General features: G+C 41.5%; 1 protein-coding gene across 6 annotated transcripts; it reads left to right on the top strand.

The window, feature by feature from the left end:
- Window positions 1-60,126: 60,126 nt before the first annotated feature.
- adgrl2a (adhesion G protein-coupled receptor L2a) lies at window positions 60,127-139,699 on the top strand. Of its 6 annotated transcripts, XM_076278064.1 has the most exons (23): window positions 60,127-60,714; window positions 79,508-79,685; window positions 95,015-95,228; window positions 97,804-97,913; window positions 105,351-106,151; window positions 112,707-113,012; window positions 113,677-113,780; window positions 114,278-114,463; window positions 115,287-115,325; window positions 116,650-116,833; window positions 117,569-117,691; window positions 118,022-118,227; window positions 118,899-119,072; window positions 120,869-121,078; window positions 121,867-122,087; window positions 123,555-123,621; window positions 126,961-127,052; window positions 128,721-128,765; window positions 130,972-131,140; window positions 131,384-131,512; window positions 132,031-132,127; window positions 135,251-135,379; window positions 137,806-139,699. In XM_076278064.1, the coding sequence occupies exons 2-23, from the start codon at window positions 79,583-79,585 to the stop codon at window positions 138,573-138,575; spliced, it is 4,479 nt and encodes a 1,492-aa protein (XP_076134179.1). In that variant the 5' UTR covers window positions 60,127-60,714; window positions 79,508-79,582; the 3' UTR covers window positions 138,576-139,699. The 6 variants fall into 6 exon arrangements, with proteins under 6 accessions (XP_076134179.1, XP_076134178.1, XP_076134174.1 ...); XM_076278063.1 differs by lacking the exons at window positions 128,721-128,765; window positions 135,251-135,379 and adding an exon at window positions 137,133-137,171 and having other exon boundaries at window positions 137,806-137,889; XM_076278059.1 differs by lacking the exons at window positions 115,287-115,325; window positions 128,721-128,765.
- Window positions 139,700-144,179: the final 4,480 nt, after the last annotated feature.

The raw sequence follows: 144,179 nt of genomic DNA, 5'->3' as shown, positions 1-144,179 counted from the left end.
AGGTGCCCAGAAGATTGAGTGATCCTGTCATCGTGCCATATGGTCCCAATTTAATTCAGAGAGCACTGGTCCACTCAAAGCCGTCTCACTGTTATGGCTGAGAAAGAAATTCATAGAGTCTACAATCAAACTTCAACTGATTGTTAAACTAATTATTTACAATTACGTGTAACAGTCCGAATGTAAAGTATTAATGAAAAGCTTATTTATTTGTTTGATTTTAGGATATAAAAACCAATATATATACTGCAACATTGATGCTTGAAAATCAGGTCACAAAGTGAAGTTAAAGTAAAGGTTGCTCTCGTTGAAGAGAAATGATGTAACAGTAATGACATCATCTCAAAGCTGAATCACTCTGATTTTCACTTATTAAAAAATAAGTGATTTAAAAAAGTAGTTATGTGTGGTAATGTGTATTTGGGAAAAAATGCACAATGAATATCATCCATCTAATTTAAAGAAATGTGTTTAGTCAAATTAATATGTATTATTGCTCATTAATAAATGCATCCATTTACTATCTATTCAGATGCTTCTTTCACGCAATTATGTCAGATATTTGTCAACATTCACACTAAAATGAAACAGTCATTTTCTAAATTTGTGCTGACTTTATTCAGGTATAGTTATATATCATGTAATATTTTAGAGGGTGTCCATAATTGTGATGGAAAGAAGCGGTCAGAGCGTCCGGCGTCAGCGGCCTATCAGGACCTTTCTCAGCATGGCGAATCAACTTGAAGGATATAATTTGCCACGCTGTGAGCTTCATTCCATACCACTTTTCCGAGGCCTTCCCCAAAAAAGTGCTTTAGATTTAAAAATGTTTAAGAAGGCTGCTCTTATCCACCTGAACTTTAAAAACCTGACAGCGAATTGGGGTCACTGGACCTCGAGGATCCCTTCAGTCTGTGCATTCAGACTGGTGCTTAGAGCCCATCTACAGAGAGGAGGAAGGGGGTGGGGGGGCTCTGCCTTTAATATGTTTGTCTGTCACATCTCTGCGATGACAACATGTTTGGGGTGAGGCTGATGTGTTATATAGTGGCTGCATGGTCTGGCATTTGAAAGTATTCTCAACAGATTCTTTTGCGCTTGGTGTGCGATTGGGTAAAAGGCATCCTGCTGGCAAATCTGTCAGAAATATCAGTCACACTTATCTCAAACTGAGCACTCAAGCTCTGTGTGCAAGTTTAAAGGGCCACTATCAGCACCCACCATCTCCTGTTAATGGGCATTTGCTGCAAATACACAGTGCGTAGGTATTAGGCAGAAGGCAGCTCAGATTAATGGTAGAGTTCCCCGACTACTTGCAGCTCTTTGCTCATTGTTAATTCTTCCATCCCTGCAGGGGACTGTGACTTGCGGAGATAAACCTCTTTCAGGCCAAACTCAATTGGTTTTCATTATCCTAGATGTGGTTCTAGTTTAACTGGCTTAATCCAGAGCCATGGCTTGCAATGTCTCTTTCTGCTGTTTAAACAAGACGATTCATTTCTTCACCCTTTTTTCATGATTTCTTTTTGGAATCTGGGTGTCAGGATTTCAATAGAGGCACAAAGACACCCCATGTGATAGAGGCTGTGAGAAGAAAGCCATATCACGGGAATTCTACGACAGATTTTCACTTACGGAGGCGATTTGCATTTCAGCACGTACAACCTGCAACAACATCCATTCCATTCTCACATAGGGTTTCGCCTTTGCGGACTATCATGAGTTCAAATTGTATAGATTTTGTATGATTATCAATTTAGCCAGTGTAATACATCACCATGTCCACATTTCCATATCACATTAAAGCCTTATCCTTTAACATGCCCCTTTGCACTGATTACTGTTACATTCATAATAGGCTATTAATATGCCAACATGGTCAGTGCATATCCAAATGTTAATAGAATGTGCAATTAATACATTCACGTTCACTCGCTGCACAAAATCCATCAGATCATCTATTAAATTGTTCATGGACTATTTCATGTGATCATATCTGTTGGGCCAGTTTTATGCACAGATTATGCATTTATATGCAGTTACAATAGATATTTTGCCAAAGTAAATGTGAACAAGCTGAAAACCTGACTGAATCTACTGCTGTTGATCTCTTTGTGGCTGTACGTACTATACATACATACTTATATAATTGCTTTTAATGATAACATGTAGTTAAAATAAAACAATTATGTGGATGATGCCTGGCACTTGGGTAGTTTTGTGTCTGTTTTAGTTCATCGAGTTCAACTATACAAGTGCATGTTTGTCCTGTAGCTGCTGAAGTAGTGACTGTTCAATGGCGTGTCCTCATACATACTGTACCTATTGTCCTTATTTGTCATTCCACCCCCAGGTTCCTCCATTGCCATCGCCTTTCAGGCAGACGGAGTGCATATTGCCTCCAAGACTGAATCCTTAGAAGAGAATCAATCAGAGCTACAGTAAGTACCTGTGGTTCTCCACCGTGTGTGTGTGTGTGTGTGTGTGTGTGTCACATCCAGTGCTTTTGTTATCAATGTTTCATAATTTGCTGTGGGTTTTTTTTTCATGGACTGGGCTGCATAAGTATTAACTATCATTTCATATGAGCCCAACACTACACTTTAAAATCTTTGGAGTTCGACAGAACGCCAACCATTTGAAAAATCCCTGTTTGTCAAGAAGACAGGTCTTGAGAATGGTATAGTTGCCGCTCCAGTGAATCATGTATATGGCGGAGAATTGTAAGGAGGTGTGGTGGTGACCTGAACTAAAAATGAGGCCTGAGTCCCATTGAGTTTGTGCCAAGTTTCCGAACGGTTTGGGATAAGAGGCCAGGGTGGTCCGCTGGACCTTTTTTTACTTGTTTGGGGTGAATAAAACAACTCATAGGAAATCCTGATGGCCACCACAGAGCTCGCTGCGGTCCCAGTCCTCCATCATTAATTTAACGCAGCTCCAGATGTCATTCGGTGGGAAGCCTGAAATACATTTCTACTTTTGTGATTGCCGCACTTCAAGAGAAATACAATTTAAGCACTATGCTGTTAAACCCAATGAGTCAGTTATAAAGTATGACAGTCTGTATCTCTGCTCACTGAATTGAGACAAACAGGAAGCCATGTTTTTTTTTTGGATCAAACAATTAATGTGCTGTTCACCATGCCCATGGCATACACTAGTTAATGTTTATAGTTTATGCCTTTCGCAGGAGTACATGTGCAGACATGTCTGTTGGTCCACAGCCTGAAAGTGAGCCCTGGGTTGATTGCTTTTGCTCGGGCCAAGTCTAATAGTCCCTACGGCACCGTTCTTGGTGATTGGGCCGCGGTGGGCAAAATTTGCACATCCAGCATGTGCCGGCCTGCCGTTGGCCACCAACCGCGACCCCTGTAAAAGAAAGGACCCGTGGTGGCACTACAAGCATTTTCTGACCAAAATGGAGTATAGTGCCAGAGAACTGCTTTGGATATCAGAGTCATGTCTGAATGGAAGCAAATATTTGCACTGACGGCCATTTGAATTCCCAGTTATAACATTAATTAGTATTTTTGGCATTAGCTATTGCTTAATAGTAGGCTATATATATTTTAAAAAATTGGAGGGGTGTGGATAGATGTGACTGAAATCACTACAATGTACCCTCGCCAGGGAATGTTCCAGGAAATAATATGAAACAGGAAACTCTCTATTTGGCCATTTTTAGACATTCATTTCCTCTTGGAAAACATGCATCATCTTACTCTGAAACCTTCACCAACTTTTCCCATGTCAGTAAATAGCCTTGAATAAACTGAAAAATACAAACACATGTGCAGGCTCTGATGCAGCTCGTCTGATTGTCAATAAGATTTGTCAATAAGATGTATCATCATGAGGGCACTAGTTAAATCTATGCATTCTGGAGAGGTGATCTCTATAGTAAATCATATACTCCAGATATACATTCATATATGGTTACAAATATGCCAAACTGGAAATTATATTTAAATTTCACTTCAAATACATCACTTATTATCACAAGTTGATGAAATGTAAAGCACATGTGGCATTATGCTATCATTGAAAAGAAGTGGGTCTTCTCTTTCCATCAATTTCTGGGGGAAAAAAGAGGTTTTCTATCTCAGTCATTCCAGTGAAAATAACCAATACTGGGAGATAAACATGCCATCTTTAAGCCTAACAGGCATCAATACAGCTACTGTTTCAGCTCCAACCAACAGAAGCTGAATGTCAATATCCTCAATCATGGAGGTCAAATGCAGGTACCTCATTCAGGTTGCTGAGAATACTACTGTACCTATACAGTCATGCTATGTAGCTGGCCAGTATTGAAAGCTTTTGAATGTCTTAAAGCAACATATTTATACCTTACAATGATGGTTTTAAACTCATTTTGATGGGACTTGTTAGAGAAAATGGCGCCTCTGTCATTAGCCCTTCATCCCCAGAATGCATGAATGACGCTAAAGGTGTAGCCAGTGCTAAAGGTGTTTCATAGCCAGTGCTATGAAAATTGATATCGGGTGGCATATATCAGTTTTCACAAAGTGTTGCTTTAAGTTTAAGTGAGCTGTGCCTTTTTCAGTGGAGGTAGAGCAAGGAGAGGACAGTGTGTGTGACCTACGGGGTCAGTGGAACCTGTGTGCTGCTATCCATCTGTGTAGATAGACACTGTCCCAAGGTCAGACATGATCCCAGCGCCACGCACGCCATGAGGACTCCCAGGCAGGACACAACATACTGTGAGTGTGGGCTGGAAGTCCACTGCAAGTGAACCACAGAACTCTACGCTTGCCAACGTTTCTTCGAAAAATCATCCTCATCTTCCATGTGTCCGTGTACATATACCCCCCCCCCCCCTTTAGCCCTAGCTCCAGAAGATAGTTCAGTTGCTTTACACTCTGACTGTCCTTAATGCTGTCATCACTCCCCTCATGCACACTTAGGCCGCATTTACCAATAATTATTTCCAGATGTACGTCTTCTTAACAAATACATATGGCTACATGAAAGTAGAGTGAACGATACCACGACATACATTGGGAAAAGAGATGAAAGCTGGCAAGCATCAGAGCAATGTTTCTTTGTGTGTATGTGTGTGTGTGTGTGTGTGTGCGTGCGTGCGTGTGTGTGTGTGTGTGTGTGTGTGTGTGTTTGAATGAGTGTGAGTGAGTGTGTGTGTCCAATGATTTCAGATACTGAACAAAAAAGCTCTTCTGCCAACAGTGCATCAAATAGGTTTACATAAAAAGGAAAATCTGATTTGTTTGGGTGCCTGCTGCAGATTGTTGTTTGACAGGATTCAAATAAACAAACAACAATGACAGATAAATAGACAGAAAAACAAACAAACAGGTTGGGTTGGTTTGTAAATAAGTCAGCCTTTTCAATACACAACAACATGTTTTACATGATTTTTCTCATTGCTGCCTTTAACAGAAGTAGTTATCATGAGCGAGAGACCAGTTTATACTAATAGCAGTACTGAGCAATCTACTTTTGCTTGCCCGTCAGACACGATCTTAATCTTCACCCGGTGTTATAGCTAATCTTTGCTTTGAGATTATGGGATTTAGTATATTGACCATTGTTTCAAGAGAAAGATTACAAATGATTAGCATTTAAAGAGGTATATTCAAAAGGATATTGCCAAGGACACCCTTTCACCATTCATTCAGTATGTGAGCACCGTGTTAGTCCATTTAATATCAGTCATGAGAGTATGGTCAGTGAGCATCAGCTATACGGAAGTGGTCTGAAGGATATTCAGACTAAGTGGAAAAAAACATTAAACACCAGCTTTACGATTAAAATGTCTGTTTTGTAGACTAGTCATCTGGAATAAACATTTCAGTTTAGAGCAGTCATCTGAACCTCAGAAGTAATTGAAGGAACACATTTTCTTGAGTGACTGGTTAATGCATTTGTTAAATTGCATTTTAATAATCGCTAAAAAAAAATTGTTTTTTTTTAAATGCGATGTTTAAAATGAAACGCTTCAATATTTCATTGAGTTTTGGAGGTCACGATAACCTGGAGAAATCATAGCGCCAAAGTAATGTTACTGTGGAGGAGTCATTGAAACCTTTCCTTGTTTAAGGACGTTTCCACACACTTAAGACTAAGAGTCTGGTAACCTCACGAACAGTTAAGATTGTAGACATATTTTCCCTAGATATCATCTCTCTTTTCGCAAAGTTTTTGGTATGATATTGATAATGTTTTCTGTTAAACTGTAGATAATTGCCTCTGCTTCGATGGATATTTTGCCACTTCTGGCTGAATAAGACATAATCTTTTATTTGTGACATTTACTGCAAATAATTATCACAAAATTGTTCATAATAATTCTCTTCTCGATAATCATATTTTGCTTGTTCAAAATGAGTAGTCTCCCTGCTTGTGTCCTTTTTCGTTGTAAGTTAATCAGGTGAAATATTGTTCCTTTGGAGCTGCACAAACAGCACAAAACGATAATGTTTAATTGTATATTTTAATGTGAATTGTAATGCAAGTCTACTGTTCTTCCTGTGGCTAAACATCATTTTGAACAACATGCACTTGTAATGACTGGCTGTTCAATATATCTCATTATGTATGTATACAGTATGTGGTTGTAATCCTTGTTAATAGAGGATTCATTTGAGGTGCATTTATTTGATTAAATTTATTGGGCTTATTTTTCTCTTGATATTTTGTTCCATGACTCTGTCTGTGTATAAAAAAAGGAATGATATGTGTTGGCTGATCACTTATTTAGTGATGAGAGATTCGGTAGGTTTGAGTCCAGCCTGTTGCTGATAGTTAAATAGTTGCCTAACTGACTGTAATGGGATCAGGTCTTTATACAGCAGAGATGACATGGCACCAGACTCATAGATGAATCATTAATCCATCACCAATTTACGAAGTGGCGCAATGAAAGTCACCACATGGATTAAGATCGAAGATCTTAATGTGAGTAATGTAAGTTGAGTGAGTGAGTGTGAGTATGCTTTAAGGCCTACAGTACAGAGATAGAGGTAGGCTATGCTTTGACAGAGGCCTGCAGTACAGAGTTAGAGGTAGGCTATGCTTTAAAGGAACACGCCACCCAATGTCAGTAGTAATATATGTTCTTACCTTAACTTTCACGAGTTGAGTCATACCTCTCCCGTGTCCGTACGTGCACTCAAACGCTCTGGTGCGCGGCTGGACTGTGTTAGCATGTTGCTATGCTAGCGGGCTTTGACGGCAACTAAGCGTAGAAGTAATCAAAAACATCCACGTTTTACCGACTTAAATACAGTTGCACGAGTAGTTGATAGAAATGCTACGGCCACGCAACGTGAAACGTGGCGATTTTCCAAGCGAATAAACCGGGGAACTACAATGTGTGGCGCAATAGCACTTGGGAGTACTTCGACCTAGCGTAGTAGTATTGTTAACACCTAATTGTAGATCCTATCCACCACAGAGTTTAGAATCCATGCTGGATCGACCCTCAGCCTCTCCCTCCCCTCTGAGCGAGAGAGAGGCACACACACTAGAGATGCGCTGATGGGCTATTATTTCAACCATAACTGCATAGCAAAACTTATCATCCATCAGCACTCCATCAACACCAAAGTTTTTTGACCAATTTTCGAAACGGCACCCGCCCACCATCCACTGGTTGTTTTAATGTAGGCTATATGGGTGATGCAGCGCTGCTGACGTGAGGCTAGAAAGCCCTTGCCTGTTCTAGGAAGACTGATCCAATGCAGCAAATATATTAAAAGGCTAAAGTCGTACATTGGCTATGTTGTAGCCTATCCCCAGAATATCAGCAGCAAACTCACTCTCTGTCTCGCAAAACAGTCTCCAAATAAAACGCACATCGGCCTGTTGCCTTTTCTGCCAGCTTGTGAAAATATATCGTCCAAAATGCTTGATTGCATTGCATTCTCCACATTTTTAGCTACATTTTCATGTACCACATCAGCATTTTTGTTCAGTGAATCTTTTGTAAATTGCTTTATAATTACCGTCGGGCCTATAGGCCTATTGCCTGGCTTGCCTCAGCTTCGGTCACGTCCTTTTACAATTTTATCATTGTAATAAAAAACGCAATTTGCCACATAATTTCAACATGCTCCTGGCCTACTAATTAATGCCTATTGTACTTTATTTTTTGCAAAAAGAAAGAAATCCTTGATAAAATAACAAGTCATTCACATTATAGGCTACTTTACACACTGTTATGTCAGGGTGACTGAAAGCCTGTTCTGAAGACTCCCATTCATTTTGACTGCACGAGCGCGTCTTTTTCAGACAGACAGCGCAATTCATTTCAAAGCAATTTACAAAAGATTCACTGAACAAAAATGCTGATGTGGTACATGAAAATGTAGCTAAAAATGTGGAGAATGCAATGCAATCAAGCATTTTGGACGATATATTGTCACAAGCTGGCAGTATAGGCAACAGACCGATGTGCGTTTTATTTGGAGACTGTTTTGCGAGACAGAGACTGAGTTTGCTGCTGATATTCTGGGGATAGGCTACAACATAGCCAATGTACGACTTTAGCCTTTTAATATATTTGCTGCATTGGATCAGTCTTCCTAGAACAGGCAAGGGCTTTCTAGCCTCACGTCAGCAGCGCTGCATCACCCATATAGCCTACATTAAAACAACCAGCGGATGGTGGGCGGGTGCCGTTTCGAAGATGGGTCAAAAAACTTTGGTGTTGATGGATGGCTGATGGATGATAAGTTTTGCTATGCAGTTATGGTTGAAATAATAGCCCATCAGCGCATCTCTAGTGTGTGTGCCTCTCTCGCTCAGAGGGGAGGGAGAGGCTGAGGGTCGATCCAGCATGGATTCTAAACTCTGTGGTGGATAGGATCTACAATTAGGTGTTAACAATACTACTACGCTAGGTCGAAGTACTCCCAAGTGCTATTGCGCCACACATTGTAGTTCTCCGGTTTATTCGCTTGGAAAATCGCCACGTTTCACGTTGCGTGGCCGTAGCATTTCTATCAACTACTCGTGCAACTGTATTTAAGTCGGTAAAACGTGGATGTTTTTGATTACTTCTACGCTTAGTTGCCGTCAAAGCCCGCTAGCATAGCAACATGCTAACACAGTCCAGCCGCGCACCAGAGCGTTTGAGTGCACGTACGGACACAGGAGAGGTATGACTCAACTCGTGAAAGTTAAGGTAAGAACATATATTACTACTGACATTGGGTGGCGTGTTCCTTTAAGGCCTATAGTACAGAGTTAGAGGTAGGCTATGCTTTAAAGCCTACAGTACAGAGTTAGAGGTAGGCTATGCTTTAAGGCCTACAGTACAGAGTTAGAGGTAGGCTATCCTTTGATAGATACCCTCTTACCACCTTCCTTCCAGCATTTCCGTAGGGAGACCAGAGGACATCCTACCTCATCCCCCTTTCCTCATCTCACTATAGGAGACCTTCTCAGGCAATAGCGGCCTACTGGCCTAGAAATATAGACGCGCCCCTAGCGGCATCAAATTACATTTGCTGCCAGGGCTAGTCTAGCAACTCTTCGTTGGCTTGTGAGCTCCAGAAATCGAAACTCAATCAGGCCAATTAAATCGTGTATAGAGTCGTTAGGTGGGCTTAACATAATGATTGATGGCAGAGTTGCAACGGTTTGGCTTGAATTCCCTGCTACTTAAAAACAAATAAGATGGATGTTGCTGTTGGCGAACAGTGTGACACGATAGCTTTTATTAAGTTGGCAAACGTTTGAACTAGCCAACTAGCTCCGCTGGTGGGAAACGCATGGGACTCATAGCGCTGCCGCTGTCCTATTGCGTGCAGAGGGAATTTGAAAGACAACTTATTATCCCGCCCTTCGGACTGAGCACTGCGAACGGTGAGTGCCCAGACCCTACATTTTAATGTGGGTCTGGCTCGTCAGGCTAGCGGCCTACAGCCTATAGATCACAAACTAGAATAAAGGCATCCACCCTAGCAAGGTTAATCAACCCAAACGGTGACTTGATATATTGTTGAAATGAGTTAGATAAGTGGCAGAAAACAGATCACACAAATGTCACCATTTCATTTGTTTATTTATTTATTTATTTATTTTCACAGCCGCCTGTGCCACCACTGGCAGTATGGGGGTCGCCTCAGAAGGTTGCCTATTCCTCCATCTAGATCTGCCATGGCGTGCAAGGCCATAAACTGCTTCATCAGGCAGATAGTAATCATACCCTGTCAATTAAACTCTGTCAAGTTCACCTCTTGGTGAAGAGTCTCAAATATCTCTGCACTGGTTGCTAGACGCACCTGTTTGTTTGTGCCCAGAATCATTCACTTACTACTGTAGATGCCCACCCCATCATGCCAACACCAGGGCCATGTCACTTACTAGACGCCCACCCCATCATGCCAACACCAGGGCCATGTCACTTACTAGACGCCCACCCCATCATGCCAACACCAGGACCCTGCCACTTACTAGACGCCCACCCCATCATGCCAACACCAGGGCCATGTCACTTACTAGACGCCCACCCCATCATGCCAACACCAGGGCCATGTCACTTACTAGACACCAAGCTTGAGGACGGTCACAGTGCAGTGGCCAGACATTATGCAGGAGTGGTGACAGCATTGCATCTTCTTCATACAGAAGTGTATGTCTGCGAGCAGCCTCGGAACAAAGCATGTCTCATTGGAGTAGAGTGCAGTATGTAATGCTGGCTGGCTTGATTCATAGGCTACTGAATGGATGTATAATAAGCCCCATCACATCACTGACCATACTAAATGAAATGAGAGGGGAGCAATCCTGCTATTGTGTAGCCTCCAGAGGACTCGTGCATATTCATCACTGTTGATTATTATCCAAAATATCACTTCAAGTAAATCAGGTTCATTACTAAGAGTGCTACAGCCTGTCTACATTACACATATTTACTAGTTTGATGATGCAGATCATGGCTGGCTAGTGTAAGTGTAGAAGTGTAAGGTCCAAAAGGAGTTTGGAAAGGGGAATTAACTTTTTTCTTTCCAGGAAACCGTGAACATTTCTCATACAAAATATATATCCTGTCAGTGTGAAGTAATCAGGGTTGGGTTTTAATCAGGGTTTAGTATCTCTGGGTAAACCTTTGGCTCACATAAACTCTCCAGAGTCTTGATTCTCAACAGAGAGTGCAGAAGGAAAGCAGGAAGACCCACATGTGATGCGCAACCTACAAAAACATAATCAATCAAACATACAGTACAATACAATGTCTTTAACATCTTGTTCAGTAATGAAACAGTACTGGACAATTCAATGATACAACTGCAAACAAATGGCAAATACAGACAGATTTATATATTTAAAAAAGAAAAAGAAAAAGCTTTCCATTATATCACTATTCCACTATTCCATTATGTGCACAATAACAGAGCCTCTTTATTTATTAGTATTTTTTGCACAGCTAAATAAAATGGCATTGCCTATGATTTGTGTAAAGCGAAATCACTATTCATAAATAATGTGCTGTGAAAGGTAATTAGTGCAGGTGTTTTTCACACACTTATGCTCTGTGGGCCCCCAGGATGAACACAGTGGCTTGTAGAGCATAAATCAGGCTCCCGGTAACAGGCAGGAGTAATGACCTCCAGTGAGTCGAGAATCACACGGCAGGATTCATGGCCACCACGACACACTGAGCTCCCTTCTTAGAAGGTGAATCCTCTCACTATCACCCTGAAATATAATATCTAAAAATAATCACCTGCAAGTCTACTCTACCAGGTAGGCAGTAGCTGTGGTGGTAGCCACATATCATGGAGCAATTACTGTGATTTGATAAAGGTGTGTATCAAGTCTGAGCGCATAGCTGCCTTGTCAAGGTGCGCCAACATGCTGTAGAACATTTGATCATGTTATGTATAATTTCTACATTAATCTACTGTAATAATGAGTCCACTGAATTAACTTAGAATTAAATGCATTTACACACAGTTTAAGTTAAAACAATGAAACAGATACTTCCATAACATTTCTATATTACAGAATAGAGGTTCAAGCAGCAATTTAAGCCCCAAGTACTGCAATATCACCATTTCAGCACAGAGCTGACATGTCCATATATGTGTGCATAGGGCAGCAAAATAAATTCAAACATAATCAGGTGAAGACATGAAAAGCAATACAGATATTTTGGTCAGAATACTGTCCTTGGACAAATGACACAGTTTGTCTGTACCCTCAGGGCATGGAGCTGGAGTCAGTCTCTTGATTTCATGGCAATACTCAGTGGTATGGCCAAGATATGGCACGAAGGAAATAGAATAGAAAATATGAGTTATTCTTTCTTGCTCTTACAATACTGTATGAAAAGACTTCACATATTAATAAAGAGCTAGACGTTAAATTATTTAGTCGGTTTCTATCTATCTATCTATCTATCTATCTAAGACAGTGAAACAATTCATATCAGACTACGTTTGTATGCCACCAAGAACATTTTACTAGGCTCTTTGGAATGAAAGTGGTCAAAATGTTATATCTTCAGTGTTTGGGAGTACATAAAATACAGTTAGTGGTTGGACATTCATCCTTTCTCTAATTTACCTTCACGTGTGTCCAGCACCTGGTGCTAACTTGGATTGGATGGGAATACTGACCCTATTTTAGATATTTTTTTTAGAAAGATTTACTTTATATGAAAAAGCTCTTCCTGATACACTGTGGATGCATTTTATAACAGGATCACTGCTTCAGAATCACTTCCATGTTAACAAAAAAACTGTAAACATTTAGGGCCTGTTTTGCCCAGTAAAGAGAAGTAATCATGTAATCCCATCACTATGTCAAAATGTAAGCTACATTTGATGATGTTTACTGTTTTGAGTCGTTATAGAAAGCCTATGGTCACTCCAGATGGACAGCCAGATGAATGACAAAGCCTATCAAGTCTACCGTACAGAGTTGACCATCGCTCTCATAGCAGCCATGTTCAAAAAAAAAAAAAAGCTATCCCAAATCCGTCTATGCATCTACAGAATCACATCATCAACGTAAATACACAGAATAATCTAAGATGCGTGGTCACAACAGACACTTCTTTTTATTTCCTTGTGTGGATGTCAGTAATACTATTTGTTTATATACAGCCTTACAGCACTTATGGATGATGTATGGCAACAAATAGTAGTAAACCTCATGTTATAAAAAGCATGATTGTGTTTTTAATGACGAGGCTTTTCATTGTTGTGCCATAGTTACCCTTTTGGAATCATGCTAGATATCGCAAGTGTGGACAGTGTGCATGAGGTAACGGTTGTGCTGCCAAACTGGGACTAGTTGTGAACAAAGTGAAAAAGTGTGTTATAAGAATGCTATGTCCTGTATAGGGTATGCTACAGTATGTGGTATGCAGTTGTTAAGGCTGAAGTTTCTCATTCTGTTGTATTATGGCAAAGATATTTTTAGCTCTGGATTTTTCTTTGGGTCATCTTTTTTGTTTGACCTAAAAAACAGGCAAACAACAAACTGGGTGAAACAGAGATTAAACGACTAGCAAAGACAAAGAATCAGTTAATAACCACTTCAGTCATGACATGTCAGTCATGTGTACCAAACTGACTTTTCTGCACTGAGCACTGCTGCTTAGTACTGCTGAGGAAACTGTGACAAACTCTGCTCAGATGGAAATGTCATTGTAAGAGTTACTCTCTGTTCACCAGACTGATTCGTCCCGACGGTGGAAAAGTACCTATGCAGAGCACGACACGACAGCGGAGATTCTTAAGAAAGGCATGAGTCAAAGCTGGCAGTGAACGAATGAATGGAAGTGTGTGTGTGTATGTGTGTGTGTGTGTGTATCTCTGCGTGTTGTGTGTGTGTGCATGTGATTCTGGCCAGAAATGGTCTACCATACAACGTGACCTGTAAATCTGCTGTACTGAAGAGCTCACATTAAGTTTATTTTTTTTTTATTGGTCTTTTGAGGAATGTAAAAAGAGTGTTCCAGAGGTATCATGAAATAACATAATTTCTTGCTATCCAGAGGTAAAGATATATATCATGGGGGCTTCCGAGGAGATTACTGGGAAATAGGGGCAGCAAGTGAACCAGTGGTGACCCTTGTGTACTCACATCCACCGTAAGCATCTCTAAACAACTTCATGTTAAATTACTGCCTGAGTTGGGGGGGGGGGGGCTGCAGCACAAGCAGCAGAATCCCTTACCGCATATGGGTCCAGTGCCCACAAGGACCCAGGTATGGCCCGAGGTCATTTCTCGATCCCACATCTCATCTCTCCCCGACTCATTTCCTGTCAACCCTCTATAAGGGCTGTAGAAAAGCCCATCAAAAATATTGCATGAAATAGTGTCGGATATGATGAAATACGGACTCTCTAGAGGATGTGTCTATGGGATGCGCAGTATCTTTGGCCTTGGAAAGGAAATCCTCAACGTATTTCTGATCAGCTACTCCCTGAGCTCCTGCAAAAGACAGTTGTCTAATTGCAGGAGGCTTAGCGGCTTAGTTCAGTGGTAACTTACTCTCAGATGTAAAAGAATCTCAATATTTTAAGTGTTTTCTACACTCTTCTCTCTCCAGAATCATGCATGGCTTGAAGTCCTACCTAAAGAGTGCACTTTTCAGTAAGCTGTGATTTGAAATGACAAAGTGTGGTACATACCCTCACATACAATGATCCACAGTCTCTAGTTTTCTACCCAGCTTAAATGAGAAATTTATTGATGGAATGTACCTAATTCCTTTGCCCAAGAGGCCTGTATTGTGCAACGCCAGTCTGTCTGTCAGTGGCTTGTCGTAGTTACTCATTATCCAAGACTTCCATAAGACTGAATGTTTCTCAGACAGCTTCATTGCAGGAAAAGGAAGGAAAGAGACACTTCCATTTCTATTGGTCTTTCTTCAAGTCATCTCAGTCACTGATTAATGATTGGCTATTCTCATGGCCCCTGCCCCCAATACCCCTCCTCTGTCAGCCCACTTCATCCAGCGTGCATTGGATTGCCTCTGCATTGATCTTCCATTACTTCTGTGCTAGCCTGAGAGGAGGTTACAGTTCCCAGCTGCATTGAAAAGCAACAGCAAAGTTATCCATTACAACACACAATAAACCATTATCTAACCACAATGGGGCAACTGTCTTCAATAGAACATCATGAAAATCCAGATACAAATACAAACATTTGTGTTTTCTGTTAAATGTTATCTCTGTGGATGTTTTCTCAGAAGAGAAGTGCCATTAGCCAACACTGTACCCAGATCAGACATCTTTCTGTTAGTCTCCAAATTTTGATATCACATGTCGCAGGCTGCTTGATATAGGTATATGTCACATGGTCTTGTTTGACTACAGATGGCTGCTTGGTAGTTTTAATGCTGGCTAAAATGTAACGGAGTGGTGAGCAAATCTCTCCCCTGCCGTTCTGGAATAATGGTCTGTCGGAGGCGGAGTGATGCTGAGTCTCTCTTTGACACTTTTACTTTGAGCTAATCTCGACAAGAGGCGCAACAGGGGCGAACTGCTGTATCTGGTGTAACAAGAGCATGAATAATTAATATGCTGTTATTAATGAACTTCCAAATGTTATGTTAATGAAACTGATTTCAAGTCTAATTTGTCAGCTTGGATACCGTTGCCATTTCAGCCATCACATGCAACAAGAACGTACCATAATGGACGTGATAATGAAAGGCATACGCATGCTGTGACAAAAGATCGCCATTTCAAAGACTGCTGGCTGCTGGGATGTGTATCAGTGTTGTAAACAACAAAGAAAGATCACTGGCCAAGTAGTTGTGCCGTGCCAGACAGATTTCCATTATCAAGCTTTTCAAAGAGTCCATAATGTCTTGATACACCCCTGTTGTCACTTCATTGTGACATGTATTTGTTTGTATTGTCAGTGGCATGAAGATAGGTATGTACTTAAAGGAAATAAAAGTCACATTATTGGCTTAGAAGTATGCAGATGCATTAACATATATAAGCAAGGCTAATCTTTGAGTCAACAGCACATCTTTGAGTGTTTGAACTTGGTTCTGTGGGGAGATTTGGCAAACACAAAACAGTCTGTATTTTAACAATCAAAAGAAAGCATAACATGTCCCTAAATCCAAGCAGGCATGCAGTGAGGTGGCCATTTAACAAACCATGTCTGTGCGGTGTGTCCCCAAACTGACCATCTCACACATCTCACCATCTAACACTGGACAGCTGAGCTTCTGAAGAGTTCTAAATAACCCTTAACAGTGTTCTCTGCTCATCATTTGACTACTCCAGTCATAAAACTCTAAACTCACTTGCTAATCATTGCTTCATCTGCATTAGTTATCATCATTTGTCCTCTTAAATGATTAACATTTCACTTTAATTTGATGTTGGTAATACTAACATCATAGCTCATATACATATTATGATTAAAATGAATGTATGTCATTAAACTGGGCCCCTTTTTGAGTGGTAGAGGAGGTCTGTGCTGTTCATTGTGATCTGGGATATGTGAGTATTGATTAATGTCTCTGGTAGACATCAGTGTCTGAACAGCTGGCTTTGTAAGTCTTGTTCTATCACGAAACTGCCAGCCAAAATGATTTATCACCCAACTAAATTAAGACATCTTTAATTAGTCAGCTGAATGGTTTGTCAATATAGAAAATAACAAGTAAACAATCATTTAATCATGTGTGCAAAACAAACACATTTTCTCCTGCTCATTAGTTTGTAATCCACTAGTATTAAACCTACAGAAGGGGACTCACACAAAAGCCTTATTGCATCCCCAGCTCAGCCCCAGAGCTCAGGATCACCGGGGCAGGGTTAGAATGCAAATCTCCTCATGGAAACACCAGTCGATCTTCTTTCACTTGTGGCACTTGGAGGGAGGGAGTACACACATATCCTCAGCAGCTGTGACTTATCTGTCCTTTGCATGGTAACGGTTAGGAGACAAAATTGCACTATGAAGGAAACAAAAAAAAAATCTGTTTCAGTACTTAAGCAGAGTTATGCTTCATAATATGCATGACAGAGGAGGAACAGAATTTGTTAAGGATAGGGAAAAAAGACAAAAAAAAATTTTTTTTCCCCCTCTAAGTATTTAAACATATGTGAGATTCCTCTGGAGGGCAGTAGAACTGGGCAGACGATTTCGGGGTCCATTGGCGTGTCTCACCAAAGTTGCTTGGATAAGGCGAAAAGGACAGTTAAATGGAGATGAAGAGCCTGCTCGCACGAGACACCGTCTGTCAGCTCTGACTTTGACACGGGTTATCTCAAAGGCTGAACCCCTCTGGAGAGCATACTGCATGCATACTTTCTATAGCCAGGCACTGGATATATTTCCACACACTTCTCAAGTGGTTATGTGCAGAGCACAATCTAGATTAGCAAAGTAGCTGGATACATAAAGCCAAGAGGGGAAACTGGTTGGAAAGTCTAAAGGAAGTATTCATGGCTCATTTCTAGCTTAGTGCATTCACTGTTAACACACCACAACAACATGGGCATTTTCTTGTGTTAAGTGGAAACATAGTGCCATGCAGTGTGTGTGTGTGTGTGTGTGTGTGTGTGTGTGTGTGTGGCTGTTGGTATTATCACTGTTGTTCATTAATTGTTCCGAGAGTAAACAGCTTTGGTGATGGCACAAGCTGAACGAGGTGGAATGAGCCATTGAATAGCACGTTTAAGGCAGTTAAAGGAAACTGTTTAATTTCCGTCTCTGTAATCAAACACCCTCAAGCATTCCCAGACTGCGTCCACGCTTAAATGCCTGCAATTATTCAACAGAGGACCTCACCACTATGCTAAGCACAGCTCCTGCTCTAAAAAAAAGAAAGTGAATTTGTCTTTTAACATAAACAGAGTTGTGAGGAGGGAATATAGGTTGCCTACCAAGTCACAAAACAAAGCCATTATTGACATAAGCTGCTTACAAAAATGATCGATAATATAAAATAAAATATTGATAATATAAGCTGTTTGTCCATATGAGAGTGATAATAACTGGTTTTATTATTAAAGGCACAGTCTGTCATTATAAACGGCTTTCATGGTTCACTGGAGGTACTTTCTGTTGTGTGCACTCTGTGATCATGCACAGCCCTGACTCAGTGCTGTAAATGGAACATTTGTTCAGAATGAGCCATATATTTCAACCAATCAGTGAAGGAAGGCTCGTATTGGTTTGATTATCAACAAATACCAACAATATTTCATCTGGATTGAAAATTGTACTTTTACAAAGTGTATAGCTAAACAAAATAATTAATAAAATAAATAATTTTAGCAGAGTCCAGTCCAGTTTCTGTGTGGATCTACACCAGATCTAGCACAGATCAATCAAATCAGGACTAGGTTTCCACCAGCATGGTAGTGCTAGGGCCTTAGTTAAATTATAGTCTAAACCAAGCTCTCCTGTAGTAACAGTGGTTCTAACAGAGCGGCACTGCTGTGAAGGGAAGCTAAGACTTTTTCCCGTGTCAGTTATTTTGGTTTGCGTGACATTCTGAGAGCTACCACCAAGCCTTGTAAAATAAATTCAACAGGAGTCCCTATAGCTGTAAAAGGCTTGTAATTCCTCCTTTGGCTTCCAACGGGAAGTGGGAATTTACAAGGGATTACAGACGGGATAACGAGCATTCAAACTTTTTTATATCTGTCAGGCACATGAGAGTATGCTTACAGTTCGGCACACCGAGAAGCATGTGTTTGCGTGTGTCTGTATTTATCTGAACTTATCTGGGGCTTGTTGCACTTACTCTTAAAACAACAAGGTTTTTATGTAAAGATGATTTATTTGCAAGTCATTGCATATAAAAATCACAAAAAGATGAGCTCACATAACTCACTCAAACACTAGGAGTACCACAGTCTGCACCACAGGCTCAATATGCATCTGCCACAGAGGAAGTTTTGTTTACCCAACTTCATTCATCAAGATTATTACAGTGTGTTTGAAGTCATAATAAAGAAATATATCTTCACCCCAGCCTGATCTAATATTAATCGTCATTCGCCGTTGGGTCTCTCCTGTTTTACATGATCAATATGCCGGCCTCCTCAAATTTAATTAAGTTACCTCTCAGGCGCGAACACAGGTCAGTCCTATGAACAAGCTAGTAGGGGACCCCTGTCTGTACTTTTGTCTCGTAATATTGCAAAGACCATGTGGTGTCCATGCTATTGATTTAATAAATTAGCTTTTAATTCTCTTTTTTCTCTATCAAATGCAGTATGAAATATCTGACTGTATATCTCATCACTCATACTGTATCACTAAGCTCATAAGTTTATGAACCCATGCTAACCTCCTGAGAACCAAGAAAAAAAAGTGTCCAACAATTTCTTTTTTGTTGTGATTTCCTTTCTATTTAGGATTAAAAAAGCATCTTACAATTTTAATTTTTTTAAATTGATTTTTATTTTAAATTTTATAGCATGTCACCTGTGGTGGACAAAAGGACCGTTTTAGTATGAAAAGGTAGCCATGAAAATAGACAAAAATTTAAGGGTAAACTTAACCAAATATAAGGGAAAAGGTTATTTATCCTTCTAGACTACTTTATTTGCCTTTTTGGACAGTTGTATTTCTTTTTTCTGGATTGTTCATTTCATTTTCATGTTTTTCTTTCATCTGCGATAATTCATTTTTTAGTCTTACTCTTCCTCGCTATCTTCTTGAGGTACATAGTCCTCATCTCTGTTTCACTCACTCATCACCTGAGAGCTCCAAATCTGACCCCCCCCCCCCCTCATTCATCCTATACAAATGATCTCCTAAATTTCCCAAAAAATCAAAATATTTTGGTCCTGGTGTCCATTATAATGGACATTCATAAAGTCACTATTATTTCAAAATGTAAATAACTTAACTTCTTTCAAAATTAATCATATGATTCCTGACATTTTCATTAACAACACCATATATTGCCATCATAATGAATGCTTAATAAGAAGACACTATTTGACTTATCTCTCCTCCTTCCATAAAATGTGCTTGTTTTGATGTCAACCATTTTTGAGAACCAGGAAGAGGAGGTTACCAGCAACCCAGCCAATCACATGATATATCATTAGAAAGCCCAGGATGTCCTCTTTAAAAGACCACGGGAATTGATAGAATAGCTCAAAGGTCAAGGTATGCATCTAGAACTTATGTCCACTACAGAGGACATAGGTCTATGGATTGGTTCTCAGGAGGATGCTAAAGTTGACTAAAAAGAGGAATAAAAAATATGTTTTGGAATTGCCTTAATTTAAAAAATGATGAAAAATCCAACCTTTAAGGACACCAAATTTCAATTGTGAATGAAAAATGTATCGTAGATAAATAAATAAATATTCTTCCTTAAAATACAGGGGGCATAAGTATACACACCCCAATGTTAAATCTCCATAGAGGCAGGCAGATTTTTATTTTTAAAGGCCAGTTATTTCATGGATCCAGGGTACCCTGATAAAGTTCCCTTGGTTTTTGGAATTAAAATAGCCCCACATCATCACGTACCCTTCACCATATCTCACGATGGGCATGGGGTACTTTCCAACACATTATCTCTCAATGCAAATCAAACCAGCTATTAGGCTAATTGAAATAAAACCATGCAAATCTCTAGGTAGCCGAGTCGACTAGGCTACTTTCGTTTTGACATGTCAGAGTAATCTGCAACGACGTGTCACGTGACGGTGTGTTGATGCAAGGATAATTGTCTCGTCAGCTATTTGTAGGCCTACTTAATACATGAAACAAAACTTGAAGCAAAACATACCGAGGACATGACCTCGGTGTCCTCTATGGTAGCTATGGCCATGGGTACAGGGTTTGACCCAGGTTTGAGTCTAACTCGGGTCATTTCCCGATCCCACCACATCTCTCTCTCCTGCTTGCTTCTGGTCACTCTCTTCACTGTCCTGTAGATCAAAGGAGAAATCCGGCGATTTCTCTCCGTTTCTTAAGGGTCACCGTAAGGGAGAACGGGGTAAGATGATCCATTTTTTACATTGTTCATCATTCCAATGTGTTAAGGAGATTTTGTTTTGTTTTGTAACCTTCACACCAAACAAAAATTGTGTTCTACTGAAAATTTGCCAAGACAGATTTAAGCCTATAACATTTTTTGTTGTCTGTTTATCTTTGAATTCGCCCCTTTAATTTACTTAAATAAGTCAGATTAGTTTGCTGCCTAGTCTCTTTAGCTCTCTTAGTAACACTATGGAACCATATAGAATGAGGTCACAAAATCAAGGCAAACTTTAAAATCTTACAGATGCAATACAAGTACTAGTTAGCTGGCTCAACTTACCCCACCCCTGGTGTCACATCTTAGCCTACCCCACAACCACCATCTTGAAAGAAAATGCTTCTCACAACAAGCCAAGGTAACATTCATGATTTTGTTTAGCCCTCACATAATAGCTTAAAAGGGCACCAATTAAGGTGTAATGCATCTGAATGTTGTTCTATGCACGTTTTCTCATCACACTAACTCTATAAATGAAATTCACTTGGAGAGCAAAAAATTATATTTTCACACATATTTTTTACCACATTTGCCATGTGCTGTACCTTTCCACAGATTGTAAGGAATGATTCCCTCTTCCTTAAAATGCTGTCACATGATACAATTTGTTTACGGTTTCCTAAAAAAAAGGGGTGGCTCATCTTACCCCTATGCTCAACTTAAACCGTTCTCCCCTACTGTTGGTACAAAACAAAATGAAAACAATCGGTTTTACCTAGCTCAAGTTGCTACAGCCAACAATTAGAGCTTCCAGACAGCTATGGTGCTACACTCTGGGGGCATGTTCATGAGTCCCCATATTCATGCCCCCAGAGTGTAGCTCTGTAGCATGTTCATGCCCCCAGAGTGTAGCGCTGTAGCATGTTCATGCCTCCAGAGTGTAGTGCTGTATCATGTTCATGCCCCCGAGGGTAGCGCTGTAGCATGTTCATGCCCCCAGAGTTTAGCGCTGTAGCATGTTCATGCCCCATGTTCATGCCCCCAGAGTTAGACAAAGAATATTTTAATGGTCTCTGTAATTCATGGTATAGCTACAATAAAATATCAAGGGCTCTATCTTGCGTCCCAGTGCAATTGACTTTGTATACTCGCGCTTTTGTCTTTCCTATTTTGCAGTCAGCGCATATTGGAATTTTTCCTCAACATGTACATGCCTGTAAATTAGGGAATTCGATTGCGCCCACGGGGGCGGTTCAGCGAAAAAACGGGGCGTGTTCCGGCGCAAACGTTCACTGTTGATATTTTGCAGTTTCAGAAAACAATTCCGCCACAGACCAGGAACTCCCTGGTCTAAAGTATGTGGCGCAAATGCAGATGCTATTTTAAGGGCGCATGCATGACCGCAGGCCTGCATGAATGAATGCGTTGCACACCAATCTACAGACACCCCGTGCACAGACGGAAACATTCAAAGCCTTGATAATATTTGTCCATTTCCCGGTTTTGTTCGTGCATTGGGGACCTAAAAATTTAGTAGCCTATATAGTACAACATCTACATGCAATATCTTTACAACAACAACGCCTAATTATGACCTATTAATTTGGACAACTTTATACAACCCTATAAAGGCTAAAGTTACCTTTAGTTTTGTTCCAATTTACCGTTGTGTATGGCTTTAAAGATCGCGTGTGCTTTAAAATCAGCCTAAGCATTATTCCAGCTGCGCTAAGGTTTTAAGCACCATAATTTGCCTATGTTGTAGCCCATCTGAAATAACTCCAATCTTTGTTATGTTCCCTCTATCCTTTCGTTACTTTCAAAAAACGTTTTATATCCATGATGGCCTTGAAGTCTTGAGTTAGTAAATTAGCTTAAATCAGCTTATGTGCTGTTAACCAGCAACCATAGATTGTACAAGAAAGCAGCAAGTATGGCTACAATTCTGTAGTTGCTGCATCCATTCATTGTTATTCTCTTTCCTGCTCAAACAAATGTTGTGCGTGCATTAAGTTGATGATAACGTGTTTATAAACTCTACTTAACAGAAATTATTAAATAGCCTACTGTCATGCAGTTAATGGGATACTGTGCAGAGTTGAAAGTTAGGTCAACTTGGAAACTGTTTTTTTGTTGTTGAGTTGCCTAGGGTAAGGAGCCCTTGCTTGGCCGCCTGTGCTGCGCAACGCACACTTCGCTCCTCTCATCTATACATCGTAGTTCCCATTTCTGTAAACCATACATCATTTCAAAGAAAAATGTTACCACTCGAGGGAAATCAGTGTGGTGTCCATTAAGATGTGAAAAAATAGGCATAAATCTACACATTTTCACGAATCACGGATGTGTTGATGACATAAATTAGGAAATATTAGAGGACTTAAGGAGACGTGATGTTGAATTGCATGCCGATGCCATTTAACCCAAATGCCCCAGCGGCAGCACGGGAGAGTATGTTAGATTATATTGTACCTATTGAACTGCACCTGGCAAATACGCCACCATAATCAGCAATCAGCTATGGAACAAGCGTGCCTGTTGTTAAAGGGAATGTGAGATGACGCTCTGATTGGTTTATTGCACGTTACGCCCAAATCACACCCATGATTAATGTAGCTACTTCAGACCACTACATTTTAGATTTGTGTCGGGCGCAACAGTCAATTATCCTGCCGGTAAAATAGCATCAGCGCCCAAGATCCGCCCACAAAGTCACTTGCGTTTTGTGCAGACACTTCCGTTTCAGACCATTAAAATAGAGCCCCAAATGTTTACTATACCTAACACCACAAAACAGCTTTTACTGTTAGAGCATAATGTCCTTTATATGTCTATATCCAACTGCTCTTCCCCATGTCATACGTTTCTCATCTCAGGTTCCATATAGGCAGACCCTGGGGCCACAGGACTTGTAGTGGCATGACTAATTCGTTTTGCTGCCATTTAAACACCTTTTCCTTTTGAAATCCTAGTATGTCACAAGATATCCTAGTTTTGCTTTCCTGCTATCTGAAATGGCATACGTATTTAATCAGGGCTTAAAGCATGAACAATTTCAGTGCCTGAAGTGATTAGAAATACAAGGCCATTTTACATAACCATCCATTTTCAAATCTGAAAACAGTCAGGCCCCCACCTGAATTCCAGTACAGTGTCAGAGAACGGCCCGGTGCGCTCCTTTTCTGAAACGATTTTAAAAGCGGCCTGGTGTGCTCCTTTGCTAATAAAGATTTTAAAAGCGGCCCGATTTGGCCCCTGAGTATCTCTTCTGGCTGGTTAACCTCTCGGTGTGTAGCCCTCATTTTATTGTCATCATGTGATCGCTGTCACACTGTTGGTAAACTACTGCAGCCTTGGCCACCACAGTGTCAGCTGTTGTCGACTGGAAAAAAACACCACCTCACTCAGTCTAAACCCTAAATCCTCTCCTCCACGCTGGCGATCAGACTGCCAAGGATCGAAAAAAGAGTTAAAGGAAATCAGTAATTATTCGGATGCCATTAGCATATTACCAATGAGTGTGTGCAAATGGGACAAAATTGAACAGAAACTGAATTTGTGCGGAGGAGAATCCATGTGCGCAGCTGTCTGGCAGACATAGCATATTCATCTGCCCCATGCGAGGGAGGAAGTTTACTATTCTGATGGGAAGAATGGACGTTAATATTACATTCCCCAAGTGCAGCTGCCTCTATGTCTTTTTTCGGGTGACATCTTCAGAAGTCTAAAGTGCCCTCTTCATTTAAGTAAAGGGTTCCCTAGAAAGGGAGCAGAGCACAATTTTTTGATTAATTTCAAACAAACATGATGAAATCGAAGCCGCGCCTTTACTGTTTGTGAGTCACCAAGAAGACTGTGGTGCATCTGTCGGGGATGAAATGAAATGGCCTCCTTTTTAACAACTGTCTCTCGCACACTTTCCCTCTCGGCACGACTCCAGCATCGGAGCAGGAGGGTGGCAATTGACACATGCTTCCTCTGATCTGTGCGAGGGCAATGGAGAACGTAGGATTACCACTGGTCCCCTTTACTTCCACCAGACACCGGCACAGCACACACATATATACATTACACACACACACACACACACACACACACACACACACACACACACACACACCCTAAAAACTGGGTGTGTATGCAGAGGATGTTTCTGGGATGTTTGAAGTGCATGGTCTGGTGTGTTGGCTGTGGTACAGGATCAGACATGGCAAAGCTTGGATTATAAAATAATCAAGTCTGCTCTGATGTCCATATGTGTGTGCAAAGCTTTGGGATTTTAGTGGTTTCCTTTTGCAAGAGGAGAGCAGCACCGACAAATGATTATTTCAGATGTTTTATGTTTTATGCCTTTCAAATGAGCTTTCGGCTTACATTAGGTACAAGAAAAGGTCTTGTGCTTAAAACATATCTAGTTTTATTGATGATGATTTTCATTCTTCTTTTTCCCATGTAAACACATGACAAGAACACATCCCTATCTTCTCCACAGTGATGAATGAGTCCGATTACCAATTGAAAGATGAAACAGGAAAAGCTCTTTCGTTGAGAGGTATCTTTTTAGTCTGAGATGTGTCTCTTCTCAATCCACCTGTTTCCCCTATAGGGGCCATATGCTTCAGAGAGAAGACAAAGCTCATTGTTCAAGAGCACACACACCGCTGTTAGACTGTCAAAGTTTTAAAAATTATCAATCAAAGATTTATTGTGCTGCTTGTCCGAGGGGTGTTGAGCTGCCCTGAATAGACATCTATTTAGACTCCGGTGGCACTGATAAACTCCTTTCACTCTGGACAACAAGGCAGGGACCATTAATAACCCTGCTGTCACTTCACTATTCTCCTCACAGAAAATAGTAAATGTCATTAATAACAGTCTCTGTCAGCTACTGACATCCCCCATGATTGTCCCAATCGGTGTGCTGGGACATTGTTGTTTTATGTCCTGTGACGCCAAAGACTATTCTTGTATAGTCTAAATAGAAATGCCTCTTACCCAGACCCTCTTGGCAACACAACAGATGGCATCCTCTCACTTTATAAACATGCTACATCTGATATACTGCATTGAAAGATTTGCAGCAGAGTACAGATAAAATATACAATATCTAATCGTAGAGGGGATGTACAAATGTAATATTAATACAAAATGGTAATGTAAGTTTGTTTTGATGGACACACGCGCGCAAGGGCGCACACATACACGCACACACACACACACCACTGAGTGGGCCCCTTTCCTATACGTTGCCAATTTGATGTCCACAGATGAAGCATAAACATCTAGTCCTGCGCACTTCACAGTGGAGACTATAATTCCACAATGTTAGCCACAGACATGTATGAGCCTTTCCAACATGTAAATAACAACATGTGTTTGACAAATATAACCCTAACTATCAAAACGTAAGGATGCTAAACTATAGTACCATCAACAGCCTAGCCTAGAACTAGATAGAGAAGAAGTATAGATAGAGAAAACAGAGTTGCTATTAAGAATACACAAAGTGTATGAACGACGATGATTGTTCTCGACTGCTTTCAACTTCAGAACTTTGTTTGAAAAGTTTTCTGTTGACTTTAGTGAGACTTCATTTTCAGTTGTCAAAAGTAGTGGGGACGAAACAGAGGAATGCGAGAAGTTGTGAGGCTACAGCACCAACATAAACGAGACCTATGTCCTTTTCAGACGTACAGTACTGCGCGGGCACATCTTTCATAGTAAGGATTCTCATCATTCCAACCGTTAACTTGCCTGTGTGGGTGTACGTGGGGCCAATCCTTTACAGTGTAACTTTTTAATGATGATGAGGTGCATCACAGCTCATCTGCAGTGTTCTCTCTCTCTGTGATGAAGTAGTTCAGAATGCTCTGTTACTAAAGCCTGAAATGAACAACATGCAACACAAGTCATAGACACATTGTTCAATATTGTTCATAGTCATTATTTATGTTTTAATGTTTACGCAGCACCTACTAAACCCAACTAGTAAGGGATTTCTCACTCATTGCATCTCACTGAAACAAATAACTGCTCTTGCTGAGTCGTACATGTATTATGTTTGCAAAAATCAGAAATCTCCCCCCCCCCCCCCCTCTCTCTCTCTCTCCCTCCCTCCAGTACTCCTCTCTGGATTATGCATGAACATGTTTAGAACGTTCTCAGGCACAGTGCACATGTAAATTAAGTTGAGATACTGCAGTTATTCCAACCGTAGCTTATCTCTTGTGTGTGCCTGCCTGTTGTCCTACTGTAGGTGTAGACTGGCACTTGCCTATTACCTCTGGGCATATCCTTTCTTAAGTATGAATATGCATGTATACACATGTTACATATAGACAAGAGAAACACAGTTTATCAAATGCACATAATGTTCAAATCACTCATGAAAATCATCATTCACCAATACTGAACATCTGTAGCTGACAGCTCATGTGCTATTAAATGTATATTACATTTCTATACATTTCCATCAGTGTATATGCCGCATGCTGAACGGCTGATTCAAAGTGACATCTAAATAATACATGACAGTGCCATGCAGCCTCTCCTGGCTGAGAACTCATCACGGATCGGTTTCATTATGGCCCAGGTATGATATCCCACATAGTTATGTGTGGGAGATTTGGACTTTGTGCATGCATAGGTCAGCCAAGAACTTTGCAAATGTTTTTTTTTTTTCCAGGTCATTGCAAGGGGGTTTAATCAACCTGGGAATGCCAACCCAGCATTTTTTAGCTGTGGCACGCTTTTACATACTGCCCAAGATCCACAGTTGACACCAGTGGATCTGGGTGTAAAACTGTACTGTAAGTGTGAACAAGTATGGCAGAGGATGTCAGAGCTGAGGTGTGACTAGTTCAACTCATAACTCAGAGCTGAGTTGTTGGTTTTTTTTTATAGAGAGATAGAGAGAGAGAGAGAGAGAGAGAGAGAGAGAGAGAGACAGACAGACAGACAGAGGTGTGTGATTTCTAAGTGCCAACGTCAGATTTTCATATTGCTATTTGGGATTTCCGTCATTTTTTTTAGCAGGGTAAGGAGAGAGACTAAGGGCTGTATTTTGGGTCACCAGCGAATGGCGTAATACTCGTTATTCACCCGCGGAAAGTTGAATTCGGTATTTTGCACGTTTATTTTTTAAGCATTGCGCCCAGGGGTGTGGCAATTAACAACCTAGGGAGGGGACTCGCGCATTGTCTAAAAATCGCTATCATACACCAGCTAAACCTGGTCAGAAGTCAATGGCTAGTTGTTCATATGCTATTTTAAGAGCGCATGTCTATCATTCATGAACGCACACCAGCGCAAAGCATTAAATTGCACGATTACAATGGGAAACATAATTAGAATAAAGATATTACGAAATACTGTACATCTCATGATGAGTAGTTATTCACCATCATTTGCAAATTGGTAATGACGGTTAAAAGTGATTAGGGGAGAGGCGAGAGACACGTATGGAGCACAGCTGAAGACGCACTGTCACGAGATATAAGCAACTCCTCTGCAGGATAAATGTTGTTTTATTCAGTCATTTGAGCAACATTAGGGTAAGTGTTGCTTTTTCCAGCCTATGTTTTCGATGGTAACCCATTGTCAGTCAATAGTAAAAGTAACTGCATATAACTGTCTTGTCGTTGACTGACTCCTTGGTGAAGTTAGTTTCAGTTTGCCAATGAGTTCAAATAATAGACGAGTGCAAATGCGTGAAGGCTATGCTAGGTTTTAGTAAATCATGGTTTAAGAATGACTATTCCATACAGTCTCGCAAGCAGCCTCCTTCAAATGCGCTGTTGAATGCCAAAATACCGATGCATTTATTTGACATATCGCGCATTGCGCCGTTAAAGGGAATGACAGATGTCATTCTCATTGGTTTAAAATGATGTTACGCCCCAAACACACCCATATGACTGATTAAAAGACCTAGGAACACCTTGTTACGCCATGCTCCACTTTTGATAGCGAAACCCCTCCCAATGTGAACTGGACATCCTACTAAATTTGAATAGACTTTTGACGAGTGACGATGCACTTTAGAATGTCATGATAGGGCCCTAAAGCCCTCCTGAAATAGCCCTAAGGTGTTTACACATTATCCCAAGGACCCCGCAGCCGCGCTGGGTGTTTAGGAGCTAAGCTATGAATGTGCACTGCTGCCGTTAATTCCATAAGTGTAACTCACTCAAGGGCCTCTCCTGGCAGCTGCGGTAGCGCTCTTTAAATAGATAAGTAACAGCGTCAGGTATGTAATTGGTCTTTGAAATAAATGTAATCCCCCTGTGTTCACACGCAGGCCAGTGGATGCCGGCATTAGTGATTAACGAGTGGTAACCTTATGCACCCAGACACCCACACTAACAGTATTAGTGAAGATAGATATAAGTATTTTGAACATTCAGTCCAATTTTGTGGGGCATCATTAATTTCATCTCAGCTCAATTCCTTTATTTATATAGCACCATTAACAATTGAAAATGTCTCAAGGCTATTCTCCAGAGAGAGTCTGCAGTCTGAGCCATCGTCTGAATATCTGAACCCTGAAAGATACCTAGTTTGGGCAACTGGAAATAATTATTGTGTCTGAATAGACGGTCAGCATTGCAGAATCTTAGAAGTCATTATAGACTGATCACTACAAGAATGATGCCTGAACGGGATGTTGCAAAGATGCAGAATACTTTGAAGTCATCGTGCAGTGGTCTCATTGAATTTGTTTAAATAAAACAAGCAGCTTTTAATATGGTTCAAATATAGAGATGTTGAAAAGTATTGTGCCTTGGTGAAACACTATATTGGTTTAATAAAATAATATGAATAAATAATTTTACTTTTTATGAGCAATTCACCTCATCTAAAAAATACAGTTATTAATTTTTTTCTATTTGATTTAATTAGACAATTTGAATTGCAGTTTAACCTTGGGCCCTTAAAATATAATTAAACTATAATAAATTAATAGGATACAATGTTGTCATAATTTCTATTTCTTAAAACTCACCAGTACAGTTTTTTATCTAACTAAATGAATGAATAAAATTAATAAATTCCTAATTTTACGACCCATTCACATTTAAATCCTCGGCCTCTCAATGAAATTGCTAAATCCCTCAAGTTTGCTACCTTAATGGGCCATTACATTGAACCTAAATTGAGTTTTTTGTCATCCTGAGGTTATGGTAAAAAGCAAACTGCGCACTTCACTGATATAACTTCTTTCATCATTCGAGAACTGGACATAAGAAGAGTCTATTACAACTCACACGCTACTAAACGGTCCAAAAGATGTCTATAAGTTAATAGTATAGTTAATAGTAACCATACAGTATGTCAATGCCATGCAGAAATGAAAGGATATAGATTTGGTATTGGCTGTCTGTGTGTCTGTCTGCAGTTTATTAAAGTATAGGTGCATAATTGTTTGACTATTTCTGGTAAGCCTAGTTGTTTTCAACCTCCAATGGAAACCAGGAAGAACTCACTCTAGCAGTGCAATGCAGAAAAAAGGCACTGTCAAATTATAATGATTATATACAGCGTATGCTGTGTGTGTGTGTGTGTGTGTGTGTGTGTGTGTGTGTGTGTGTGTGTGTGTGTGTGTGTGTGGTGTGAGTGTGTGTGTGTGTGTGTGTGAGCGTATGAGAGAGAGACAGACTGACAGAGAGACAGATAGAAAGAGAGAAACTGTGACAAAGAGAGAGAGAGAGACTGTGACAGAGAGAGAGAGAGAGAGAGATAGATAGAGAGAGAGAGAGGAAGAACAGGAAATTCCATTAAGTCATGCTTCACTTGAGCTCCTGAATATTTGCCAATTTCTCACCTCGAAAATGAGCCAAACCTGAGGAACCTGCAAAGTGCTGGAAACTAGAGGAAGAAAGGTACCAAAACAGTAGGATCCTTTTTTCACCATATAATCTAGACCTGGCCTCCCTCAACTCAGCACCAGACCCAACACCCTGTGCCCCAGCACCAGACCCAACATCAGACCCAACACCCTGTGCCCCAGCACCATACCCAACACCCTATAGCACCATCACCAGCCCCAACACCCTGCAGCCCCATCACCAGACCCAACACCCTGTTCCCCATCACCAGACCCAACACCCTGTTCCCCATCACCAGACCCAACACCCTGTTCCCCATCACCAGACCCAACACCCTGCAGCCCCATCACCAGACCCAACACCCTGCAGCGCCATCACTAGATAACAAGGATCCACAGATCCACAAGACCAGCACCAGCAGAACCAACCCAAGACCCCTGGCCCATTTCCATGGTTAAAAATGAACAAAGGAGGCAGAAAGAACCAACACTGCAGTACTGAAAGAGCCTTACATTAGCCGAAACACTGAGCTTAAAGATATTAAAGAACTCCTCAGCTTCATATGGACACAGAAATTAGCTAATTTGTTAGTTAGATAAGTCATAGTTAATTATAGAGATAGTTAGAATTAGATAAGAGGATATGTACATCTACTACAGAGGCAAACACCAAAACAAACATGCCAGGCAGAATTAGGCCAATACCCTCCTCTAATTAAAAAATCTAATGGAATTGCAAAGAGAGCAATCAAATTCTAGCAACATCTAAAAACTAGTGACCCCACCTCATATCATTTCAAAGCACTTTTCTCTATTATTGTGTTAAGTGCTCCAAATGTGAGCCGCATTCTGTGTATGAAAGGTGCTATACAAATAAAGCTTAGTAGTATTATTATTAATATTATTATTATTATTACAAGAATTTAATTGAGAAGAGATTCCCCTCATTCAGTTTGTCGCCTCCACCAAGAAAGCAACAAAACTAACATGACTTACTGGAATAACACTAATCAGCCTCAGGGCACTGACACTCTTATTGAAAGCATTAATACCTAGCAGCACAAAAACAAAGCAAAATATAGCTGCAAGCAGCAATGAGGGGGCCAAGCAGAATAGGCCGAAGTAGCCACGGTGACAAGATTGAACTCAGCAGATACCCGCCATCAACACTTTCAACAAGTTTCACATCAAAACATAATTGATTTTGTAGGGCTGAAACAGGGCTGAGTATTGCCACTGCCTCCGCCAGCCAGCCCCCCACCTAATCACCCCTGCCCGTCCCACCCCGTCCCGCCCCGCCCTTGCACGCACGCACGCATTAGAATGAACTGGATGGAACATGTTGTCATCAGTTTCACATCAAAAAATAAAAGATTGATAAAACACATCAGCAACTACAGATCAAAATGCAATATTGCTAATTGCAGCACCCCCTACAGGTCAAAGGTCACCAAAGTGTTTGAGCGTCCTCCTAATGGGGTCATGAATCCATGTAGTAAGTTTGGTTATGATACATGGCAGGGTTACTGAGATATGAGCTCACTTCCTGTTTGGCGGCTTCGCCACCAATTTCGATTGGCTGTTACGGGCGAATGCTTTTGTCAATTGTTCCAAAAAGCAATACATTGATAGGTTATGGTCTGAAGATGGTCTCTGCCAATTTTGGTGAGGATCCGCTAAAATTTGTGACCTGCGAGAACTTGTACGTGTTTTTGATTAAATCCAATATGGCGGCCGAATCAATTATGATGACATCACAAGTTGGCTTGGGTCGGCCTAAGGACCTCCAACAGTATTACCAGACACCACTAGTACGTTTTAATTCCAAACACATCAACAGCTACAGGCCAAAATGCATTTTTGCTGATTGCAGCGCCACCTAGAGGTCAAAGGTCACCACATTTTTTGAGCGTCCCCCTGATGGGGTCCTGAGTCCATGTACTAAGTTTGGTTATGATAGATCAATGGGTTGCTGAGATATGAGCTCACTTCCTGTTTGGCGGCTTCGCCGCATATTTCGATTGGCTGTTACGAGCGAACGGTTTGAGTTCCGAAGACGAAAAGGAGTATCTTTTGTGAGGCTTGGTCTGAAGATAATTTGTGTCAAGTTTGGTGATGATCGGACAAAATTTGTGACCTGTGAAGAATTAGTTTCACTTTCACTAAAATCCAAAATGGCGGAAAATCCATCATGGCGGAAAATGACGTCATAGAGTGCGTTGAACTCGGCTTGGTCCAAGGATTCCAACGATACCTCATTTTTGGCAATCGGGCCTACGGGTCAAAAGTTACGTACGTCAACACACGTCCAACTTTGGCCTGTTGGTGGCGCTAGAGTGCTCGAGGTGCCGGCATGAAACTTGGTGAAATTAATCATTGGACTTTCCCCAATCAGTGTGCCAAATTTCACAACTTTTCACCAGACGGTTCTATGGGCTGCCATAGACTCCAATGGCAGAGGAAAGATGTTAAATAATAATAATAATAAATATAGCTGCAAGCAGCAATGAGGGGGCCAAGCAGAATAGGCTGGAGTAGCCATGGCGACAAGATAGAACTCAGCAGACATCCGCGATCAACAGTTTCAACTAGTGTCACATCAAAACATAACTGATTTTGTAGGGCTGAAACAGGGCTGAGAATTGCCACCGCCTCCGCCAGCCAGCCCCCCATCTAATCACCCCTGCCCATCCCACCCCGTCCTGCCCCTCCCCGCCCTTGCACGCACGCATTAGAATGAACTGGATGGAACATGTTGTCATCAGTTTCACATCAAAAAATAAAGAATCGATGAAACACATCAGCAACTACAGATCAAAATGCAAAATTGCAAATTGCAGCAACCTCTACAGGTCAAAGGTCACCAAATGTTTTGTGCGTCCTCCTAATGGGGTCATGAATCTATGTAGTAAGTTTGGTTATGATACATGGCAGGGATGCTGAGATATGAGCTCACTTCCTGTTTGGCGGCTTCGCCATCATTTTTGATTGGCTGTTACGGAAGAATGCTTTTGTCAATTGTTCCAGAAAGCAATATATTGATAGGTTATGGTCTGAAGATAGTCTGTGCCAATTTTGGTGAAGATCAGATGAAATTTGTGACCTGTGAAAACTTTTTGATGTTTTTGATTAAATCCAATATGGCGGCCGAATCAATTATGATGACATCACAAGTTGGCCTGGGTTGGCCTAAGGACGTCAAAAAGAATTACCTGAAACCACTAGTGCATTTTAATTCTAAGCACAACAGCAGCTACAGGCCAAAAGGCATGTTTCTTAATTACAGCGCCCCCTAGAGGTCAAAGGTCACCAGATTTCTTGAGTGTCCCCCTGATTGGGTCTTGAGTACATGCACCCAGTTTGGCTTTGATACATGCAAGGGTTGCTGAGATATGAGCTCACTTCCTGTTTGGCGGCTTCGCCGCAAATTTCGATTGACTGTTACAGCCGAATGCTTCTGTCAATTGTTCCAGAAAGCAACGCACTGATAAGGCATGGTCTGAAGATGGTCTCTGCCAATTTTGGTGAGGATCCGCTGAAATTTGTGACCTGCGAAAACTTGTACGTGTTTTTGATTAAATCCAATATGGTGGCCGAATCAAGTACGATGACATCACAAGTTGGCTTGGGTCGGCCTAAGGACCTCCAACAGTATTACCAGACACCACTAGTGCATTTTAATTCTAACCACAACTGCAGCTACAGGCCAAAAGGCATGTTTCTAAATTACAGCGCCCCCTAGAGGTCAAAGGTCACCAGATTTCTTGAGCGTCCCTCTGATTGGGTCTTACGTCCATGTACAAAGTTTGGTTATGATAGATAAATGGGTTGCTGAGATATGAGCTCACTTCCTGTTTGGCGGCTTCGCCGCAAATTTTGATTGGCTGTTACGGGCGAACGGTTTTAGTTCCGAAGACGAAAAGGAGTATCTTTTGTGAGGCTTGGTCTGAAGATCATGTGTGTCAGGTTTGGTGTCGATTGGACAAAATTTGTGACCTGTGAAAACTTTTTAGTGTTTTTGATGAAATCCAAAATGGCGGAAAAACCATCATGGCGGAAAATGACGTCATAGGGTGCGTTGAACTCGGCTTGGTCCAAGGATTCCAACGATACCTCGTTTTTGACAATCGGCCATACGGGTCAAAAGTTACGTGCGTGAACGCACGTCCAACTTTGGCCTATTGGTGGCGCTAGAGCGGTTGAGGTGCCATCATGAAACTTGGTGACATTAATCATGGGACTGTCCCTAATCAGTGTGCCAAATTTCACAACTTTTCACCAGACGGTTCTATGGGCTGCCATTGACTTCCATGGCGGAATAATAATAAATATAGCTGCAAGCAGCAATGCGGGGGCCAAGCAGTGCGCTATAGCAGGAATGGCGTTGCCATGGGATGAGCAAGCACTCACAGCAAGTTTGATGGCAATTGGATAAAGAACGGCTGAGAAATAAGCTAATTTACTTTGTTAAAGCACAACTAGAGGCCAAATTACACCAATGTCCTTGTGCGTTCTTACAATCAGCTCCCATATCCGTCTACCAAGTTTGGACTTCATACACCAAAGTGTTGCTGAGATGTGAGCTCACTTTCTTTATTGCAACACCCCTAGAGGCCAAATGAGACCACTTTCCTTGCATATCCTCACAATCAGCTAATATGTCCATGTATCAAGTTTGGACTTCATACAACGAAGCGTTGCTGAGATATGAGCCCACTTCCTGTATTACAGCGCCCCCTATAGAGGCCAAATGATGCCAATTTCCTACTGTGTCCTCACAATCAGATACCAAGTCCCTGTACCAAGTTTGGACTTCATACATCAAAGCGTTGCTGAGATACAAGCTCACTTCCTGTATTGCAGCGCCCCCTGTAGAGGCCAAATGACGCCAATTTCCTAGTGCATCCCCACAATCAGGTACCAAGTCTCTATACCAAGTTTGGACTTCGTACATCAAAGCATTGCTGAGATACAAGCTCACTTCCTGTATTGCAGCGCCCCCTATAGAGGCCAAATGATGCCAATTTCCTAGTGCGTCCTCACAATCAGATACCAAGTCCCTGTACCAAGTTTGGACTTCATACATTAAAGCGTAGCCGAGATGTTAGCCCACTTCCTGTTAGGCGGCATCGTCGCCATGTGTGATTTGCTGTCACGGGCAAATAAACTTAAAATTAAAAAATCTGACAAGTATCGTTTGTGCGGCTCGGTCTGAAGATCATCTCCGCCAAGTTCTGAGAAAATCGGAAGAAATTTGTAACCGCTGAAACTTTTCGTAGAGTTTGGACTAAATCCAACATGGCGGAGGTCCAATATGGCGGAAAGTGACGGGATAGGGGTCGATGAACTTGGGATGTTCCAAGGATTAAGACGCTACCTCAATTGTGAAAATCAGACAAAAGAGTCAAGGATCACGCGCATGAACGCATGTCCAGCATTGAACTGGTGGTGGCGCTAGAGTGTTCAATGTATATGCATAAAAATTGCTGTGAGTGATTGGGACAGTGTCCTGACTAATGGTATCGAGTTTTGTTATGTTAACTCAAAGCGTCACGGAGATGTTAGTCCACTTCCTGTTTGGCGGCTTCATCACCATATTTGATTGGCTGTTACAGGCAAACAAAAATGAAATTGAAAAATCTGACAAATATCGTTTTTGCGGCTCGGGCAGAAGATCATCTCCGCCAAGTTCTGTGAAAATCGGATGAAATTTGTAACCGCTGAAACTTTTCGTAGAGTTTGGACTAAATCCAATATGTCGGAGGTCCAATATTGCAGAAAGTGACGGGATAGGAGTCGATGAACTCGGGATGGTCCAGGGATTCAGACGCTACCTCAATTGTGAAAATCAGACAAAAGAGTCAAGGAATACGCGCATGAACGCATGTCCAGCATTAAACTGGTGGTGGCGCTAGAGTATTCAATGTATGCATAAAAATTGCTGTGAGAGATTGGGACAGTGTCCTGACTAATGGTACCGAGTTTTGTTATGTTAGCTCAAAATGCCACAGAGATGTTAGTCCACTTCCTGTTTGGCAGCTTCATCGCCATATTTGATTGGCTGTCACGGGCAAACAAAAATGAAATTGAAAAATCTGACAAGTATCTTTTGTGCGGCTCGGGAAGAAGATCATCTCCGCCAAGTTCCATGAAAATCGGATGAAATTTCTGACCGCTGAAACTTTTTGTAGAGTTTGGACTAAATCCAATATGACGGAGGTCCAATATGGCGGAAAGTGACGTAATAGGGTTCATTGAAATTAGGTCGGTCCAGGGATTCCAACGGTGCCTGATATGTGAAAATCGGACGCACCGTTCAATGGTCACATGCGTGAATGCAATCCAGGTTCGACCCATTGGTGGCGCTAGAGTGTTGGGCATAGAGTTCTGTAAATTGGTGAGAGTCATCATGGGACAGTGCTGAATCAGTGTGCCAAATGTCATAACTTTAGACCCAGCGGTTCAATTTTCGGCCAGATTTTGACCTGTTGGTGGCGCTAGATGGCTGGGTTTAGAGGTCCGTAAATGAGTGTGAGTGGTCAGTGGAGTGTCCCGAAACTTTCTGCCAAAAAATCTGAACTTTTTAGCCAGGCGTTCTATGGGCTGCCATAGACTCCAATGGCAGAAGTGTAATAATAGGAAAAGCTAGTAACTCAATGGGTGCCTTCGCAGCTTCGCTGCTTGGCCCCCAATAAATATAGCTGCAAGCAGCAATGCGGGGGCCAAGCAGTGCGCTATAGCAGGAATGGCGTTGCCATGGCATGAGCAACCACTCACAGCAAGTTTGATGGCAATTGGATAAAGAACGGCTGAGAAATAAGCTCATTTACTTTGTTACAGCGCCCCTAGAGGCCAAATTACACCAATGTCCTTGTGCGTTCTTACAATCAGCTCCCATGTCCGTCTACCAAGTTTGGACTTCATACACCAAAGTGTTGCTGAGATGTGAGCTCATTTTCTTTATTGCAACACCCCTAGAGGCCAAATGAGACCACTTTCCTTGCATGTCCTCACAATCAGATAATATGCCCATGTATCACGTTTGGACTTCATACAACGAAGCGTTGCTGAGATTTGAGCCCACTTCATGTATTACAGCGCCCCCTATAGAGGCCAAATGATGCCAATTTCCTACTGTGTCCTCACAATCAGATACCAAGTCCCTGTACCAAGTTTGGACTTCATACATCAAAGCGTTGCTGAGATACAAGCTCACTTCCTGTATTGCAGCGCCCCCTATAGAGGCCAAATGAATTTCCTAGGGCGTCCTCACAATCAGATACCAAGTCCCTGTACCAAGTTTGGACTTCATACATTAAAGAGAAGCCGAGATGTTAGCCCACTTCCTGTTAGGCGGCATCGTCGCCATGTGTAATTGGCTGTCACGGGCAAACAAACTTGAAAATAAAAAATCTGACAAGTATAGTTTGTGCGGCTCGGTCTGAAGATCATCTCCGCCAAGTTCTGTGAAAATCGGATGAAATTTGTAACCGCTGAAACTTTTCGTAGAGTTTGGACTAAATCCAATATGGCGGAGGTCAAATATGGCGGAAAGTGACGGGATAGGGGTCGATGAACTCGAGATTGTTCAAGGATTCAGACGCTACCTCAATTGTGAAAATCAGACAAAAGAGTCAAGGATCACACGCATGAACGCATGTCCAGCTTTGAACTGGTGGTGGCGCTAGAGTGTTCAATGTATATGCATGAAAATTGCTGTGAGTGATTGGGACAGTGTCCTGACTAATGGTATCAAGTCTTGTTATGTTAACTCAAAGCGTCACCTAGATGTTTGTCCACTTCCTGTTTGGTGGCTTCATCACCATATTTGATTGGCTGTCACGGGCAAACAAAAATTAAATTGAAAAATCTGATAAGTATCGTTTGTGCGGCTCGGGGAGAAGATCATCTCCGCCAAGTTCCATGAAAATCGGATGAAATTTCTGACCGCTGAAACTTTTCGTAGAGTTTGGACTAAATCCAATATGGCGGAGGTCCAATATGGCAGAAAGTGACGTAATAGGGGTCATTGAACTTAGGTCAGTCCATGGATTCCAACGATGCCTGATATGTGAAAATCGGACGCACCATTCAATGGTCACATGCGTGAATGCAATCCAGGTTCGACCCATTGGTGGCGCTAGAGTGTGGGGCATAGAGTTCTGGAAATTGGTGAGAGTGATCATGGGACAGTGCTGAATCAGTGTGCCAAATTTCATAACTTTAGACCCAGCGGTTCAATTTTTGGCCAGATTTTGACCTGTTGGTGGCGCTAGATGGCTGGGTTTAGAGGTCCGTAAATGAGTGTGAATGGTCAGTGGAGTGTCCCGAAACTTTCTGCCAAAAAATCTGCACTTTTTAGCCAGGCGTTCTATGGGCTGCCATAGACTCCAATGGCAGATGTGTAATAATAATAATAGGAAAAGCTAGTAACTCAATGGGTGCCTTCGCAGCTTCGCTGCTTGGCCCCCAATAAGAACAAATAGAAACACAATGGGTGCCTTCGCAGCTTCGCTGCTTGGCCCCCAATAATAAGAAATCATAGAAACACAATGGGTGCCTTCGCAGCTTCGCTGCTTGGCCCCCAAATATAGCTGCAAGCAGCAATGAGGGGGCCAAGCAGCCAAGCTGGAGTTGCCATGGCAACTCAATGTTGTATAAGCAGTCACTACAAGTTTCATGTCATACAACCCAAGATTGGTTGAGATATAAGGTCACTTCCTGTTTCATGTGTGTCAAGTTTGGTGTCGAAATTTGGTGACAAAATTTGTGACCTGTGAAAATTTAGTTTCGCTTTTGCTATAATCCGATATGGCAGAAAATCCATCATGGCGGAAACTGACGTCATCATGGTGAAAATTCAACTCGGCATTCAACTCGGCTCGGTCCAAGGATTCCAACGATACCTCAATGTCGACAATCGGGTCTACGGGTCAAAAGTTACGTGCATGAACGCATGTCCAACTTTGGCCTGTTGGTGGCGCTAGAGTGCTCGAGGTGCCAACATGAAACTTTTACACGAACTTTTACAACTTTTTACCAGACGGTTCTATGGGCTGCCATAGACTCCCATGCCAGAGGAATAATAATAATAAGAAAACTAACAAACACGATGGGTGCGATGGCGTCGTTCTTCCAGATAGCGAGGGCCCTCATGCACTGGGGAGTAATTAACACCCGGCAGTGCCTGTCCCTGGACGGGTGAAATTTGTGTGAGGCGTAACCACATCTGAAAACGCCTCATATGCAACAGGCCCATTGGCAGGGCTACCGCTGCAACTGCCATCATTCCCAGTAATTTCTGGCAGGTGAGCGATGACACTCGCCGCCTGACCCGGAATATCCTGATGCATATTTTTATATTCATTATTCGACAGGCGGATGAGCATTTCCCTGGAATTCAATTCCATTCCCGGGAAGGAAGCAGTCTGAGCCGGTGTTAATACAGTTTTTGCGTGATTTACAACGAAACCCAACCTCTCTAGATGAGATAACATCATTGTGGCATGAAGAGAGGCTTTTTCTATTGACTGTCCACATAGGATCCAATCGTCTAAATAAGTGTAAATTCGCACACCCTGGTGGCGTAAAGGCGCAATTGCAGCCTCCACGCACTTAGTGAACATGAAGGGAAAGAGGGCAAGTCCGAACGCTAGAACTTTAAACTCGTAAGCCTGCCCTCGAAACGCAAAGCGTAGAAATTTCCTGTGCCTGAAGTGTATGGGAATATGAAAGTATGCCGATTTTAGATCCAGGATTATGAACCAATCATTTGGACGAATGCACCTGACCAACTGGTGGGGTGTGAGCATTTGAAATTTGCGTATCATTAAGTGTCTGTTTAAAGCACGGAGATCGAGAATGGGGCGCCAGCCTCCGTCTTTTTTTGGTACAAGAAAATAGCGGCTGTAAAACCCCAGAGCCATTTCGTTCGGTGGCACTGGCTGAATAGCTCCGTTTTGCAGGTGAGTCTCTATTTCCTCCTGGAGAACGTGTGCCTGGCTCTCTCGCACTACTGACTCCACTATTCCTGCGAAACGCGGAGGTGGGCTAGCAAACTGAAGGACGTAGCCTTTGGTTACAGTCCTCAGCACCCAGGGACTCACTGCACACGCGCGCCATGCCGCTTCGTGTGCAGGAGGAGATGGGAAAGTGTGATGCGAGTTCACTCCCTTTATTGACACGAGAGGGAACAAAAGATTTGGACTCCAGACTCGGCACGGTGCTCGTTTGAGCCAAAGTGCGTGAGGGAGTTTTGTCTGATAAGCACAGCGCTCTGGGAGCAAGCTGCGTTATTTCTGAGCGAGAAGTGGGGGGAAACACGTTTATGTGACTGTGTAGCAAGCATTTGTTCGGGCTTAAGAATGGGCAAACATAATGTGCTTTGGTGAACCTTTCTCTGGCCATGTACTGGGGGAGAACAGGCATTTTTGGTGGGAAAGGATAACAATCGTCCCACATCCCCCTCCTCTTTCCCCTGTCCCTAGGGCTGCGGCGTTCTCTCAGTCGAGCTCTGCCTAGCTTGCTGGGCCTGACGATTGTCCCGTCTCCTCAGAGGTGGCTGATGTTGAGGAGGTGGCGCTTGAGGAGGACGGAAGGTGTGTCTGTTCCATGTTCCATCCTCTGGGGTTTGAAGCCTTCGGAGGAGGCGCAGGAGAGCGAGAGCCAGCTTCTCTTTTAGGCGGCTGCGTCCTTTGAACGTCCGAACGAAAGGGGCGCTGGGTGCCTTGTGGTGTCGAACGGGGGATCCAGGCTTGTATCGCTTCTCTGTTTTTCTTGTCCGCCTCAAATTTTGCAGACATGAGGTTCACTGCTTCGCCGAAGGTCCCTTGTGGACTCACAGGTGCGTCCAGAAGGGGACTCTTCTCCGCGTCTGAGAGGCGAGAAAGAGAGAGCCAAAGGTAGCGCTGCGACACAATCATCGCCCCCATGTTGCGACCGATATCCTGGGCCGCGCAGCGAGTCAGCCGGTCAGTGGCTTTTCTCAGCTCGGTCACCACATCTTGATCCACATGCGTCTCGGAGAGCTCTGTCAGCAGTTTAGCTTGGTAACGCTGTAACAGGCCTTAGGTGTTAATAGCGCACGCCGCCTGACCCGCGGCGAGGTACGCTTTTTCTGCGATGGCGGTCTGTTGTTTCCCCGCGCGTGTTGGCAGTGCGGGCTTCTTGCCGAGACGCCTGGTGGGAGCAGCGGGGGAGAGGTAACTAGCCACCGCGTCCTCCACGGGCGGGAACTCGAGGTAGCCTAGATCCTTGGCGTGGTCGACATCCATGTACAAGTCGAAGCCTCGAACTGGGGAGCGAGCGGAAAAAGTGTAGCTCCACTCCCAGCGTCTTGCCAATGGCCTGGGTTGCGTGGGGTTCGGAGGGCTCAGCTTGAGCGGACGGTGGGTAGTCCTCACTCGCTGAATCTGCAAACTCTTCGTAGTCTGACTCATATTCGAAATGGAAGACGTCTTCCGACTCCGGAGGGAAGCTGCGTGGGAGGATCACGGGGAGCACATTGCCGGCCGTGGTGGCTCCGGTGGGTGTAACAATGGCTAGGGAAGCGGGACGACTCAACTCCATAGCTTCCTCTTGCGAGTCGAGCTCCGGCTCAGCAGGCAGGGACGGTGGGTCGGCGTCTGCTGGTGGTACCGTTGCTTTGTCCCAATGCACCAAGCGTTTCCTCACTTTAGCTAGAGGCATGAGGGCACAGGCGCGGCACGAGATGTCCTGCTCCAGAAGTGCTGTTTCAGCGTGGGCCCTTCCGAGGCAGTCGACGCACAGACGATGCTGGTCGCCCTTGACCCTAGGGTGGCCGCAGTCCGGTTAAGCGCGGGATATCTTTGTCGTTGTCAAGAAAAAGTGATTCGCAGGCACTCAGTATTAGTGTTGAGGAACACAAATACAATTGAGTTGGTAGCCTTACGAAAGTGCTTGTAGGAAAAAATTCGACAAGAGCTTTGTATGGGATGAGCAATGCGAAGCAAGAAAGAGGAAGATGGATGCGCGTCAGTGGGGTTTATAGCCTCGCCTTGGGGGCGGGCTCTGCGTGTGCTGACGCTCCATCAGCCATTCGCCGTGATTGTAGAGTTTCGATTGGATGACCTGATCTGGGGATCAAGTCCCATTGAGTAATAGGTCGCAGTTCCTGCGACAGGGAACCAATGTGTTCTTTGCTATATGTTTATAGTGTAGTGATGAGAGGAGGAATACATTAAAAAAACGTAAAAAGTTCTCTGTTTGTGTGGTCGTAAGTAATTAGCATACTGTATGTTGTTGGACACGACATCAGTACAGTAGCATAATCCATTCTCAATGAAGAGAGATTAGACAAGTACACTGTGCATATACAGCATCTCTGTGGGACAAGAAAACAGAAAGAACAACAAGACAAACTCTCAGTACTTTGAACAATATTCAGAAAATGTGAGGTGCTGGAACAGGAAATGATTAGTGTCTAACATTTTGCTGTCAGTTTGTAATTTGATTGTTTATGCCGAAAGTCAACAGCACATTATCTATCAAGAGTTGCTTCTTGTACCTCTGTTTGTTTCTATGACATTAGTTAGCTGCCACGTCTCATGCCAGCTCAAAGGCAATGGCAGCCCCTCAACTTGGAATAAACAGGCTTGGGGTGTTTCCATACGGGTGTACTTTAATTCAGATGAGTGTGCTTAGCACCAACACCGTAAAAACTTGAAAGGAAAAAAACAAAGGCAATTTAGCCAGATACAAAATAGTCCTTTGTCAAATGCACTTTAGCAAGCTAGCATCACATTGATAACAGCATTGGCAGGCAACAACCATTATATGAAATGAATCTCATTACATTTACATGAACGTATGAAATGAATTCATATGAAATACATACATACAGTACATTACAATGAACCACATACCTCGCCCCACGTATCAAGGGGTGCTAAAGAGTGGTGATCCAGGGAATACCGCCATTAACTTAACTACTTATCTAGCAACTTCGTAAATATTCTCAAATTATTACTGCCAAAGCAAATCAAGCACTGACTCAAAAAAGGGTGGCCAGGAATGCTGCAAAGTGGTATAACACTTCAAAGAACACTTTAGTTTAAGGTTACAGTAATATTTTCCGATCTCTGGCTCTAGACAGACTTGTAACGTGCCTTCTTGTGTTTTTCTTTGAACGAGCGTGAGCGTGGAGAGATTAGTTCACCATGCAGATAGTGTGATGTCAAAATAAAAGTCACATAAAATCAGTCAGATAAAAGTATAAGTATATATCATAATAAAACACTGCTAGTGGTCATCTACAAATGGTGATATATAAATCAAAGGCACATAATCAGCTCTGACATTTGGAACATTTTAATCGTCACAACTTTGAGTATCCAATCAGAACATCCAGTACATCATTTGCTTGTGGATGACATGAGCTGAGGTGATATGATATGACATAATCACTCCGTATGTGAATACCATCCAAGACTGACGATCATGCCAGTGCAACACATAATTGGTCACCTCATTAACTGAGAGCTTTTGATGTTTGCAGTGTATTTCCAAAGGTTAGCTCAAACTATTTGGAAAGAAATAGTCAATATGTACAGGTGGAATCCCTCCAAGCAACTTCATTGATTTTATCAGTATGTGTTTGAAGAGTTCCAAATAGGAAAGGACTGAGTGTTTTTCTTTCTTTTTTGCATGCGATCTCAAAGTTCTGACATGAAAAACAAACCACCAGCACCACAATTTTGAATTTGAGTTTTTTGCAGATTAAAGGCTAGTAGGCATGTTTCCACTTTGTTTACCACGTAATAACTGGGGAAAAGATTCAGATCACACAATACAAAGCAGACACAAAAGATTCAGACACGTGATTTTAATCCTCACTAATAGCAGTTCTGGTTATTACTTCAGTAGAGGAATTTTATGAACTTCATGAGTTACTGTGATCATTGTATCAATGATGCACTGTCATGGAAACCATCCTTAAATAATCAATCTTAGTGTGGTATTTTCATTCATTAAAGTCACAAGTTTAAGAACCAGGCATATATATGGAGTAACACAACTATATCTGTTTCAGCTGACCTATAGGAATTGCGTCCTGTTATATCCTAATTCAACACTGAGTTGAAGACCTAAATGACCAGTAGTGTTTTGATTAGTTTTAATACTCACAGGCCTTATAGCATTGCGTACATTTGCAATAGACCTCTGAAGTTCGCCTACAAAAAAGAACCAAAACGGCCATCTTTGCCCATATAAGGAGATCCGGTTGTTAATTGAAGCTAACTACCTATTGCAAGTTGCATTGCAAGTTAGCTCTGGAGTAGCAAAAATCTAAGTGTGCCGCCTTCACGTACCGGAGATCACAGTATCCACTCAAAGGCAGAGGACAAAAGTGTGTTCAGGAAAACGTCTGCATTTCAGAGTTTTTCATCCCTGCAAGAGTTTAACAGGTGCGATAATTCAAAATCCCCATGTTATTTTCCCATAGGAAAAATCGCCAGATACCGGATGTCAAAGATGGCAGCTTTTTTGTAGGCGAACTTCAGAGGTCTATTGCAAACCAACAAACTGATCCAAGGCGTAATGTGGTTCGTCTAGAGCATACATGGGCAACATACGGCCCGCGGGCCACATCCGGCCCGTGGGCTTTCCCTGACCGGCCCGCGTAAGGTCCGTGAAAGAACAATAGTCAAGAGCCTAGCATAGAGATAAAGCATGCAAATCAATATCGTTGTTTTTATTTTGAAAGCGACTGCTATTTGTACGCCCATACATTTGTGCGTGGATGCATACGACGTAAACACCCTCACTGGTGTGCTGGTGAACAGAATTTATGCTTCTGCGTCGACACAATGCAGTTGCCTTTACGTCGGCGTAAACCTTTCAAAGTTTTGTTTCTCTTATGTCTGCGTCGCTCACCACCGCAAAGTTGTTAGAACGACTGGAACTCCTACTGCTGCTCGTTGGCGATACGAAGTGTTCATTTCAAAACGTTACTGGCAGATAGACAGTTTACAATCGGATAACCCCGTAATTGTAACCAAAATATGTCTGAGTTTATTTGCAAAGCTTATGTTAGCGAACTAGTATGATGCTACTACCCACAGGTTGCTTGAAGCAGCCGGCTCAACACACAGAGCGAGTTGACCAATCACAGTTATGTGCATAAAGTTAAAGCAAAAAAATAGCCTACATTTTAAAAAAAGTTTTCTTTGTACATGTTGATTAACTAATGACAGCCTACTATTGTCTGCTCCACATTTTCGTAGTCTAATTCTGCATAGAGTTAATTTAATGATGGTAATGATTTAATGATGAAATATTGCTAAGTGTTGATGAAATGGTGGCACAGGCCTATCGGTTTCATGACCTAGCCTAATTATATAGATATTGTAGTACTTTTTTATATCAGTCTTTGAAAACTGAAAAAAATGTCAATGTCAAAAAATCATTTTGGAGAATGAGGATTAAATACTGGACATAGATTAAATATTGCTGTTTTTCCTTTGTCTCCCTCATATTTTCGTCTGTTCTTACAACTAGTAAACAAAACCATATGATTTACTTAATGTTATACAAGAACAGAATAGAATTGAACAGAATTGAGTTCAGACTTGAGTTTGGTATTTTGGATCCGGCCCTCCTCAACAGTCCCAGTTTGTCATGTGGCCCCTTGGGGAAATTAGTTGCCCACCCCTGGTCTAGAGAGCAACCTTGACAGAGAACCTTGAACCTACATTACTTTCATAGCAAGTAACTAGTTCCCTGTGAGCTTGCTTCCAGTGTTGACAGCCTATGTGTGGTGGCCACTCTGACCAAGGATTTTAGAGCATAGCGCTCTATAGACCCTTTCAACAAGGTAAACAAAAACAATGCTTGAACTTTCTATTTGGGCCCCAATCTACTTCCTCTGCATTAAGATAACATATGGAATGTTAAAAAGGAAGTCTTGTGGGGCCAACTATGATGCTGATAATGGAACTCTCTTGAAAGGGTCAATGGCTCTGACTCTTGAGGGCTATTGTGACATCATACAGGCGTGAGCATAGACTGTATATAGTCTATTGGTGTGAGTGACACATTGGTGGTGTCCATTCATTCATTTTTAACTCACATTCATTTTGGAAACCAGGGTAAATGTCTTCTTTCTAGAAGATACCATGATCGTTCCAATATCTGGTCATATTCTCTAATGTTTTTACAAAAAAGTTAAAATCTAAGAGGAAAACTAAAAATGATTGATGTATCAGTGATCTCAACAGAGCTGTGTGAATTGAAAATGAATTTCTAGCCATCATCAGTTCTTGGCTTGTTTGATTTCCTTCCACCAGCCCCTGCAGCAGGCAAGCATGGCTGCCATAAAGCAGGGGGAACAGAATACAGTCGTTTTGCTGTGTCAGAGTGCTGTTATCTAATGTTGACAAGTCGTAAAGGAAAAAGGAAATAAGGCCACACTTCAGGTCTAATGACCATTTTATAATCAGTATGCTGAAGAAAGCAGAGAGCAGAAAATGTGTCTTTGCTTTATTGAAACATTCAAGACATTCAAGACAACTTTAAAAATGGTGTTATGAAAATGTAAAATTGCTGCAATAACTCATACAGGAATTTTTGCATATGCACACAGTTTGTTGTAGGTAATCTCAGAACCAATGTGCATATATCAGAGCTGATCACTATGCACAGGCTCTCTTTGATCTTCATTAACATTGGCAACGGGTTGGACTATACAGTACGAATGAAAATATTTTCAAAGATTATGTAGGTTTCAAGGTGACGCTTGTGCGGCTTAATGTTTCATTTTAATGGATGGCCATGAACTGATCAAATAGAAGATGTTGAAATCATATTATTTTGGCGAGCCCAGAGTGAGAGAGGGAGGGATAGAGAGACCAAGGGGCGCTAAGTGTGGGTTGCATTTGGAGTACACCCCCATTGCAAAATGAGACTAGTCCGGTCTTAATGTAACCAGCAAAAGCAAGATCAAAATCCATAGAAATTCAATTAGGAATCAATTTGAGTTTGTGCGAGACAGACCGGTGCCAACAGAGAGGATTCCTAACTAGCTTATGGTCTGGAGAGAATGAAACACTTTTCATTTATACATTTTCCCGTGCTGCTTGGCCATGCTTGAGGATTGCCCACACATATTAGCCAGGCTACAGAACTGCTTTTGCCTAAATAAAACAGGTCGCTTTGGAAATTAACTTTCAGAATTAAAAAAAAAGAAAGAAAAGAAACTGAGAAATCCTTCAGGGCCAAACAAATGTAAAGAAATGCATTAAAACAAATACATTACAATCCTCTGAAACAAAGGCATTAAGATGGATTGAAAGTACAAGGTCATTTGTTTTCACTCTTCCATCTTTATTATTGGTCTATGCATATATACTGCACGGTGCATAAATTGCACGGTGAACCTTTAACAGCCAGACAGAGCCTGGAAGCCTATGTGTGTCTCTGTGTGACTAAATCAGTCTCGTACAAATGGGAATTCATTGACCAACCCTGGACACAGACAACAGGAAACAATACACTCAGAGCACATTAGCAAATTCTGACCCTTTCTATAATCACTTTGGATGAATGTGCCATCAATAACTTTTCTGTCATTTCTCTCAAATACAAATATATAGTGATCCAACTGCATCACATTAAGGAACCATATCCAACGTCAATTAAGGACAGAGGGAACTCTACAGAGAGAAATGTATTTGAAGTTATTTCTTTGGCTCTTGCCATTCAACTGCAATCCATCCTACAATAAGCAAGAAATTAAGACCATAGAGACTCCTTCATTGAGACGGGAACAGTACTCCAGATAGTAATATCCTGGTAAACTGCCAAGGCAGGCTCCATTAATTGCAAATTGTGAGAAATAGGTGGCAGAGTCTTTACCATTTGCCGGCACAGGGGTGGTAGTTAGAGCGTATCTGTGGATCTATTAAGGGGAGACACAGTGGGGAGGTGTGCACCGTGAATGGGATCTCAGTGTGACACCGTCAGAGGCCCTGATGAAGCGAGCTCCTCGAACAGCACCCGCTCCGTCTGCAATCTGCTGGTCTAGTTCTCCGCTTTCTCTCCCTCTCTACCCCCCGAGCCTCAGTTCACCTCCACACTGATGCAAGCGGACTGGGAGCATGGGGCGCGCACACCAGTTAGCTTACTAGGGTTGGAGATCTCGGCTATATTTGCTTTGGTGCTTCACTAAAAAATGTAGGAAGAAAAAAACAAAGACAGAGGGCAACTTAGAGTAGAGGCTGAGAGTTCTAAGAACATGCACTTGACTTCAGGGCTCTAAGAAAATGTGCTTGACTTCTGGAGTTGAGCTGTTCAAACAGGAACACAACTGTGAACACTAGAACACCCCCCCCCCCCCACACACACACACACACACCTGCTTTGATTAACATTGCTGATCCACACAGTATTGGTAAATTTCTTTTGGTTCAGGGTACCTCTGCATTCCTTCAGTGTTTGGTCTGTAAGATGAGCCCCAGAGTAAATATGTGGAGAGGAATGATGATAGTGAAGCTAATTCATTCTTCGGTCTCCTATTTTCCTCCTCGACTTCAATCAAGAGGTGTCAGACTTGTGACTGGAAGGTAGCCTAATATGAGATAGCAAAGTGCCCTCTGCATGCATTACACTATGCCATCAAACAGCAGAGATTTGTGATGTTCAATTTTGAGAATATCAGCTGCTTTCGTGTTATTTCCATTTAATTATTTTAATTATTGTGAAATCATTCGTCTGGAACACAATTACGTTGGAGAAACACAATTGTGTGCTGTTGAATGCCAATGGAGGTGGCGCTCCAACGTTCAGAACGAATGATGGAAGCACATCCAGTAGAGCCGTTAGAGGCAACTGGCCTCAGAGGGAATCTTATTCAGGAGTCTTGTATTCTAATGGCGTCAGCAGATGTATAGCCATGAATTATGGGTACTCTTCTGCCTCGCTCCACATGGGCTCTGTGCTGCTCCATGAGTTCAGTGTTTGTTCCGCAAGTCCAAAGCGGTGTGAGGCCAGGGAACACATTTGAGCACGAGTGTTTCCTAGCATATCTCTCTTGGCACATGATATACCTTCACGACAAGTTATTTGGGCTCTTTTGCATGTTTCCATGTCATGCAGCATAATTCTGAATTAAAATGGCCTTCCTCGAGAGAGCTGTTGGCGGGGGAATGGCCTCTGCAGGGGTGGGTGTGCAGTTGTGGTGGTTTTCCATGACTGCGGCTCTGTGGAGGACATTCAGCTTGTCCTCTGTATGTATGAAAGGCTTGGAATATGTAAACTGGATATAGTTGAAGGACCTTTGCACACACACAAACACAAGCACACACATGCACTCACACAGAGACACACAAACAACACTCACACATTCGTATCTCCTCTCGTTGTAACACACAGTCTCTTTCTTTCATCTTGTTCCCTTTTTCTCCCTTTCTGTTTCTTTATCACCCATCCACCCACATAAACACACACACACACAAACACACACATATATATATATATATATATATATATTTACATATATACTAATATATACTGTATAAATGTGCGCACACACACACACACAAACTGTCACACACATTGCCACCACCATCATCACCCCTGTGTTCTCTGCTGTCAAGCAGCTTCACTTAACATGGCAAATATAGTCTCTCCGCTTGACTAGCAAGCATGATTTGGTCAGATATTCAAATAACTTCTCACTTCTGTGTCACCTTTCGACTCACTCCTCCGTCTCGTCCTCATTTAGCATTCTGTCCTGTCTCCGGCTGCCATGCTGAAGGACTAGACGGGTAATTAGGTCAAATGATTCTGTTGTTCACTTTTGTCATGCCACATACACACTACCTGTGGCTGCCTGTGGGGTGGATACAGCTTATCAAAGATAAAATATAAACTATATTAGAAATAATATATATATATAATATATATTTATATAAATAATATATTATTATTATTATTATTATTATTATTATTATTAATAATAATAATAACAATAATAATAGTATTATTATTATCATCATCATCATAATTATATACCATTGTATATACTGTTAGATGTACCCATACTCCTAGAGTATGATCCACAAAATTAGAAACTTTTTTTTTTTTTCATCTATGCAAATTGTAAAAGTCAGAGTTTTGCATATTTTAGAGTATTAACTCTTTGCATGATTTGCTTTGTGTCACATGTTGTTCTGCATATTCATGGCAATGGCATTTCTGTACCTCCAGCACTGTTGGCACGCACAGTTGAAACCTCTCGACTATTCTCCTCACGTCTTCTGACATGCCGCACATCCGGGGTGAGAGTGAGAGACAACATGTGCTCTCTCTGTGTTTGTAGCAATAGGTTCCTGGAGGGAGATAGCAGCGAGACCTGCGCGCCTCCACTCCACTCCCGGGGGCACTGCCGCCGTGGCTTAATGAAGATATGACATTCAAGTCGGCTGAGTGGAGTGTGGGGCCCAGGCTGGGACTGAAGTGGCGTGCTGACAGCCTATCAGTCAGAGCAGCACTCAAGCCTTGCAGTAGGCCTCCCTAAGGTGCACGGTACACAACCAGCACATACTACTCCTCGCGTCGCGCTGGAGCGGCTCCATTTAGGCCACAATGCCCAGCGAGGAATGTAACTCTGGATGATATGGGGCTAAATGAATGTAATGCCACATGATAGCCAACTGTAGAGAGGCTCTGGATATTGTAACTAATGCTTCTATGATTTCTGATTTAAAGAAAGTCAATCTCATGTGGTTTTCTGAACACATGGAGTAGGTCAACATAATGTTTGATACATAGTTCAGTGTATTCACATAAACTGACTATACATCCATCCCATGTGAAATGATGGGGTATTAAAGCAACATTGGATAATACATATTGTACATATTGTATAAGATTATATTATACATATTGTATAGCTATATAATGAAACTGCCAGTTTGTGTAACTCTAAAAACATGACCAGTCATTGCTTCGGTGCATCATTTCCTAGTTTACTCACATGAGAATAAAAAGCATAGCTAATATATTCATTGATAACTCATAATTGCATTTTTAGTTGTAGTTTTTTATATTTTCACAGACAACAGCCCCTCAAAACAAATACGCAAACACAATAATTCCAGCGTCAAACTCCATCAGGAAGCTAGAGGCTCCTAAGCAGCTGCCATGGCGATGATTTAGAGGGCGGCCTATGATGGATGGGCAGCTTTGAGAAACAATAATGGCCGCAATAACAAAGCGTAAAGGTATCTAACCTGGGGAAGAGCGCGGCTGTTCGGGGCCAGATCAGGAACAGATCTGTTTCTGCTGTCTCCTGCTTTCCAGGAAAAGCCTCGACCAGTTAAACATTTATAACCCATGACCCATTGCCAACACACACACACACACACCCACATGTGCACACACAGTCATGAGAGTGCAGAACGCAGACACACTCATAGAAGTAGGCTATTCGTTTTCAGTCAAATATAATGTTTCCACCCATTAGCGATTTTTAAGAAGACACAGATAAAGTGTCCCATACTGTCCTCCTGAGGGTATCAGGTCTGGGTCCAATGCCTTACAAAGTTATAACATGTCACTCAATACAGATGTATACATTTATACTGTCTATTTACAGATAAGTGAGTTAAGATAGTCATCAATCTCTTCTATTCCACCCTTTTGAAAAAGAAAAAAGACATACAAAGGAAAAACTCTTCATAACCTCTGAACTAATGAAATGGTGCTGGTTTGCGTGAGTGTCCATGTAAGTATAATTATAGAGGAGGTGAACAAAGGTGTACAAGTATCACAGCAGACAAGCTTCGTAACCTGACCCTATAGTAAGCGCTGGTCAGTGGCATCGTACCGGCCACACTAAACACAGATAACATTTCTTAATCTTTTGTGATTACTAAGGCCACACAATCCTTATTTCACTCCTATGTAACTGACAGCCTATAATTGTTTTACAGGGTGTTATTGACATGTGAACTTTGTATCACACAGTAACCTTGATCACTCATACCAACTTTTCTAATCAAAACAATGTTTCATGCTGTCACCTAGATGAATGTGTATGTAACAACATGTGCATGATTGGAGAATGTTTTCTTTGAGAATCTGTGCAGCTATATTTGCTTCTATTTCTGTAGACAGCTCCTAAGTTGGGGGTGGAGGGTTGGTGGTTGGGGGGAGGATTAGATAGCCTAGTTGTCATGCATACTATATGTCAACTATAACTCAATTTGTGGTAGGTGCTACCTCTATGGTTGAACATATATACCCTACCAGTGCTTGTTTACTAAATGAGTAAATCTACTGTAAACTTCATTAAGAAGTCAATTGCATTGTATCTAGATTGAGACAGGAGAAGTCAAAGTCAACCCTTATGTGTACAATTAACTATGCATTCTTTGACTGAAAGGGTTGGGTGGGGGGGGTGTTCCACACATTTTCCAGAAACCTTCAGGTCAAATCATGCATTTCCTAACCAGAACCCTGAGGTACCTCCTACACATGAATTCTCTAGTAAGTGCCTCAGTCCTGGGTTTTACTCGTGGAGCCCCACTGCAGAGGAAAGACAAAACTCTGATGTGTAAAAGCTTATGAGGAAAATCCCTTCCCTGGCATTTGGGTTTGCATTTAGCTCTGTTGCAGATATTGTTTGTGTTGCGTGTGCTCTCCAAATGAGATGAGCTGTGAGGTACCCACAGGGGAAGACATCCATCCTACACCCCTGCCTGCCTCCAACTCACACATACTGTATGCAGTATGCTACTTTCATCTCTCCCCTTTACACACGCTCCCGCACTCTCTCTCTCTCTCTCTCTCTCTTTTCTGCTATATGGTGTGTGTGTGTGTGAGAGAGAAAGAGAGTAAGAAGGGAAGAGAGAGATAGTGTGTGTGTGTGTGTGTGTGTATGCTGGAACGCAACACATTTTCTTTTTTTTTGTGCCAGTGCACCAATCTAGCCAATGCAGTCAGTGAGAGAGACATTGTGGAGAAGCCTTCAAACTGACATCAAAAAGACACACTGTGCTGTTTTGCATAAATTGTAAAAATGTGTATGTTTAAACTTCACAGTTCACATGATCACAGTTGCGAGATCTTAGAGCTTGTTTTCCTCCTTACAGTAAATATTTCACTCTGCCTCTTGCGCCTGCCTGCAGAAAGCTGAAAATGCAGGCCAGAACAGCAGCCCCTAAAGCAAACAAGCCCAGGTCCCCTCTAAAGAGGCTGAACGGATCCCGTGTTTGCTCAAAGAAGCTGCATGATACCAGAGTGTAACTGAGCATTTTCAAGAACAATTTTTATTCCGAGATCCCTGGTGAGATTAAATAGACATTTTTGACAGTAGCATTTTAAATTAAGGTGACAGGGGGGAACCTTGTGCTCCATGATATCCATTCATTTAACTTAGCAACTCTAACCAGTGGCAGAATTAGCATTAAAATTAGGCTGGTGGGGTAGGACTCTTCAGCACAGTACGCTGTCTGTCTAATCCAATCGCCGTGAATAGCGTTAGCATAGCGGATGTGAAACTCGAACAGCAGGGCTTCTATTTGTTCAGGAAGAATGTACAGTATGCACTGTATGATTTATGCACCGGTTCATGAATAGATTTGTCTTCTTTTCTGGTCCCTGCTTTGCTGTCTTTATATCTTGTGTCTGTTAGGTGGTATTCAAAGGTCAGCCTCAAGCTAAGTGTGAATAATTTCCTTTTAAACTTCCTCTGCAGTGGTCTGGTATAGAATATTTTGGGGCACCACCCTTGAGCATGCTAAACTTTTTCTACTTGGGAGCTTCCACTACACTCTCTCTCTCTGTTTGGTTTGATTTACTCCCCATCTTAACCCCTTATTGCTTTACTTCTGTTGCCTGACACCGGTAAGATGGAAGAGCACAGGAGAGCAAACCTCCCCGAAATGCAGTGTGGATTGGAGAGTTTGATTTTGTTGGTCCTTCAGGGAGCTGGACTCAAATCCATCCTTTACTGTCAGCGGCCGTGAGAATGAGTCAATTCTGGGCAAGTTTCAGGCTCTGAAGGCCTGCTCACAGAGCCCCACAGCACACGCTGTCTGATGGATATTGCTCACTGAAACGGCCGTTGCTATCACAGGGTTCTGTCTTCACGCTGTTGCCACTATTTTTTCTCTCTATTATGTATGACATAGAAATACTGAATAACAACAGAACAGGATGACATTAGTAAAGTAGCAAGGAAAATAGAAAGGCAATCACAATTTGGACTATTGTCAAAAACTCAGGGCAATGAGACATATATATGATTATTAGTAAAGCATGAAGAATTCTCAGACCGTTGTGAAATCCATCTCATTTTAATTTTGCGCGCATCTGCCTCTGACGTTAAGAGTGACAGAGAGGAAAGAGAGCACCATAATAATAAAATAAATGTCAACAGTGTCAAAATGACACTGGCAGTAATCACTTGGCAGCACTGTGGAAAAACAGGCAGCGCGAACATTGAACTTTTAAACTGAAAAAAAGAGAAGTTGATGAGGTTAGATTGGGGGTTGAAGTTTGTGTTTAAGAATTGAGTTTGAGGCTGTTACTGTGCTCTACTCGGATTCAGAATGAGTTGCTCAAACTTTTTATCCCAGGGTATAGATGGACATTCAATCAGTACACTATTTGTTTTTCTGAGCCGTATAGCCAAATCATCATGGGAACCAACTTCTTTATTAACATCTCAACAACATCGAGAAGACTATGATAACTAATCAACTCTACTGGAAAATGAGAAATCCATATGTCCATATAGTATGTGTGGTGTGTGTGTGTGTATGTGTGTGTGTTTCTCTCTTTCTCTCTCTCTCTCTCTCTCTGTGTCATTGAGTTTGATTGTGTGTTTGATTGTGTAAGTGGCTGTGTGTTTGTGCACATAGGGGTCAGGGCTGAATAATATTAGAATAGACTAGATCTGTGCCATGTTGCCATGGCAATTAAGACAAACTTCTCAAGTAGCTTCAGCAGGAGTTGGAGTTGGAGGGGCTCGAGTCTTCACTGCAAAGGTCAAGACTAAAGACTCCTTTTGGAGACATCTTGGCACATTTACCTAATCCACGAACAAAGGTCGCCATGGACAAAAGCTGAATGTGACTTTTCCCAATAATCACGAAGCACCCAAAAATGGACATTGGCAAAATGCTGAAATGACCTTGGATTAGACTGTGCTTGATTGAAAAAAGGATTTATTTTTTTATTCCTTTTGGACAACTGCGCCATGGACAGTGGCTTCTCTGTGGCTCCTCTAAGAGAACAGAAACTCATCAGCTTGTGTAACATAGGACTTTCCTCTTTAGCAGAATTTTACATTCAATTGCATTAGCAACACAAGCGGAAAGTTAGGAAATACATTATACGTACGGCCAAATGGAAGAACTTTATTTTATAATTTAACTCATTGAAATATTCAGCAAAGTACAAAGCTCTATCTATAATGTCCATAATATGTTCTAATAACTATATATATTATTCAACATTGTTGTCAATATTTGTCAATGCAAATACAAATGGTTAAGCAAATAATGGCAAAGTACTAAAAAGTAATTTGGTAAATACAATTCTGCTTAAATTTTCTTAAGAATTTTACAGTATGAGACTGTACTAGCTCCAGTCACAAAATTCAAACTTACTGCTGTAATTGATATGCAAAAGTACCAATCAAAAGTAACATGCATATAGATTATTCAATTTGTAAACAAGCAACATGCTAGGTAAAATACCACCTAACTTGGTCAATAAGCTATTTCTGTTTTGCTGTCACAGTGTATGGTGCGCAGGCACACCCTTCCTCATATCAGGGTCATAGTAACAGCCTCTGTAATTTACCACAGCAAGCCAAATTAAACTCTCAGCATTTGACGAGAACTATGTTTTAAATATTGTGCTTACCTGTATTTCTCTTGGGACAAAATAAATGTCTGGAGGTTAAAAGTAGTTCAGTCATCAAACGTTATGCATTAATTTTACCCACTTTTCTTCATAGCTGAACAGTCACTGAATATACTTAGAACAATTCAGTTTCATGGAAATAGGCTATATGTGCTTAGAAGATTTATAATTATGGTCTTTTATATGGACCCATGGAAGCTACTTTTTAAATTAATAGAAATAATAAGAATACACAATTGGGTCAAGGATAGAGCATTTACAATTATGCATGCCTATTTGAGAATTTTCCCACTCCCCCAATTAAAACTCAGGCAATTACTCCAAAAGATTATTGACCTCTAGTGGGACGTGTGGTGTCAAAGGTTTTGCATTTTTGCCTTATTTTCATCATGTGCCATTGGTTTTGGTCAGACAGAGAGACGTACCATAAAATGGCCTGAGTAAGCATAGCCATAGACTTACCCTTGTTGGACTGACTTGACAATTTCAAGAAAGGTCATTATGGTCAGTGGATTTAAATGTGGTCCTTGCAGAGAGAGAGAGAGCCCATCTCAATAAGCTAGCCCTCCAGCCAGGTTCCTTTATGCAAATCATATGCTTATGAGCGGCTGGGAAATGCTATTTGTTTAGCCTTTTGGAGGTAGCATCAAGGTTCCCGGAGAGCGATATAAATTTATTGGCGTACATCATGCTTTATGAGTCGCTAAATGGCAGCCATATTTCTTAAGGGGCGAATGAAAATTTCAAAAGAGCGCAGGCAGAGATGACCACCTTTACTGGGGTCTGCGTGGCCTGACTCCGACTCCGACTCCGACTCCGATGCTGACACTGACCTTCATGCCGTCGTGGGCAAGGTGGACTCCCAAATGTCTTTATTAGGTTGAGGTAGTTAGAAGGTTTTCTTTTTCTTTTCTTTCTTTCTTCCTGTCTCTCTGTTGCTGTCCTTGTTTTAAGAAACGTCTTCCTGTACACTAGCCAGAGCCACATCACTTTGGATGGAGCCAAATTAGAAGTGTTGGCCTCCGCGGAGGCCCATTACTGCCCACCATACATCACGCTTCTGATGGGACCCAAACACGACCACAGCTGCTTCCACTTAGCACAGCCGTCTCAAAGCACATGCCTTTACGTCCATTTCGCCCTTTTGATGTTCATTTCACCTTTATGATGGGTAATTATTATAATATATTGGCACAAGAAAAACAAATGCTGTTATATTTACTGTACCAAAGATAGTACAGCTAAGTAAAAATGTTAAGTAGAATATGATGTAAAAAATGTAATAAATCTACACTATGCTGGAATGACAGTTGTTTGTATGGTCTGTTCATTTAACATTGACTTTATTTGACAGTAATGCTAGACAGGGTCCTTGATACTCCCATTTGAAACCAAAATATGGCTGTTTACATTCTTTTAAATTGCTTCCCGTCTCCCTGTGCGTGCTGAGGGTCCGTGTAATGACTAGTCTATTGAGTTGGACTGCACAATTAGTAAACTAAATAAAAAACAAATGCTATATTGTCAGGGCGTGGGGAGACATGATATTGTAAGGCACAGGGAGGGTGCTCCGCAATGTTATTTGAGTTTGAAGAGCATTTTCCCTGTGAACCGTTCACAATTACACAGCACACTACTGATCAAAGGTATATGTATTTATTAAGCAGTTCATCAGTTGCCTGATATCAAAAATTATTTAATTTCATTACTGATCATTGCTTGAAACAGTTGACTTTGGTCACTACTGTTGAAATGTTGAATCTGTATATGCTGTCAGGAGGTACAAAAAGGGGTATTAGAAAATAGAATGTGAGAGTTGTGTCTTCGAATATAATTTGATTTCCGTGATCTAGAGTTAAACTTCCTGCTGAAGATTTCACTTCACCCTGAACAAGGGTAAACGAATATGACCTCATGCATTAAAAGAAAGAAAGAAGAAAAAAATCAGCCACCAGAAAACTGCTCACAGATGTTGTTGGTTACCCATGCATGGTGGCGAGAGACCTTTTTACTCCTTCCCCTTTTAAGTATTTAATCAACCTAAGTGATAAATGAAAACATTTAAAGTTGTTTTCTAGTTTAAAGTTTACAGTTTACATTTACCTATCACAACAATGCAGAATCATGGTTTGGCCACTAATGGATAAGTATCGCATTGATTTAGCTTTGTGCAGAATATAGCACTGGCATTCCTTACTCACAATCAGGTCATTTTTTAATTAACCTCAGCCTTCTGTCATAAGAGGATGATCAAACATGATACAATATATATATATATATATTTTTTTTTTTTTCCCATTCTGCCAAACATCAGTGTGACATAAAATTATTAATTGCTGATTGTCCTGAATCATCCTGTGGAATCAAGATTTCAAAATGTATTAAAGCAATTTTGGTCAGAGGACTATCATTTTTTTGTTTAAAAATGCATTTTCTGTTTCTAATGATTGGGGTCACGTGCAAAGACTCTTTTTGTCTTACAAATATTTTTCCTCTTTTATATATAATTATTTTTATTTTTCAGTAAATGGATATCTGACTTTGATGGTCATGCTACATCTGTTTTCTCTTTTGTCTGGTAAAAAACATTATGTAAAATTATGCCTGCGGAAACAGGAGCATGGAGGACCCAGATAGTCACCTTCACCTAGTCGATACAACTCAAATTCAGGCTTCCCCTTAGTGCCTCAAACCTGTATTTTTATTAAAGACAGGTGTGAAGGGGGCCTGCCTCCCCCTGTCTGATGAGACATTTCACGTCTCCGGTTTTCAGATTGGTGAAAAATTCTTTGTTACTTATGGACACAACCAACATCACCACCAGTTACTCAGAGGGACTGCGGATGCCACATAAAAATGGTTGATCCATTTAGTAGACTATAGCCTACAACATTTTTTAAATATATTTACCACTGACATAAATATCAACTTACATTTAATACAGCACAGTGACCATACCTACTATTTATTTATGTGCATTTGGCTATGTGTTTGTGGTGAAAACTTTTTCTGCTGTGATTGCCAGCCTGTTGTCATCTGAAGCCAGCAATGACACTACTCTCCCCCTTGTTTTTGATATTTGTTAGTGTTACAGTAAGGATATGTCATAGGCAGTGGTGGAGGACTCTGAACCTCCATCCTAACGTTACCATAAGAGCATGCAGTTGAAATGGAGTGGAAAATGGGCAATGGTGTATACTGTATTTATAATAATCTACTACACATTTGGGCTCTCTTCGCTCTAATCTTCTTTTCCAACAGCCGGGACTAAAAAATTGTTTTAGGCTTGCTGGACATGATAATATGTTTATGTGATTAGGGACTTTTTTTTTTTTTGGTCTCTAGAAATTCCGAGTCAGTGAGGTAGGAGAATCCATGTCGGGATTTGAGAGGAGTCCATTCACAGACTGCCCGTCGCAGAAGCCAGTCTGCTCTGCACTCGACTCAATGCACTAGCGCTGTTTACGGGAAAGCTCGTAGCTCTGTGTCTAGTCACTCTGAATGCCGCGCGCAGGACCTTCTCCAAATGAGAGTTCAAACTTTGCAGTCGCGAGGCACAACATTATCATTCTAGGGACAAAGAGGACTTAGGCCTACATTAACAGAGAGGAAGTGCTCGTTTTTCCTCTTTCGCAGTTTTACAACCAAGGCAGAGTCGCAGGTCTGCAGTTCCTCGCGTACTCCTTGATCTTTTTCAGCGACTGCTGACTGTGCGATGTGAGTAACGATAGACTCCACGGCTGAGAGGGAGTAAGAATAAATGGTAAATCAGCGGCGCTGATGCCTATTGACTGATAGCACCCTGTCATGGAACTGTTTTCCCTGACACCAGGGATGTGCGAACTCCAAGAGAGAGCCGCTGCCTGGTAAAGCGCTGTCTGTCCCGGGGAAGTGGAGCATGCCTCAGACCTGCAGCGCGTCCCTCTATGCCGCCTGCTGTGTATTGAGCTGCAGAGGAGGACCCGCTCTCACATGCCTGCAAGCCATCTTCTCCCCACTTCCACTATCCAACTGATTTTTTGCCACTCTTTTCGTTACCGTCACAGTATCTCTCTGAAAGGTAAGTCCCTAAGCAATATTCCGTTTTACTTTCCTGTAGGATTCAGCCTCTACAAGTAGGCTACTCAGTGGGCTAATAGCGCAACGGATCTAATAACCTAATCGGAGGTTACAAAGTTATTAGGCTAAGTTGAAAAGATGCGACAACGCTCTGTTTAGGCCTAGTGTATGCTTTGCTAGCATACTTTTTTTTTTACAAAGTCTAGTTAGGAACGTGGCGAGATTGTTTAGGTTGTATTAAACAACACCCAAAAAAGTAATGGCATTCAATTTAAGTTGGCTACTTGGCGTAATTAAAATGTTCCATGTGTTGGCATGGCTAATTGAAAAATTGTTGATGAAAACAGAACCAGATGTGGACCGATTTGGTCGGCTTTCGTAATTTTTCGGTGTCAGAATGCATCGAAACTCAGAATGTCGTGGCAGGCTACGGAGAACAAAATAATGGGTTTCATGTTCAATCGGTGTAGTCGGTAAGGCTTGTGAAAGTGATAATTTGCATTTAACATGGGTATTATTCTGGATTGTCTATCTATACAACGTAGCCACGGCCTTGGCTAGCCAAGAGCGGCGATAATAAGCTAAAGAAAATATAAATATTTGACTTTGATATAGGCTTACTGATAACAAATAAAATTGGACTCAACATATAAGTGAACCCAACAGGAACACAACAAAGAAACAAAGAACTTCTGCAAACATCACACAAATGACAAGTAACTTGGATGTAGAGTGCTGCAGGGTTTAAATCCTTGAAACACTCGGCACTTTGGCTGTAAAATTAGATCCTTTCACTGACCATGCATTATTTACCAACACTCCCGGCCCTCTTGTCAACCATGTGTTTACGGCTGGGAAGGAGGCACATGAGTAGAATGGGTCATCACCAGTGGCTTGGCATGTTTGACGACCTGACGGCTGCTCGGCGAGGCATAGAAATAGAGTGAGGATTTCGTGATCAATAGGACACGCTTTCCCCCTGCCCCCTCCTGCACTCCGCTGGGCTGATGACAACAGTGTTATCGGTGAGGATTTTATCTGCTTTCCCCCCCCTTCCATATATTCTCTAACACCATCTGTGTAGCCTATTGCTTCTAACTAACTTCAAATTGAACAGTGGCAGTGTGTGCTAATGCTCCTGGTGAATAACTGTGAGTGTCAGTGTTATGACACGGTTTAAGGAGAGACTCAGAGCTATTTTTTGTAGTTTTAGTTATTTACTGGTGCAGTCTGATTTATGTGAGCTCATATAACTAGACACCATTTCCCAGGACTGGGGACAGAGTTCTTTGAATTGATGCAAGTGTAGCCTAAGTTCCCACTGTTTTGAGGCCCTTTTTAGCATTTCAAAGTGGCATCATATCCTTCCTCAATAGAGGAACTTCATCCCTGTCCCCCATTAGTTTAGTCGAGGCCAGAAGGCTGAGAGAAGCGTGATGGGGTAAGGAGGGCGGTAGACTTATAAGCTCTCACAAATGTGTGTGTGTGTGTTTGTGTGTGTATTTGCACTGTGTGTGTGCGTGTGCACATGTAGTTGCGCCCTTGTGTTTTGTATGTGTAATCTTTCTCTCTCTCTCTCTCTCTCTGTGAAAACACATCCCTGATTTTTTTTCAACTGACACTATTTACTTTGTGGGGGGGGAAAAAACTAATTTGATGTCTGTTTTAGTATGCTCCATTTTTTCACACACAACTGACCCAAATCTCCTAATTTCAGCAAGTCCTTATTTTATTTGTTATTTGTTTTTCACAAAGTACTTGTAGTTCTGAAGCAGCACTCACAGTTGAACAAAATAAAAATAAAATAAAATGGGGGATATTTGTTATATGCCGTAGTAATGAGAAACGATGTTGAAATGGCATGTGTTGGCCAACATGTCGAATCAGTTGTACCACAGACGATTTTCATTTATATTGTCTGAGCCTTGTCCCTTTGTTGAGTTGAAGCTACCTCCAGCTGATGTGTTCAGTCTTGCTTACATTTATTTGTTGATTCAGATGCTAACTTTTTGTGACAAGGAGGAATTGAGTGTGTGTGTGTGTGTGTGTGAGAGAGAGAGAGGGGGGGGGGGGGGGGGGCAGAGAGAGAGAGAGAGTGTCAGAGCCACTATTCTGAAAGAAGTGCAGCTGTTGTTTGTCAGGGAATGATAGGATTTATCATCCTTTTTTCCGCGCAGCCTTTAGCTAGCCCTTTCCCTCTGTAACATGCAAAGCAAACGTGTTCTTGAGTTTCAGATTTGAAAAAAAAGGAATCAGAGAGAATCAGCGTTCTCATAGAATTGAGAGATTTTGTATGAAGTATTGCTCAGAGAAATGGGTGGCCGTATGGCACATTTTAAATCGAATCAATCGATGCATTTGAATATCTTGCAAATGCATTGGGGTCAGCCTGTATTAGCACCATGCCAAGTGTGTTCTCCCTTTAAAACTATATCGAACTATTTTTGTTTTTGTTTGCATGACGCTGGAAACTGGGGCAGATTTCTCTTTTATGAATTTGGTCGGGGCTCTGTGTGTCTTTCATACTTAATATTGAGCCCATAGTTAAAAAAGAAAAACCCTCTAGAGCAGAGGCCAGTGTCAGTCTTCACTTTATAATGAATGCAGTCCACTGCATTCTGTACTTTTCTGGGAAATGTTCAGTAGGTTAAATACAAATATGACCTTTGCAGGGGGGAAACGAGCTAGTGAACGATCACGCAAAACGAGAAAAACACCCAGTAACTGTGAGACGGTGGTGGCATCACTCAACAGTGGAATCAACTTATGAGACACACATACAGTAAATACCCAATCGTGCCTTTTGATGCTTTTTCCATTCATCCAAAATCGTACTGTACAACTAACTGATCTGCTCATCTTCAAAGAGAATGAGTGTGAGTGTGAGTGTGCGTGTGCGAGTTTGTGTGTGTGTGTGTGTGTGCCTGTGTGTGGGTGTGTGTATGTGGATGCGTGTGTGTGTGTGGGTGAGTGTGTGTGTGAGGGGTGGGTGTATGGGTCGCTATGATCAGTTAAACATGTAGAAGCTTGGGTGTTTCCGCCCTGCAATTTTAGGGGGAAATATTAGTTTCCATCATCATCTTCCAGCGTGTGACGCAATCATGCATCCCTTGCCTGCTCAGATGGCATATCAATACTGGAGCTAATTAGCTTCAGTGATGAATTTCTCAGAATAAAAGAAAGATGAAGCACTTGATGGAAACACATTCTTCCACCATTTATATTCACAATTGGCCTATTAAATTAGATATACCTATCACATAATAATCATCATCAACAACAGCAATGATGATAATAATAATAATAATAATAATAATAATAATAATAATAATAATAATAAAAATAATAACCATAATAATATCAAAATACATACTTATTATTATATTGTTTAATATTACATATCCAGTGTTATTATTTCCATTATTATTATTAATAATAGCCATATTATCATCATTATCATTACTATTATTATGTTTTTATTATACAAAAATGCAGACACACGGCCGCCCACCCACATGCACACACAGTGGTAAATGAGTGGAGTCTTATGAGGAGGATGCTGCTAAATACGACAGTCTGGGAAAATATTCAATTTCTGGGTCAGTGGCAAAAGTCGGGGAGGCAAAGCTTTGAGCAAACAGCCGTTTTTGTGCTTAGGCCTTGGCTGTCCACAGAAGGAGGAGTCTGGCCAGGAGAAAGGATCTGCAGACATCTGCAAGGGGTAGCGCAGGGCTACAGGATTAGAGGCAAGCACATCACATCCACACTTTTAAACAAGACAGGCCTGACGCTTGGATGGGGTCTAGAGCAAATTGGGTGAATTATATGATGACATTTGGCCTTGTGTGTGTGTTGGGGGGGGGGGGGGGGGTCTCTTTCTTTCTTTCTTTTTTCTTTCTTTCTCTCTCAACAGAGACGCCATTAATATTTTTTGGGGGGTGCCAAGAATCTTATTTTCATTCTCGGTGGTGGTGGTGTGTGTGTGTGTGTGTGTGTGTGTGTGTGTGTGTGTGTGTGTGTGTGTGTGTGTGTGTGTGTGTGTGTGTGTGTGTGTGTGTGTGTGTGTGTGTGAGAGAGAGGTGCAAGTCTTGTTTGGAGGGGGCCAGTGGTATCACACCCTCAACCAAGGCTCTCTTGTAATTCTCACTCTGTGTTGGGGAGTGTGTTGGAGAGTGTGTTGGGGAGTGAGTGGTTTATGGAGTACAGAAGGACACAGATGAACAAATGTTTGGTGAAAGCAACAATTATTATCAAAACATTTATGAAACAGCAAAAAAAAAAAAAAACAGTTTAACCCATTATTTGTAAAATGCGATATTTTTCCGTCTTGCTTGGAAACACATACGGTATGTTATACATTTCTACATATAATACATGTTTGATATTCTTTATATTTTTGTAGGTCATATATGAAGTTGCATTCACTTGATTTTCTTTTATGTTTCTTTGCTTCATGTCTCCAGCGCGATAAAGGAATTTACTGTTTGTGAGTGTGTATAAAAGCGGTTCAAAGCATAAGATGTTTCAGTGAAATATTGTGAACATCTCTCTATGGACTAAAGAGATATTAGAAGATCTGAGCTAATTAAAGGTGTTTTATACCGGTATTCAATTCAAAAATGGCCTAATAATTTATTCTCATTGATATAGCAACAGTGAGGCCTGTCTGAAGTAAGAGATGACTGTGGAACACGAGTTAAATCTTACATTAACATTATTGTTTTTTGAGGGGTTTACGATACAACAGGCAATGTGTGCATTCAGAACTAAAACACCAGAGTGATGAATAGGGCCTTCAATGGAGTGGCTCCATCAACATGCTACCTATCTCAGATATGGATGGATCTATTTTGCTAAAATGATATGAGAATACCTTGAGTAAACATATATATTTTGAAATGGCATCATAACAGTATATAACATCCCGTTAGGTTTGTCTGTATTGTAAGAAGTAAACCTTTGTGATGATGTGAAGACACCTTTCTGCAGAGACGGAGACACATTATACGGTCTATAAACCATTGTTCTAAAACACCACCTTGCCGATTTTCATCTTGACAACGGCCAGGGCATGCATGCTCTGGACAGTTGGCATGATAATAGCTGCTGTTGGCCTAGCCAGCCTCTCCTGTAGCATACAACAATAATGTGGTCAAACCCAGACAATCTAGACTGAAACAAGCTGGTCTGGAGCATAGTGTCGATTTTGTAAAATTGCTGGGGGTGTGGGAGAGAGTTTGTCATGGCAAAACGAAGTACAAAGGGAGACGTTCCTATCTAGTGTCTGGCGCTGAAAGGTGACATTTTCTCCCATTTTCTGCTGACTGGTGTGTCCCCTTCTGTTGATGACCGTAATAATCCTCCAAGTGACAAAACCTGGGCTTTGACAAGGGGAGCTTCACGATAGGTGGTAGCTTCTTTTGCACACTGTTGAAAGTGCACAAATAGTGCATGCACAAACACGCACACACACACACACACACACACACACACACACACACACACACACACACACTCACCCACACACGTACACACACACACACATACACACACACACACACAGGATAACAATAAAGAACCAACAACAAAAAAAGAAACATTCTGGAAACAGATGTTCCTAATTCATGGCTTGCAGTGCTTGCACCCCTTAAACAATCGCAGAATGTTCCCAAGTCTATGGGCAGTCAGTCAGACCTGCCAATCCCTCCATTTGTCATTGCAATGCACAACACTCCCTCGTTCTCTCACTCACATACCCTATATGTCCACTCTCCATTGTTGGCTCGGAGCGGTGTCTTATGGTGCTCTCTAGCTCCTCACCTCAGGGGATGCAGCATGGAGTATTGGCTAAACCGACAAGAGTGCGCTCTAACACCAGTCCCTTCAAAAGAACGTCCAGAGGGCCTTGGGGGAAGTAAAGAGCAGCTGTAGAAATGGTCTTGTTCAAAGCCTGTAAAATTGACTTTGCTTTCTCTGATAACTTTTTTTTAAACAAGTTCTTCAACTTCAACTGTTCTGGTCCATTTGTTTTATTATTTTATTCTTCTTCTCATTATTATTATTATTTTGTGAGCATGAGTTAATATTGTCAGTGTGTTTGTAGAATTTAATACATTCCTTTCATTCTGAATACATCATGCTGGTTCATTGCATGAGTTCTCTTTCATACATTCGGAGGTTGAGCAGATTTAAACGGTGTCCCATTTTTGTGTCTGTCTGTTTGGTCTGAGGTGCCCGGCCTAGCAGTCGTGTACGATGTACAGACGTGGGTGGGTTTTATTGTTCCATCATGTCGGAAGCAAGGATTTCAACTATTTACGCAATTACCTTCGCCAAATCCACATTAATCTCACAACAAGATAATCTTCTGTTGTTTGGTCCTGTGCTTGCAGTTACCAAGGGAGGGTTCTCGTTGAGAAACCTTTGAAAAGGTGCCGTTTTGAAGATAACATGTTTTATTTTTTTTCAGGCAGTTTTTTCTCCATCAGTAGGATGTTGTCATGGTAATTGACCTGCACACATGCCATAAAACCAGTGTGTGAATTTCCGTCAGTTCCAGTCAGTTTTACTCCTTATTATTTTCAGCAGTCAGTGTGTGTAATAAATCGACTGTAAGTCCACCGTTCATTTACAGCAACCTGGCAGCTCCGACACCGTCTGAGACATGAGATCCAGCTTACCATTCTAAGTGTCAACCTTTCAGGATTTTTCTCTTTTAAAAAGAGCACGTCGACGTAGTAGCTCCGAATGAGATTGTGGAAATGTGTAAAGCCTATTACCGGAGTGCGCTGCATATCTAGACTGTTCAGTGTGCAGCAGAGACGACTGCTGTGCCGGCTCCCCTGCTGAGGGTGGCGGAAGATGATAACCTTGCCACTAATTCTTACATCGGAAATATTTTAGAATTGTCAGACGCCGGCTTTTCGGGACGCCATACTTGCTCCTTTTAAAATGTGGCCCGTCCTCGGAAATTGAGTGTTATCTGTCCTTGTCTTCCCCTGTGGAGAGCACACAAACACACACACACACACACACACACACACACACACACACACACACACACACACACACACAGAGCTTTAAATGTATGGAAATATATTTCTTCATGTGTACACCGCACTGCTTGCAGCAGACCTTGGAGACACATTTTAGATGTTTGTTTGGGACACTGTGGACACTCACTGAAGGGAGCCTGCATTACTACACATTACATCTGGAAAGAGTCGTCCGCTGCAGAACAAAGAGCAGGCTGGGGGCCCGGTTAGGGCATGCCGTTAGGTACGGGGTTGCACGTACTGATCTGCGTTTGCATCACAATCGCTCCGAAGGCCTCGTGGTTAACACATGTTAATGAAAACGTAACGATCCGAACACAATCAAGGCCTAGGAGTAGCACTCAAGATCTCTGGGCCTATGTCGCTCGGGGATGTGCACCAGTACTCACACTGAAACTGGATCTAATTGAAAGGCTAATAAGCCCCTTCTCTCTATGTCTCTCTCTCTCTCTCTCTCTCTCTGGACAACTGTTTGAAACACACTGAGTGTATTGTTCTTAGCATACAGTATGTGTAGATTTGATACGCTCCATTCCACTTACTGTATTTTGAGTTTGGTAATAATTGTACTGAAATAGTGTAATGAGCCTGACCATTGTTTCACAGGGCTAAGGTCACTACCGATCAGGGAATTGATTTTCGCTGGTCTTAATTCACTGAAGGCATGCCATTAATTTTAGATTGACCCAATGTTTCCAAGTGCTGTATTTTTCATATCCTCTCTAACTTGTTTAATATATCATTACTTCCATCTTTTTGTGCTTCTTTTATTTCTCCTGTGTGCCACTCTATGAAAGGCTTTGTGAATTACTGAAAACATTGTCTAGTTATCATCGTCTGTTTTCTTATAGCCGGGACTAGAACTGAATTATGTTGGGCGATAACATTTCCCTGTGCTTCCGAACCCTCCTTGTTTGAGTCTTCCCTTGCCTTGTGTTTTTGTCTCTGATCTCGAGATCCTCTGATGTGACTAACGTTAGTGTCTGTCTATTTGGCTGGTCACGGTCTGGTGTGAGCGGATGGGGGTACTATCTGTGTGTGTGCCTGTCTATATATGTGTGTGTGTGTGTGTGTGGGGGGGGGGTGTTGGGAAGTGGGGTGTGGCTGAAGGATGCCCCCGGCTTCAGGGAAATCTAACTTTCTGTGTCATCGTCCATTGTGTCCCCTGCACATTATCCCAGTTAGATACCCCCCCCCCACACACACACACACTCACTACACACACACACATCCTCAAAATGTTGCTAACAGAGCACATACTGCTTGGAACCTGTGTTACAATTGGTTTGTACTGATATTGCATTAAAATTGATTGTGTAGGTGTCTGATATAATTATATGATTGGGCAAACATGGTTGGTTGTTAGCATGGCTTTTCATGACGATTTGTTGTTGACAGCGCAGGTTGAGGGCGGCTCCAGCTCCTATCTGCCCTGTCTCTCTGTCTTTTGTTCATTCGTGGCACTGCAATACAGCTTGTTTACATCAGGATCTGCCATCTTCAGTCTTCGGGCGAAAATTGGTGCTGAAAACTTTAGCCAGAAAACATATTTGATATGCAACGGATAGAATCTCTAGTTTATCCAGGCGCTGTGTGACAAAATGTTTTGATTCCGTGCAAAACTACACTTTTGTGTTGTTGCGGGTTGGGACATGCTCAGATTTTTTCCCGATAGTTTTAGTTGTTGGTGTGGAAACTGCAGTTTGCTTTTTGCTCATGTTTAGGGTTGAGAATTGGTTACATGGCTGCTATTCACCAGCTTAGCTTGTCCTTTTGGCACACAAAGGCTTAATTAGTTAGTCACAAAAGTGGTCGAAGGGAAAGGGTTAACATACTGCTCAGCCTGCATGGCATCTTTTGTAGTCAGAAATATCGTCCTTTTTCACGGGTTGATTGTGGAATGTGCTAGTCAATTCAGGCAAGATGAGGTTTTTTTTGGCTCTTGACAGTTTTTGAATGCTAGCATTTTCTGGACATTTTTTTTGTGCCACCCAATTTATGTTTTGTGTTGCCTTCCTCTATCTTAAAAATTAATCGTCCTGTTGAATAATGCCTCACGATCATGGTGAATTATTTATGATCAGGCCCTTAATAGAGGGCCGGAGGAGGCTTTTTACAGCTCTGCAGCTCATTTTGGCCCCGTCTGTGAGAAATATTATGAAGGAAGCTGTTGGGGCAATGAAACATATGGAATTACATGTAAATGTTAGCCAATCAAAACACACAAGAAGTAGGCCTATTTTTGTTTGCCCTTTTATTCTTTTTTTAAAAAGAGGGTTAAATCACTGCTGGTCAATGTATAAAGCAGTCTATTAATTTCTCCGTCTAGAGAGATGGTCCAGATTAAGGGTGAGAATGGCTGTTTTGACCGCCCCGCAGTAAAGATGCTCCCCCTTTGCACTCTGTTGATTTACTCCACTTGACAGATGAGCTCGACTTCACCCCCCCTCTCATACTCCACCCCCCCATTTTCACATACGAGCTCAGAGCATGTGCACGGCTGGTTTTGACAGGAACACTGCCGTTATTGCAGCAGAGTGAATGAAATATTGATGTATTTTGTTGAAATTGAGATGATGAGCTTAAGGGACCTTTGAGGGAATTCGGCAAGCGCCTCTTTTTTATTCACCAAAGGCTGCCGAGAGGAGGCTGTTTTCGGAGAGCGCGGCCGCTAAAGGGCCGGGTCAAATCCACTCCCTCGCCTGTCTGTCTGTCTGCCTGCCTGTCGCTGTCTGTCTGTGTATCTCTCAGTCTGTCTGCCTGTCTGCAAATCCTGATTTTTGACTCCTCACCTCGACGTGTCTGTCGGTGCTTGACACAGGGACATTGTGAGGCTTTCTACAAGGCCTTGTCACCACACCTTAAGACGTACCGCACAACTTCCCTCAGATGGGCTCCATACTGCCTAGTCTCCGGAAAATATATATGCGTTTAAAAAAACAAAAACCCCAAAAAAACAAATAATGCGTAGTGTTATAACATAACATGGGAGCTATCTGATTTATTTTCGAAAGGAGAAATAAGTGTTGTAACTTGTAAATGACAGGCAGGCACTATCATGAGACACCTGTATAGTGGTGGAGCTCGGGTTCTCTCAACCTTCATTTTTATCTGGCGGTATTGATGTCAGCTTATTAATGCTTTAGACGAGGAGCATCTGGTGGCACTACCATTTAACGGCACCGGAGGAATTACCCTTATCGTGCGTCAGCTGAAAAGAGTAGTTTCCGCTATCAGTAAATGGAAATGACAATTTCACATTTCACTCAAGACACTCCTCTTCAGTTTCCATAGAGCATCAATACGGTAGTTAATGAGGTATGAAACCGGCGCTGAAAGTTTGGCGCCTTCGCCAGAAATGTAGACCATGAACCCTATTTAGAGGCCCATAACATCACCAGTGAATGCTCATATGTTATATAAGGCAGCATGTGGATTACTCTCAAGTGAGGGACAAACAAAAGATGCAAAAAGACTTTTGAAATGTTTTCCATTTGCCCAATCATTTACATTACAGTAATCAGATTTTCACTATTTATGCTTTAAATGTGAAAACAGTTCAAAGCAGCAGCCTATGGAAATGGATATTTGAATTAATAAATGATGCACTCTAGTGCTAACATCTTTATTAGCTTTTGGGCACAGTTGTCCCATTGTTGTCCCTGTGGTGGTCAACACACACCGATTCCAGTCTGAAATACGAGTTTAGGCCAAAACTCATATCCCCTTTATAACACTCATATCTTTCCCCGAAATGCCATGGCAGAATCCCATGAAGAGGTATATGAGTGAAGTTTCTTCTCACTCATAGACATCTCATTTTCCATATTACTCACATCACTATAGCAACATGTTTGTGAACTGTACACACACACACTTTTCCCCCCTTTTGAATCAAAGCACTTTTTTTAAGAATATCGGGGGAAATGAGACTACAGTCCGCTATTAATGCTTTTATGTATCCTAATACTTAATAAAGTATATTAAACTGAATGCTGTAATAGTATAGTACAGTACATAAATAAAAGAGAAAAGCTAACATATAGCCACCCCTTTCAGTTTATTACTGTAAAATGACTTTCCTTGGCAAAAAGTCATGTTGGAATTAAACAGTGGGATACCATCTCAATGTAACGTGATATAAAATACATCGTGACTTGAGGCTTGCGCGTCAATCATTTCACTGAAATCAAAGGTAGTTTGCTGTTGCAAAAGGTGTTGCATTTTTAACTATACAATACAGTGAAGGCTGGCTGGAAAGAATGAATGCTCTCTGTTAATATTTCATTAACGTTCGTTCAGTAGTGTTGACTTAAATTGATCACGGCGTTAGCGCCGCCGATATGTATTTTCATCCTTTTGATATATACGTATGTTCTCAAACTCTACAGTCTTACAGTAGCTCCGTCCGAATGCAAGGTGACAGCAGCACCGAGGTTGTGGGATTGGCTCTCTCAGTGCGTGTACACACATAGCATATAAATGTGTTGTGATCTGCTTTCAGATGTACAGACGCAAGCTAACTGGAGCCATAGAGTGAGCAATACATCTGTGTGTTCTGTTGGTGTGAACAGACATCATATTACTGCCACAAGAGGCTCTGATATAGTTGTTTGTAATTCTCTCACTCCTGTTCCAACCCAAAGGAAATGCACTGATGTAAAATCAGTCACATTTGCCCGGGAGGTACAGCCCATGCCACGTGTTCTTGGTACCAAACGAGCATGAGGAATAGGAGCTCGGAAACCCTGTTTCATCATTTGAAGCAATGTCATCACGACAAATGCATTGCAAACAGGGCTAAGGCTGCCACTAACGACTCATTTTCTATCGAATAATCTATCAGCTATTTTATAAACTAGTCGATTAGTCTAAACGATTAATTTCCTTCCAAACAAAATTCACCATATCATTCACCAAGTTCCTTTTATTTTAACCACAGCAACCTGTTGGGGCTGAAATTGCAACGACATAGTCTTGCCAATCAATCAATTTAGAGTAAGCCCAGCCTCCAGTGCAGGCATGTGCTCAGCATTTAACTGACAAACTGAATTGTGTAAGGTCCTTTATGGCTTCAATAATGAGTGTAGTCCTATCTCTCAGCTGCAAGGACAAATAGGCTACTTTGAAAGACCTCTGGAAATGTGTTAAACTTTAGTACTTGCAGTGGTTTTGCCTTTTCTCATGGTACAACATTTAGCACACCATGGCAAGTGTCTGCGGACCCATGTATGGATAGAAAATGTTTTTTTTTTTTTCAAACAGAAACTTACGTACAAATGAATGAAGCCTCATCAGGTCAGTCGCTCAGGCTTTCATCAAGTCCTCCACTGTGTTACCTGCGGCTTCTTGTCCACATCTCCTTCTAATCACCTGTCCACTTTACCTGTTTCATCATCTCCTGAATCTTGTCTGCATGCTCTGATTACCTGTCTAGACTATAAGCACTCGACGCTTTTCAGGAGAGATGCAGCTGGCTTGCTGTGCTTGTATTGTTAGCTGCTTCTCATGTTCTCAGTTGTATGCCAATCTTGTTCCAGTATCCTGCGGCGCAGCTTTCGGTGTTTGCGTTTTCTGAAAGTAAAGAAAAAACAAAAGAAACTTTGCACAGTTGCCTCCAGTCTCACTGTGCCACGGAAGTCCTGTTTGTGTCTGTCTGACAGACGTTTCCACCAAAAAACACCTTGAAGTATTGTTAAACATTAAAGTTTAGGTTAAGTTTAAAGATTGGCTGCTAATCAGGCTAGCTTTAATCAAACAAACTCTCCTTTCCATCTGCTCCCCTGTCCTGCCCAGAGTCTGATTGACCTCTTAGAGGCCCAATCCCTGCCTTCTCTGAACTTCCCTGAGCCTCTGATTGGTTAAAGGCCTAGACTCTGAGAACCATTAAGAGAGAATAATGAGATAATGCTGCTAAGGTTTTTGAGCTTGCCCTACATTCCTGGGGGAGCTCATGTCTGCAGTGAGATACATTGTACGCACTCTTTATTTGATTCAAGCAATGAAAGAATAATCAATTGGGCATGTGTAAATTTGTAATGTTGAACTGACCTCGGACATGGTAGGGCAAGTGCTGCTGGCGTAACTGGCACAAGAGCATTTGTGTAAAAATGTTTTGCTATCACAGCAGCTTGTTCCAAATAGCATAGTCTGATCGTCTATGTGAAATAGAAATAGTTACTGCAGGAAATTATGGGGGAAAACAATTGTTAATGGAAACATTAATTCCTAATTATTGTGAATGTTAAGTGATAGCAGATGGAGTAATTGCAGCCAGAATAACATTAGAAAGTGTGAGATTGAGTATTTTCTTGCTGTTAGTATTTGCTAGTATTTTCTTGCTGTTTTCGTGCTGTTACATGCTCATTTTGAGAGATATGACTGTTGCAGAATATCCATCAGTAATTCAGCATATTCTGTAATGTTCAATCCAAGGATGTCTCATTGAGTAGCGTGAAGCCTAAATCAAAGAGGGCAGCTCTGATCGATTAGCTGGGTGACCAGTAAATATGACTGATGAACTAGTGTGTATATGACACCAGTCGGACGAGAGCAGTCTCATGGATGTATACATTCACTGCAAGACAGGCTATTGCTATTCAACACGACAGCTCCGTCCTATTCCTTGTTCCTGTATAGTGAAGCTGCCATTTCTATATTTTGATGCAGAGAAAGGACCTCAGCTCCTCACAGCAAGACTCAGCTCTGCAGTGGAAGCTTGGTTTCACTGTTCAAAGAGCTGTACGTTCTTAAAAAGGAGTCACACTGCGAACACCTACACCCTTTGCTCTCTCTTGCTCTTTTCTTATTGATTGTAGCGCATGGGGTGAACAACGTGTCCCACTCCTCTAAGAACAGGAGAAGTGACCTGGAAACCTGGGTGTGTTAGGCAGAGTAGGGCGTGTGTGTGTGTGTGTGTGTGTGTGTGTGTTAGTGTGTGTTAGTGTGTGTTAGTGTGTGTGTGAGTGTGTGTGTGTGTGTGTGTTAGAGTGTGTGAGTGTGTGTGAGTGTGAGTGTGAGTGAGTGTGTGTGTGTGTGTGTGTGTGTGTGTGTGTTTGTCTGTGTATGCATGTGCTCATGTGTGTGTGTGTGTGTGCACTCGCTTGCTTGCCATAGCAGCTGCACTAAGTCACGTCGTTGCCGTGGTCACTGTGTCAGTGTCGGTCCCTGTGCTGTATTTCTCTCCCTCAGCCAGCGGTGGGTCAGCGGTGGACCCCCCCTGCCCCCCCCCCCCCCTCTCCCCAATGCCTGACTCAATGGGACATGATTCATGTGATCACTGACCCAGTGCTTCGTCGCAGGAGTAAAGATTTTCCGATTGCTCACAAAATCACTGGCCTCTTTGCAAGCCCTTTGAAGCCATGCACTTTTATTCTGCTTTCCATTTTTTTACTCTTTTAAAGGGTCCTCAGTCTCCGAATCCTAGATATATCGCATCGCATTTATGGAATTGTAATCTGTGCTTAATTTCTAGACACAGTACTATTTGTTTAGCATTTAAACACACGTATGAATTAATTGTTTACCAATTATATGTATTTTTTCTTGTTTACATTTTGCTCCAGATCACATAGCGCCACTGTAAAGGTGCTTTCCTAACTATCCAAACTCGAGGTCCTTCATGCAGCTCCATGAAAGCTTGGGGGTTAATTCACAGGTCAAGCAAGACTTGCAGGCTGTCAATTGTGCATTGTGCTCATTCAGGCTCCCTCCTCCCCTTGTCCAAGTCCCTTTCTCCTCTTCTCAAGTCTGTTTTTCCATGCCTTCCATTAGAGGACGGCCCACAAATGCCATTCTTCTTTGGTAACCTCCACACCAGCTTTCCACGACACATCTTAGCTTTGTTAAGAGACTTTGACATTCTTTTCCATTTGTCTCTTGGTTCCTTTTGTGGCATTCGGCTCGCAGCCTCTCCCAATCTTCTTTCGGAACTGTAATGGTTGTCTTCCTTTTTTTGAAGCGCTTGTCGTTTTGGAAGAGTGTAGTAGATGCACTTTGCAAGTCTTCTTTTAAATTTTTTATCGCAAAGATCTTATTATTGTTATTAAATTATTAAACATTTGAAGACCCACTTCTTTTGAATCGGCCTTAATATCTAATCTGCTATTATCTCCTATATCCATTTTTCTGAAAACTCTTTAAAAATAGTTCTTCATTCATGATTACTCACATTCTTTCGTTTAAGTCTCCAGTTATAAAACACGTCTTGCTTCTAGTACTATGTGTCCTTTAATCACGGTCATCTCTTTCTTCTCTATTCTCCACTCTATTCTTTAACTTATGCTTAACTTATTAACATTTTACATCTCACTGATACACTGTCTATGCAGATTTATGTAGCTGAGCATTGAGCATTGAACACTGAGCACTTTCTTTGTTGCTAAGCATGTAGTCAGCCCATATTAAAACCTGTAAAGGTGAAGTCTCTGGGTGCTAGAGCTCTACAGTGGCCCCAGGCATCAGGAATGAGTGACAAGCGAAAACCTCCACCTCTCTCACAGGGGAACATGCTGAGGTGGTGCACCCTACGCTTTTTATACATGCCCTCGAACCTCAGGCCAGAGTGCTCGTACAGAATGGGAACATGACAGGAATGGAAACGGGCAAGACAGCAGTAGCTCCGGCGTCTACTGTATGCAGATGAGCTGTTACTGCTGAGGAGGAGGCTGTCAGGTCCCGTAGCTCAGTAGTCTCTGGAAAAATGTTTCGTGACACACAGCTGGTTCCCATAGGTAAAATGTACATACATATGTACTGTATACACTTACTTACTTACTAGTACTTACATAACTGTAAACACTTGGATTAAGGCATCAGCTAAATGAAAAAAAAAAAGTTTTTTTTTAAATCAAATTATTGCAACTGAGTGCCAGTATGCTATTAAGATGCTAGTCTAGCACTGGAGGAGTGATAGTTATTGTTGTTGGACAGAATTTATTGAATTTGTTCAAATTAGGAAGATGCCTGATATTTCTTCCTTTGGTAAGATATGAAGTCCCATACACACCTGATCATTTGTGCATAATTTTCAGAATCCACTGGGTAAACAGCAGAAATAGCCTCAGGGTCCAAGCTGAAAAAAGAGAGAAAAAAAAACCCACAGCCGTTGACAATGAAATGTCTGCATGTTTTTTCTGTTGTCCTTTTCCCTGGTGTCATCTAATAAGGTACCACTTCAGAATCAATGTTGTTAATGTTGTTAGTACAATGTACAAACAGGATAATAAATCACGTGTTTTAGTACAGTGTACTTACAATGTAAGATCATGTTATTTCAAATGAACAACCTTAGCTCTAACACTGTCCCTTAAACTAACTATACCTTTTAATACTATGGACTTTCTGCTATTTGAATTGCATTCTACTAACCAATGAAAGTAAGTATTAAATACAGTGCACCTAATCAATGAAAGTAAGTATTAAATACAGTGCACCTAAGGTTGTGGACGTGGGGGCAATTTTTATTAGTTTGATAATGACTGAAAGCTGCGATGTCCTGTTTTGGGTCAGGTGTTGTAACAGCTGTCTTGTGGCTTAGAGCCAGCTTTGAATTTGGATGTTTTCATTTGAGTTCTCATCTTTACAGTCCTAATTTCCATCTAACACCTGGGCTGGCTCATAGCGTTGCATTTTTATGCCGTCTTCCCACCCCTTCCACTAAGATCCAGGATTTGAAATGCCCGTACGGTCACACAGCAGTGTTTGTGCCCTTTTAGAAAGAAATGTCTGTTTGTATTGTGCATGTGTGTGTGTGTGTGTGTGTTTGTGTGCATCTGTGCATGTGTGTGCATGTGTGTGCATGTTCATTTCCAGACCTATAAGAGTGTGAATTCGAGATGGGCCTAAGTGGGGCTGATGAGCGATGCTTGCAGCAGCTTATGGGCAGAAAGGCCTCCTGCAGAGCCGGGAGAGCTCAGTGTGTGTAATGAGGGGCAGGGCAGTCAAACTGACTCCCTTAGTCTTTGCCTTTGGTCTCCGGCGATCAGTATGTTAAACACTCGCACAGCATGACACAAAGATATTAAAGTACGAAACTGTTATCATCGATTTACGGAGCACCTAACTCCACACACACACACACACACACACACACACACACACACACACACACACACACACACACACACACACACACACACACACACACACACACACACACACACACTCACACAAAAGAAGTATCTGTCCTCCATTGCATTTATTTATTTCATTTCTACGTGGGGGGGGGGGGGGGGGGTACTGCTCTGGCTTCTACTGTTTTATATCCTCCTCCCCTGGCATGTTCAACTACGGACTTGATGTAAATTAAAACCAACAAACACAAAATGGCTCCTGCAGCAGCTTACTGTAGGTAGATGAACCAGTGGATCTTCCCATGGCTCCTCTGCTAAAACGCTGTGCAGTCAATGGCAGAGTCATGGGTTCATTTCACACTTCACATATCATTCTCCTCACACCTATTTTTTTGCTTGTTTTTTCACCCCCCCCCCCCCCTACATGCTGTGAAATATTGACTCAGAGCAGAGACAATGACTTCCTTCTTTCTTGTGGTGCATTGCCCCAGTTGAACACTACTTATCCAAAGGAAGGCCTTCACAGAAAGAGGCTCTTCTGTTAACCTGCTTTTAAAGAGTCAGTCAAGAGTCTACTGTGTTGGAGAATACCATTTCTGATCTGGCTTTGAAGGATTTAAACAAAATGTTCCAAACTGCTGTGCGGGCACTGGAAAATCTATGTGTTAGACGTCTTTCAAAATCCTTCTCATCATAGGCAAGGGACTTCTAATCCACATAAGATTTTCGATGTAGACTTCTGGAATCTGTGTCACAGACAGTTACATAAACGTTAACGTTCTATTGATCTGTTCTAATTCTGCTGGCTTGAGGCCTGGTGATGGCGTCAGTATGGAACTGTAAACTTGTGAGTCTGTTTTCTCCTCACAACCCCGCCCCCCCCCCACCACCACACACACACACACACACACACACACATACACACACACACACATACACACACACAAAAAAAAGAAAAAAGAAAGAAAAAAAGTGAAACTGTTTTTAATGGGGCCCTGTGCGCTTGGTTACTACAGCGACCGTATTTCCCCTGGTGGGTTTGTTTCGGCCCCGGTGGGGGAGTGGCAAAGCAGCACTCTGTGCGCGATAAACATGTGCACCAAAGCATAGCTGCTAATACAGGCAGATACACGCAGCGTGCTCTGCTCACAAACCTGCATGCCAACTGACTTAAGCATTTTTTTTTTTCTCCGCACTCCGGAAGGTGAATAAGCGGAACAGAGGATGGCAGGCAAGGCAGACGGTCAGAGCAGAGGAGAGATAGAGGGACCGGCGGGTCGGTGTGTTTAGGATGTTGGAGGCAGATTGCTGCGTATTAATTTGCTTGTTAGTTTTTACGTTGCTGTCTCTGAGGTACCCCGCTGCTTAAATCTTTGGGATGGCGGGCACGCCCCCATGCAAATGGTGAGCTCTTAGTCCCTATTAAAGGGATTTCCGCCGGCTGGATTATGTCCCGGCTTGCTTTAACTTCTGTGGATTTGTGGCCTTTTTCTGTTTTAAATGTGTTTTCACTCTGCAAAAAACAACAAGGAAAAACATTTTGATACACCTGATATGATACATTAATGTTGTGGATATAAACATTTTGTGTTTCAGGATCATAGAGAGAAGAAGGTGCTAGTCTCTTTTGATCTGTGCATTAAGTCCCTCTCCTCTTGCTCTGCAGGTGAAAAGATCAATGATGATCATCTCTGAGAGCTGTTGTCCCCGACATCTGTAACCGCCATCGATTCTGTCCAGCATGTGGGGAGCGTCCAGACCAAGCGCAATGGCCTGCTTCTTACTCCGAACATCAGCAGTCTGCTGCCTCGTGTTAGCATTGGCTCATGTTCAGTGCTCAGAAGGTACGTTACAATCACCAAACTAATTAGCAAGCACAGACAATGAGAGTGAATGAGTGAATGAGTGCCGTTTAATACACTGGGTTTGTGGGTGAATGCGTGCCGTCTAATACACTGGGTTTGTGGGTGAATGAGTGCCGTTTAATACACTGGGTTTGTGGGTGAATGAGTGCCGTTTAATACACTGGGTTTGTTTATTGTGTAGCTCATTCTGATGTCGGGGCTAAAATCAGACCAAAATCTAACAGTGTCTGTCTGGTTTAACAGGAGGAGTTCTAAACTCTCTCATAGATACTAGCCAACAGGCTAGGACAGAGGCCAGCACACCCAAATGGAGATGTTCACAAATCAACATTCTTTTAGGTTTGGGGGTGCTGTGGCGCAACTGGTTCCAGCACCCATACCATATTCAGTGTTTCCCATACATTGACTTATTTGTGTTGTCCACCACAATATCAACATTGACCACCACACAATGATTTTGCATGTTGTACTTTAAATTGGATGGAATTGGTTCATTGTAGAGATATGTGCACCTTTGTGCAGCCTCCCCTTGTCTCTCAACAAACCTACATGCATGTTTAAAGAAAACACTAACAGTCCTGCAATTGTTGTCATAAAAGTCCACTGGCTAAATCGTGCTTAAACCGGCATCATAACCATAATTTGTTAAAAACAGTTAATTCTGCAAACCTACCACCACAAATAGAATTCAATTCTGTGGGAAACACTGATATTGGGGTCCACATGGCCTCTGTCATTTACCAGTCCCACCCTATCTCTCTCTTCCACTTGCTTCCTCTCACTCTCTCTGCTGTCCTGTCTGATTTAAAGGCATAAAAAATATTTTCTTTTAGTTTTGTTAAAGTTAGGTTGTAGATGAAGACATAATCATGCAGTTAGGATCTGTGAAATCTAACTCCCGCCTGATCCATTTAAAGCAAAACTCTCGCCAAAATGCAACCTAGGGTCTTTTTGTGAATGTACCCGAGTCAAACTTTTGTTTAAACCCATAATTACAACGTAAGTGCCATTTTTAAGATTGACCGTATTTTCGGGTCAAATGGCCTTTTGAATGGGGAGTGCTAGGGACACTACTATGATCGCATCAAAATCCCTATTTTTACTAAAAAAACACTAAGAAGGCTCGACACAACATGAAACTTTTCTCAAAATATCTCCTGAGTCTCGAGCTCGAAGCATTGAGCTCAATGAACTCGAGCATTGAGAACATTGTTTGTGTACACAGACTCAGAGTTTACTAAAAGGAAAGGTTTTGCCGGAAAAGCCAACTGTTAAAGTGAGTTGTTCAAAACCTTTCCATTTCACCCAAAAACTAAAATATGGTCAAAATAGTGGTGCTTACGTCATAATTATGCTTTTAAACACATTCACAAAAAGACCCTAGGTTGCATTTTGGCGAGAGTTTTGCTTTAATATAATTTTTGCATGGACCACATTGGTGCATTACTAATTAGACTTCAGAATACAATCTCCATGAGCATGAATGTCCAGCTGCATGAACATCCCCAAGCAGGCTTGGGTCTTTTCTACTGATGCCATATTCTGTGATGTTCATCACATGGCCATTATGTATTCTGCATTCTGTGATTAGGTAGTTAAATTGTACATACACATATATTTTTAACACTTTGACCACGTTTGACTATTCAGACTCAGTTGCCTTAATGTTAATAGAACAAGGTCCTTGAATTAACCATATTATGAGTAAATGCATTTTACTGTAAGGATTAATAAACCAGAAGCAGTATTATACTCTAAAAGTAATGTTCCCATTCACCTCCAGGTCCACCACTAATTATCAAAAGATCAAATCATTAGCTAACATGAACAAATCATTAACCTTTGCATTAAGAAACATTAAGTAATACTAATCACTGTAGTAAATGATTTTATTTATGTTGACCACTACTGGGATTTAATGCTAGTTAATATAAAGTTTGACCAGTTAACATCTTAGGTAAATACAGTAGCTGCAGTTGAGCATCACCAATTCACCTTTGACTTGGTTTGGAACAGGCCTCTCTCCTCGTGTGCTTGAGATTCCATGTTTTAACTGTAGGGATGAGTCTGCATTAGTTCATTATAAACAATATCCCAAGTAAACATGGTTCATTAAACAGCATCCTGCCTGTAATATCTTTTTAATGCATTTTTATAATTGAATTAAATGGGTTACAGCCGCACTACAAATGACTCGAAGTTTGTGCTTTTGAAGAGGCTCAGCAAGATTTATAGCCTCAGGCTTGTTTCCTTGTCTAACATCCCAAGAAACTTGGGATCTGGTCGTTTCCATTTGTAATGGCAGGGGAACTGTTTGTGCAGGATAGGGTGATCTGAATTCAGACTCCTCTTCTTCCTGACTAATGTCATTTGTTTTCTCCTCCAACTCTTGTGAAAACCTCCTCTCCCTTGACTTGGGGAGGGGTGTCGTGCTGATGTATGAATCACTTGTGTTATATTTGTGAGAAAGGAATGCAAATGGCTTAGACCTAATAATTAAAGAAAACATGGCATAAGACAGGGTTGTAGAGCCCAAGGCTTTCACTCTGTATATGCAGAGACAATCAAATGTGTTTTAGCTCTTGAGATATTGTAATTGTGGAATATAGTGCATATGTTTATTGTGTTATGCAAGTGTGTGGGTAAACTACTCTGTTAACAGTGTGAAATTTCAAACCCAACTTAATCAATATTGTTAAAAAAGCTCCTATTTTCTAGCCGTCTCAAGCAATCTCACATTCTCTACAGAAGCCCCCCTTTTCCTAATGCCTAGTTCAAGTGTTATAAAATATGACACTTGACATTAAAATAATATTGAAACTTTTAAATGACCTGGCCCGTCAAAATGGCCCTCAAAGAGTCAAGTGCAGTTCTTGACAGCAGAAGCGGAAGACTAACCTAAGTGACCGCTTGACAAACCCCAAGCACCTCTAGTTCACTCCCTGCCAAAAACCTTTTTAATTCATAAAAATGGAGGGCCCTATTAGGCTGTGTGTGTGTTGATAAGATTGACTAGTTAGAGTCTCTGTCTCCTAAACTGTCAAGCAAACATGCCTAGGGAAGAAAAGAAAAAGAAGAAGAATTTCAAAAAAGCTGTGTGTGTCTGTGCTGCCAGTTTCTGCTAGCGGATGTGTCCTGTTCAGCTTGGCATTTCCACAGCAGATTGTATCTGTCCGTTATCCCCAATTCACAAACAAGCTACAAAACAAGTCATTACAGAAGCCCTAATCTGGAAACACTTTGCACATTGCATCAGTCCGCTCAGCAAACTGGTGTGGACAGACTTTAACAAGATTGAGCGGCGCGCACAATCGAGTGTGGCAGAGGCATGGATCTAACTAGGTTAATCTCTTTGTTGTACTCCTCAGCTTGGTGAATCGCCTTTCTCGGGGTAAGGTTTCACCACACCTGGTGGCCTCTGCCGCTGCTGCGGCGGTGTTCCGTTACCGATTGGGAATCTCGGTGGCTGGTGGGTTGGAGCACCGTCGGGGCGGTGTTCCATTACGGATTGGGAATCTTGCTGGCTGGTGGGGACGGAGCGCCATCGACGGCAGTGGTTGTGGCGGAGGGGGGGGGGGGACCGCATGCCGTTCGGCTCTCTCATCAGGGGCTGTTTTTAAGAGATAAGGAGATAAGGGCACGGAGACAGACTGTACGTGGGCAAGGTGTGACTGCGGAGCACTCCTAATCTTGGGCTGGATTGCCCGTTAAAGAGGGAAGGGATTCAGTGGATTAGCCCTCGGCACAGCTGGTTGCCGCTTTATGTTTGTATATTGTGTAGGATTATTGACTACTCTGATTTCTGAAATGTCTCTTAGATTTTTTTTTAAAGACATTAGTCATGTAAGTCCGGCATTAATTGAAATCACTGTAGCCCTGGTGTGTCACAACACCAGCCACCCTAATTTTCCACATTGTTTATAAATAAACAAAGAAATGAATTCATGCTTTCGGTGATATCATGCGTATACTGCATGCATTGTCCTTAGTTGGATTAAACTAAGAAAGGATGTTCTTTGCAGGAGGAAATATGTAATAAAATATAATCTACAATAAACATGTAAATATCAGCAGCTTTGTGAATAAATTACATTTCATATAGGATGAGTGGTTTACTGGATGAACATATACATGCAATTATGTGCGACAAGGGAGATTTTCTAAAATGGTTTATATTTGAATGGTTTAAAAAGCCATGAAGGCTAAATATGTAATGCATCTTTGCAGACCGAGTCAGAGAATATTGTCTCACTATAAACAAATGAAACGCTGTTTTGAAACCATAAGGTAAACTAAGTGCCCTGTATCAATCCACTCTTGTGTTACTGCTTTTCCAAACTTCTTCCAAAACACATCCTGGAGACAGGGGCTTTGAGCCAGTGGTGTAAATCCATCCATTTTCATGTGGAGACGTGTGCAGACAGGCCTCGCACCCGCGTGCGCTGTGAAGGGTCGCTGTGAAAAAAAAAGCTCAACACCCCAAACAAATGCGTGTCAGCGTGGGTGTCATCCTGCTGTTTGAGCCCTCAACCCCCCATTTACAATCAGTCAACAAGAGGCCGAGACGTGTCTGTGTGCGCCCGAGTATGATGACAGCCGTCGACACGTCTGTCCGTCATCCAGTCGGCCGGCACTCCCTGATGTTTCACAGGAAACTGGGCTGTAAAGAGCATCCCAAACGCATAGCGCTGTCTCATATGGAAATGTATAGATAGCTTTGCCTGATCCCAGTAGGGCTAATGGTAGAGCAGACTATTTGGTCATTTATCTTTCATCCAAAATCATTTATAGTACAGTGTTAGCATAGATGTGTTAAATTAGTGTGTGCATGCTCCTTAGAAATCAAATAATTCTGAGTTGTTATTAGACCTTGGCTCTGCTGGTTAAGCAACGAGAAATCTATTCCAGTAGCATATGTCGTGATGCAATCCCAGCAAGCAGCATCGGGACAGGATAATCAAGTAAATGATCAAATGTGTCTGTGTGTGTTTACACTTTGGTCACAAATTCATTTGAAATTCAGCCTCAAGAGATGGCAAAATCTTTGCCAAAGAACTTCCTTCTGGGCAAGTGGCCCCATCCTCTCAGTATGATGTCTCAGTGCTGTGAGGGGCATACAAAGTTTTAGATGTGGTTAAGTGAATTAAGGAGTCCCTTCATGCTTTTGGATTTGCTGTCTGCACTCACAGCTAGATGATGAAGAGAAAGTTACAGGCACATGTATTAGATCGGGAGGTTCACATTAGTTCTCTCCCTGCCCTGACAGACAGAAGCAGACATTGTGACTTGTTAGAATTCATACCATACTATCCAGGAACTGGCTAGTCCAACATAGGTGAAAATAGAAAGATGAAGATTCTTCAAACCTTTATCTAGATAAAAAATACACAGTCACCAATCATGAAAAAATCATATTGGCAGGGAGCTGACGCAGGAGCTTGACATAAATCTGAAGCAGAATAATCAGCAGAGTCCACTTCCACACTTCTCATCAGCCCAATACACAAGAACAGACTGCTCAGCGCTCGGTCTCAATGCTGAGTATTTGACTGTTTGGAATAACAAGCTTCGTTTCATAATAGCACTTGTGAATAACCTCATGGGAACACAGAAAATATCAGTCGTACTCTTGGCAAGCTTTTTTTTTCTGTTTGTTCTAAAGCGATGTTTTCTCAGTCTATACAAAGTATACATAATGCAAGTGTAGGACAGAATCCGTTTACAGATGCTCTCTCATCTCATGGAGTACTTGAATGCTAATATGAAGTTCAAATGAGAGATGGCATCATCCACTACAGTGGGGTTGAAGCTGCCAGTCAGGTTTATATTGTGTTGCTCTCTGTTTGTGTTATCCATTATGTCGCATTATCAGCTCAGAGAATGGAACATGATTGCTCTGCAGACAGGGAACAGCCAGGTCTCTGTTGCCCGTGGATGAGAGACTGTTAATCTGAGGAGAAGCCGCCCAAAGAATATTAATTGATCGGCCGTGTCAGCCAACATTATGCTCCTCAGGGATGAGTGTTTTTGACCATGCCTCCTGAGCTAATTCGCTCTCAGCATGCTTTGTGCGTCATAGCATTGTGTCATGACACATTGTTTAATCATCATTGTTTCAATGAGTAGAGTCTACAGAGTTTTATTGTACAGCTTACTTACAATGTGGTTAATGTGTTAAATGTTCTCTCTACAGTTGTGTGAATGGACTCTGTTTATCAGATCATCAGAAAACATTATCTGTATATAATTATCATATCGTAACTATGCTGGAGGCAGAGCAAACCTGCTCATGAATGAAAACATAAATACTACTTGTTTTTTTTCAGAATCGGCAGAGATTCAAAGGATAGAATTCAGAACACAAACCAGCTAATAGAGGTCAGAGGGTTCAGTCTCAAGAACTGTGTTGCTCTCCATATTAGCGCCCCATTACATGGTCATGAGTCCCATGTGAAGGGAGCTACATAGACTGGAAGACTTGTTCAATCAAGCACTTCCTTTTTCACTTATTGTTACTAATGGATGAATTTTCCCAAATTATTTAGCTATGAATTACTCTAAATTCTCTCATGAAATTGTGTTAAATCCATCATAAATGATCAGTTTTGTTTTTAAGACACCATGAAAGTGTGTGTGTGTGTGTGTGTGTGTGTGTGTGTGTGTGTGTGTGTGTGTGTGTGTGTGTGTGTGTGTGTGTGTGTGTGTGTGTGTGTGTGTGTGTAGGGGTGTTTGTATCCAATTAAGTACATCATCATTACATAATTGTTTTGCAGCAAGAATACAATAGATAATCCTGAGAGGTATCATTGAGCTGTAACAACAGCTTGGAGCTGAAGCTGAAATGTCTGATTTGCATGGTGGTGTTTGGTAAACGAATGTAAAAAAAAGAGAGAGAGAGAAACACTTGTGCTGCCTTTGAGCCAGTGGAAAACAAGACCTGCGGGAGGCCAGTGATGAGAGCAGGACCACGTTTGTTATTTTCCCCCACGCAGAAATGTCTTGCAAGAAAATCAATACGGCCTGGTCCCAGTGTACAGTAGCTCGGCCCGCAAGTGTCAGTCACTCGCTGGACAGTTCTCTCTTTGATTTGAAAATTGATTCAGGTTGCTGTCTTCTTCATCAATCACGTGTGAAATCAGAGAGTTGAGTCGAGACGAGGCACCACACCACACCAGGTTCACTGCTTTTCACTTCGCTTGTAGATGGATTAGTTTTCAGTTTATCTGTATTACTTCTGTGGACTTCTCACGGTCTAGTCTAGACAATCCTGTTTTTGTTTCGGATTAATTCCAAACGCTGGTGCCTACAGTGGACACTCTCACACCTGATGGGGCTTTTACCTCATGTCTCTCACGCGGACAAATGCACAGAGCAGTGGCCTTGTGAGTGACCAGTGACATTACTTTCTGCCTGCGAGTTACTAGTTATGTCGGTTTCTGGTGAAAGTAATCACAGCCTTTCATGATTCTTTCTACCTTATATTTGTTTTTTTTTTCAAGTCCATATGTTTGAATCTTATACAGCTCTCAGATGTGGTCAAACTCTGACTGAAGGGTTTGCTGCCATGCATGAAATTTCTTTTTTGTGTCATTGTATGGATAGGCATAGCCAGCTACAATAGTGCTTAGCGTGGTGTATACCAAGTTGTATACTATATCTACCACATCATCTATAATGACAACCCACCATCCTATATACACCAGTGCGCGCCTCACATGCTTTTTGAACATAGACATCAATATTTTTTAACACAGAATATTGTAATCATCTGAAATGATTTTACTCCCAGTATGGACTTCCAATTATACCATTAGTCCTTTAGAAATGCATAGCTGTGTCACAAGCACAATTAGTGTGTGCCTGTGGTCAGTCTGTCTGTGTGGACATCACAGCTTTCCCCCGTACAAAGGGCGACTGTTGAATGACCAACAAGTGACCAATCAGAATTGAGTATTCCACTCCATGACAATAGTGTCACATCCTGTGAGTGGATGACCTTGTGACAAGTGACCTTGAGCCTTCAATATTTTGAAAGCACGCGGGATGGGGTTGGTGGTGGTGGGGGGCGGGGGTTGGGGGCGCTGGTGAGGGTTGTTGTACCCTGTGCCTAATTTCAGGAAAACGACAACAACGGCAGCATGAAATAGCACACAAAATGTGCGTACAACAAAATACTTTAAATCACCAGTTAATAGAATGCCCGAGTATAGACAGCAAGAATGAAAGGCTTTGCTTGAGCCAAATATCCGTAATCCTCCTCTTGTTGCATAGAAGCTAGGCAGTGTGTAATGCAGTTATTGGAGATTCACTGCAGCAATATCCCCTGTGTTGTAGCATTTATGACAACTGCCAACAGCAATTACCCCATGTTTTCTCTGTCTCATTGTCATCAGTCTACCAAAATATGGGTATGCATGACATATAAGAGCACATCTAAATACATGCAATAACGTTATTAAAGTGCCACTTGTAATGATGTTATGTAGTTGAAGCCATCTATATTCACACTCATTTCTGTGACTAAGATGAGGGCTTTTTTTGCCAAGCATTAGGAAGATTTCTCTCACATCAGCTAATACAGTGTGATAAATATCCAGAATGCCAACCTGCAGACTGCAGAAGTATGACTTTTAAATAAGTGGGAGCTGTTTTGCCATCACTAAAACTTGTGAATGATTCTCGGGTAAATTATGAATGTGGTGCCAACTACTGATTTACTGGCAAAGGGGATTCTGGGACAATAAAACACAAAATGACTTTACATGTTTTCTCTGTTTGCATATTTCTGAGCTGTTGCCAGAATTGAAGAACAGGATCGTTAAAAACCGGATTCCATAATAACTCCTCCTAGCCTCATGGGGCTCCCCTGGTATATTTAAGTCATGCCTTTGCCAATGGTTAGGACACTGAAAAAGCACAGGATTTGAGGACACATTGACTACATGAGTGCTGTTACCCTGCAGCCTACCCAGAAGCCCCTTGGGCCTTTTTAAACGTTGGACTCGCTCACTACGTTCTTGTGTGAAATTGGTCTGCTGGCATATGTGGACAATGCTTTGTCAATAATGCCTTTCAAAAGAGGTATTCTTGAAGCCGACGAGTCCCGTTGTGCTTAATTAAGCTTAAAGGTTAATTTGTTCACACACAACTGTGCACATTCAGACAGCATTTATGTACATATCTGAGCAGATAGTGTCAGCATTGTGTTTGTGTGTTTGTGTGTGTGTGTGTGTGTGTGCATTGTGTGTGTGCATTGTGTGTGTGTGTGTGGGGTGTGTGTGTGTGTGTTCTATAAAATGCTTCAAAGCGTTTGGTACAATATTTCATATGACTGATTTGATTGTTATGTATTATATTCCCAGAGCGAGCATGTACTTAATATAGCAGGCAGAGGAGGCCAGTTCGGTACAGTGAAAGCACTTATTTGTCTTTGCGTATTGACGCATTCCCTCAGCCAGTCCGTGGGTGAGTGGGTGGCGTGGCATGCAGATGTAATCTAAACCGCCGCCGAACAAGTCGAAAATATCTGCTTCAAACAGCCCACCTCGGCGAGCGAACATGAAGCAGCGGGGGGGGGGGGCTGTTTTTTTATGATGTCTGCCCTGTGTTAAATGACAAGGTATTTTTTTTTAGAGGTCCGTACTTATATCAAAGATGCTCCCGATAGCCCACCTGCTGTTGCCATGGAAGAAAAAGATGTAAATGAAGCGAGGCGAACACTGGTGGGGAATACAAATGAGGTGGGGGCGCCTGGTGCCGAGCAGTCTCAGAGCGAGCAAAGGAGTGTGTATGTGTGTGTGTGTGTGCGTGTGTGTGTGTGTGTGTGCGTGTGTGTGTGTGTGTGTGTTGGAATAATACGCCATGAAGGGAAGCATTCAGAGGCCTCTCTTTCACAAGCATGTTAGGATTCACTGTTTTGTTTTGTGTGTGTGTGTGTGTGTGTGTGTGTGTGTGTGTGTGTGTGTGTGTGTGTGTGTTTGTTTGTTTATTGCCCCTTTTTTATCCAGAGATATTGTCAGAGTCTCACTTTAATAAAAAATGGTGTTAGATGTTGAAGTTCTACTCCTTCCTTATACCTCTCCTCACAGACTTCAGAGATGCTAAAGACTAAGACTCGATTCTATATTTTACCCTGAATGACATCTCGCTCTAGCTTTTTAATCCTCTCAAGATAAGGATCAAGTGTAACTACCGGTAACTAACTAACTAACTAATCAAGTAAATAACACAGTCAAGCACCTTTGTTTTACTTATATATAATATATATATATAACATTTATAACAATTAGTAAATAAACAGCAAACATTACTTAGTTCCAGCAAACATTACTTACTTCCCATGACAAATCCCACCTACTTCACATTTCTCCGTGTGAGGAGAATGCTTCGGCACATGGTTCGAGTTCCCCCACACCTACTCTCGTGGCGTTTGGGTGACACCTGACTTCTTGAGACAACGAGCTCTTGTGAAGGATATTGCTGGATTATGGCGTCGAGGCCACTGTAGCGGGAGCAGAAAGCCTTGACATGAGATTTCCTCTGACTTCTGCAGACCCCTGTGCCCCGTGATGAGGATCGGGAAGGAAAAACCTGTCTGACTCAAGCTGTGGCGCCCGTGGTTCCCCACTCATTCTATATGCCAGACTTCCCCCCCCCTCCTAAATCCCCTCAGCAAGCGACCTCGTCCACGGAAAGAATGAAATAATGCCGGCCTGCGGAGTGTTGCAGGCTCATTCAGCGGAGATGGGAGCGGATGTCAGGGCAGATCGGACTCAAAGTTGCATTAACTGCCAAAGACAGGCATCATCGTTGTCTGCGGCCCGATTCTTTTTTCTCTTTTCTCTCTCTCTCTCTCTCTCTCTCTCTATCTCTCTCTCTCTCTCTCTCTCTCTGCTGATCTCAGAGTGTTGTGTCAGGAAGGGAGAGACTTCAGGACCATGTTTGTGTGGAAGTGTGAAGTAATGGAATTCCTAGCTACTGTAATAGTTTGGCTATGAGGGTTCTGAGCAGAGTGGAAATACTCCAACAGGCTCACAGGGGCTGAATTATGAACCACAATCTACCATTCCTGAGCGCATTTGGCAGCAAATCTACCAGATTAAATTGTATGCCAAATCACAAATTTAGGACAAAACTTTGGGGGATATGTTTTGACTAAGGGTGATTACGCAGGGATAATGATTGCAATCCATATCACCATGTGTGTGTGTGTGTGTGTGTGTGTCTGTGAGAGAGAGAAAAGGGAGATCCTCTGTTAATTACCCACTTCTCGGTGATGTTCATATCCTGGCAGATGGTCACTTTCCAGCTGATTTGCTTTGTAGAGGAGATTAAAATATAATATGACCAAAGAGACTGCAATATGTCATTGCATTAGCATGTCTTCGTCACCTCGCCTCGGCTCACATGAGTGCAATGTCATACCAGAGGTGATATATGTCAGTCAGCATGCGAGCCTGTGGGTCTGTCTATCCATGCATGGGAACACACATTTATATATGCACACACACAACACACACAGGCACACAATAAAACACACACACACAAACAATAAAACACACACATACTCATGCACACATACTCATGCACACACACACACACACACACACACACAAAACGATAAAACACACACATACTCATACACACACACACACACACTAGCTAGTAGGCTACTGCCTTTCTGTGTTTCAATGAACAATAGAACTGCCTTTGAGCAGATGATAATGTGTGCAAGTGTATTTTGCACTGAGACTGTGCAGACGTCTGTAGTTATGGAGACAGGAGAGGCATGGAGAGCAGGCCAGCAGAGCACTGCTCTGACCAGCTGATTTCAGTCCACAGTGTGTGTGTGTGTGTGTGTGTGTGTGTGTGTGTGCTTGTGTGTGTTTGTGTTTGCATTTGTGTTTGTGTGTGTATGTGTGTGCTTGTGTGTGTTTGTGTTTGCATTTGTGTTTGTGTGTGTATGTGTGTGCTTGTGTTTGTGCGTGTGCATGCATGTGTGTATGTGTGTTTGCATTCGTGTTTGTATGTGTGTGTATGTGTGTGTGTCTGTGTGTGTCTGTGTGTGTGAGAGTGACTGGAATGCATGATGGGGAGCAGAGGTGCCGACAAAGCTGGAAAAGGGATCTCATTGATCTTGGCAGCAGTGGACATGTTGCCATGGAAATGGGACAGAGCATTCCATTTAATCACAATGCGATTTAAGAGTTAGGTCACTTTAAATGGAGCAGATTACAGTTTTTATGATGATTATTGTTCCTCTCTGAAACTAAAAGCAACAACACTGATCAAAGTTCTGGAGGGTATTCAGATTTATTTTTTAAATTGCAAAGTCTTTCTAAACTATGTCTTAGGTTTTATATTGTTCAAGTTCTTTTTATAAGACTGTGGTTTTTCAGTAGAATTTGATGCTGAGCTGAATTTTCTGTCCCAACAAAGAACATAATGTCATTTGCAAAAGCCACAAATGTAACTCAGTAAAAACAGATGTTTTTAGAATTTCAGCCTTTTCAGTGCTGCACTGCAATTTCTACATGGCGTGTTCATGGATTTGAAGTATTCATCGATAGGTGTAAGGTACTCATACATTCATTTAATGAACTGGACAGACTTCTGTGCCATGTCAATTATGGGTGTTGGAGGGATTCTCAACGTAAGCAGGCGCAGGCTTTATTAAAATAGAGGAATACGACTCATCATGGCAGCTTTGCATACTTTAGTGAGGAACACGTTTTTTGGTTGATGTTATTGAGGTCTTAATATATTTCAGATTGACTTTTTATGCGTCCTCTTCTGCCTGCTAATGAAATCATCTTGTTGGAAATGTCAGAGGAATAGTGCGGGAGCTTGCAGCCTCTTTAGCTCAAACAGCTGCACAAAAGAACCAGGCGCGGGAAGACATTCACACGTTTTTCACCTCGACTTTATGTACTGTATAAACGAAACCAGCCAATAAAAACACAACCTCCTTTGATCTCACACCTGGCGCAAATTGATGAAGTTGATTTTATGTGTCTGCCTTTTTTAATTTGCGATGCTTCGATTTTCATGAAAATACTCTCTTCAAAATGAATGAACCATTCATCATTACGGGTATATTTATCCAAGTTGAGGCATGACTCATCTCAACTACCTACTTAAGAGTTGTTGTATATTTTCTTGAGGATGTACTGAAATGTATTTATTAACAGATATTGATAACCATTAAGTCACCTCACAATGCTGTAGTTGGTTAGAGTGGAAAAGCTCTTAATATCGTTCCGTAATAGTCACCAGTAACTGCTATAAGTCGGGTAAATAGCAGGAAGGCAGTGAAACTACATATGGATACACTTGGAGTGTATCCAGTACATCTGAGAATACCACAGCACTGCAGGCCATTTTGACCATATATTTAAATGTAAACATAGATTAGGGTCCACTGTAATCGTGACGAGTGCAGACTCATTGTGAGTTGGCTCTTGTTTTTGCGTTTCGTGGGCCTGTCCGCGCATTGCCCTCCCTTCATAGATATTCTCGTCAGTCACCCGCGTGTCCTCCGAGCCGAGTCTACATGGGGGTGAGAAAGTAGTTCAGCCGCGGGCCCAATCAATTCACAGCCTTTTGAAAGTTGCTTTCTGACCAGCCTTGTCTCCCGTAATACACGGAGTGGACTGCCAAACTATTAACTAGGAAGCAATAGTGTCTTATTGCTAGTTTGTTACTAAAAGAGGAGGAGGGGTTGGTTGTGCATTTAAAGGCTGTTCCCCAGGAAAAAAGGGGGAAACATTCCTAACTACTCACTCAGCGTGGCGTATTGAGAGGCTTCTCTTGTTCCCACAAACATCCTCTGGTTTCCTTTTTTGGAGCAGAGGGGCAGGATTTAAATGTGCCAGAAACTCCTTCTGAATCACTGCGTGGAGGAGCTAATTTGTAAACCATAAATGAATGATTTCATGGCATGACTTGGCCTGCTTGCTGGAAGTGAAACTATAGGAGTGAGTTAAACGCCAGGGCCACGCGTATGCGGCCGGGAATGTGGGCCAGTGCAGTGCAGGAAAACGAATGCAGCCCAGTCAACTGGACGTCCCTGCAAAACCTCATTGATCCATAGAGGGCTCATATGACCTCTTATCGAGTCAAACGAAAATCCAAACTAATTTAGGTCATTAGGACGGAAAAGTCATCTTCAGTCCTATTGTTCTGGATGCGGTTTGAAAGGAGTTCATCCTGTGATCATACAAAATGGTGGTGTTAATGTTTATATGATTTTAGGAATGCATGCCCCAAATTATCCCAAATGACTTTCACAGCTTGCTCTCTTTTGACTAAACAAAGCAAATAGCTTCCTGGCAATCAAATGATGCCACGTGGAATGCACAGGGGGCTTGGTTTGCTTTTAGGGTTTGATCGTTTTGACCAGTGTTGGACAGAGGCATGTGCATAGCTGTCTGCTGATGGAGAGCAAAATGACCTGAAATTGGTCTCTTTGCCTTTAACCACCACTATTTGACAGTCTTCACGTTTGTGAGGCACAAAGGCACATTATTGATTTTTACCCCCCCACCCCCCTTCTCCCCTCTGTGCAGCTTTTGTCTCTTCTTCAGCAGTCAAGATTGAAGTGGATTAAATTGCAGACTTTCAGATGCTTATTTGTCTTGTTTGTTTACAGATAGAAAACAAAAACATCCTGTAAAATGTTTACTACCAAAAATCATTCAGTATTAGAATCATACTCACCAAAAAAAAACCAGCAAGGTCATTCTCTGATGGAAGAGGATTTTGTTATCATTAGGCTTATTGTTTTCATGTCTATGTAGAACAATAAGAATGAAATGGTTGAAAACAGTTGTACTGAAGCAGACTTGATTTATTGTGTTGTTGTAAATTGATTTTTAATTTACTCAAGAGGCCACTTGCAATGACGAAAAAGCAAAGAAAAGATAGACCCAGTTCAGAGATAATTGAATATGTTCAAATGAAGAAACCTTAGATTGGCTGTTCTAAATAAAACAATGTAAAATCCCTTACCCCAAATCCTTCCTACTACCCCCCCCCCCCCCCAACACACACACACACACAGACACTAACCCACATCTACACACACATCATTCTCTCTGCCCAAGCAGAGAGGACTGTTGTTTTGTTCTTGATGTCTTGTTCCCCTCGTGCTGAAGTAAATATCTCTTCTCTTCTCTTCTCTTCTCTTCTCTTCTCTTCTCTTCTCTTCTCTTCTCTTCTCTTCTCTTCTCTTCTCTTCTCTTCTCTTCTCTTCGTTTCTCTTCTCTTCTCTTCTCTTCTCTTCTCTTCTCTTCTCTTGTCTGTTGCAGGTTTCAGCCGAGCCGCACTGCCATTCGGATTAGTAAGAAGAGAGTTGTCCTGTGAGGGTTACCCAATCGATCTCCGCTGTCCAGGAAGTGATGTCATCATGATCGAAACGGCAAACTACGGCCGAACAGACGACAAGATCTGTGATGCTGACCCTTTTCAGATGGAGAACATTAACTGCTACCTCCCAGATGCCTTCAAAATCATGTCACAAAGGTAATCTAATCCTGTGTTTCTGCAGCTGAAACATTCTTTGTTGATTCCAAAAAAAAAAAAGACATACAAGGGAAATCTAAACCTTCGTTGAACTCACACTTGCTTTCACTGAAAGTGTCTGCTAAACACCATGGAAATATGAGTGAAGTGTGGATGTTAGGTGTTATTTATTTATTTTTTATGCAACTTGAGTCTCGGTATGAAAAAGCTGTGGTCTATGATTACTTTTGATATGTACCAAAAGGTCCTGGGTCAGGTATTGTTGCACATTTATTATCTAAAATCAACAATGATTCAATTACAAAAGACTTGCCAGGTCAACAACAAGGTGTGTGTGTGTGTGTGTGTGTGTGTGTGTGTGTGTGTGTGTGTGTGTGTGTGTGTGTGTGTGTGTGTGTGTGTGTGTGTGTGTGTGTGTGTGTGTGTGTGTGTGTGTGTGTGTGTGTGTGTGTGTGTGTGTGTGTGTGTGTGTTGGTAGCGTAGTGGTTAAGGAGCTGGGCTATCATGCAGTAGCCTGAAAAGTTGTGGGTTCAATTCCTGGCTTCCACTGTTGTGCCCTTGAGCAAGGCATTTAATCCCTAGTTGCACTGGGGATAAGGGCTCTGTAATATAATTTACATATTAAGTTGCTTTGTATAGAATGTAAATGCAAATAAGAGTGTCCTGTCTTTAAATGATTAATGTTGATAAAATTATAAACAAAACGACTTTTGTCTTTTATCACCATGCTTCTTAAGCAAACCTTAAATGGATGCTCCTAATATCTGATTTAACAATAATCCTCTCCGATCCCACCATTATCAGTGGCAGGCCTGCATGGTTCACTGAAGTGATTCAGCACTTCATGCCATCGGCCTGAACCTGTTCTACAAATGATACTGGAGGGTATTTACAGTGTGTCAGATTAAGGAGTAATGGAACAAAATAAACCTGATTAACGGCAGTACATGGTACATGGTATTATTTGCCACAATACAGGAAGAGTATCTCTCTCTCTCTCTCTCTCTCTCTCTCTCTCTCTCTTGCTCTCTCTCTTTCACATACACACACACACACACACACACACACACACACACACACACACAGCAAAAAAATAAGATTTCTGTAATTGTGTAGGATTTTCATCACACACACACACACACATATTCAGTCATAGATTTCCAATGCTTATGATATGTTTTGGATGTGTTTCTTCAATATGAAAGGCTTCGGATGTCAAAGCAGAGAAAAAAGCAGACCCCTGTTCTTAGAGCTCTGCCTGTTGCGTGTCCAGATTTGTCTGGACGGAGCACATGAGAGCAATAAGCGATCAAGGGATGTTCGGGCAAAGTTAATTAGTCTGTCTGGCTGTTGACAGTGACTGCACAATCCAAGTTGTCAGTTTCTTTTACCGCCTGCACCAAGCAACTAGTTTGCAATGATTCTCTGTCGTGTGGCAGTGGGATACATGGGAACATGTGCCAGCGTGCAAACCCATTCAACAATTATGCATTCTGATTGCTGTATATTGTACCAATTGGTGTTGTAGTGGCACGTTTGATCAACGGGACACCCAAGATTATTTGATTTGGACTTTGATGATGCCTTGATTCCCATCAGCACGGAAATTGAGTCAGACGGGGTCATTCGTAGGCCAATCGGCCCAAATTGGATTAAAATTCAAAGTAGAAACTCTCTCAAAGTGAATTTCCCCCAGTCCGTGTGCTACTGCATGTGACCCCCATTTCCCAACGTGACTCCCCTGTCCTTTAAGATTTTAATAAAGCCCCTGGCTTTTGTAAAGATATATTATTCAAAAGAAAACACACAAATGCACACAGGCATGATTGCTGACCCTGTCAAATGCCTTTGTGTTGTTATATGTACAGGCTGCCAATTGTTCATTTCTATATCATTTGGATGGCACCATGTCTTGATACCTCACAATTAAATTGAGATATATAGGGGTGGTGCAATAATAAAGTCTTTGTGGTTGTGCTTGTGGTTACACTGTGTGAAGCATATTTTTTCATTTGCTTATTCTGACTGGGACTAGGTTGAGCCATCTCAGAGTGCCTGTTTGTCAAAGGTGTTGAGAGATGAGATGGTATCACATGTGATGGGGTTGCGGACTCCTTAAAGCCCATTTGGACTCAAAATACCTTCATCTGATGACATTATCTTTTTTCATTTCACTAAAATGGCCTAGAAAGAAATCACGCTTCTACTATCTACTGCCTTCAATTTGGTCATAAAACGGTGGGTTGATGGCAGGTGGGGTCCGTAAAAGTAGACAAAAAAAGTGCCTTATGAACTTTTATGTGTTTATTTTCTTAAGGAGCTGGCTATCGGCAGCATATTATCAGGAAAAACACTTCTCCACGTCTGTCTCCTTAGAGTGTTAACGTCAGAATGAAACAGGCTTTGATTTGGAAGCAGACCACCTCCGGCAGGAGGATTAGGTGCTTCTCATGGGCCTACTTGGCTTAAAAATACATCATATACTCTTACTGAAATCTACCCAAAATAGATAACGAGTCCCATTATATCTCTCCATGTAGGCTAAACAACTCGTGTCCTCCTCTTCCTGGTTTAGGTGCAACAACAAAACCCAGTGCATCGTCCTCACAGGAGCGGACAGCTTCCCTGACCCTTGTCCAGGGACCTACAAATACCTTGAGGTCCAGTACGAATGTGTTCCTTATAGTAAGTATGAGCATTCTCCCGCATCTTTATGGATGCACATGTAGTTTTATTATGTTAGTGTGTTACATGCTATAATCCAGGTTAAGTGGATACGTTTGCTCTAGCACATATAGGAACCATAAAAGGTCTAGCTAAATGCATTCATTTTTCATATACAAATGCTGCGAAGAAGCCAATTCTAGTCAGGACTGTTAAAGATGATAGCACAGTTTTACTACCACATTTTCTAGACTATGTATACGTACAGTATGTTGAAAGTTAAAGTTTAGCTGTAATTCTAAACATTGTTCATTTAGAGGCCCCACATATTGATTGAGTTACAGTAAAAAAATCTTAACTCAATATTTATGTTTAGGCAAAATAATCATTAGAGAGTCTTCCATTCAATGATGTGTAATAGGCATCTTGTTTAGTAGCCCTAGCTAATGTTTTATTGCACAATAGAGGCAAATTGCTGTAGAATATTTTCTCCTAACTGTTTCTTACATCAGATAGAAAGTGCTTTGAAATATGTAAAACATGTTTCACCAAAAATGTCCATAGCCTTAAATTTGGCTAATGAGACAATGGACAGCTGTTACATTCCCTCCAAACTTTATTTAATGTATAGCCTGATACATTTTTGTCAAGGATGTATATTAAGCATAGAAGAGGTTATATTTTTTTGCCCCATTAGATATAAGGTATGTCAACATTAACAACAGGTTTGAGTTTCTTTATTTATTTATTTATCTATTTTTTTTTTTCAATTTTACATTCATATTCACTCCTTTTATTGTGGTGCTATGATTAATCACTAGTATAAGGTGGAGAAATTCCAATGTGACTTAACCAGCCACGGTTCTGACAGATTTTTTTTCTTTAACACGTACCGCTTTTGACACCGAAAGTATCACATGTTTTATGTAAGCCAATTTAACACATGCGCAGTGGAATACATAGGAGTAACATATGAGGTTATGTATGTGCAGCAGCTTGAGGGGAAACAAAGCATGAGAACATACAAATGTAAGAGTCAGGTGATCAAGGGCCATATTCACAAAGCATCAGAAAAAGGTGCTTCCTGAGACAAAACCGCTCACTCCTGCTCAAGCATTTCGCTCACATTCATGAGTGAACGTTCCTGTGTGCACATAGAAATACACAAACACTGCTGTGCAGTGGTGGAAGAAAATAAGGGACCATTAAATATGTGCTTGGGTGACATTAACTGCAGTATGATATCAGTAGAATAACACATGAAATAAAATGTCACATGAATCCTGAATCCTCAACTCACACATGTACGCTAACAGTGAACAGACGCTGCAGCCAACAGTTTGTTAAATTGTCGCAGAAATATGAAGCCATGTGACAAGTGATATTTTACACAGAGAGACAAGTGATATTTTGCACAGAGGACATATGCAAATGAAGAGTGTATATAAGATAAATATATAAATATAATATAAGATAAAAAAGTGTTCCATGTTGCCCCATGTAATGGCACCAAATGGCACAAATAGCTTGACAGTCACACTCTGGTACTCCTACAGAACTACTGAACTAGATGTTAGCATGTGGCACCATTATTTAACATTCAATTAGCAATGCTTTCGATACGTACCAACTATTAGCCAAGGTTTATACATTGATTTTGCAAAATTTCTTCAGCTACTGAGGTTAATACACAGGGGCAGTTAATATGGTTAATATGGTATAAATATGTTTTTTTTTTACTTGCATAAAACACTGTCCTGTGGTTTATACACTATGTGGTTAATACACAGGAAACCTTTGCTTCACCCTGTTGATAAAGGAAGTAAAATAAATAAGTTTAGTACCTTGGTACTTGAGTGTTCCACAAGAGTTCTCAAAAAGAATTAAGGACGGTAAAGGAAAGGAAAGATGATTTTAAATTAATTTTCAGAAGCCTCCAAGCAAATTATGTTGTAAACTTCCACTTGGGGAAATTTCTAGGGGGGAAATAATCTCCCCAATTTTGTTTTAAATGTTTACAATAACATTTACTCACACCAAGAAAAGTTCAATTTGCCTTAGACCAAAATACACGGGATTTGGTAGGTATTTAACAGAGTAATGATCCACATGGCTTTGTGGTTTTACAACATTGCTTGTCTGTTACCTGAAGCCTTTGTAGCATCAAACAAAGCTGAAAAGTAAAGCTATTTGAATCATAAAGCCTTGAGAGTAAGATTACCCTACAAGTCACTAGTCCAATACACAAGCAGCTGGACTGCGAACACATTCCTTAAGCATACCATCTGTTTAATCTGGTAATGTGAAGTATAATTAATAACAAAGTGTTAGGCAACAGTGCTAAAGAGTATCATGCAGGATAGTTGTGTTCAGTTTAATGTTGTTTAATGGTTTGATGTGCAGTGGATATTTAAGTAAGCACCTGCTTTAAGATGATAAGTCAGTAGGTCCATATGCTTAATACACATCTTGGTGAGATCCGCTGTGTACCAACCTGTCTAAGTAGCTGTTTGTTTAACCAGTGGCATGTGAAGTGTGTTATTCATCTTAAATTGATCATTAGCAACTTATCCACGGGGTTGTGTGTGAGGGGAGTGTGGGTCAGCCCTCTAACCATATGTGTTAAGTGATGTCCCTGGTGCCTGCGAATAATTGGCAAGATGCTACAGTATGAGTTTGAAAAAAAAAATTCTAATCCACTGTCAATTTTCTAATATTCAACTTTCAACATAGTCTATCTGCCATATAGACAGTATTATAAACTAGATATAGCTTTTACTAAAACTGAAACTAAATAAACTTGTATAGCTCTAATAATGAGATTCAGACTCAAGATTAATCAAAACATTTCAATGCAAATTTCTAAGATGTTGGGGGTATTTGACTCCTGTTCTTGCTTTAAAAAGACCCTTTAAAGAAGATATGACACTACCATCTGTCATATTAGCAGATAATTAGGAATAGCTTTTATGAAAATATTGCTGCCGTTATTTTGAGAGAAGCAGAGGTATTCATACGCCCCCATCACGCCTCCAAAAATAAATTTAACAGCATTGTGCGTCAACACGGGTTCAGCCATTCAGTACCTGACCACTGGATAGCGGCCAAGACATTTCAGGGTGGAAATAATTGGGCCGAGCCGGAGACATCTCAGTCACCTGTCAGTAGCAGTAAACAGCGCTAAGGCCTTGGACAGACCCGTTTCACCACTGTGGCAGTTTTCTGTGGATGTTCACCAGCCCACCACACACCAGGTCACAATAAGTTGCACACAAAACATAATTAGCTGAAGCAAAATGGCAAAGCACACTTCGGAACTGCTTCTTGAGCATTTAGAGGTAGCAAATACATTTTTTAAAAAGGTGTCTTCTCAGTCATTGCTGGTAATAAATAAAGAATATTTCTTACAAATTCATTGTCAAATGGCAATATGTCAAATCAACACTATGACAGACACCCTATGGTTTGAACCCCTCCCAACACACACACACACACACGCACACAAACACACACACACCACATAAAAACATAAAGGGAGGCAATGCCCACCAAAGCACCACTTTGTGAATATGGTCCTTAGGTTCCTGTCTCTCTGCTACAAGTCTGGGGTTACACTCAGGTGTCCTTGCCTACATTCTCTTAAATGTTTTAGTGTTTTCTTTCCCCCAGCAGCTTCAGAAGGACAGACTCATTTTCCACCATGTATGACTTCAGTTGATTTTTCTCCCTCTTTTTTCCAGATAACAAGCTTTCTCTCCTCATATCTGTCCAGGGCTGCTGTTTTGCCTCCTTTTCCTTTTCAGAGACACTAACCCATTTTATTCCCTGCTGGCAGCGATGGATAATTTGCTCTGTCAATTGTTTTCACTGTGTCAGACCTTGTTGGAAGCCACAATTGCTGCTAAATGCTATCTACATCACATTCTACACATGCACCAGCACACACACACACACACACACACACTGCTCTATCATGCAGAAGATATCTCTTTGAAGGATATGTCAGCTCTTGAATCAAAACAGATTTTACATATCATGGTAAGAATTTTACATCAGGGTGCACTTAATTAAGATTAATTAAATGCAGTTGTTAACCTTAATATAGCATTGACTACAGTAATTAATATTACTCAGTGTTCAGCAATACTGAAGTTCGTGGCTCCTCTGTGCAATATGATGATTGATATGGAGAGTTTCTAAATGCAAAGCATAATTCATTGATGAACATGAAACCATGAGCTTCAGTATTAAACATTACTTATGCTTTCTTAATGCAGTTTCACGACTAATTATTGCATTAATGGACCCTCAGTGCAAACATTGCCCATATTGTAACAACTATGTTGTTTAGTTAGTCAGTGAAAGTTATTAGTATAGGCTTATACAACAGTTAGGTCCGGTCAAACTATTGATTCATTTCTGATTGGATGAAAGGCATTCCAATATTCATGATGAATGGTGATGATCGCTCAGAACATCCCGCTGAGATTCTTCAACACTAGTAATCACTGCACATATTGCATTGACGTGAACGTGAACGTTCCATTCATTCAAAGCAGAGAACAGCAATTTCATAACATCACATTTGACAGTTACTGAGTGGTAAAATTGAGTAAATGGAGTAGGGTGAATGTTCAGTTTAGAAACATATATGCTAGCAAGTAGGCTACAAATGATGGAGTACACAAGCACATATAGCCTTTTTCACTAAACTTAATTGGCTCTCAAGTGAAGTGTCCATCTACAGGGTGTCCAGGTTTTTTTATTTTTTTTCTCCAGTAATTGTAAATCATAATCCAAAGAATGGCCCATTTGCCAGCTCTCTGTTAAAAGCTGTTTTGCTCAGTGGCTCAGAGAGGCTCTGTGAAATGTCTTGCAGTGATGCTTGCTGAATACTGCAGCTAGATCTCACACCACTACCACAAATAGTGTGTCAAGCCATAGAGATCTGAGATGAAATGTTTCAAACATGATGTGTTTCATGGTTTAAAACCTCGATGTGAAAAGGCCTGCATTTGTGCCAGGAAGAGAGTCTCCAAGTTATGGATTGCCATGCTGGTGTTTATCTCATTCTCTTTGAATTCTGCTTCACTGGCCTTTTTACGATTTCCTAGGAATTTAACATGGCTCCTTGTTTGATGTATACAGTATTAAAGGCATTGTCTTGCACAAATAGTAGGTGTATGCTAACTGAGAACAGTGTCTCTGTCTCATGTTCCGTTATCTATATATAATCTGCACACAATCACGTTTAGTGTGCGTTTGGTCCTTTTGTATGTGAGCCAAAGCTTAGATTTCTGTTTTATGTAAATTTGATATCCTTACTAGAGTGAACGGCTGTTGCTTGGTTTATTTCTTATCCACAGTTGTGTGATGTTTGCATAGAGGCATGATATGTTAGTGAACATATTTTTTCTCAAACACTTCATCACAGTGTGACTCTGCGGTTGTATTAAAAGCATGATTGCTTTGTTGATTAGGGGGGAAAATGAGATCTATAATACTAAACTGTGAAATAATAGCAGTCTAGTCATTGTGATGATTGAATCATTTGAATAAGTGAGTTTAATTCACAAACACATTCAGATTTATGTTCATGTTTAGTGCTATCACCAATACAGTATGTTTTATTTTTAACAAATACAATATGTTATGTTTTCAAAGCCTGATTAAAAAAAAAAGATCAAACTATACTTTTTAATTTTGGATCTTGACTCATGACAATGACTTAGCTTGATAAATTATAGTGAATTTGTTTGGTATCTGTTCAGTAGTGAACATTAGTTGAGCTACCTTATATTCTCTGGGGTCTAGATTGTCATGTCTGTCTTACATATATTTGTAATGTAAACACTAACAATTTGCCTTGCCTTTATTTTATGACGTTTCACTGTTAAGCATCCATTGGTTTTAGATTGGCGTCTGAATGGAGTGAAGATAACTGACCTCTCTCTCTCTCTCTCTCTCTCTCTCGCTCTCGCTCTCTCTCTCCCTCCACCTTTTTCCTGTTGTGTCTGTGTCACCTTTGCCTAATGTGCATTTGCCTTTTTCTCCTCCACACTAAACTAGCTATTCTTCTTTATGTCCATGTCTCATGTGCTTGTGCTACTGCATATTTAACCACAGAAATGATAGTTAATTCATGTTAATCTCTTTTTTTCCTTGCACCCTTTCATTCCCTCTACCAACGCGTAAAATAGAAGTGGAGCAAAAAGGTAAATGACTGACACAATCAAAATCCTAGCTCCTTGTTTTGTGCCATATGGTTGAAACCCTCCTTTCCCTAGTCTGCTGGTCCAAGCTAAGCAGGAAATATGAAAAGAAAAAGCCTGTCTCATAACCCTATGGTCTTAAAGTAAATCTATGTACAGCATATCCTCAGCATGCACAGACACACAGCAAGCTTATGCTATGCCTACCTAGTGGCAGTAGTGGCTTAGGTTTCTTTGGGTCTTTTGATTTTCTTTTTTGTTCACCCCTGGGTGCCTTGTTTTTGTTGCATTCAGCCAAGTATTTACATTGTCCCCCCATATGCAGCCATGGCAACAGGTTTTTTTTTCCTGACCTTTGAACTTCCCTTCCTCTGCTGTCCTCTGTCTGCTCTCTTCCCACCCTCTCACCTGCTGTCTCGTACTCATTTATTACCTACATGCTCAGAGGACTTTAGGACACATAGGCTAGCACTACATAAAAAAAAAAAAAAAAACACAAAGTGCTAAAGACATCACTTGAGCATTGTAGAGCATGGTAACTGTTAGCATTAATGTACCTCTCAGGTCTAGTACATTATGTGCTGTAAATGACAAGTGTCGCAGAATACATATTTACAGATGTGCTGAAACCTGCCCTTGAGACCCTGTCTGTGTTTTCTTGTTGGTCTTTTAGTTTGCTTCTTTTATTTACAGGACAAGTTATTTTCCTTTAAGTTTCCCTGTTGTATATGCCGTCCCTTTTCTTGGTTTCATTATTGTACAGTATATGTCCATGAAGCAGGGTTTGTTTCATTTCAGACAAGCACAATTTTTTAATCATATATATGTTTAATAACTTACCTACTCTTTTTTTATTCTTTCTTTCTACGCACAAAACCAAACTCCTGCTCTTGCTTGTGATCGTTGGCTAGATGTAGTATCTTGGCCACTTGATGAGTTGTGTGTCCCCTCTGCTCTCGGACAACTTATTTATCAAGATGACATTAGACCTCAATTTCAAATGAACGGCTCAAGATAGCCACTGGGGCTGGTACTGATCTAGTCCTGATGTGGCACCTGTTTGTTAGACCCCACGTCAGATCTGGGCCAAATCTGCCAGATCAGGGCCAAATCTCTGCCAGATCAGGGCCAGATCTGGGCCAGTCTCGGCTGCTACTTGGGCCGTAATTTATGTTAATTTTTTGTTTGGTTTTGTTTGTTTTGCTTCCCTAAAATCTGTTTCTTGTTCTACTCTCCCCATTGCTAGTTTTTGTTTGTCCCGGGACTCTGAAAGCTGTCGGAGATCCTTCCTTTCTCTTTGAGGCGGAGCAGCAAGCCGGTTCCTGGTGCAAAGACCCGCTCCAAGCAGGTGACAAGGTCTATTTCATGCCCTGGACTCCCTACCGCACAGACACACTCATTGAGTACTCGTCACTCGACGACTTCCAAAACTCTCGGCAAACTGTCACGTACAAGCTCCCTCACCGAGTTGACGGTACTGGCTTTGTGGTGTATGACGGTGCTGTGTTTTTCAACAAAGAGAGAACACGCAACATTGTAAAGTTTGACCTCCGGACCAGAATCAAGAGTGGAGAGGCCATCATTAACAATGCCAACTACCACGACACATCCCCGTACAAGTGGGGTGGCAAGACAGACATAGACTTGGCCGTGGACGAGAGCGGGCTTTGGGTCATCTACGCTACGGAGCAGAACAATGGCATGATTGTTATTAGCCAGTTGAACCCCTATACTTTGCGATTTGATGCCACATGGGAGACGGCGTACGACAAGCGCTCAGCATCCAACGCGTTCATGATATGCGGAGTGCTCTACGTGGTCAGGTCCACATATGAGGACAACGAGAGTGAAGTCAGCAAAAGTGTCATCGACTATATTTACAACACGAATCTCAACCATGGGGAGTTTGTGGATATTCACTTTCCCAATCAGTACCAGTACATAGCAGCTGTGGAATACAATCCCAGAGATAACCAGCTCTATGTGTGGAATAATTTCTACGTATTGCGATATAATCTCGTATTCGGACCACCGGATCCAGCAAACGGTAAGTAGTTTCACATCTTCCTCTTTTGCATCCCATCACCATAAATTGCATTTCCAGTATTGGGATTTGGTTGTCCATTACTTACTTGTGTTGGTATTCCTTAGATAGCCAGCCGTCTTGTGTGTCAAGTGTCATGAGTGACTGGTTTTTAATTTAGAATCTAATATGTGTGAGTCGAGCGCAGAAGCTCAGGAGTGCCGTAAACATCACGGGGGTGAAGCACTGTGGCCCAGAAGTAAACATCATCTCGCCGACTCGGTTACAATATCATAAGGGATTGGCGTCGGGGGATTCCCGCTGACGGCCAACAACATCTCCCGTGGTGAGGCCCACGGGGCAGTAGCACTAGTGGTAGCGGTAGCTGCGGCGAGTCCTCCCCGATAGCGAACGAGGAGCGGAGCGAGCGAGTGAGCCCGTAGAGCCTCGCCGGTGAAATTAAGCCTGTCTGGACAGGTACGCAAACAGCCTCTGGGCAACCACGGATCACATCTCCATGGAGTATAATCTCAATTCCCCATCAGTCTTTAAACAAACAGTTCACACTCACCCCCCCCCCCCCCACACACACACACACACCCACACACACACACACATTCACACAGACACACACACACACACACATTCACACACGCTTGCTGTGTGGTGTGGGTGCCAGGGGGAAGAGACAGACAGCTGGGTCGAGACAAACATCCATCTGAAAGGTCACAGCAATTACAGTGTTCTATCTTTATTTGGAGTGCCACACACTGGTGCGGAGATGGACTGAATAAGTGTGTCAAATAGTCCAGCAGTCGGAAAAAAAAAGACTAACCATTCTAATCCTTCCACATGGCTTTATCTGCAGACCATGTAATACCCTCAGTAAAGCTGTGAAGGTCAAGCAAGTTTCGGCAGATTAGACTGGCCAAAGACTTACAGTAGCAAAGACATTTTTCTATTTTTTTATCAGTGTAGTAAATGTTAAGCAGAGCTGGCGCATCATACATGAAGCCATGATGGAACCAGATCAGTAAGTTGGACGAGTTCAATGAGTTTTTTTTATTTCTTTTTTTTGGGGGGGGATTTAGAATTTGTATGTTTCAAACATGGGAGAAAACATGAGCACATTGCAGTGGAGCAAAAAAAACAACATGCAGGCACATTTTTCATGAGCCAGGTTAGATGGTTTAACGGTATGTGTTTTATGTTGTATGTGCGTGGTTTGAGCACAGATGGAATGACAGAACGACATAGTTTGAGGCTCAATTAACCCAGCAGGATGCTCTGGAATTTAAATCGTCCGATATTTTGTAGTGTCATGTTTTGATGAAAGGCTTGGATTGACTGTACTGTCAGGTCACTTTGAAATCCAACCAGAAGCGAGCCAAAATAAATAAACTATTAGATTTGGATAAAAAAAGATAATAATCAGACTCCAAGAACATAAAAAAACTTTAACTGAAACTTTCCAGGTGATTTTCTGTCATCTACTTATTGAAGTATTTCTTACGGAAATGATTAGTTACTCAGGATAAATTGGCAGAGCTGAGGGAGAGGAGGAGACCCTGATGTATGCACATTCAACTAATGTGCAACTTTATACTATGAGCCCCCTTTAATCTCCTTGTATTAGCTCTGGTGAAGAACTAGCATGCTCTCAATGCACTGTCACTCAGAGAGAACTCTCCAAGAAGAAGTGGCAGAGGCAGTCAGTTCACACCCACAGACAGAACGAGACAAGTTCAGAGCTTTAAGGGCTCTTCAGACATGGTACTCGAAACGGAACTCTTTGCTGCCAGTCTGACATCCATTTTTTATCCTTACATAATAGGCAATAACAAACTAATTGTAAATAGCTGAACTAATAGTAGGGTCCTGGGCAGTAGTCTCTGATTACATTACGTCCATAATTTAGAGGTGTGTATTTACACTGTACATTGAAAAAGACTGAGGGGGAAAATGAAGCATTAAATACAAACTTGTAGACATGCATCATCAATCTAAAGTTAATTAGTTTCCAGTTACGCCATAACAATAACACACCTTTGATTGATTGCCTCTGATGCCATGATACTGGCCCCCACTAACTGTGAACAATAGCACAGTTATTCAGAACCGCATGCCAGAGCACATAGTTTCACATCTTTAGTCAGTGGAGGAATTGATAGTGTCTAGTAAAATATGGCCTTCTGAATCAAGATCGTCTGCAAAATGGCTTTGTGTTATGCCAGGCCAACATCTGTGGCTCCGTCTGAAACAGGCGGTCTCCAAAACAACATGTCCGTGTAGATTACACCTAAGTGGCCGCAGCGGAGACGGAAATGTGCTTATGGGGGGCGGTGCCTCTTGCTGAGGTCTGCGTCTGGCTCCGCTCTTGCGATGGACTTGTAAAGCCAACCAGCCAGCCAGCGGTCCAGGCAGCGCCTTGAGGCCTCCCGCGTCTCCACACGGCACAGCCACAGCCGCAACGTCTGGACTCCTCTAGATCAGCAGTAAAAGAATTAATTACATCAGTAATCAGCACTGATGATAGCAGTTACATGCTAATTCAAAGATGCACTCTGCATTTTGTCTCAGGGCAGTGCGCACGCTGTGAGACGCCTTTCCCCAGTCTCGAGGGTAATCGTCCATGAATCTAGCGCTAATAGGCTGTTGTTTTATTTATTGTGCTCAGTGTACAATAGTTTTCATGTTGTGGTAATAGGAACACTAATTTAAATTCGGAGGAGAGTTTGGAGGAAAGTGTAGTGTGTTAGACATGTGTTAAATGTTGCTTGTCTTAAATGCTTTTTGTTGGAACTACTCTAAAGGGCGGTATATTGATGATAACTTCATAACTCAAATGACCCTTCTAATTAAAAGAGAAACTGACAGAAACTGTAATTGCTTATATTTGATGTACAGCATTTTATCCCATTGTAGGCTTAAGGACTAGTTTAAATTAAAGGAATTTACCCTTTGGATTTGCACTGTTGTGTTGCAATTTAGGGCTTGTTGACCACACTCGGATTACCTCTGATCAAAAGTGATATTTCCTTTACTATTATCTCAATTTGTTTATTTGGAAAAAGCCAGCAGCATAAAGACCCAAATAGCAGAGTGATTATTGATTTATTTTTCTTTTCTTTACAAATGACCTACACATTGATTTTTGTAAACCATCCATGCAGTTTTCCAGTACAAATAAGGCAACCTTCAGCAATGTGTTCAGTGTCGCTGGTGTCAGTGGTGGTCTTAAACAGCATACAAATATTAGTAGCTGCCCACCAGATAATGAGAAACTCAAGGTATTGCCTTTATGCAGCTGACAGAAATTAGACAATCAGGCCTCTTCTTCCTTTTTCATAGAAGTATTACCAGCTCTCCTTTTAATAATTGAGTAGGTAAGCAAGGTTTGTGTTTGTTTGCACGATTTAAGACATCAAAAATGCTGTTGCGTTTTACTTCATGTAGAAATAGATGTCTCATAACCTAAGGTGGAAGATCTTTAGTCAGGGCTATGGTTATCCTTAATATTACACACCAGTAGACTTAATAATGCACACCAGTGTAAGGCTACTAATATACTTGATCTGCAGTATGTTAGACACATTGATAATTACTTACATTGCTTAAAATCTAATGTTATGAACTGCTGGGGCTCATGTCAGTCAGACTCACCAGCTGTAATCTCAGACTAGATTATTATCTTTGTGTCTTTAAGAAAACAAAGGCCTATGGATCCAGTCTAGCCCTTTGGCATTATCTAGGGATGATAGCTAAGCCTTGACAGATCTATATGATACAAATGAACATGTAGGCGTACGATATCTAAAGTGAATTCAAATAGCAGTTTTCATAGTGGAGCTTTCATATTCAGTGTCAGTGCTGAGCACATGACTGACAGACAGAATATATACAGACCAAAGATTCTAGAACAGAGCTCTGTTCTAGAATCTTTGATACAGACCCTTTCAAGAGAGTTCCATTATCAGCATCATAGTTGGCCCCACAAGACTTCCTTGTTAACATTCCATATGTTATCTTAATGCAGAGGAAGTAGTTTGGGGCCCAAATAGAATGTTCAAGCATTGTTTTTGTTTACCTTGTTGAAAGGGTCCATATATGAAACCATGCACAGAGTTTGGGAAAAGGGTAACTACCGGAACACAAAACCACTTAGGAAATAGATTGTAGGAAATGTGCCTTGTTTACATATGCATATTCATTCAATGATGGTTTTGCAATTCCACATTAAAACATATATTTATTTATTATCTGGGCTTCAAGCCAGGTTTTTTTGTTGCACATAGAAATTTACATCTAATATTTGATCCGTTTTTAAAACACACTGACAGAAGCCAAGGACTACACAATACAAGCAGCATTGTGACTAGCTGATACTGTGTCAAAGGAAAAAAATACAGGAAATCTTTCAAACGTGGCTGGTGCTCAAATGGATTGTAACTAAATTAGTCAGCAATAGGCTTTACTATGTACTATCCATAGTTAAAATAAAAACAACATTGAAAGAGAAGGAGAAAGAGCGAGAACCCAAATAAATAGGAACATTTGGTCGAAGCAACACATTCTTTGCTCTCCAGTTGCCAGTCTTTATGCGCAGGGCCATGCATTACAGACTGCTGTGCAGTAATTCATAGGCCCTGTGAAAGGCCATGTGATCCAGTGGAGAGTCTCTCGCCAGCTGCAGTGTTGCATGTTGCCGGTCCCCTCGTGTTGTTTCAGCTGAAGACAGAAGGCTTTTATGCATAGCTTTGTACAACTAAAGAACTTCGCATGAGCGGATCAAGATACTGCAGTGCTTAGTTGCATAGTTTCTTTTTTTCCCTAAAACATTACACTAGAGGTTATTCATGTGTGCATGTAGGCAGTATTAGAAATGTTAGTCTGTATGCAGTATTGATTATTATTACAGAAAGTTTCTCTTAGTGAAAAGAAAAGAAAGCATCTGAATGAGCAAGAAAGACATAGCCTTGCATAATTTAATTTCTTCATAGTTATTCTGCATCTAAACCTTCAATCCAAGACATCAAAGAGATCTAACTACAGTACGGACTGTAGCTCAATAAAAGGCCAAATGAAGTGCTGTGTAAATTATGTCCGCAGCCGTAAGAAAGACTTGCTAGTGTTTACGCTTCAGTATGTAGGTTGCATACTGAAAACTATAAGTTGCGAATAAAGCAAACAAAGCAAACTATAGTGACTATTGTGGCGCCTCATGGGTTTAGTAAATTCTCAACTTGACACATATCCTTTTTTATTTTTACTGTTAGAGTGACAACCACAGCCGTAACCAAATTCCTTGTCTGTGAGAACATAGTTGGTCATAAAAAGCTACCTCTGATTCCGATTCTGATTGACTCTGGAGGAAGAGATGTTCTCAATAGTTTGGTTTGGTGTGCTGATGCCTATTGCAGCTGGTCTGACAGATTTGCTGCTCAGCCTTGCTTCAATCCAGCATCTTGATTAAAGAGACACCGACATGTGAATGCTGGTTAACAACCACCAGATTACCATCAAAACCTCCCTCTAACACTCACACTTGGCAGAGAACTCACTCATGATATTAATTTGGAGTTGAGGCCAAGTTCCTGCTCCAAAGCTTCTGTAGCTGTTGATTGGTGGAGACTCTCTTCCTCTAGTGGCAGCCTCCATCACAGGGTTTTGGGGAGTGCTGAAATCATAGAGACGTATTCATTCAGATGCCACACAAATCAATACGTCTTATGAGTTTGTTTTGCACATTCAGTGCAATGGATGGCAGACTCGGGCAGTTAAGCAAATTGGTGGTGCATTGCCAGCCGGCATGCTGTCTATCAGTATTCTGCATTTGCATTGTGGGGAAACAAAAGCAGATGCGACGTAGAAGCTTGTGTTTTTCCACACACGGCTTATTCCCATGTTAGCTACGAGTTCCACCTGATGTGTGCAGCCTTTTCCTGAGCGACCTGCGTGTCTGACCTATGACAGCCAGTGATAAATAAGCACTGCTCTAATTGAAAAATGCCTGCAGACCCTTGTTTTTTTCCAAGTAAACATGGTGTTCCCTTTTTCCCCTCACGTTGAATGTTGAAAATATATATATAATACAGAACAGAAACAGAAGTGCGGAGACGTATGTGTATTGTTTTGGCCCTTGGCATCACATTACTTACCTCTCACCTGCTTTAACAATGTCCTGGGCCCAAAGAAAGCAACAGCAGCCAAAGTCTATATTATGTTCCGACAACGCAACAACACAAACCAGAGGTGTCTCTCTCTGTCAAAATTTAATCAGGCATGCTTCAGACTCCCAGGCACACAGCTCCGTCAGGCAGCAGGAACTGGCTGTAATTATTTCCTGGTATGGAGCTCAGGCTGAACCGCTGAAATGAGATGAGAACAGGAGGGAGAGCAAGCACTAGAGTAGACTATGCACGCGTTCCCATAATGCATTTCTCACATAGCATAGCTAAGTTGTCACAGTGTTTGATTAGTTTGTTGTTTAGATGGCTGTTCTTGAAGCTCTGGTTCATGAATGTGTTATGGGCAGTGAGCAACTCACTGTGATCTCAACTTTCTGTTTCTGCTTGTTAGGCCCGGTGATTTTGGAAGGAACCTTTTCACCAGAACCGGTCAAGACTACCACCACGACCACGACAACCCTAGCGGCCAAGACGGTCGTGAACACGGTGATGACCACCACCGTTGCCCCAAAGCCTGGAACCAAAGTGTTCAGGCCGCCCCCGCTGCCGGCGGTCCCCGAGAGCACCACTCGTCCCTCTCTGGACTCGTTCCCGCTGCCTGCCCGCTTCTGCGAGAGCGCGGAGAAGAGAGACATCGTGTGGCCCCAGACCCAGAGGGGCATGCTGGTGGAGAGGCCCTGCCCCAAAGGGACGCGCGGTGAGCTGCCTGTTTTTCTCACCGGCCCCCAGACACACACACGCACACACACACACCCACACACACACACACACACACACACACACACACACGCACACACACACACACACACACACACACACACACACACACTCACACATATACAAAACACACACTCACATACACACACACACACAGAGTCACACACAAGCCCCAGCCTAGCAACTACTATACCATGAGCATGCTTGACTGCACGACACAGCTTAACACAGTTCAGCTCGGCACAGACTGCCCTCATTTACTGTAAATCACATGCTGCATGCATAGTATTGATTTGTTGAGCTATTGCGTTGAGAAATATTTGCCAGTACGTTAGATGAAAGGGTAGTTTTTACACAGCAGCATCTACAATTATGTTATCACAATTAATTTAACGAGTATTTTCTTCGGTTTAGTTTTTATAAAGATCATTTCACATGATGATGGAATAATTTGCGGTAGATCTTGAAGATAATGAAAGTTTGTTTCACATAAATTGAAACAGGTGTCTTTGTTAAAATATGTGCATTCATGGCCTATTTAAAGATCTCTGTGCTGCAAATCAGCATATATTGTATTGATTTGTTTTGAACTGCTTGTGGCTGAGTGGCTGCCGGTGTTAACACACTTGCTGTTGATACTCTAGGCACTGCCTCCTACTTGTGCGTGCTTGCCACGGGAGCCTGGAACCCGAAAGGACCAGATCTCAGTAATTGTACCTCCCACTGGGTCAATCAAGTCGCTCAGAAGGTTTGTTAGGCCTGTTCTTTATGGTTTATGGAAATGTAATTGTTTGTGTACCACGTCTTGATGAATACTGAATAGTCTTAAATGACAAGGTTCAAATTGTGTTCCCTTTACTCCTAGCATGAGATTTGAAACATAAAACATTGCCCCGGGCTGTCTAGCCGAACCTCCCGCTGGTTTAATCTGATACTCCAACCCTGAACCTGTGTTTAAAACAGTGTAATATTTGATGATGACTTGAGTTAAAACAGCAAGTCATTAAAACACATTGGACAAAGCCCCAGATTTTATGCCCCTAAATTAACTTTTATCAAAAAAAAGCTTTTGTTAATATACCCATGGAATATTATCAGTTTTAATTAGTCCCAAATCGCTTATGAGTGGTATTGCAAAGGACTATTCTCTCACAGCGTGAAAATTCTCTAATGAGAGGAGGGAGCCTTATAGTCTAACATAATATTTTCAGAACCATGCTGAGAGGATAATTTGTATCACTGCAGATCCGGAGTGGGGAGAACGCGGCGAACCTTGCCAATGAGCTGGCCAAGCACACCAAAGGGCCCATCTTCGCCGGCGACGTCAGTTCCACCATGAGACTGATGGAGCAGCTTGTCGACATCCTGGACGCTCAGCTTCAGGAGCTGAGGCCGAGCGAGAAGGACACTGCGGGTCGGAGTTTTAACAAGGTAGTTAACGCCGCTAATGATGACGGCTTCGCACTTTGTATTGCATGATTTATAATGGCGGTCTTAATGCAGGGTGCCTGTCAACAATCTTTAGGGAGCCATGAAACAAGCACAGTGAAATTGGACTCCTATGCTTCCAGTTACTCAGTCATTAAATGCAGTACTCAAATAAGAGACATTTCTTTTCTTTTCCATTTTCAAGGAGTGACATGCTTAATATGTACATAGTTAGAGAGACACACAGTAGTCCGCATATAGGCGCCAACACTGTCACTTGCTATGCACATCAGTAACATCATTTTTAACCGCCACACATTCCATAAACAATGGATTTCATGGAGCGGCGGCAACATAAATAGAACTGAATGGTAATGTGCAAGGCTGTGGTGAGTGGGGTTGTGTTGAAAACAGTGGAATTAAGTGGAATCGCATGTCAAAAACAGAGTGTGCTGCAGTGATGTTGGCGCCTTTGTGTGCTGGGGGCCTGTGCACCTTTACGCACTGATAAAGAAAGGCAGTCCAAGTCAAGTCAGCACGGTGATGACATTTCCGATGGTTATTTCGACTGCAGTCAATCAGGTCTGAAGGACAAACCTGCCGGGCTTCTGTGCTGACCTCCTTCCCTGACGTCATTAGTCTTGCACCTGTAGATAGTGTAGGAATCGAAATCCGACTCAGAACAGGAAGGGGCAGCTGGCTGTCCAGTTGGATATGTCGGCTAACTCCTTTACTCAAACTCTTCCAACCTGCTAATTGTCTGTTTTGTGTTTGATCTTTTTCTCTCTCTCTGTCTCTCTGTCTCTGTCTCACTTTCCAATGAAAGCTTCAAAAGCGAGAAAGGACATGCAGGGCATATATGAAGGTATCTGAGCTCTTCTCCTGCATCACAGCTCTCTCTCTCTCTTTCTCTCATCCCTCTCTCATCTCTCTCTCTATCTCCCTCTCTCTCTCTCTTTCTCTCTCTCTGTCTCTCTCTCTTTATCTCTCTCTCTCTCTGTCCACCCCCTTCCAATCCTCTGTTCAGCCGCATGCGCAGTTCTTTCTGTTCCTTATCTTTCATTGCGATGCCTGTAGCCTCTCTTGTCCGTGCTCTTTCGGTCTGTGGTTGACCAATCCCTTCCCTCCACAGTCCAGTCTGGGCGCGTGTGTGCCTGTGCCGTGTGCCGAGATGCAAACTTAACGGCTCCCAGTTCATTTACTCTTAATGATTTCAATTCATCCTTTCTGCAGATTCCTGCCTTTGTTTTTTTTTTGTTCTTTAATTTCTTTTTATTCTGTTTGTTTATTTGTGTGTTGTGATGTGTTTTATGGTTGCAGGGCATCTCTAGCTTCTGCTTGACTCCTAATTTGTTGTTCCCAAACCTACGCTCTTCTTTTTTTCAAACTTGTGTGTGTGTTTGTGTGTATGTGTGTCTGTGTATGAGTGCACTGTTGTTTTCCAACCTGCGTTATCTCTTTGTATTCAGGAATTCGCTGCACAGATTACACCAGCTTAAAGTGGCCAGCAAATACTCTCAGCGTAATTAGATTGTGAATGGCTGTAACACTAATGTTTGTTATTGTATTTGCATGCTCTTCTCTACCCTTTGTACCCTCAGTATCGTTTATTGGACTTTATTGGGTTATGAGGTCTAGATTCTTGCCGCTCTGCTCATTTCCATAGTTCAAACCTGTCACAGTCCTCTGTGTCAATTATAAAAAGATTATATGGCTGTTAATTATTCCTGCAATATATTTCTCTCCAGTGCCATGGTTTGTGTGAGTGTAATTTGTGTGTGTGTGTGTGTGTGTGTGTGTGTGTGTGTGTGTGTGTGTGTGTGTGTGTGTGTGTGTGTGTATCTGTGTGTCTATAATATCACAAAGAACTTGATTCTTTAATACAGATACAACAAAAAAATACTGTATATCACATTGCATATTTGAAGGGTAGATTAACATCATGGAAAATGCTTTCCTGACACAATTAGTACAGTCACAACATCACAGTTACCTGTTGGCTACAGCTGTCTCTCTTGGGCCTAGTGCTCTTCATGTTTCTCACCGCTATGTACATCTTCCATGGAGGCAGCAGTGGTAGCCGCAAAGCAATTAGCAGCATTGGAATGAACCTGCCACACAATCACTTTTCATTGCCTTTGTTATGGATGTAAAATGGCTGACTTTAGCGTTTGCTTTTGTGCATCCAGGCCATTGTAGACACAGTGGACAACCTCCTGAGGCCTGAGGCCCTGAAGTCGTGGAGGGATATGAACGCCACAGAGCAGACTCACGCTGCGACCATGTTACTGGATACTCTGGAGGAGGGAGCTTTTGTCCTGGCAGACAACCTAATGGAGCCTGCCATTGTGAAAGTACCTGCTAACAATATAAGTATGTGCAATTTAACATCAGGACTCATTAGTCAGTTGTTTTGTTTCAGTATCAAGTCTTTTCTACACAACAAGCAACCAAGTCCTAGCTCCATTAGACATGTTGTACTGTATATGAATGATACAGCTTCCAGATGTTTTTCATTATGAGTAGCAGACTTTGTACACACCAGGCTTGTGCAAAATTCAGAATTGAATTGAGAATGACTCCTAAATTCCAATTAAATTCTTGAATTTTAATTGAATTTGAATTGAGGTCAAAAGCAGAATCTAAAATTAAAAATCTAATTTAAATTAAAGGTTGTGAGTTGAAATTCAATGAAATACAAATAAATTATTATACATTATTTAAGTGTAGTGTTTAACAATGAAGCTTCAGAGTATATGTCAGATATGAATCAAACACACAACTTGTAACTTGTAACAGTAACCAATTACATAACCAATAACCTTCCCAACACTTAATGTATGTGAGATTCAACACATTCTTTCTGTTATGTGACTGGAATTTCTTTGAATTGCCATGAATTTATTTCCACTTCCTGTTATTCCAATTCAAATTCAAATTCAACTTCCTGTGTTGTGGAGCCATTTCAATTCAAATTTCAATCCATGAATTGAATGGAGGCCAAATTGCACAGGCCTGGTACACACATGTAGTATTTGTGTTTTTATTAGTGCTGTGCTTTTGTGTCCACCATGATGTAACGGGTGCTGCATTTCCTCTCGTTTCTAGTTCTGGACGTCTACGTGCTCAGCACAGATGGTCAGGTGCAGGATTTTAAGTTTCCGCAGACAAGCAAAGGTGGAGTTTCGATTCAGCTGTCTGCCAACACGGTGAAGCTCAACAGCAGGAATGGTGAGCTCCAGCCCACCTGCTCAGCTTCTCTTGTCCTTTTGGTGTGCTCTGCAAACTACCACAAACGCCTGGAGATTCACTTCACATTTGTGTGTCGGGCTAGGTCAAGAACAAAGACTAACAAATCCTGTATACAGATAGTGGCAATTCCTGAATACAGATACATTTGCAGTGTCATATCTGTATTCAACATCGACATTTCAATGTCGACAATTCATTTTTGAATCACTAATATTATTTTTTTCAATAGACATCAGTGACTTTAATCAGCTGTGGTGCATTTGTGGGGGGGATTTAGTGTTTCATTTGGTGTTTTTGTCATTGTTTTAGGAGTTGCTAAGTTGGTGTTTGTGCTCTACAAACACTTGGGACAGTTTCTCAGCACTGAAAATGCGACCATCAGACTGAACAATGAAATACATGGACGCAACCACTCTGTGGCTGTCAACTCCGACATCATCGCTGCGTCCATCAACAAGGAGTCCAGTCGGGTCTTCATATCAGACCCTGTGATTTTTACCTTGGAGCATATTGATGTGAGTTTTGACATAAAACTAACAGACATTAATCCTTTTACAGTAATGTCAATTTGTATGAAAATTTCAGTTCAGTTCAGTTCAGTTTTATTTTGACATTGTTACAGGATAACAATGAATTGTTGTTAGAGCAAAGCAGACATGCATAATAGACAGTTTTTAGAAAAAGGCTCATTTGAAGGCTAAATGCTCTGCTAGATCACAGACAATTATGTTTTAGTCACCAAACATTGAGATGAAACACACCTGAAGTGATGTCTCAGAGAAGTTACAGCGAGCCCTAATAGAAATTAATTATCTAATCACAGGAATGTTGGGGGCACTTTTTTCTATAAAACTGGGGTGTTGATTCAAAGATGAAATGTATAGTGTGGGATGTTGTTTCAGGACAATTATGCTGTCCGGAGTAGTCCGGAGAGCTCAATGGAATTGTGCCTCACTTAATTGTTCATCAAAAGAAACTAAACCATGCTTTTGATGTAAGACATACTCTGACTGAGATGTGTTTCTAGGAATCAAGGATAAAATGCGAAAAAAATCCACCTGAAAAGAAAATGAGGAAGTTGAAATAATTAGCCGTCATTCAGATAAAGCTTTCACATATTGCTGTCTGGCAGCTTTCAGACGCTTTTCAGATGTCTGTACAGTACTGTTTGTGTGCTGTTTTCCAGACGCAACACTACTTCAACTCCAACTGTTCGTTCTGGAACTACTCGGAGCGGAGCATGACAGGATACTGGTCGACGCAAGGCTGCAAGCTCGTCACAGGGAATAAAACACACACTACCTGCTCCTGCAGTCACCTCACCAACTTTGCAGTGCTGATGGCCCATCGAGAAATCGGGGTAAGATACCTGTCTTTTTTCATTTTAATTAGTGCTGGTTATTGCCACAAATGCCCTGATTTCAATTAGGATTCACAAGCTCACAAAACAATTATCTCCCGTTTTATCAGATTACCGATATCGATTATAGAAATGAGATAAATAACTATTATGTAACAGCTCTCTAGACATGGAGAAATTAAAGTTCTTAAGGGAACACAAATGTACAATTCTGTAAACAGTTTTTTAACTTTGAGTTTCCAACCTTGTCATTCTACAATTGTGAATAAAACGCTAGAAGGCCCTGCTACATTATGTGTAGCATTATGATACATTTTTATCCTTTATAAGTCACATTATATATTATTATATAAGTCCATTCCACTGTGTGTGTCGTCTGACTATTTTAAGAATCTTCAATAAAGTTTCAATGCAGTGCTGTTGGCTACGTCTGCAGCTATGTAAAATAATGGCGAAAATGTCAATAAGTTATGAGATACACAGACTGCAAAGGCCCTGATTATTAAAGGTTTATGGGTTCAAAATGAATATCACAGCAACATCAAATATCCAATGTGGTATAGACCAGCCATGGTGTCATTTGTTTCTCACTTGAAATGGACGAATCTGGCTTTATTTTTAGAAGATTACTTTGGACTTGGGAGATGGTGGAGAGTGATATCAAGTTTTACGGTACACAAGCACATCTGAGCCAGAATAAGCAGAATAAGAGTGGAGAGAATCGCTCTCCAGCATGTCCTAACCTTTCAGATGTCATCAGGCAACATGATCATGTATGATCTAAGCTGCATATTTGGCCATGAGATGAAAGATCTACGACTCATTCTACCAGCAGACTTTTTCAAATGGCAGCTGCGGGACATTTTACAACCCCAGATCCATAGGGACGGCCAATGTAGAAACATCACTGGCATCAGCATCGAGGTCTTTAAATGATGAGAATTTAATCATCTGAGAATGGGACCACCTACGGTAACAACAGATGTGACACACCATGATGAACTTGGGAAGGGGGCTGCTTAAGAGTCAGAGTAGATGGGGCTGTTCTAATGAAACAGCCCTGGCTGTGGTTTTAGTGTCAAAACTGTAAAGATCTAGAAGCTTGTGACCTTTTGCAAGCCCCAGATGAACTAACTGTAATAATATGGGCCAAAGAGAATGCAGGGTATTTCCACAAATCACACTTCTAAGGTTTTTCTGTCCCCAATGTTAGGCACTAAAGTGTTTTATTTCCTGGTTTTATGCATCACAATGGGGATGTAATGTATTGTGATTGGTTATATCCATGCTTTGGATTTGCTATATTCAGTGCACTCGAAGAAGAATTTTGCAGACATAGGCTATTTAGACACACATAAATGTTAATGAGAAATTATGCCATTGTGAAATGAGATGAAAGCGGACCTCCCAGACGTTATCGGATGCTTCTGTTCTGCCTCAAACGAGAGCCTTTGCGACTTTTAAGGTTTTTATTTCCTTAGTCAGTCTTGCTCAGTTTGACAGCTAATAAGTTCACTTGAAGTTGTAGACAATGCCTAAAGAGACACACAGGAAGCTGGAGTCAATTGTCCCTTATGAGACGCTAATTGCGGTCATCTGATACACCCAGGCATTGATTGATAGCAACCCAGCGTCCATTTACATGTCTCTCTCTCACAGCGGTGTTCATTTTTCTGTCTCGGGCCTGCCACAACTGATCCATAAGAGCCACTAAGAAGACCCTCTCTGCTGTTTTTTTCTCCTCTATTGACAACCCCACGTATTCATTTCCTCCGTCTGTCTGTGCGGCTCCGCAGGTCAAAGGCGAAGTGCACGAGCTCCTGCTGACGGTCATCACGCGCGTGGGAATCATCATCTCGCTGGTGTGCCTGGGCGTCAGCATCTTCACCTTCTGCTTCTTCCGTGGCCTGCAGAGCGACCGCAACACCATCCACAAGAACCTGTGCATCAACCTCTTCATCGCCGAGTTAATTTTTTTAATTGGGATCGACATGACGGAACCCAGGGTAAGATCAGAGATTCTGCTATTGATCTTGAGATTAATTTTCTCTGCGATTCATCAAAAAAAAGAATCCCTTGTCTGAAACTGAGAGGAGCTGCTCAGTTTTCGTCACGAGGTGCCTTTCATAGCTGTGGGGATAAGAAATGTAGATGCTGGAAAATGAAAGTGAAATTCATCAGTGTGGAAAAAATATATAATAAAACTGTAATAGGCTAATAAAACATCGCTTATTATCATTATACACAGAGTCAAGCTATAGGGAGGATGATTTTGCACTTAGTTAAAGTCACTTGACCTTATTTCAAAATTATTTTTAGCATTAGCTGATAACAGTCACTGGACATGCAGTCTGCTGTTTTTTTCTGCCTCATGTTACGCAATCATCTCTAAAGCTGCTAATTAGTCAATGCTGAATTAACCTCAGTTAGGCCATGGAAAATGAGAAGCATCACTTAATTTGCAAAAGGTTTTCGACATTAAAAATAGATGAACATTTGATATTCCCTCTTTTATCTTCCCCAAAATAAATATGTGATGGAATCACTTTGAAAATGAGAAGTGAGCACGTTATCCATCAGAAAGTAATATCTTCTACAGTTTTAAGTTACATGGGTTGAAGTATGTCCTTTTGTAGATAAATTTATTTTATTAACAGAGTTAATAGGGCTCAGTGTTTTGCTTGAGTGGGCTTTTGGGTGGCTGGCTTTCTGGTCATAATAGCCTGAAAGGAAATACACAACTGTCATATCATGAAGATTCTGCTGAATTCCTGTATGAATGTCTTGTTTGCAGATTGGCTGCTCCATCATCGCGGGGATTCTGCATTTCTTCTTCTTGGCCTCCTTCAGCTGGATGTGTCTGGAGGGTGTCCAGCTTTACCTCATGCTGGTCGAGGTCTTCGAGAGTGAATACTCACGCAAGAAATACTACTACGTGTCCGGCTACCTTTTCCCCACCATAGTGGTCATCGTGTCCGCTGCCGTCGACTACCGCAGTTATGGGACGGAAAAGGCGTAAGTGGAGCCTCACACATTGACCCTTGACCCCCCTCAGCTAGTCTTCACAGTGTGCACATTAGTGCAATGGTATGTGTGTTGTCATTGCTAGTAATAGGCAAGATTACACAGATGTGGGGAATGTTATGACTACGTGTCTTAGCATCTCAATGAAGACGACTGTTTTGATAGTATTAAATGATACTTCTTTACCCCGATTTCATAACTGTGTTGATCCCAACCAATGCGCAATATGATCCGTTCCCATGGTGAAGCCATAGCCCTGCTCACCAGCGCTGTTTTGGCCAATTTTCTGCTATTTATGTTTGCCATTAGTGTGCGCTCCAAAGCAGTAGCGTTTGATCTGTGTTGTTTATGCTGTTTATTTGGTTACCTTGCAGCAGGCTAGTGTTTCACATGCTGGCCCAGTGCGAGCTAAGGCCCTCTTCACAGGGAATAGCTCTCTTTAAACTCGCCATGCTCCGAGTGAGAACTAAAAACACTAACCGTCCTCTGTGCACACTTCATACACTTTGGCTTTCCTGGCCAAATGAGACTAGAAGTATGCAAAGCCCCCCGTTACTGGAATTTAATCATCTCTTCCTCATGTTTACGTTAAACTTCTCCCAACAGAACTTATTACAAACACAGCAAGGATATTTAGAATTGCAGCATGGGTACCTTCACAATTCCCTCCCCCATAGTCAGTGACTTTTGACTTCAGGGGTATAAAAGGCATCCAACTCGGCCAACTTGGCCAACTCTACATCCTGAACCTAAAGTTTTAGCTACAGTAGAGGTCAAACCTATTGCCAAGCTACCATTACTGCTGTGGCGTAGCATAGCAAAGCTGAAACATTCTGGCATAAGAAACCAGCCGTCAGATCACTAACTGATAGCTAGCTGGAGAGGGCTTGGCCGTTGCTATGGTGCAGTACAGTGCAGCATACCTCAGGTGAAGGCCTGTTAGCGGAGAAGCAGCATGGGAATATTGATGCTAGATAGCTAGCTGATGACTCATGGCGGGATCCGTATGTGTTTTGGACCAGACTGAGACAGATAGTGTGGTCTGGTCCTGCCTTGTGTGGAACTGCCCTTTGTGGAATCGCCCTGTGTGTGTCCTCTGTTTAAGGGCTCTCTGGTGGCCAGTTGTATGTGAGGTGCTTTCCAGCAGCCAGTGCTTTATGGATGCCATTTTGTCACACTAATTAATAGCAGTCTCGCAGTCTGGGCTCTATCTGGCCTTCCCCACTGCCTTTTCCACACGTGAGAATTACATGCAAGAGAGAAGCTACACACTTATTTTATCATGCAATGCAAACATCTTTCTGCAAGTCAGGCAGTGTAAACAGATTCCTTCAAGTCATGCAGTGTAAAACGCTTTCTGCAAGTCATGCAGTGTAAACCACTTTCTGCAAGTCATGCAATGTAAACAGTTTTCTGCAAGTCATGTAATGCAAATGGTGTGTGTTGTGTACCCCCCAGGTGTTGGCTAAGGGTGGATAATCATTTCATCTGGAGCTTCATAGGACCTGTTACCTTCATCATTATGGTAAGATGGATTACATTTAAATGCACTTTGCTCTGATTGTGTGTGTGTGTGTGTGTGTGTGTGTAGGTGTGTGTGTGTGTGTGTGTGTGTGTGTGTGTGTGTGTGTGTGTGTGTGTGTGTGTGTGTGTGAGAGAGAGAGAGAGCAAGAGAGGGAAACGAGAAAGAAAAATTGGTGCTCTCAATATGGGTGATTCTCGTGGTTGAAGTAATTGCCACAGACGTGCTGTGATAAGATCTTTTGTTGCGTGCAAATGGAGAACGGTGTCTTTTTTCTTATACTCTCTTTAGATTCGCACCATAATTACCATGAATGACAATCTTGACAGCGCTTCAAAGTAACAATAAAGAAATGATTGTATTTGATGTGTAATTTTGTATATGTATGTATAAATGTATGAAGAGGGTGGTATGAGGGAATTGTGACAGCTAGTGTATATACATCCATCACTGTGTGGTCAAGGTCTATACGGGTGAAGGCCATACCATCCGATGCTGACATATGTACTGTTCAGCCAACCAATTATTTACTGGTCGTGGCATTATTATCTGTGAGCGGATCGGTGAGCCATGGACCTAAGAGGGCCTGGGGGACTGTGACTCCTGCCCATAAAAAATGAAATAGCCCAGGGTTGTTATTGGGCTAACCTTTTGAGCAGTGCGCTGTCTATTGGTGTGTCCTCTAATCTCTCCCTGTGGTGGATGGCCGACTGTGGCAGGCGGCCTCACGCGGAGACCAGATGAGGCGGAGAGGACAGGAGAGGAGAGGAGAGGAGGGATGGACGGTGTTTGTGTAGAAGTGTGTTCATTATTGGCTTTATGGGCCCATCAACAGTCCCGCTGACCTCGTCCAGGCGTCTCTCAACGTCCACATCACTGCAATAAGGAAGAGCTTCTTGAATCTTATTTGGTTGCTAGATTTTTTTTCTTTTCTTGTGATGATGAGATGGAAGAAGCTAAAGGTCACTGTGGACCACATCAAATACACTTTGTATGGAAAATAATCCCACAAATGTCATTTCATCCCCAGCCACAGCCTGTAGTCAAACCAGGTCATGTATTATTATTCTATGTACTTCCCAGAGTTTCTCTCATTACGGCCTGACTGGTCTACTTTGTTTTTTTTTTCTTTTTCGTTCTTTCTTTTTCTTTTATTTTTTTCTCTTGTGTGAGATGGCCATCAGCAACTCTGTGCTAGTCACCTGTGCAGTAGCCCCCTCAACCCCAGGTGCGTCTGATTTATTGTGAAGTCTTACGGTCGGACAGAAGGGAGGATTTGCAGTTCTCGGGGAGCTAGCTCAGGCTGTTTCTCTGTTTGCAACGTTTGACAACGAAAGATAAAGTACAAAGGTAGGATCCCCCCGAGGGACCATGTAACTGGAAGGTTTCCTTGACCTCGCGACCCTGATTTTCTAACAAATTGGCTTTGTCCTTGTTGATGAAGGTGGTGGGTGGATGAAATGGAAAAAAAAGCTGAAACTCAGGAACGCATGCTCAAGTAATAAAGCTGCCCTGCTGTGTCAAACTCCTCGGTGGACTTTTAGGGTAGTCGTTCCACTGGTGCAGCAAAGTGGAGGGTTTTTTCCCCTCCTCCTCTTCCTCTTCCTCCTCCTCCTCCTCAACCTCGTCCTTCTTTTGCTTTTCTCTATTGTATGACTTGTGCTGAAGCCAGACAGAATGGGAGGCTGTGAGAGGCTCTTTGGGCGCGGAGACAGGCTGGAGTTGGTCTGCCTGCGGGCGACGCAGGAGTATTAGCTCACTGGAAAGGGAACATGGAAGTAATGAGAGGTTGGAAGCCATTAGTATGCTTGAGCAGTTTGAACGCAGAGGCTTGGATCATGACACGTCATGAGCAGTTCTTGTCATCCGGACAGTTCCATCTGCACCGTAAATATTTCATCCGGTTCACGGGGAGTTCACCCACCGTGTGCACGGCCGCAAAAGCTTTCTCCGCCGGTCCCAGGGTGGCGTGGGGCCCTAACACACACACACACACACACACACACACACACACACACACGCGCGCGTGCGCTTGGCTAACTGCGCTGATTCACTGAGGCTGAGCTGAGCTGAGCTAAGGAGGCCTGGATGTGGAGTCCTCCCTCTCTCTCTTTCTCTCTCACTCTCTTTCTCTCTCACTCTCTCTTTCTGTCACTCTCTCTTTCTCTCTCTTTCTTTCTCTCTCTTGTTTTCTCTCTCTCTATCTCTCTCTCTCTCTCGCTCTCTCTCTCTCTCTCTCTTTTTCTCTCTCTCTCCGTGCTTGCGCCACCCGCCCACCAGGGCTCGTGTGGCAAGGTAGCGGCAAGGTAACAACAGACCCCTGGGAGAGAGCTGGGGAGAGAGAGAGTGTGTGTGTGTGTGTGTGTGTGTGTGTGTGTGTGTGTGTGTGTGTGTGTGTGTGTGTGTGTGTGTGTGTGTGTGTGTGTGTGTGTGTGTGTGTGTGTGTGTGTGTGTGTGTGTGTGTGTGTGTGTGTGTGTGTGTGTGTGTGTGTGTGTGTGTGTGTGTGTGTGTGTGTGTGTGTGTGTGTGCGCTGGGTGGGTGGGTGGATGGGTGGGAACACTGCTTCTGCGAGGTTACTTGAAAGTGCTCTGTCCCTGTACACTGTCTCATTGGATCGCTGTCATCACTCCTGGCTGGCTGCTGGGGAAGGTATTCTGAAGCCTTCACTCAGCCGATTGCAGAAAAGCAACACACACACACAACACACCATGACTGTGGTCTGTGGTATAAAAGGGGCTGTTCTATATTAGAGTTATATTCTGTGTATCTTGTCTCACAGTATATTTTTGCAAACACAATGGCTAACGGTGTAGATGAGAATATTGATCTTCACTGTTGTGATAGTTGGAGTTTTGTGGAACGTGTCTTTTTTTTAAATAAATGAAAAGAGAGTGAAGAAACTCTGGTGAAGGAAAGAACACTTTGCCTGTCTCGTTGCATTACCATTTTGAAGTTGCCTTTGTGTTACAACATGTCCAATTACTAATTCATGTTGCGGATAATAACTGAATAAATTGTATGGAGACAACAATTTGTTTTGAGCAGGGCTGGTTTGTTTGTCTTTCTTTAGACTGCACAGCTTGGCCCTGGAAGCATCTGTAGCATGCCATTTGATTTCTAATGCATTTTCCAGCTCTTATTGATATAGAATGACACTAAATTGGCGCCAGACGACTAGACGGAGTCCTGCGACAGGCTAAATACACATTAATTGAAGCAATGCATCAAGCCCTTTTTTTTTTATTGCAGGCTAATTAACATCCTGCTCCAATTGTACTCTTTTCTTTTAATGTGTTTCCGTCACAAAGAGATTATTTCTGTTCTTCTGTTTGTTTTCACAGTTAAATCTCATCTTCCTGGTCATAACCATGTATAAAATGGTCAAGCACACGACTTCACTGAAACCTGATTCCAGCCGGCTGGAGAATATCAAGTAAGTTGTTTCTCAGCCCTTTTGCCGGCTGGCTCGTTGTTTGTTTATTTGTTTATGTGTTTGTTTGTTCTCAGTAACATTGGATGTTGAGATCTGTAAAAGGGTAGAGATTTCCTCTGTGATGTTTTTTTACAGAACAACAAAAAGTCTTTATCTTTATGCTTATTTCTCTTATAATGTCCTTAGTTCCACACACCAATATACATTGAACTCTTCCGCTTGTTTTGCAAGAGCAATACAGATTGATCCCACTTAGATCAAATTCCTTTCTGTGCATTCCTATGAATTGGTTGTTCAGAGAGATGAAAAAACACCCCTCTTTTGAGAGAGCATTTTCAGACTTTGTTGGGTTGGACAGAAATCCTTTTCCTAAGCCCTGTGTTGTGTGTGTGTGTGCGTGCGTGCGTGTGTGTCTTGAGAGTGCTGATTCAAACATAAAGTAGTGGTTCAGCTGGGAGGGCTACCAGAAAAGCCTGGCCATATGTCTCCCATGAAGAAAGAAGCGTTTTGATCCTGCTCACTTCCCTCCCATAAGGGCTTCGATGTAGTTTTCCTGCAAACTGGGGGAAAGATAACACATTATGCTATCTGTCCTGATTCTCAAAGTGTGGGAGGACTACTTAAGCACACGTTAGCCTTTTCGCCGGATGCTTCAATGCGTAGAATTGGTGACAAATGGTCTTTTGCTTAACGTTGTTGGACGAACAGTTTATTATGGGTTCATTTTGACACATAGTGCAATAGAGGAATGAATGGAACATTTGTCTACTTTTAAAGGAACTACGAGGTGTTTGAATATGGGTTGTAAAAGATATTGTTAACAACAGTCAGAATTGTGGCTTCAGCTTCTGATAGTGTAAAACTTTTATAGCCAATTATTTATTATTTTTATGTATGACTTATTGCTGTCTCTTTTCCATTATTTTATGTCAGTTTTTACATCAGCCTGTTAATGTCTGACTCACGATAAGGATGGAATTCTAGTTGTGTAAAGTAATAAGGGATTGGTGGAATGATAATCACTAGTCATAGTTGTGTAATGGTATAAGGGACTAATGGCATCACCAGTCAACCCTTTTCCGTTCAAGTCAGTGTGCCATCCCATCTCCTGTGACAAGGCAGGTCTGTGCCTCTTCAGCTGTAGACTTCAGGGCATCCTGCCCATATCCTGGCCATATTCTGGCCATATCCGGGCCATATCCTGGCCAGCTTGATTTCAGAGATGGCTGCTCTGATGGTTTGTGCATCAGTCTTGCTGAGTGACTTATTTTCATGACAGGAGGACGCTTTGTTTACAAATATCAGAATATGGCGTGGATGTAGCAGCGTGCGTATCCTCATAGAAAAATATGAAATTGTCCGTGAAATATCTCCAACAGATGTGTGATCTCTATGCTGTTGCTTTTTATGTTATCTGCACTTGCCCTCAGGAGAATTGTCAACCACAAACGATTCAGTGTTCTTCTCCATGTGTGTGTATAGAATCATTATGCTTTTCTCTGTACGCGTGTGTGTGTGTGTGTGTGTGTGTGTGTGTGTGTGTTTAGGGGAGAGGGGGGATGTGATCATTGCATGTTGCATGTCAACGGCTCTAACCAGTAGCATCTCGTTGCTCCTCTTTTTGTTTTTTCGTCTCCTCTCTTCTGTCTGTCTGTCCATCCCCACCAGTAATTATCGTGTATGCGACGGCTACTATAATACCGATTTGCCAGGGTAAGCTTTCATCATATACCGCTTCTCTCTCTTTACTGTGCAAGCAGCATTACGCTAGCAACACAACAGTGTTTGCTGATGGCTTAGAGGTTAACATGCTTGTGAAGAACTTTTATACTTTCTTTTTTTTTTTTTTTTTTTTTTTTGCTTAACTGTTATCTTCCTGCAAGTTCCAAGATCAAAGTTGCAAGTCCTTAGTTGAATGCATGCTAATTATGCTCTGATCATTCTGGTCTAATTTTGTCTCTCTCTCCTGCTTATTGCTCTGTCTCTAGCTATGAGGATAATAAACCGTTCATCAAGTAAGAGCATTATTAGTGAGAAAGTCCTTTTTATCCCCTCAGCCTGTAGTTGATGCCCCCCCCCCCTCACTCCACCCCCCCTCTGACCTGCAGGGGTTCGTCATTGTCTGTGTGCTCGCCCTCATCCTCCATGTCTGTGGTCGGTTCTGTTGGATGTCTTTCATGTGGTGTCCTGCGGTGTGTGGGGGACTCCTTCGGACACCCTCACACACCAACTATCTCTCACACACACACACACACACACACACACACTCCTTTGTTTGTTCTTCCCTCTGCTCTAACCGATTTCTTTAGTTCCTCAGCGCTCCCAGACATAGACCCATTGTCAGCCTATTATACTGTATACGCTCTGGTCTAGTGTGCTGTTTCTAATAGAATCACAACTCAAGATACATGCCATCATTTCCCGTCTTTTTGAACATGCAGCCCTAAATCATAGTTGTGTGTGTGTGTGTGTGTGTGTGTGTGTGTGTGTGTGTGTGTGAGAGAGAGAGAGAGAGAGAGAGAGAGAGAATAACTGTTTGTTGTGTGTGAGACAAAAACTGTTTGTCATTTAACTCATTGAGTGCCAAAAACGTAATATTAAGTTTTTCCTTCCCATGCGTTGAGTGCCAAAAACGTAATATTATGTTTTTAGCTTTTTTTTTAATTACGAAACTAGACACTCTAACACACCTTATATGTGATTTTGGGAACTCTGTGATGAATGGAAATGAAATATATGACGATCGTGAAACTCATGAAAACGCAATCTGGACATTTTATCATAACTCGGTTGCCGCTTTGGGTCGAATCAGTGACGCATGCACGTCAGGTCAAAACCAGGCCATTTTCGTGGGTCTATCACTAGGTGCCAGTCTCGCCAGGTCTCGCTGATCACTTCCCGGAAAGTTTACACAAGTAACAGGCAACACTTCATATTTCATGAAAGACGTTATATCTCCATTTCTGGAAAAAAACAGCGATTTTGATAAAAACTAGCCACTGTTTAGCTTGGGATTTCTCAGGAACAGAGGCGTGTAGAAATACACGGTTTGCACCCACTGAGAGCTTAAAGTCTCACCTTTTAATCGAGCTATTGTATGTGTTCATAGCTATAACACAGAATATGCTGTGGCTGTACAAAAATCATCAACAATGGTCTAGATTGCTGGCACTCTAGGACAAAGCTCCCGAAAAACAGCTTGGCATTCAATGAGTTAAGAGATTTACGATAAAACAAATCTCCCCAGGGTGGCACTTTCTTTAGGTGGCCCAGAGGAGACAGATGTCGGTCTGGCACTGTGTTAAAAGGGTGCGATGTGGCATTAGTGTCATGGCAGGGTCCAGTTTAAACATGGGTCAAGGAGAGCTATGGCACTATGGCACAGCATGCGTGCCAAATTCCAATCCAAGTGCTGACGGGTACTACCCGGGTCCAGTTTCGACCAGCGGTCATTTCCCTATCTCACCACTTCTTTATTTCTCCCTCCTGCTTCATGTCGCTCTCAGCTGTCCTCTCGACATCTTCACAAAGGCAAAAGCACACAAAGGCAAAAGCACCATTATGAGTTAGTCGACAAGTACCTGTATTTTCAGTAGGCAGGTCTAGAAACACCTGATGACGATCCTCAGTGGTCCATCAAAATGAAAGTGCTTCCCTTCCCACCAAACAGTGGAAGTGTAAAGCTGGATTAACATGTTGCTCTGATGTTGGCATCTCCAGTTCTCAAGCTAAATGTAGCTAGTGTTTTCACGCTAGCAGACTCAACCAGTGAGCGCTGGATGGACACTGTGGCTGTTTAGCATTTCATCATTACTGATGTCTCCTTAGCATACCCTAGAGATGAGGCCTATCAGTGTATTATGCGGATGGAAACGGAAAATGAAACACAAATTGCTTGTTCTTCTATTTGTGGTTCTAGATCTTGGGTTCTTGGAGCTTTTGCTCTGCTCTTCTTCCTGGTTCTGACGTGGACATTTGGATTGTTCTTCATCAATGAGTCTTCTGTGGTCATGGCCTATCTCTTCACAATATTCAACACCATCCAGGGGATGTTTATCTTCATATTCCACTGCCTTCTTCAAAAAAAAGTAAGTGGATATTTTATACTGAAAAAAAGATAAATACTGCAAAGTACCCATCTGTTAGTGTAACATTTGGTGGGTAATCTAAAGTAGAGTTAGCAACAAATCATGTCGTGCCAAGCTACTATTAAAACATATTTGACAAGTATTTTTTGTTGTTTTGACAGTTGGTAATATTTTCATATGGCTCAAAGAGAAACCCGAAGTAGCAGTTTTTCTAACTTTCTTCTGCTATTACTTGCATGGCAGGTGCGAAAGGAGTATAGCAAATGCTTCCGTCACACTTACTGCTGTGGAACTTTGCCAACTGAAAGTTCCCACAGTTCAACCAAGACATCAACCACAAGGACCAGTGCCCGCTACTCCTCTGGCACCCAGGTACTGTCCAGGCACACGGAGGCTAATCGAGTTCACCACTCAGTCGGCCGTTTGTACTGAAGGCAAGAATTGAGCAGCCCTGTGTCTCATCCGAAGGTCTCCAACAAAAATAATCTCATTTTACAGATGCACAATAAATTGAGAGCTTTACAACATTTGCACATGAAGACACAGAAAATGGGGCATTCTATGCATGGCTTATCCAACTAATCGAAGCATTTGTCCGTAACTGCATACACCACTCTTTGCATCTGCTTTCAAACTACTCGCAATCTGTTTACATAAATATTTTCATCTTTGCCAAAGTTCTTCTCACTGCCATCAGTTTTAAAGTTGTTTATATGCCATCTAAGGTAACTAGTGGTTAGTGGTTCTTTTTTTTTTCTTTTCTTTTTGAAGAGCAATATCAAGAAAGGTATATTAGTCTCATGTATTTTGGATGTATGGTGGAATGTTCATGTATATATTTTTCCCCTCACTATTCCAAATATAACCCCTGTGCTTTATGGATCTAACAGAGTCGTATTCGGAGAATGTGGAACGACACCGTCAGAAAGCAATCTGAATCTTCCTTTATCTCAGGCGACATCAACAGCACATCAACCCTTAACCAAGGTCAGTCATAGAGAAATCTCCACTCCTTCAAGACAAGATCTAGCATGCCCATCCCGAGAAGGTGAAAGAAAGGAAAGCTGAAGGAAATGTTAAAGAGTAGCAAAGCAGACTGCGACATGTGCAAACACCTGTCACAACCTGGGCCACTAGTCATCTTTTCACACGTATGATTAGCATATCCATGTTGTATGATAGGCAGAGTAATTGCCTCCTTAGCCCTTAATGCACCACTTGACAGTGTGTGAACGAACTCTGTCAGCCATTCTAAGCCCTAATTAGTTCCAAATGAGTTCATCACTGTCAATAAGCTTTGACATGCAATGATACACAATAGAGCGTTTGTCAGACAGGTCATTACAGGAGACTCCCCTGTCCCTTCGCTTGCAGATAACCAGCGGCGTGTGTGTGTGTGTGTGTGTGTGTGTGTGTGTGTGTGTGTGTGTGTGTGTGTGTGTGTGTGTGTGTGTGTGTGTGTGTGTGTGTGTGTTGTAATGGGTGAAAGAAGCGAGTCACTGGTGGCTCCAGCTGCCGCACATAGCGGCACATTGGGCCCATTCTCCGTTATGTTTTGGTGTTTCCTCAATAACCTGCCGTGGCTTGATAAACGTGCCCCTCCACTTCCCTCTCACATGGTCGGTGTCACCGCACAGCCAGAACAGGATTACAGGCATCAAATCCCTCTTCAAATCCTTCATGGCCCGTCACCGTGGGCAGCAAGGCCGAACACAAAATGGGGCTTAATATTATTTGATCATTTCAAGCACTCAAACTTCAAGATTCAGTCCATTAAAAAAGAAAAAAAAGAGAGATGGAGAAAGAAGGGAAGAGGGGGATTGGGAAGTGGTGGAAATGGGTGATAAAAGGAGGGATTCCATCAGGCTTTTGGCCCAGTAACACCATTTAGGATTCACCCAAAAACAGACTCGAAATTGTTTTCTGAATTATAATTCTATTTGCAGCAAAATTTACAGTTTTAATTAACACTAATATGATGTTAGATTCTTACAATCCCAGCAAATCCTATTTGTGAGGTCCTCGCCCCACCCCGCCCCACTCCGCATCCCCTTGTGCATCCCCTTGTGCATGTGTTGTTAGCTTGGCTGGGCTGCGGCTTTGGGACTCTATCCACTTAGGCCCTAGAAAGAGCTAGCATTCATAATTTAGCCCGAGCACAGATATGGTGATGAGAAGATGATGTTCAACTCTGGATGACCCTGGTAGGGAAGCGCAGGTTGGCCAGTCACGCTGTTCTAGCTCGCTCTCAAATGGCTTTCAGTGCATTCTGGGGAAAGATGGGTCGCAGTGAGGTGGGGGTTTAAAAATATATCTGTGACTCAAACGCCAGCTTTCAAGCCAACTTGACAGAGATGGTTTACAGACACAGAATCTCTGTGAGCTGACTGCCGTATTTTGGATATGTGACAATTGATTAGCTGATCGTGTTATGCCTATGGAAATAGTCCTCCTTTCAGTTCAAATTTAGTGACATTTGGAGAAGTATCGGTAACACTTGACGGGTGAGTTCATAACACATTCATAGCAGCTGTCATAAACTGCACATAAAGCATTCATGACTGTTTCATGATACATGACTCAACATTCATACCAAACCTTTCATGAATGTGGAAGAATGACGACAACTTGTCAAAATAAAAGTCCAACAATCACAAAGCAGCATTGTTTTAAATTTGCCTCCAATATTTCATAATGAATACCATTAATTTAATCTTTCCAGCCTTTGTAAATATTTCATGAATATCTTATAAAGTCTACATCGAATGTCACTTTACTATACAAGTTGTGAAGTATTCGTAATGAGTTTAACACTGGGAGTATATGTGTAACGTATTTGTGTAACCTGGAACGGTTGGACATTCCCAGTAGCAAAAGATGAGAAATCATCTGCAAAGGTTACATCATAAAACAAATACATTTTTATGAAAGAAAAATAATTTTCTTGACCATGATTTGTCGTTTTAGCACTGGAGTAGCCCATTGACTCAGATGTGATGTGATCAGGTAAGAGGTTTGGAATAAAAACGGCAAAGCTGTTTTACGATTGTTGGACTTTTATTTTGACAAGTTGTCGTCGTTCTGTCTTCCACATTCATGAAAGGTTTGGTATGAATGCTGAGTCATGTCTCATGAAACAGTCATGAATGCTTTATGTGCAGTTTATGACAGCTGCTATGAATGTGTTATGAACTCACCCGTCAAGTAAAGTGTTACCGAAGTATCTTAGTTTTCCTGTATTGGATTGTACCTTTAAATCTTTTAAGTTAAGTTATTGATATAATAAGGTCTCTTATAGATGTCAGACTTTTATGGGGAAGGGAAATTTTAGTTGAAGCATGATAATTTAATTTCCGTCTCTTAAATTTTACAGATTTACATTAATCTCAAATGGTTGTGCCAACCCAGACCTTATTGAAAGATTACAGTGTTTAGTTTTGGATTGGTCGCCAATGCAGAGTTATACTCATAAAGTCTAACTGAAGATATTCAGAGATAATGTGATCAATTCAGTGGGTGGTACTCCTCAGGAGAGGGAGGTTTAGGGATATTACAGTTTGTTCATCATCTCGAGAAGATCAGACAACTTTATACTTTACAGGAAAAAGTTATACCAGTAAAGTAAAGATTCTGCCGGACTTATTGTTTCTATGAGGCTTCAGAGCTCCAGAGCAGTGCTCTCTCCCTTTAGAGCTTGATTGTATAGCTCTGAGACTGCTGCAAAGATGAGATGATGGCCATGCTCAGGGTCACTGCTGGACTCCTGACAGTTTATCAGCAGAGGCTTGCAGACGAAGATGGAGTTTGGACAATTGTCCAGCTGTCTAGACAGAAGAATGTAAAATAAAAAGGACCATACAGTATGTTGGTGCAGTGTTCATACAGATCGAAAAATTGTGTTTGGTACATATAGTCCCCCTTGGTTTACTTTCCCTGCATGATTTTGAAATCTGTGGACGTTTCCACTATTGACAGGTTTGCTAAAGAGAGTGTAGTACGGATAGGACTATACATGCAGTATGTTAGGAAGTATGAATGCTTACTTAAAGAACTCATACAATGATACATACTCTCTGTCCCCATTCCTCTCTTTCTCTCTCTCTGTTCCAGGAATGACAGGCAATTATCTTCTAACTAACCCTCTTCTCCGACCGCAAGGCACTAACAACCCCTATAACACTTTACTGGCTGAAACGGTCGTGTGTAACACGCCCGCTGCCCCCGTCTTTAACTCTCCAGGTGTGTTACTGCTCTTCTAACACTCACACACTCACTCACACACACACATGTTGTTGCTCTAAACTGTATAAATGTCATTCTACATTTTCATTTGCTTTGCATTTCAGCAATTGAAAATAATGATGTATGTACAAACATAATAAATTACTTGAGTTGACTTTTTTATATTTATTTATGGTATACACAGCTTACATTAAATGTGTTGGGTGTGAAATCATGCATTATTTTATACAGTACTGTATGTTCATCTTACTTTGCGCAGCGGATTTCTTTCAGAACCACTAACGTATTGTTATTTCATCAGTAGTTAACAACTAAACTAAACATTATCATGTTCTATTTCTGTTCCGAATGTCGACTCTAAAGCATTTGACTCATGATGCTGTGTTTGTCAAAACCAAACTCTGGAGTTGATGTGTTGTGAATGACCGTGTTGTAAGGGTGTATGAACATGTTTTAATCTCTGCTGTTTGCTCTCTCCTGCTGCCTCCTTCTATAGTGACCTACAGAGAGACAAGTATGGGAGTAAAACTTAACTTTGCCTATCAAATGTAAATTTTTTTCAGCATGGTTTTAAACAAAATCAAAGAACAACCACACAAAAACTGGCATTGCCACTGCTTCACTATCTATATCATCAACATTCTCATACAGTTGGCAAGTGGTTCACCAAATAGAAATCCAATTCAACGTTACTCTGCACTGATGTCCCCTTTCCTGACTGAATATTTCGTAAATATGTCTGAGGCTTTAGAGTCTCTTAAAGTCTTAATGAAAGTGTGTCTAACGTCTGGAACCTGCTGGATATTGTATAGCATATAAATGCATGCCTTTTGTGTAATGATGCACTTTAATTAAACTATTTAGATGCTAAATGTTACTCTCAACTCTAATGGCATTCAGTGTGTAAATGTCAGGATTTAACACCAGCTCTAGGTCTCTGGACCAGTGTTAAAAGGGAGAAAAGTCTATTTCTAGTAATAGTGGGCATTCTCACTCTTCAATTGAGCTGCACTCTTATCAGTTCCCCCCCCTCTCTCCAGACGTTATCTGTCTGGATGGAAATTCTTTTACAACAAGGTATAGGTGGATTGTTATATAACTCCTGGCATCAGTCATTTCTCTTTCTTTCTACCCTTTTCTTTCCTTTCCTTTTTTCCTCCTTGCTCACCACTTTATTTTTTCAAAGCTGTGTAATGTCCCATATCTGTGCCTGCAACATAGTTGTTGTAAAAAACATATTTACCACCCTTCTCACTCCAATCTCCAAACCCTTTCAGAGAAATGCATTCACATTCCACACTCCAAAGTGTGTCGAGTCAAGCCAGACACAGAGACTTTAATCTTACGATTGCTATGTGTACTTTGTGCATAAGAACGGGCTGCCTTCCTCTGAAGCCGGTGGCTCACAGAAAGGCCTGCCATTGCCTCCTGTGACCTCCCTGGCTGTGCTTTTTCTGGGGTTGCTCGATCAACTGGGGGTGCATTTGGCCCTGTCGCTGTGACTAATGCAGGCTCTCGCAGTGACCTTAACCAGCGGAGAACAGTGACAGTCATTGAGAAAGTCTAGAAGGAGATTCGTATTGGGAATCACTGAGCAGATTGTTAATTTGATGAACCCTTGCTCCAACTAAGTTGCTAAGTTTTTGTGTGTTTATTTATGTCTTATGTTTTCTTTCACTTCTGCAGTTTTCCATCTTGTCCGAATAAAACGTTTCTTTTTTTGTTTGTTTATGTTTCTTTCGTACATCAGCTACACTTAGGCCAGGTAGCCTGAACGGGCTGACACGATGTGAGTTGTGCTAATTGAGTGTGTTCACCTGCCTGTGTGTAGTGATGTGGGGTGCTTGCTTGTTCGCCCTTGTAGTGAGAGAGATGGCTGTCCATGTTCGACATGACTTTTCTTTCCCTTCGTTCATGTTCTGACATTTTCCCCCTCATTCTCACCTTCAAAAACCTCCTAACAGTGTTGGTGTCTTGGCAGCTTGCAAGTCTGCACAGTCGTTTGCTATTTTCTAAAAACAATTCTTTAATATTATTAATTTATAATATATATTATTTTTTTACAAGTGTTAATGTTGTTTGGGATATTGAACTTCACTCTTCAAAACTGAAATGAATTATGTTGATTTCATTTAGACACATTAGAACATACCATTTTCACTCTGAACATCAATTCCACTCTTATCCAGTAGCATGCATTACAAAACAAAAAACAAATAAAAGGAATATTTTTTGTTTGTTTGTTTAGCCTTTTGTTTGTTTAGTCTCATAAAATTTTTAATTCCTCAATAAAAGTTTAATGAACTGGAGGCCTTATGACTCCTGAACAGCATTAACACGAGCTACTGTAGCATTAGCGCTGTGTTAGCGATGTGCCCAGTGTAAACTAATGTAAACCCTCCCAACATGCTCTCTCATTGCAGGACACTCACTGAGCAGCAAGAGGGAAACAAGTGCAATGGATACTCTACCGCTAAATGGTAACTTTAACAATAGCTATTCACTGCGTAACGGAGACTACGGGGACAGTGTGCAAGTGGTGGATTGTGGACTAAGCATAGACGACGCAGCTTTCGAGAAAATGATCATCTCGGAGCTGGTGCACAACAACCTCAGGGCCTGCAACAAGACTCACAACACGGAGCGAACTTCTTCTTCTTCTTCAACCAAAGTGGCCGTCGGGGTTGGTGGCAGCAGTGGCAGCGAAGACGACGCCATCATGGCCGACGCCTCGTCTTTGGTGCACGCTGCCAACCCGCGGCTGGAGCTGCACCAGAGGGAGTTGGAGGCGCCGCTGATCCCACAGCGGACGCACTCCCTTCTCTACCCCCCGCAGGACAAGGGCAAGCTGGAGTGTATGGAGAGCTACATCTCTCCCTTGACGCCAGAAACGGACGACAACCTGCAGTCCCCCAATAGAGACTCTTTGTACACTAGTATGCCTAATTTGAGAGACTCACCTTATCACGAGTGTAGCCCAGACATAGAGGAGGACCTTTCTCCGTCCAAGAGGAGCGAAAGTGAGGATGTCTACTATAAGAGCATGCCAAACTTGGGCGCTGGGCATCAACTGCATGCCTATTACCAGATAAATAAAGTGGGAGACGGCTACATTATTCCCATAAGCAAAGATGGATGTATTCCCGAGGGGGATGTGCGGGAAGGACAAATGCAGCTCGTCACGAGCCTTTAGACCGATTTAAATATTCACCACTGTACTCTTGGCAATGTAGTAAGATGTGTCGAGGATTCTCTCCACATGTCCAGGTATCCACCAAATTTTCATCTGCATCTTCAACCTTGAAGAACATTTATGACTATGGGGAGGGTAGTATGAGATTGTTTGATTTTGCCAGGACTGTATATAAATTGAAGAATAAAAAAACAGCCCAATAATGTATTTATATGTTCTTCTGTTGCTGGAAAAAATTAAAAGATATTTAAAAAATATACACAAAAAAGACAACCATTCCAAAAAAAAAAACAGTTTCTTACTTAAATTTGTACATATAATACACATGAGCATAATGACACACACAATCAACATGATCACTGTCTAAACCTGTTTTGTATTATATACAAAATGGAATGTTTGACTGCTGAAATGTTCCTGAAGACACTATTGGATTTGGAAGAGCTCTTGAGTTTTGGGAGGCCCTGTGAGAGAAAAAAATAACCACTAGCAATCAAGCCCCAGGCCTTATTTTCTCCAGTGTGTATTGAACTCTTGACAAGACAAAAAATACAAAATATTTATATATATTTTGTTGTATTGCTAGTGAAATCAATGAAATCAAATCAACTATAATTATGAAGAAAACATTTTAATTAAAAAAAAACTATGTTTTGAAGAGACTATTGTGTAAAAAAAAAACCTCACTCATTGGTGGTCAGTGTTTCCTCCCTGCATATACAGTACATCCCATTTCTAGCTCATGCAAGTGAACCGGTGGACATCATCCAGAGGAAACGCGTAGTCATTTCAGCTCATGTAGATTGCTCCGACTCAGAGTGCCGCTTTGTGATGTGAATCTGTAGAACAGATGAATATGCGATGGACTGGTAGGCCCCTTGTTCTGGACTCAATTTCCCCCTGTAGTTTCTCATTTGAATTGGCTTTTTTGTTTGTTTGTTTGTTTGTTTTATTATTCTCCCCCACCCCCTCGAAACAGTGAACTTTTGTGAATATTTTCAAGCACTGATATACATGGTTCATTATTTTATATAAGCGTGATATTAAGACATTCATCACTTTCAAAAGAAATGTAAAGGTCCACACTTCGTAAACAATAAATACATGTGAATCTTTTTGTCAAATCTCATGCTTTGTTATTTTTCTTTCCCCTAACTAGATTAATGTGAGTGAGTGTGTGTGTGTGTGTACATGTGTATGTGTGTGTGGTTGAGGTCGGGGAGGGGGTGCACATGTGTTATCATATTGTGTGGAGTCCAAGACTACATGGATGAATGACTAAATCAGAAAACATGTTACTTCAGTCATTTCAGTTTATGCACATGCAGCACTGAATGCATACTGTAGGTCAGCACAGAGGTTGTCTATCAGGGAAATTCACAAGGTCTTAGTGGCATCTGCTGCTAAAACACATTAAAACCAATGAAGATAACAGATTTTAACAAACAAGGAATACCAGTGTATATATTGTGTTTGTGACTTTGATGTTCTGAACATCATAATTTATTGTGTGAATGTGTCTGACAGAGTTCATACAATCTGCATATATGCTCCTTTATGTATATCCATATTTACACAAACTCACTGTGAACAAGAAGAGCAAAGGTTTGCATGTAATGGTACCTAAAGGCTGTGTTGGTCACATGCAAATCACAGATCTCCAAACTGTAGTGACTCCAGACAACTCATACAAAACTCATTTCAGAGAACTGGACTTGGATCATATTATCAGACCCAGGAGAAGATAATAATTTCCATTTCCTTTTTAAGAGGACTGTTGTAATACCCAGTGGATAGACAGCCTAGTGGCTGAAAAACTATAACACTAGTTAACAACACAAAGAGCATATTGAACTGTACAAAAGAATGGCTGAACAATGAAATCACTCTGTGATCAAATGTCTTTCTTTACCCCATAAAATTGTGTCCAATTGCAAAACAATGTATCAGTACAAACTGTAACTTTCAAACTGAGACCAGTTAACTTATTGTACATTTGGTGTCCTAGAGCTCCCTTAAAAAAGAGCTTAAGATCCCAATGGGACTTTCCTGGTAAAATAAAGGATAAATAAAATTAAATAATAATAAAACTACCAGTAGATAATAGCGGTCTGATCACAGACTCTAATCTTTCCAGTTTTGGTCTGTATTTCAATCAATCTCTCTCTCTCTCTCTCTAAAATGAAACACAGTGATGTCTAGAGATGCCTGAATAAGTAAAAGACAGTTTTTGCACAAAACGGAAATTACTCAAATTACTGCGTCTCTTAATCCGTGAATATCAGTCAACACTGTTGTCATAGAGAAAGTTAAATCATTTGCGCTACTGCCAAATTGTTTTATTATGATCAAGTTGTATTTAGTTCTATTCAGTCTTCTAGTCCAAATGGGTTGTGTATACAGTAATTGGAAGGTCTTTACAGTTATTGCATATACTAACCAATCTGTCAATCTTTGTTTTTAACTCTATCTGACTCTATTTGACTTCCTTAACTGTGTTTGTCTTATACAAGAAGACCCATATAAAAAGGCCTGCCTGTATTTGGCGTCAATAGGCAACTTTGGTAGAACACCCTCTTAGAAATAGAAATCCACTCTCAAGGCAATTGTGTGTAGCCTGATTCAGTGAGATGTGACAAACTGAAACAGGTGTTCATAACGCCATAAACATACTCTTGACATATACTTTGTAACATTCAACAGCTATGTTTTATTTATATCATAAGCAGATTGTTGTTGATTGACAACCATGATTTCACACATAAACGAACCTTCATAATTTAAACAACCGTAAATAGATTGTTGTAATTAGGCCCACAACCTCTGTATGAAAAAGTAGAACCTATGTTTGAGTTTCAAATCTTGGCAGCAGAATTTCAACAAAGTTTCTAATTAATGGCATCAATCATAATTAGACTTAGTAAAATATCCTAGGCCTATTTTTTTCTCCCTATGTTGTGAGTCCCATAGCATGAGCAGTAAAAAGTGTTGTCTCGCATGTCCATGTTGGTGTAGTGCTGTCGTGTATGTAATGCACAGTTCCCGATGCTGATGATTCAGAGCTGTTGCTATTCATCATGTGTCAGGAGCAGTCCTTAGAGGACCGAGGAGTACCAAGTGAATTATTACTCCTAGTGTGGCTGAGGACTCGTACATGACAGCCGGCAGAGGGGGAATGACAAAATCATTTAGAAGTCAGTGAATTATCAGCCTTGTCAAAATTAAGCTTTGTGTAAAAAATAAAAAAAATGGGTTGACCAGAAATAAGTAGAGCACAAGTGGCAGGTTTCCTGGTGAAGGATTGTCCCTAGCCGGGGAGAAAATAGCAGTTTAGCTGAGGACTATGTTTGGAAAGCGGAATTTATTATTTAAAAAAAAAAAAAGTGCAATGCTTTTCTGTGACAGCTGGGGCTAAGCATTACAGCGTGTTACTGAAATCCACAAATTATTGAAGAAAGCAAGTTAACAAATGGGGCCTGCTTGATGCTTGTCTGTTAATGAATGGCTGAATGGACAAATGGTCTGACTGTCACTTATTGCAACACCAGATGCCACACAAACTCACATGTAAGCTAAAGTGACTGATATGTGCAGAACAGACAAATTGCCTGTGAATCTATTCAGAAGCATGGGGAAAGTTCAACTGTTCAACAGTCTGTCAGGTTTCAAAGGAAACATCAGTTTTTATAAATCTACTTAGTTTATGGTCAGCTGCATCAATTGCTGTTTTCTAGAAACACATAGGATGGATTCACAATAGATTTAACAAAATATTAGAGTGTCTACCAAAGCTACAGTATAAAGGTGTTTTTGTTTGTGCAATGCAAACCACTTTCAATAGTCCAGAGAAAGATCTGTTCACCAGAGGTAGAGATGCTGTATTGTCTAATGTCTTTGTGTTTTATAGAGAAAGAAACCTATTATGAGCTCCCACAACCAAGGATAGGAAGAGATCAAATGGAGACATTTGCATTTTAGAGAGACCTATCCCTTTAGAGAGATTAAATTAAATAAGGAGATGTTTGTGTATTCAGAAATCAAAGTGATAAGAACAGTCCGTAGATTCTAGTTCTAGCTCAGACAAGATTGATCATAAAGAATCCAAATGGTCTCCTCTATGGTCATCAATAGAAAATGTGTACTTACAATTCAATTATTTATTATTCAATTATTTATTAATAAAAATGATTAAGTTACTACATAAAACTTCATATAGTTGTAACCCTTACTTAGCAGTAGTTCCCATTATCAGCACCAGTCTAATGTAAAACTACTAACAAGTAATCTACTTTTGGAAAGCAAAAGTCCTTATTATAAATTGGTAAACACATTGCCCCCAAGGGCACTTAAAATCCAATGAGTCCTGAAGATGCATACATAGGCTGAAATCTTACAGTCAAGGTCACTCAAGCATTTTACTTTTTAAATCCAGTTTTTTTTTAATGTTTCTCTTTTTAGCTGCCTGAAAATGACCACTGATGAAGATACTTATCGAGTGACCCATAAAATGTGCAATATAAGAATGCCTTTATTCGTCACCACTATCTGGACGCTTGCGTACTCATGCGTTGCCTGTGTCTATTTTATATTCCATTTGGAGAACATGGCTCTATTCATGCATTCAAAAATACCTTGCTACAATTGTTACTAAAGTGCCTGTGCTGAATATTACAACTGCCTAAACAGAAAATTAAAAATAAAAGATTAGGCCATTTCCTCTAATGAGACATTTTATGCTGTCAAATATGTGACGGGACAGTTTCTAATTTATTCTTCAAATGAAAGGGTGGAAAAACATTTCTTCATTAATTTTTTGCCCTGCGCTAAGGTCCACCTTAACCGTCACACACCATTTCACTTCATTTGAGAGTGCACAGTTTCTTTTTAATTTTAATGTTTTAAATTAAACACGTGCCACATGTTGTTAGTTAAAGTCGTACATATGCCCTATTTAATAGTTGAAATTACTTCTAAATTGTGCTCATTAGATCACCAGTAAAAAGCTATAATTCTCATAAGCCATGGCTGTGAAAAAGGTTTCAAAAGGGGTTGTTAAGTAGCACCACTTTCTGTAGTTTTATTCATATTTAACTGCTTCTGTTTATATTTACAGTTGTCAGTATACGTAGTAGATCTGTGCATTGCACTAAAACATGGAACAGAGAGTTGCATTGGCCCAGTAAATTCTTAGATGTGCTGTTTTTTGATCTTTCATTTGCTGGAGTCAATAAAAGGCATTTATGAATGAACAATATTTTCATATCATATCTCTTTCATTTTCCCTTGAACTGTTCATGCAGACTATTGATAATTAGACCATCAAAAGTGATGGGAAGAGCTTGGTACTATAGGAGATGTCCCTTGTCAGTTCAAGCCTTCCCCAGATTGATAACTGGTTTGAGCTCTGAAAAGAAACACAAAAGCAAGATGCAATTCCTCACTTTTGATAAAAAGTCTGATAAAAAGAAAGAAAAAAAACAACCCTGATCTCCTGTTTCCATTTCTTTCCAATGTTAATAAGCATATCTTTGTTCAATTACACAGAAACATAAAATATTTCCTGCAATGGTTTGGTGGGAAATGGAAGCTTGTAGACATGAACTA

The sequence above is a fragment of the Alosa pseudoharengus genome, unplaced genomic scaffold (genome assembly GCF_046254945.1).
Source record: "Alosa pseudoharengus isolate Yale_2024_CS ecotype anadromous, Long Island Sound unplaced genomic scaffold, YU_APseudo_1.1 YU_APseudo_1.1_scf_11, whole genome shotgun sequence".
Taxonomy (NCBI): Eukaryota; Metazoa; Chordata; class Actinopteri; order Clupeiformes; family Clupeidae; genus Alosa; species Alosa pseudoharengus.
This window is presented reverse-complemented; position numbering and strand designations above follow the sequence as displayed.

Bases quoted from the DNA above. Each gene is read 5' to 3' on its own strand.
- adgrl2a (XM_076278064.1), top strand. From the start codon at position 79,583: ATGTGGGGAGCGTCCAGACCAAGCGCAATGGCCTGCTTCTTACTCCGA. The intron at 95,229-97,803 runs GTAATCTAATCC...TTCCTGGTTTAG, and splicing joins TTCAAAATCATGTCACAAAG to GTGCAACAACAAAACCCAGT. The intron at 132,128-135,250 runs GTCAGTCATAGA...TCTCTGTTCCAG, and splicing joins CACATCAACCCTTAACCAAG to GAATGACAGGCAATTATCTT.